This window comes from Lathamus discolor, chromosome 9 (assembly GCF_037157495.1).
Source record: "Lathamus discolor isolate bLatDis1 chromosome 9, bLatDis1.hap1, whole genome shotgun sequence".
In the NCBI taxonomy this organism is placed as follows: domain Eukaryota; kingdom Metazoa; phylum Chordata; class Aves; order Psittaciformes; family Psittacidae; genus Lathamus; species Lathamus discolor.
This window is the reverse complement of record NC_088892.1, coordinates 20900358-21043324: the sequence shown is the minus strand read 5'-3', so window position 1 is coordinate 21043324 and position 142967 is coordinate 20900358. Positions and strand designations below refer to the sequence as shown.

At 46.5% G+C, this 142967-nt stretch overlaps 1 protein-coding gene and 1 long non-coding RNA gene across 4 annotated transcripts; both read left to right on the top strand.

Moving 5' to 3' along the window:
- Positions 1 to 25018: 25018 nt before the first annotated feature.
- Positions 25019 to 28335, top strand: ZIC3 (Zic family member 3). Its single transcript, XM_065689439.1, has 3 exons — positions 25019 to 26077; positions 26702 to 26865; positions 27357 to 28335. Exons 1-3 carry the CDS (start codon positions 25036 to 25038, stop codon positions 27537 to 27539), a joined length of 1389 nt encoding a protein of 462 aa, XP_065545511.1. The 5' UTR covers positions 25019 to 25035; the 3' UTR covers positions 27540 to 28335.
- A 16701-nt stretch (positions 28336 to 45036) lies between these two features.
- LOC136019325 (uncharacterized) lies at positions 45037 to 121826 on the top strand. 3 transcript variants are annotated; one of them, XR_010614819.1, is made up of 5 exons: positions 45037 to 45098; positions 45372 to 45537; positions 86153 to 86251; positions 87920 to 88068; positions 120040 to 121826. It is a non-coding gene; the product is annotated as an uncharacterized LOC136019325 (long non-coding RNA). The 3 variants fall into 3 exon arrangements; XR_010614818.1 differs by lacking the exon at positions 120040 to 121826 and adding an exon at positions 112894 to 113549; XR_010614820.1 differs by lacking the exon at positions 120040 to 121826 and adding an exon at positions 95680 to 95804.
- Positions 121827 to 142967: the final 21141 nt, after the last annotated feature.

Sequence of the window (142967 nt, the reverse complement as noted above, 5' to 3'; positions counted from 1 at the left end):
CCCAGGTGATGGTGTGTTGTCTTTCCTCTCACGGTCCGGACCTCAGGCTGGTGCGTGTTTGTGCCGTGCTCCTGTGGCTGCTTTTCTGTGAATGAAAACTGACCCACGTGCAGCTATCAGAAAGGTTTGCTCAGATGGGTATTGTGCCGTATTAACCCTTCCTTTTACCCCTGTGCACTGACCTTTGAGGTATGAAACCTGCGGTTTTGGGATAGGGAAGGATGACTTTGTCATCTTATCATGGACAGGGAGCATGTGGGTCCTGGGCTGGTGCCTTGCTGGTGACACAGTTCCCTCTCCTCCTGTCTGGAATGGTAGCAAACTGCTATAAAGACTAGTGATTCAGATAGCCCACGTGTGTGTTTGTGGTTGTCTCCTGTTGGATGAAAGCTGAGGCCATGGTCTTTAATTGGGCTTCCCAGGGGAGGCTTTTATGCCCCCAATTAACCCCTTTGCATAATTACCTATAGAAATAAGCAGCCTGACCCTGGGATGGGGCAAAAGGCACTGCTGGCCAGTAGCTGCCCTTTGCTTTAGATGAACAGGTTGTGTCTCCCTGTGGGGTTAGGCACTGTGGTTGGGGTGGCATGGGAGCAGGGACACCTCTGTCTTAGCTGTGGGGTGGCAAAGGTGGCACAAACGCAGGGGCTTTATATGTAAGTATGGAGAAATCTAGTTCTCCTTGGGCTTAGAGGACTCTGTTACCTGGGCAGGATTTCATACTCGTAAGGGAGCAAAAGCTGAGTTACTGAAGGGGAAAGGAAAGCTTTAGAAATAGCCGTTTCTTTTTGTTACACATATGTCCAGCTCCTAATTACCACTTCGGAGAAGGGAAACATTCCTCATCCAGCAGCCCCCCTGCTTTTCATCTCCTCTAGTGAGGCAGAAAAGACCAAACTTTGCACCTAGTAAAGTAAATCAGAAAACAGTGTATTTCCCAAAAGAATAAAGAAGAAATACCAAGAATTCAGCTCATACCAAGAAGCAAGAAAGATCATAAAATCAAAACATCTTAAACCACTCCCGGGCTGCATTTAGCAGCTGGCACAGAGCAGCAGGGAAGCGCAAAGTGTAGTTATTGCTTATTTTAGGTGCTTCATTTGGGTTGTTTTGTTTCTTCCAGACTCTGGATAGAAATGATGCAAGTTTGCCTGGTGAGAAAGGAAGGGAAATCGTGTTGATGGGCTGCCAAGGCGCACCTGAGAAGCGCTGGGGAGAGCTGAAGCCTCTCTCTACGTTAGAGTAGAAAGCCCCTCAGTCCTCTGCCAGCGGAGTGCTGGCGAGCTCAGATAGATTGTTTGAACACATCCGTTGAAGGATGGGCAGAGACCACCAACGCTCTGGCCCCAAACAGCCTGTTTCAAAGGGGAAAATGGTGGATTCTCAGCACGGTGATTATAGGGGATTATTCCAGGATCCTCAGAAGTATCTGAAAACCAATCTTTCCGAGTTATTGCTGAATAGCTATTGAATGGATGATTTCCATACCCATTATCGAAACGATGTGCTGGTGGGGAAATTTAGCTGTATTGTATTTGATTAGTAATTGGTGAAATGTTTTCCTAGGGTTAAAAGTAGTGTCGGCAATGGCTCTGTGTAGGGATTTACAAGGTGTTTAGATGCATTTTTATGTATTCAGTTGCTTTATGCTATCCAAATGCTTTGATGGTGTGGAGGGAAGCTAAGGGGATTTATCTGAGTATTTAAAGACAAACTGAAAAGACTTTTACCTTCTGAGACCCAAGTTCAGGGTCGCTTTGCTTCTGTGAGGGGCTGGCAACACAATTCACGTTTAAAACGATGTGCAGTGTGAAAGTCTTCGTCATGAACAACTTGCAGGTCTGGAGAATAGGACTCAAAAGCAATCAGTGCAAATGCATTAGAGCGATCAGTAAAGAAAACATCAATGATAAGAGTGGAAACTTGTTTCTTTCACTCCGTGGCAGTACTGGTTAAGGTTATGCTGTATCGTTGGTATTATCTTGGACCATGAGAAATAAGGATTCGGTAAAATGTCCCCCACTTTATCAGCTGAAACAAAGAGAAAAGAGTAAGGCTGGGAGAGAGTAAAACAAAAAAGACATATGGAAGGGGGGAAAACAAGCAAACACACAAAAAACTCCTCCTAATTCCCAGTTAAAGGTGAGCTGCCGTTTAACCCTGGTTTTCCATTCCAGTGATGTGACAAGCACACTGTAGGTATAAGTGCATCGAGACGGGGACAAGCAGGAGATAGGCAGCGCATCAGCCTGAGCTTTAAAGCTGTTTCTGTGTTATAGCAGGTAGCTGGGGTCAAAAGCTATTTACTAGAATTAGGTCTGCCCCATGAGGTGCTGGCAAAAGAACAGAGCTGAGCTGCTCCAGGGCTGAGGAGGGCAAGGAATAACACATCAACATGTCCATCACAGCACAGATACGTGCATGCTCTCAATAGAAGTGCCTTGCCTTCAGCCCTGGTGTATATCGGTACGCTGCTCTTCTCGCTTGTGTTTTGGATCCAAAGCTGCTGGTGTCTAAAGCCATAATGTGTCACTGTGTGGATGGAGGGTCAGGGTGGCCAGAAACATCAGGGCACCTCATGGTCCCTACCTAGGCCATCACGATAGCTCTAGAAACATGGAAGGAAAGAGCTACTTCTTAGACCAATGTTTTAATACCCCAAAGTATCACTGCCTGCTGACAAAAAAACCCAAACCTCTCATTGTTAAATCTCTGTCCTGGTGTCCCATGGTCCTCTGCAAGCTCTGGGTGACTGAGTCCTTCTGCTGCTATAGGGGATGATGCACCAAGAGAGTAAATGACTTGCCCGAGGCCAGAAAGTCTGTAGCTGAGGAAGGAATTGGAAGCTGGTTGCTCAGCTCTTGGTCTGGCAAGCTGGGTCCTGGACTGTCCTTCTTCTTTAAGCAGTGAAGCAATCTGTTTAGAAATAACCAAATAAAAAGGAAATGTTACTTTCATATTCCAATGTTAGCAAGGCAGTCAGATATTACAGATTAGTGAGAGCTTACCTAACTTACCACCAGGCTATATGATATAAAACAAAGCTTGAATGAACTACGCAGTGATTTAAAAAGTGTTTCAGACTGACATCAATACTTTATGATTGCCTACTTGAGGTGGACTGCCTTAGATTCAAACCACTGTATCTCCAGAGTATTTGTTCTCTTATTTTAAGGTGTATTTAGTGATGATATTTGGTGGTTTAGTGGCTCTCTCTCATCCTGTTCTGCTTGCTTCCACCCAAAGGCTGGTGATCCTCGTAGCTATCCCCATGCCAGGGCTGCAGAGATCTGGTCCCAGCAGAAGAGCAATTGGAAAGGAGAGGAAAAGAAAATGCAATCCATCCATCTTGGATGCCTTGGAACACATAGAGCTGAGCGGAGCTGCCGAGGGGAAGCCATTTCCATCCGCTCTCCTTGTCAGAAGAGTAAGCAGGCTGAAAAAGTTGGATCCACACAGTAAGAGGAAGCTGACCCTGGCAGCCTTGATTTACATAGCGCACACTTGGGACCTGCTCATTACCACAGCATCCCCCTAATCATCACCTCGGCATGATGGGCGCATGGATGTGAATATGCCCCGGGATCCCCAGTGCTTCATTTTCCTAGCCTTTTGCAGTTATTGTGATATGACAGATGCACGTATCATTGAAAGCAGGTCTTGCATGGCATTACACAATGTAAATCAATAATGTGAAAATACAGCCGTTAACACAATGTACAGTTTTGCCTATTACTACAATGCCCTGCTTGTTCCAAAGGAAAAGCAATTTTATGCTCCACTGAAGCATGGTTTGCTTAGCCTTCAACTAGCGGCAAATGCCAGATACTGCAAAATGTTATTGTTACACAGGCAGTGTCCTGGATTTATTTATACGTATCCATGCAAAGAGTAATTTCAACAAGGCCGAGGACTGGAGTCCCTCTGAACACGGGGCTGAACTGCTCTGACCCTGCATCTCCAGCTCTGTTGCCTCTTCTCAGCACCCAGGTCCTGATTCAGCAGTGCTGCACGCTTCCATGCAACTCGCTGTGGCTGCTTGTGTGTTGAGTTGGGAATTAACTGTCCCAGGTTTGAGGGTATCCTAGCATCCAGTAGCACCTCTCAATCCGAAAATAAGACCAGGATAATGGCCTGCTGGATACATGTCTGTGTATGCAGGTCTTAGGTGCTTGGCTCACACTGCTCCAGTTGCTTTCCCCTTACCTCCTCCTTTCCTTGGATATGAGGCTGGATTGCCTCCCTGCATGGCAAAATGTCAGCACTTCTTAGGCATTTCTTATCCTTGTTGGCTGAGATGCATGGAAACCGTTGCATGAAACCTCTGAACCCATAATTATCAATATGGGCCTCATTGGCTGCTCCTGCCATTTTCAAGCCTGGTAGAAGTTCATTCCTTTTAGCTGAGAACACAAAAGGAAGGGCTGCAATGACAAAGAGAGATCAGCTCAGATCACTTGGGTAGCAGGGAAAGCGAGTGATGCTGCTGTGTTTTACCAGCTCTCTATGCTCTGCATTACCTGTGTGGAAGATGCTGGGCAGCCCAAGAGGAATTTTCTTCTTCATGTTCATTTTGGGGTAAGTTCTGGAGCTTGAATCGTCCCTGAGGTGGATTTAAAGCACATTTCAGAATGCTGGATTGTCACACAGAATAGAAATTCTGCATTGCTCAGCTCTGTCTTCTGCCTCTGAGGTGAATCAAAGACTGGTTTGTATTGGAAGGGACCTTAAAGCTCATCCAGTTCCAACCCCTGCCACAGAAACCTTCTACTAGAGCAGGTTGCTTCAAGCCCTGTCCAACCTGCAGTATGAAGGTGAAGGCCATTGCAGGTTCCCTTGGGATCTGGTCCTGGACATGATGTGGTACATCAATGCTTCTCACAAGCCACAGCTTTCCTTACAGAGGGGTGAAGAAAACCTCCTTCCCCTGATGCTGAAGCTGCCCCTCCATGCTTGTGAGCTCTCGCTCTTGAAGAAGAAGGGAACTGATCCTCTTGGCTTTAATATTTCTATTATACAGCCTAAATTTTGAGTTTTCTCTTTTGACTCCTTTGTTATGTTTATTCCAAGGGATTTCTGTCACCTCCCTCCTCTACTTCAATGTACCTGAAGGATTTCTGTCGGCAGGGATTGCGTATGACTTGAAGAAAGTGCAATTTCTAAGACTTGAATTCACTTTAAAGTCCCAACTGCTTTATAATTCTCCTTTTTGAACTCTAGATTAGTGCATCTCCATGCTGAAGCTTCCCCATCTGACAACACTGCCTATGTTACTACTGCCACAAGACCTTTCCACCACCGGGTTTCTCTCTCTTCCATTTCTTACTACGGACACGAGATTTGCAGGCTGTTGCCATGGGAGGAATGTTTGCATCATGGCCTGGGATGCTGAGAGTAAAACTTCAGGGAGCTGAAAGAGACTTGAGGCCAATCCAAACTATTCCAGAGGACATTCCCCGAAGCCATAGACATGTCATTCCAAACATGAATATTTCCACCCTGGCAGTTCCCTTTACGTTGTAGTGACAGACAGGCAGACACTTATGGATGGTTGATACTAGCATGTAGCTTCAGCTGTCACCCACAGATGGGCTGTATGGCTGGAATGATGCTGTTCCTGTCCCGACTTTGGGGAGTTTCACGTATTAGAGTGTACTAAAAGAATTTTTAATTGGGCTCATTTGACATCTTTTTCTACCAGAAACGAACCAGTTCGCATGAACCCCTGTGGTTACTGGGGTCTCAATCTGCTGCCAAATAATATTACAGAAGTTGTGATTGGATTAATGAAAAGCTTATAACAAAATTATGGTTGTGAGGAAATGAGCCTATTGGGGGCTTTAATTTCAACTGTTGGGACAAAATTAGTCCTAAATTAAAGAAAACTAATTGTCTAGATAGCGCTCAGTTGATAAATACACCAGTAGGTTCGTGCTCCCAAGGCATCACTCTGCTCTTCATAGGGGTTTTGAGAGAAAATGTACTTGGAAGCCTTGTTCCACTCCCTGCTTTTTCTATGGGTGTCAGAAAACCCCAGACTGGTTTGGGTGGGAAGGGACCTTAAAGCTCCTCCAGCTCCAACCCCTGCCACGGGCAGGGACCCCTTCCACTGGAGCAGCTTGCTCCAAGCCCCTGTGTCCAACCTGGCCTTGAGCACTGCCAGGGATGGGGCAGCCACAGCTTCTCTGGGCACCCTGTGCCAGCGCCTCAGCACCCTCACAGGGAAGAGCTTCTGCCTAAGAGCTCAGCTCAGCCTCCCCTCGGGCAGGTTAAAGCCATTCCCCTTGGCCCATCCCTGCAGGTTTTTATCCCTTGTGGTGCTCTTCACGCTTTGTCCTGCTGCTCTGGACCTGGTAAGAAGGCTTTGTGGGCCACATTAACCTGCTGCATGCAGCATTCATGCTGCAAGGGCATTGGGATGTGGGATAAGTGGCATAAGTGGGATGTGGTGGGTATTTTAGGCATCAGTTGCATCCTATCAGAAAAACCCCCAAAAGGAAGGGAGCCCCCCCAGGAGACATCCCTATTCAATACAGGTGACCTTCAAAGCTGATCTGCTTGGAGACAAGGCTCCTGGCGCCAGTAAAGTGTGTCCGTAAGCAAACATTAAACCTTCTGTACCTGGGGGCTAGTTAAGCTGAGTTTTCCCTCTGTTCCTGAGGCCCCATTAGATCCCAGCACTTTTCCAGTAGGTTAGGCTGCATTGCTGGGTCAGTTGTCTAAGAAAAAAGCTCTGTTTCCACCAGAGAACTTTTCTTCTCGTTTAGGAAAACGTTTCTGTCACTTGCCTCTGTCATTGGCCCTCAAGTAGTAAAGCCCAGGCAAATAAATCTGTATTTAAAGCAATAAATTCAGCGCCTTTCCTCTGAGGCTTTATTTTCTCATTTAGTGACCTCCTGTTCCCCATGTCTTTGACACTTCTCCGATGTGCATTAAGCAAATATGCAATCATCCTTTCATTCTCTATCTTTGCTTTCATTATGATTTTTTACACTTCATTACATTTCCCTCTATAATTGCAACTCTTTGTTGCCCCAAAGTTTTATGGCTCTTTCCTCTCTTCTCTCACTTCTTGTGTTTCTTTGTTATTCACGTTAGCTTTTCTTGACACTGTGTTCCTAGTACATTTTCTAGATGTCAAGCAAACTCTTAGGCCTAAACTCATTTATCTTTGAACACTTTCCATTTCCACTTCAGTGCTCTACCCCAATGAATTCCATCCAGAACTTCCTTTTCTTCTAAAATTGGCTGTGCCGCTTTTATTCAGCGTTCTTCCCTTTTTAGGCCTAATTATAAATCCAATTGTTCGGTCCTGAATGCTTCCACGAGCTCCATTCATTTCCGAGCGCGGTTCTGCCATAACTGCCGGGGGAAGTTGCGTGACTGCCCTTTCAAAATCCTAATATGATCTAGATGAGAAAGAAGGATGTTATTTCTAACTTAAATTAAACCCTAGCACAAGATCAGGCTCTGCAGTCCCTCTGCTCCCCTGCTATTGCCTTTACCCGTCCTGAATAGCTCAGGGGAGAAAGAGGATGCTCTGGGGTGGGTGTATGTGTCTATAGGGTTTTCCCAGCCCCTCGCAGTGAGCAGTGGAGCTGCCAGGAGAACCAGTGGGTACCCCCCTGCCTCCTGCCAGCAGCAAGGGCAGGGGTCTGTTGAAATCCCACCCCTCCAGCAAAAGCAGTTCCAAGTGGCCAATGGCCCCTTCCCACAAGCACACACCACTGCTTTACTGCGGGATTTTTACTGGCTGCTGCAATAATTGGATGTTAATTTGCAAGCAGCACCCTCACCGACTTCATTTTGAGCATCTCCGGGATAAATGACCAAGAAGGTTTGGCTGCAGCTCTCCACATGGGGATTGCTGAGCTCTGTGGGCTGAATTTCGCCTCTGCAGCTGCGCAGGGGCTGGCGCTGGGTAGCTGGGGGTTCTGTGGGCTAAAACCACCCTGCTGCCAGGCTCTGCATGGAGCTCAGCTGCTCAATCTCAAGGCAAACCATGCCCACAGCTCCACAAGCAAACACTTAACTCCAGTCTTACAGAGTCAGGCTTCAGGAGCAGACAGATGATGTGATGGGTTTGATGTACCTCCAGATATATCTGGCAGTGTTTGCCTTTAGGTGAACTCAGGTGTTTAAGATGCTTTGTTTGGGTTGGATGTTCTCAGGAGGGGAACACACAGGGCTGAAAAAGCAATCTGAAATAGAGAACAAACAGGAATGTGATGCTCTTCCTCTGGAAACGTTGGCTTTCAAAGTGGAGCTTTCAAATGGGCAAGGCAATGCTTATTTCCTGCTCCAAAGTCGCCCTTGGGGGCGAGGTGATGACAAAGAGAATCGGTCTTGTCCACTTACTTACTGATTTAACTTGATTTCTTCCTGTTGTTGGAGCATCTGGAAAAAACGTGAGTAATGTGATGACAAAGTTCATCCTTTGCTCTGAGTCGAAGAGGAGAATGTCAGTGACTTTGCAGACCTGGGGCGCTCTGTCATCCCCAGCTAACATGGGAGCTGCTCTGCTCTGCTCTCTAGGCATTGCTTTCTCTTGGAAGCCCAGGAAAAAGCAACCACTGCTTCCTGGCCTGTCTTCGTGTGACCTTTCAGACTGCTGCTCAAGCAGTGTCAGCAAGCCCAGATGATATAGATGATGGTCCTGTAGGAGCATGAGCAATAGCAGTGGACCCTGAAGTGCGTATTTAGGTAGAGTTGTGTGTGGTGCACCAAGCACCACACACAACTCATTGAGCATCAGTGATTTTGGGTCCTGCCCACTGGAGTGGCTGCATATAAACCTCTTTGGCTTTACTTCCCACCTTTAAAACAGAGTGGATATTGTTGGCTGCATAGTGTGTATGGTGATATTGCTGTATGATGCTTAATCTGCTGAAGGTGCCTCACAACTTGCTCTGTGTTTAGCTCAGTTATCTGAGGACTTGCCCTTGTCCAGTGAAGAGCAGAACTGTCATGGCTAAAGAGGGGACAGACCTATCAGGATAGACAAACACCCAGGTTAGATTGCCGCATGCTGCTGTGGGTGGGTGCCATGCAGCACATAGCGATGGAGGGCTTAGGAATAAAGCTCTTTGGCCTCAGAGGAACACCGTCACCTATCTTGTGGTCCATTGCATTGGGCTCCTGCTCTTTGTGGAGACAGTGGAAGAGGGGTTCAGAGTGCCCAGGTGCCAAACAAAGTGTTACAAACTACCTGACCTTAGAGCCTGAGCCTGTTTGAAATCCGTACACTGATTTGTTGAGCTTTGGTGGGGTTTTAAGGAAAACCTGCTTGAAATTGTGGCCTTCACCGTGAATTGATTGGTTATGATGTGGCAACTGCCCCCAGGGCACGCAGGGGCATGGCTGGGTATTTAGCTTGTATCTGAAATGTTTATCCTAGCTTGCAGAACCAACAGCAGTCTTTTGGAAGCTTTAACACATCCATACGTTTGTGTGGTCAGGCTATTTCCTCTTAAAGCATGGGCAGCGATAGATAGAGACCTCCCGCAGCAACTACTCTGTATCAGACCACTCACAGGAGATGACCTGAAAGAATCAGCTCTCATATGCCATATCATGTAAATAAATGCATATTGCTATTTTTCTAAGCATTTATAGTTGGCTGTGTATGCCAGATGGAGATGACTGGATTATTATAGTCTGTCATTTCAGCATGAACTCAGGCACTGTATTAAGTGAGTATTATTTAACAAGCTGGAAGAAGCCTTTGGAGCTGTTATTATCTCTCACGTAAATGCATGTTAAAGCAATTTGAAGAGGCTTATCATCTTCCTGATGGACTGTATAGCTCCTGTGGAAAGGCTGAGGGTTTTATACTGTGCCACACTGGAGCTCCTCACCCTCTGGCATGGCAAACAGGAGGAGTGTGGACCTCCAGAGAGATGTCAGGCTGCTGCTCATGTGCTTAAGGATGCAAAGCATGGATGGATGCTTGGAAGGAGCGAGGTAAATAAGTTCAGCACAAACTTTAGAGATGATATCAGCAAACCTGCATGGAGTGACTGTATCCATCAGCACCCAGCTTCACTGCATTAACAGACAGCAGAGAGCCACAGAGAGCGAGTGGGGAAGAGGGATAAAACCCCACACCACACAAAAGGCCGCTCCCTAAGGATGCTGCTCCAAGAGGCATCCATGGCAGGGAGAAACAAGTCTTTAACTTGCCATGGGAATAGGTTATGTTTGTGCTCATTTCCCATGCTCAGCTCTGGCCACAGCCAGTGGCCCACCCTTGGTAGCAGGCAGCGGTCCCCAGCTACCTCATGATATGATGATTTTTGTTATTCGCCTCAATGAAAAGCTGTGATTCATTAAGCGCTTGCCATGTTTGGATACGTGGATCAGGAACTGATCAATAGCCAGCCAAATTTAATAAAAAGGAGCTCTATCCCTTGGAAATGAGCTTGTTACCATGCCAACTATCGATCTCCTCCTGACAGGCTCCGTAAGTCGCAAAATGGGGTCCTGATGGGTAGGTCGGTCTCCCTGCCTGCCTGCCAGCAACGATGCTGATTGCAGCCTCCCTGTTTAGATGACATTGGAGACAACCCTATTTTTAACACTACTTCTATACAGTTCTTTGGCAAAAGGTTCTGAATCACCTGGAGCTGGTAGAAATAATCCAAAGGCTTTATTTTTCTTACCATCTTTAAGGTGATGGAAATAGAAGAGTGAAAGGAAAAGAGCTCTGGTTGTGCAACTCCTAGGCTGAGGAGGGATGGAGCCCAACACCTTGCTGGTGCACCATCGTCCCTGCCTGCCACCGGTGCCCCACTGGTGATGTTAACTTCTATTGATGGTGTTAAAGAGCACAAAATTGATCCAACATAAGGTGGATTTCTCCAGCTGAGCATGGTAGGCAGGACGGATTTACATCCCAAGGAGCAGAGACGCTCTGTGGAGTCCTGCAGGTCCCAGAGCCACTGGCTGAGCTTCCCACAGAGATCCTAAGTCCCTACATTTGAAGTGTTGGCATCGCAACACTGAAAGGTTTGGGAGCAAGAGGGCTCTGGCCCTTTCCCTGTCCGAACCATTTAAACACATGGCCTGTGTCCTCCAGGACAGTCACGTAGGCCAGTATTTGAGGTTTAAAGAATGGATGGTGAGTTGTACTTGTGTCAGCAAAAGCTTGATAGGCTTAGAAAACCCAGCTCTGCTCTCAGCACAGTCCCTGAGCCTTCGCTAGAACAGTTTATCCAGCCGAAAGTGAGACAAAGGTAGAATGTGATGTGGAAGATAACGCCAGCGTCGCCTGCAGAGAGGGAGTGCTATGTAATTCCTTCATGGCTTTTCCAGATCGTGTATTGTAAAGCCTATTATGATTTGATGTTGACACTAACCCTGCTTTGGGAGGTGGAGTCGTGGACTCAAGACCTCTAGAGGTTCATTCCAACCAAGGTTTTTCCATGATTTCATCTCAGAAATGTGATGTAAGGTCTAACATTGAAACGAATGCGCAAGTGGCTTTCTCGGGTAGTCAGACTTGGAGGACAATGAGAGCTGACATCAAAACCTGACTGTTTCTTAGAACCATTCGTGTATGTGAAGCACCAGAAGAGTCCCAGTCCCTTGGCTGTGTGAAGCAGAGGTTATGGAACAGTGCTGTTTGCTGCACTTATCCTCAAGTTTGCCAGTACAAGCATGTCTTATGCCTGCTCTCGGCAGTCCTCCTTCTTGGAGACATCATCCCAAATTCCCTGTTTCAATTTTCCTTCTTTCAGAGACTTTTCTCCAGTGAAAAAATCCCAGCAGGCATCTCCGTAGGGTTCGTTAACACCAGTTATCTAAGGGAAAGGTCCTTTCAATATACAACAAAGGTGAAAGTCTTCAGTGAGGTTTAATAACCCCCAATCTCTCTGTCCCTGCAGTGTTGTTCAGTGCCGTGGCATAGCAGCGAGCGCTGAGCACAGACAGGGTGGAGCAGCTCTCCATGTATACGTGCCAAATCGAGCCTAAAATAAAGCTCTCCTTAAAATCCATTGCAGGATTTTGGGAATGGACTGCTGGATCAGCTCCCCGGGCAGAGCCTGACATGGTTTTAACTCTGTACCGACGGCGGATCCTATTTTCTCTTGCAGTTTGCACTAGAGCCTTGAAGACAAATGAGACCAGTCGGGTGCCAAGAGCAAAGCGAGGCAGAGGAGGGAAAGGGGCCCCTCGGAAAGCCACAGGAGGAGGAAGGCCAGCAGCGCTGTTCGCAGGGATGCGGTTCCTGCTGCCGCTCCACCAGCAGACATGGAGACAGCCCAGCAGGTTTGGAGGGGATGCAAGCAATGGGATAACCAACATGGAAAATGCCTCTTGTTTAGGAGAGAAAGCTGCCAAAAGGGAAGCCCAGCTCGCCAGCATTAGCGCTGCAGGCAGCTGCCTTCCCTGCCTGCCCGGAGGGACAACTTCCACATCAGCATGAACCGGAGCAAGGGGAATGACACCGAGCTCAGGGGGCCAGAGGGTTTGTGTCCTCCCCTGCTCAAGGAGCCTGCTCTGCAGGTTTCAAGATGGATCATCAGCCTTACATCGCATCGTGATTTGGCTGCAAGCTGAGCCGAATGCGTGATACCGCGGCAGGCTCACGGGCTGCCTCTCCTTCCTGCCTGATATCCGAATAGACAGCGGGAGTTTTACGGACAAGATCCTGTGTTTTGGCTGGTTGTGTTCTTCCTAGAGGAGAAAACATTTAATTTTGCTCCGAATTCCACTATAACCAGACAGCTCTCCATGTATATCCTGGCTAATAAATCAAAGCAACATGAAGGCTCGTGCACGAAACTGAAGTGGTTTCTTAAAGCCAATTTGGCAGGAAATAAATCGTTGTCTTAAAAAGCCAGTTCACCCTCCATAGACAGCACAGCCCCAGCTCTTTGCTAAAGTCTGCCAACAGGCACGAAAAGTCAGTTTGTGGAAAAGAAAGAGAAATGTAGATGCGATAAGCCAAAGGATTCTGTTATCAAAACCACGCTGAACTTCGGTAGAGAAATCACCGCATGAGTTCTCTTCAACTCCTGGGTTTCCAGTGCCCAGGTACTCAAATACCACAAGGGCCATTAGTTTGGCTTCGTATATAACTAAGGTCATGCAGGCATCGCATCTTCCCTCTGTGCTTTTCCTCTTCCTTCCTGCTTCCTTAGCTAATGTTGTTATTTATTATAAGTGGGCTTCTTTCCCCCCAACCTTCCCTTTTAGTTTCTATTTCTATCGTGCAAACATGCCACAGCAAAGCAATGTAAGCAATGCATAATATATTTGCAGTAATGTATGATTCATTTACTTTCATAATTAATGGGGCTGTGTTTTACATACACAGTACTTCCTGCATGCGTTTTATGATGTGAACACTTCAAACTCTAATAAAACATAATCTGTTAGAAACAATGGGACTGTTCCTGTGATGAGATTTGTCTGCAGCTGCAGCAAGAGCTTGGCGCCGAGTTTATATCCTAAACACCAATTTTACGCTGCTATTTTATGCAGCTCCTCATTCTCAAGGTGGAAATTATTATAATGATATATATTATTGTAGTGATACCGCAGTTGGTCTGGGTATCATCTGCTTTCATACCCTGAAAACTTTCCAACCCAAATAATTTATCTAGCTGCTGTCTGGAGTTCAATAACAAACACAGAATTATGCTGAATCGATGAAGAAACACGTTAAGAACTATACAGCAGCATCTGTAAAGTATCAGCTAAGTAATGCCAGCATCTGCACCTCCAAACAACTCCTCCTTGCCTGGGGTTTGGTGGGGCTGAGAGCACACGCAGCATCATGGTCTGGGCCTCAACCCCCTGTTTCCAGAGGTATTTATGCATCTAATTGCCGTCAATGTCAGCAAGAATTGGGAGCAGGCCATGCACTTTATTTACACGTTTCTCTCTTCCTAGCAAGGGCTTGAGGACCCCAGATTATTTTGCACCCCATGGAGAAGAAAGCCGACGCAGCCGTTTGTGTGTTGTTCCTTGACGCACTGCTCCAGGCAGAAGGATTTGGGAGCTTTTAGTTGCCCATCTTCATACTAAAAGCATGAGCAAAATGATTTCCAACCACACAATCTACACTTATGAACGAACCAATCTAACATGAATACATTGAAAATTCAAAATGGGTATGAAAACCGGATATAAATTCCAGTTTAAGGCTAAAATCCTGTTTGCAGACACTGGAAGCCTGCTTTCCTCCAGCCGAACCCTCATTAAAGCCAATGGACACAAACCATCAAAGCTCAGTGGCAATGTGGGGTCAGTGGATTTACCTCTGCTGAGGCTCCCAGCCAAACCAGCCCCACGCTGCCCTTGGGGCTGCACTTCACACCTCTGCAGCACTGTCTTGGCTGGCAGCAGGTGAGGAGCATCTCCCACTTGAATAAGTTAAACCTGGGCTTAGGTCTTAGGGGATGGGTTTTGCAGTGTGTAATAGGAGGAGGCAACGTGGCTGGGACAGCAAGGGGATGGCTGCACCTTCAGCACGACTCCAATACGCTGGTTCTCCTGGACTTGCATCAGGCTTTTCCTGAGGTATTTGCAATGCAGGTTTTGTTTTTCAAAGGTATTTAAAGCACTGCTTTGGGGCTTTACTGTATCCCTCTTGGTGCTGGTGGGTAACTCATGCAGTGGCTGGTGCTGGTTCAAGGTGGGGAGCGTGAACCCTGCTACAACAGGGATCTTTTCCCCTTCCCTGACATGGCACTAAGTGAAAGGTGGAAAAACCTTTCACGTGGAAAAGAATGAGCTAAAGACCTTAAGGCCCAAATCCTACCATTTAGAGAGATCAATACCACTGTTCCTGTTGGGAAGTGAGATCCCGCGCTGCAGCAGCATGGCTCTGATGTGCTGTGTCCCTGTCAAGGATGAACCTGCTGGTCCCTTGTATTGGGTCTTAGGATGCGGTGCGGGGCACCCACTGGACACCCGCCCCATGCATCAGCCTGGAAGGAGACTGATGAAAACTGGTTATTTCTAATGTTTTCTAGTTCTGATTGAGGAGCCAGATTGGTTTTTCTCTGCATTTGAAGAGGCTTATTTCAGCCTTGAGTTCTGTGTTCTGCTGGATCTTTGGGCTGGGGTTTAGCTTGTTTTTTTTCCTGAATCTTGGATTAGTTTTGCCTGGGTTTTTTTTACCTTTTTCTTAGAAAAGCAATTGCTAAATTCATTATTTAGAAGACAAACCCTATGCAAATATATCTGTGCCCTGTAAAGGTTCGAGAAATGCAAAGAAATGGAAGGGGGAGGAATCAAGCAGCAGTGCTGTGGTGAAACACCAATACCTGAAAGCTGTGTTTTAAGTGAGTCTCTTTGATAGCAGAGACCTGGGTGACATCTACCTTCAGCAGGCGATGCTGAAGCTTTCCTGCACCTGCAGCTCTACCTATTTTGCTGCAATATCAGCAGGAGCTTTTGCCACAGGATCCTTTCTCCTTCTGCCAACAAAGCTGGGGAGGGGAGGGGGTGTGCTGCAGGGAAGCCCCTATGTCCTATCTGTGCACAGCCCTTGGGAACAGCAGTGATGGTGCCCATAATCTGGGGCAATGGGAGCACATGAGTGGGGCTTGGCCTCAGCATGGGGGGCTGCCCTCCAGCCCCAGCCTGCCAAGTGCCAGGTCAGAGCTCTGCTCGCCAGTGTCAGGGCCTCTGGTGTCCTGAAAGGGTGAGAGCTCCCTGGGACACGCGTCTGCTCAGGTGGCCTCTTGTCCCCAAAGCCTGACCTGCAGCTGGGAGGTCTCTGCCCCTCCAGCCACCTCCTCTTAGCATGGTCCCTTCCAGCACAGCACCGGCTCCAAGTGTGCCTCCAGGCAGCTGGGGTGAAGTGGCAGAATGCCCCTTTGCAGGGAGGTTTAGGGTGGGGGGAACCTGCCTGGCTCAGCTGGAGGCTCCCGGGAATGCCGTAGCAGCTCTGGCACACGCAGGGGGCTCAGGATGGACCTGCTGCGTGGCCTGATGCTGCGCCCAGGAGAGCTGGGATGCGGCTCAGAGCATCGCTCTTGAGGAGGGTCAAAGAGACAAGTTTGGGGGGGAACTGCAGGATAAATGGAAGACCTTTGCCTGATGTGGAGCAAAACTCCAAGGGGCGTTCAAAGGAAACAGCTAATTCCTGCCCGTACTGGGGGGGGACAGGACAGCACTGGAGTGATGCTGGAAGCTGCATCCCCCTGGGTGGGAGAAGAGAATGGCTGGGGACTGGGGGACCCACTGCAGCATTCCCTGCTCCCCCCCACGTTTACAGGCGCCTTGCGGGCGGGTCCTGGGAAGGGGAGCTGGGGCTTGGGGGGGCTCCAGACCTCTGCACCCGTGCTGCGGGGCGGGGATGATGCGCGCAGGGGCTTTCCGCGGGCGCGGAGCGGCAGCGCGGATGCCCGAGCGCTTCTTCCGGCAGGGCAAGTGGGGCTGGAGCCGGTGGCTCCCGGCATCTGAAGTGTCAGGGATCGAAAGGATATACCGTAAATATATATAATTAATATATATTTTCCCCCCTGCACCTCTAAGCCCCGGGCTCATTCGCACCTTTAGTTCTCGTTTTAGGGCGGCTGCATCGCAGCCTCCTGAGCTTTAAACGGGAAATAAACCAGAAATGAATGCCCGCATCTATCCCGGTTTTAAGGCAAAAGGCAAAATCATTTAGTGCCTCCCCGTCCGGCCAGATCCGCCCAAGGACCGTGAGGAGACCCCAGCGTTTGGGGGGAACTTGCAGCCGCCTCCTGCAAACGAAGGGTGCGAAATCTTGCGAGATAAAATGATGGAGCAAAGGGGGGAATCTCTAAATAGGTTGAGCATCAGGAGCCTTTGTGGCCAGGTGGCTTCAGAAGGCAGAGGGGAGTCGGGGATGCCCGTCCCCCCCGGCTCCCCTTTCCGTGGTCTCTGGTCACATCAAGGGATGCGCAGGGGAGGTTTATGCGCTGTCGCGTCCCCGAAAGAAGAGAGGCAAAGGCAGGCGATATTAATATAACACTGAACGGCGAAATATTGAATGTTGCTGTACGTGAGCGTTGCCAGAGGTTAGCACAGTTTGTCTGAAAACACCCGGGGTTGGAGGCGGAGGAAAGGGAGGGGGGGTTTAATAAAAACCATTTGCCACTTGTCTTCAATTAGGGGATAGAAATTTAGCGAAAAGGGGGGAAAATGCCTTCCCCTCCCTTTCCATCGGGATCAAGAGGTAAAAGAGGCGCCGCTGCAACGATTCGGGGCTTGGCGTTTAAAGGAGGGAGGCAACACAGGCGCTACTGCAGCGATCAGTGTCGGGGGGGCAGCGATGAGCCCGAGTGACCCCCGCTCCCCCCAGCCGGTGTCTCATGCCCCGGGCACACACCTCTCCGTGCTCCGCCTCTTTTTTCCCCGCTGGAAGGGGCTTCTCCGCCCGGAGCCGGACCCCCGACGGGCCGAGGGACCCCCGCCGGGCTCGGGAGTGCTGGGACGAGGATAGCCAGGAGGCGGGGGGGGGGGGGTGGCTTTGCCCTGCGGCTCCCTGCAGCCCTCGGGCGTGCAGCGGAGGGGGGTTTGCAAAGGTGGGGTACCCTCGATGTGTTTCCCAGTGCCATCGGGGGAGCCTCAAACCGGCGGGGCTTGTCCCTCCCCTCCTGTCACCGCATCCCAAGGCAGGTGATGGGCACCTCGGCAGTTTATACCCCCCGCCCCCCCAAGCCCCGATATTCCCCTCATCTTAGTGTCCATGACAAATAGAGGCAACGTGAGGCAGGAAAGGGGGAGGAGGGAGGGGAAAGGCACGCACACAATAGCCAGGCAAATTGTTAGCAACTCCGGCGTTCGGGGAAGCCGGTACTGTAACTGCGCTCTCATCAGTCACCGCTCCTGAAGTGATAGTAAAAATGCATCTAAACATGCTGCGGTGTGATATATAAAAGCACAGCGGGATGAGCTGCTTTCCAAAAAGCGACTTGGTGATTGGATATGCCTTGGCATGATTGACAAGAGCTTAGTTTGGTAAAGAGAAGACACGCAAGCTTTCACAGCGGGATTTCTTTTCTAAACTATATCACACTAGCCTTTGAAAAGCGCCGCACACTCTCAGGGAAATAAGGTTGCTTTATAGTGCGCTGACATTTCTTTAAAACACAACTCAGATCAAAACAAGAAATAAAATGTGTTCCAAACACAATGTTTTAATTAGTTTATTCTGCGCATTCGCTTTTATCTGGTGTATATATCACGGATCCCCACCCTTTAATTAAAACAACTGGCTGCCTATAGAACAGCACAGACAAACGCTTAACTTTCTGCTTTGTAGCTACGAGCGAACTCCATTTACTACAGCTCTCAGAAGAGTTTCGAAAATAAACGTGGGCGCTGTGAAAGCTTCCTGGGATGGGCGAAGGTAGCGGGAAATGGCTGCTTCCTGCCTTGGGGAACTTGCGGGGATGAGCAGCCCTGCCCGCAGCCCGGCTCCCCGCCTGGCTTTCAGTCCTGCTCGCAGCGCTGCCGGGGGATTTAAACGCAACGAAGGCACGGAGGTGCCTTCATCTGGGAGTCGCAGTTGAAGGGCTGCGATGGGGTTTTTGGTTTCCTTGGTTGATCTGGGGGGTTATTTTGGTTTCTCACTCTTTTTATTCCTTCCTTCTTTTTTTTTTTTTTATTTTTTTTTTTTATTTTTTTTTCTTCCTTCTGTTTTTCCTTCGGTTTTTTCCTTCCTTCTTTTCTTTTTTCCTTCCTTCTTTTTCCTTCCTTCCTTCTTGTTTTCCTTGCATCTTGTTTTTTTCTTCCTTCTTCTTTATCTTACTCCTACCTTTTCCCTCATTTTTTCCCCTTTTATCTTTTCCCGTTTCCTTTTCTTTTTTCCTTTTTCTTTTTTTCTTTCTCTGTTTTTCCTTTTGAATCCTTTTTTTCTTTTCCTTTTTTTTTTCCTTTTTTCCTTCTTTTTTTTTTCTTTTTAAAGATTTTTTTTTCTTTGTCGTCCCCATCAAAACCCAGGTTACCGCAGACCCACCCCTCCCACAATCCCCCCCGCACTTCCCCCTTGCTCTGGCGTTCATCACTCGAAGCACCTTTTCTATCGCCATCTCCCCCGCCTCTGCCCTCCAAGGTTCTCGTTATGGAACTGCTCCTCTGGGGCATAGACTCCTTTCCCCCAAGACAAGCACCCCGGTTACAGGGGGTTAATCATGTGGGGGTCCTGCCGCTGCCCCTGCGCGCCCGCGTCCCGCAGCGCGGGGCCTGTGCGGAGCGGTGGAGGAACCGCGCTGTCTGGGGTATTCGATAGCGAAAACAGAAAAGGGGGGGGTGTTTATCGGCCCGAAATCAGCGGATTTCGGCAGCAGGAAGGGAGCTGGCTCTGCCCGGAACCCTTCGAGCGGAGGGTGACCCTCCGCGGTGCAGACCTGGCCACGGGCGAGGAGGGATTTGGGGACGAGCCCCCTGCCCGCACCCTTGCTGTTACTCGCCCCCGAAGCTTCGCGTGGGGTTTTAGCGGCTCCCGTTGAGGGTCTGTTTAACCCACGGAAGCGTGCGAGGGCTGAGCCCTGTTCCGTGGCCGGACCCCGCCGGGACTGCGGGCTGGAGACGCCGGGAGGGAGAGGGAAAGGGTCGGACCCGGGACGGCGGCACCGCTTTAGCTGAGAGGAAAAAGAAACAACCGAAGGGGAAAATCACCCCAAGGGGACCGGAAGGGAAATTGGGTCTCTCTCCCGCACCGAGGGGAAAACCCCCGGCCATTGAACTCGGGATCTGCAGGCGATGTGGACAGAAGGAGGGTGGGTGATGAAAGGCGAGCGGTGGAAAACCCTATTTTCTTTTTTTTTAAGACCTTAAATCGTTCAACACTTTCTTCCAACACATCCTCGGGGCTGGCAAAATCATACCAGGGATGTCGGGTGGTGGGAGACACCTTCGGTGCCCGCTGTGCCCATCGGTGCTCCGGGACGGCACTGTCGGAGCTGTCACTGGGTGCGCAGCACGACCGGAGTTCCCTTGGCCTGAGCCTACCTGAGTTCCCCCGAGGGTCTGCTGCTCCACCGGGAGGGCACTGCACGGCTCTACCGGCCGCAGCTCCCGGACCGGGGCAGCGGGGTCTCCATCTGCCGACCCTTCAGCTCCGGGCTGTGCCCAGTGCTGGGGAAGGAAAGCTGGAATGGAGCTGGAAGCGCACCCTGGGGCTGGAGCGTCTCCAGCGCGGGCGTCCCTGCGTCTGCCCCAAGACCTGCTGCATGCTGGGGGTGTCCCCAGTATAGGCTTGAGGCCGCCCACCCTGGAGCCAGGTAGCTCCCCGTGGCTGGCCCTCGGCAAGTAGAGACCGCTGCCTCCGACCCCTGGAGGTACCGATTCAAACGGGGTGATGTGCAACCGAGGAACGGGTTTGTACCGGAGCTTACACCTGCTGTGAGACCCCGGGGCGGCTCGGCGGGGAGAGGCGGGTGAGACTGCAAGCAACGAGGTCCCCCCGGGTCCGGGGGAGGCTGAACCGGGGTTGATTTGGCGACGGAGCCCCACGTCCTCCGCGCTGCGCCGGGGACAGGGCGCGGGGCACTCGAAGGCCGTCGGGGCCCCGCAGCCATCGGGGCCGCCCCGCAGCGCCGCCTCCTGCCCGGCTCCTCCTGGCGGGCACTGGGGGAGGCCGCTCCCGCAATCCCGGCTCTCGGCCCTGCTGCGGGGCCGGCAGGTTTGTGGGGGGGACGCATGGACAACGCCTCCCGCCTTCCCCTGCGTGTCCCCCCATCGACTCCTCGGGGCCGAGAACGGGCGTGTTGGTTTCAAGTCAACCCCCCCCGGGGCCAGGAGGAGGCCGCGTACGAGGCTCGGAAACGGCCCCTGCACGCCGGGGAAAGAGCGGTCCTGCCGCGGCCGCTGCTGCCGGGCTGGCGGCTCCCGAGGCAGGGATGCCTCCCCGGAGCCCGGGGCTTGCGGTTGCCCCTCAGGGCTCAGTCACGCAGAAAGGCTGACTAAAGTCTGTGTCCCCCGCAAGAGCGGGACAATAGAGCCACCCTCCGGGTCACAGGTCAGCTCCTCGCTGATTGAGATATTCGCCACTTCCCCCACCCCCTCTGCCCCGCGGAGGCGAGGGAGGGAATCCAAGGGGGTGAGGATGCTCTCGGCCGGGCCGGGGTGCCGAGGGCCCGGCTTCCTCCTCCGCCTGCTCCCGCTTTGCACCCTGCTTGTACTAACGGGGGCTTTTACCCTCTTTCCAGAGGGTGTCCATCTCCGGGGTCACCCTGGTGCCTGAGCATCGCAGGGCTGTGCCCGTCACCCCGGGTTTTGCTTCGGCTTCATCTATTCTTCAGCACCTTCAACTCTTCCTCATGGTTTTCCCACTCGGTTCCGAGCCTGACGCGTGTTTCCCAAGCAGCTAAAGGGTTATTTTCTTAGGGAGAGGGGGAGAACTTCTCCCCATAGACACCAAACACGCCGCAAACCCCCGGCTGGACGGAGCCCGTTGGCACCCACATTTCCTTGCCATTCTGGTCTTTCAGCTTGCCTCCGCCTGGCCTTTGATACTCCTCGCCCCCTCCCCTCGCCGAAGTTCAGACCTGTTTACTCCAGCCCGTATCTCTGAAGTTCAAATGTACATGTGCTTCCCCCTTCGCTGAGTGACAGCTACAATGGAAATGTCTCGTTCGCTCCTGGTTTGCATATCATTACACAGGAGATGCAATATGTTTATGGCAGGAGAAAAACTACTTGTCTTTACGCTTGTTAGGGATATTCATTTAAGCGCGATGCAGCGCGGTTTAAAAGCCGTTTAGGGCGCAGGAAATACTCCCCTCGCCCTCTGGCTCGCAGGTCGAAGCGGGGGATTTTTGTCTCCGTTTCCCCGGCTCGGTTTTGCCTTTTCCCTGGGGGGAGCCCGGTGCGGAGCTCCGGGTCCGGGGCACACAACGGGGACCGAGCACTGAGGGATCCGAGCGCGGAGGGACCCGCACCGCCTTGCGGGGGTTGTGCGTTTCTGTGGCTCTTAAATTCCCAAATCATCCCAAAGGCATAAAAAAAAGGGGTGTTGGAGGAGAATTACACCAATATCCTGACGTAAAGAGGGGCCTCCTCCGCCTTCCCCTCCGGTGGGGAGCACGGGAGCCTGCGGGAGCGACTACTTTTCCGGTTGCTGTTGTTTGCAATTGAGATTGATTCAAAAAAGAGAGATGCGATGCTTCCCCCCCCGCGCCCCCCCCCCCCCCCCGCATTCACCTTTGCAAATTAAATAGGGGATCTCTGAATAAAAATGGAATTTACTTAAAGTGGTAAAATACGTACGAAATATATTCCATGTTCTTTTTAGTTACGAAAGCGATGGGGGAAAAATAGCATAGGCCATACCGGCAATGCCCTTTCAAAAACCGTAATAATTACATACATAAAACCCTCGCGTTTTATGTAATTTTAGGTCCCCGAGCCGTTAAATTCCAGCCGGGAAGAGATGGGGGTGTCGATCCCTCCCGTGCGGACACCGCCGGGCGCGCACACCCCGGCGAAGTTGGCGGAGTAGAAACGAGAAACGCATCAACCAAGATTTATGGGTTAATTGCTGTAGCAAAGGGCCGCAAGTGCACTGCGGCGTGGCAGGACCCCCCCAAACCAGCCCAGAGCTACGATCGCTTCTTGCTTCCCCCTTCATCCCCCGCCCTCCGGGACGCTTTTCCCGCAGCCCCGAGGGGAAATTTTTTCCAGGGTATTTTTCCAATAAATACCCCCAAAATTAATATTTTTTTTATCATAATTATTTTTAGCTTCTCCCGCTTTGGATCCGCGTGGGCTCCTTCTCCCCAAGGCGCATGGTCACCCCCCCCCCCTCCCATCCACCGCAGCCCCGTGTACCGAGGGCACCTGAGCGGGCGGCCCCCGCTCCCCCGGCCCGGCCCCGGCGCGTCCCGTTGGGGCCGGACAATGCCACACGTGAGGCCTCCCGCACAAGCAGGGGTCAGTCGCCCTCGGTCGCCCCGGGTCGGCGACTTCAGAGGCGCTGCCCTCCCCGGCGCTCAGCTGATGGGCTAATTGAATTATGCCCTTTTCCCCCCCTTATTTCCCTTTTATTTTAGGGGCTGGGGGGGTGGGAGGTGTTGTTGTTGTTACCAAGAAAACCCAACAAGTGCGGGAGGTCATTAATTACCAGCCCTGCCCTTCCGCAGACGGGCAGGTTTCTCTCCGCTGCCCCACCGCGGAGGGACCGCAGGTGGGTGTCCGAAGGGCCCCCCAGCACTACCCCGCTTCCCCCCGAGCTCCCGACCGCGCTGCGATTCTTCGGGTCCCCCTCTTCTTCCTCCGCGCAAGAGCCGCGGGCGCGCAGCGCAGGTTCCCCCCCTTCTTCCCTGTCTCTTGTAGTGCGAGCGTGCACAAACGGCAGCGAGGGACTCACCTTCAACTTTGGGACTGTTCGTGGCGGCTGTGGCCTGGGAAATTTGACTGTTTGAAGGGCTTGAGTGTTACCTCTCGGGGAGGTTTTATATCGGTGGCGCTTTCTTTTTTTTTTTTTTTTTTTTTTGTTTCCCCTTTTTTCTTTTTTTTTCCTTTCTTTTCCCCCTTTTTTCTTTCCTCCCCCCCCCCTTTTTTTTTTTTAACTTTCCCTCCCTGCAAACCCTAAAATAAAGAATGCGAAGCCTTTCCCGGGGTTGATGGGGGGGAAGGATGTGAAAGAGCCGCGGTTATAAAGCGCTGCTTGACGCGGGCTCTCAATGCGTCTCTGAACTTGATCAGATTTTACGTTCCCCGCCGAGCGCCGGCGGCGAGCCCGGGCCCTGCCCAATGGCCGGACTCGGGGGCTCAGCACATCTCAGGATATTACAATCACAGCCATCTTTCTTTCTGCCTTTTATTTCCACTCTTGCTCCCCATAGTTCTTTGCAAATGCTTTCCAGAACAGAAAATGAGTGGATTTATAGAGCTGTCTGCAAGTGATAATTATTCCAAGGCAGAACGTTGCCTTTGCAAAATGAAATTAAAAAGAAAAGGGGAAGGAAAAAAAAAAGGGGGAGAAATATAAAGGAAAGAAAGAGAGAGACGGGAGGGAAATAAGATAAACGAGTGTAGGACAAACAGGGAGCGGGAAGCGCAGGACCGGACGCTGCTCCGCGGGCTGGCGCGGAAGGGGGGGGGCTCACGTTGCGGACCCCCCGCCGCTCTCCCTGCGGGGCCGAGGGGCGGGAGCGGTTGGGTCAATAAAGGAAAAAAAATAAGAAAAAGAAATAGAAAAAGAGAAAATTGGAATAAATAGAGATTAATTGAATTGAGACGGAAAACCAGCCCCGGAGCCGCCGGTTCGGCTTTTAACGGGGTTTCGGTTTTGAAGCCCCGCAGCGCCCGTGCGCCTCCCCCCGCACCGCCCAGGGCGGGCGTCCCGCCTGGCGGGGGACAACGGGGGGGCCGCGGCTCGGCGGGACACCCGAGGGGGGGGTGATGATGGCGGGGGGGGGGGGGGTGGGGGGGGGGTGTTCCCCACTCACGGCCCCGCAGTGGGGCGCAGGGACATGGGGTGTGCACTGGGGGGTGTGCACTGGGGTGCCCGCACAACCGCCCCCCCGCCCGCCCCGTCGGGGTTCCCGGCCCCCCCCCTCTGTGTGTGTCTCCCCCCCCCCCCCCCCCCGTTTTACCTGCGAGGCTCCCGCGCCCAATCAGAGTCCCCGTCGGCGCGGTGCTCACGCCAATCAAGCTCCTCTCCCCCAATAGGACGGCGGGCGGTGGGTCAGGTGACGCGGCTGCCGGCGGCTCCCCATTGGCGCGGCGCGGCCTGGCCCCGGCGTTGGTTTATGTGCGAGGCGCGGGCGGGCGCCCCGTCAGTGCCCCGACGGCGCCGAGCGGCAGCGAGCGCGGCCGCGCTGCCCCTCGCCCTGCTGCGCCGCCCGGCCCGGCCCGGCCCGGCCCAGAGCGGGGGGCGGGCGGCTTTCGGGGGGCGGGGGGAGCTGGTTTCGGCGGCGGTTGGTGTCTGTGTCGGACGGGGGGTGCTCGCTCCGCTGCCTCGCTCCGCGCCCGCCCGCAGCGGGGGGCGTGGGGGTGCGTTTTGGGGTGGTTTTGTACTTTTTTGGGGGCGGGCGGGAGGAGGAGGGGTAAGGGGAGGAAGGGGGGTCAGGCTGCCGCCGCGCCGACGGCCCCGCGCCCATGACGATGCTGCTGGACGGAGGGCCGCAGTTCCCGGCGCTGGGGGTGGGCGGCTTTGCGGCGCCCCGCCACCACGAGATGCCGGGCCGCGAAGCCGCCGCCGCCGGCATGGGGCTGGGCCCCTTCGGGGACTCCTCGCACGCTGCTGCCTTCAAGCTGAACGCGGCCCCGCACGACCTCGCCGCCGGGCAGAGCTCGGCGTTCACGCCGCAAGCGCCGGGCTACGCCAGCGCCTTGGGCCACCACCACCATCACCACCACCACGCCGGCCAGGTGCCCTCCTACGGCGGGGCCGCCGCCTTCAACTCCACCCGCGACTTTCTGTTCCGCAACCGCGGCTCCGGTATCGCGGACGCCGCCTCCGGCACGGCTCAACACGGGCTTTTCGGCGGCTCCCCCGGAGGTTTGCACGGCCCCGGCGGCATCCCGGACACCCCGGGCTACCTGCTGTTCCCTGGGCTCCACGAGCAGAGCCCGAGCCACACGTCCCCCAACGGGCATGTGGACAACGGGCAGATGCACCTCGGGCTGCGCGGGGACCTCTTCGGGCGAGCGGACCCGTACCGGGCCGTCTCCAGCCCCCGAACGGACCCTTACGCCGGCGCCCAGTTCCACAACTACAACCACATGAACATGAATATGGGCATGAACGTGGCGGCCCACCACCATCACCACCACCACCACGGCCCCGGAGCTTTTTTTCGGTACATGCGCCAGCCCATCAAGCAAGAATTGTCCTGCAAGTGGCTCGACGAGAGCCAGCTCAGCCGGCCCAAGAAGAGCTGCGACAGGACTTTCAGCACCATGCACGAACTGGTGACCCATGTCACCATGGAGCACGTCGGGGGGCCGGAGCAGAACAACCACATCTGCTACTGGGACGAGTGTCCGCGGGAAGGCAAGTCCTTCAAGGCGAAATACAAACTGGTGAACCACATTCGGGTGCACACGGGGGAGAAGCCCTTCCCCTGTCCCTTCCCGGGATGCGGCAAGATCTTTGCCCGCTCCGAGAACCTCAAGATTCACAAGAGGACGCACACAGGTAAGGCCCGTGACCCCCGTGTGTGTCGTGTGCCCCCCCCAGTCCCCTCGGGGCTCGGCGGGGGCTGCGCGGATGGACCGGCTGCTGCCGGAGCGGGGTGTGCGCGGCGCTGAGAGGGGAACCGTAGAAACGCTCAATGCGATCGCATTTTCGGTGCCTTCCCATCCTTGTTATTTTACGGTTTAGGCCCCATTGCCGTCTCCCCGAATTAAATCAGCGAGACTTTCGTCAAGGTGGTTTTATATTCAGCCCCGTCTTCCCTTCAGCCTTCTGTACGGGTGGAGGGAAGAGAAGGGGGAGGCAGGAAGCAAACGTATTTAGGCTGTATCCTCAAATACATCTTGTAACGCCATCGGAGCTGCTGAATTTATCCCGGGTCTTCTCCCTCCCTGGGCTCACCCAGCTTCTGTCCCCAGTGCGGGCCTGTTGGGAGGGGAATTAAAAGTAATAAAGGCTGACCCGAATTTCTCCGACACATAACAAACCCTGCTGTCCGTCCTTCTCTTCCGCCGTGGTGCTTGTGCATCCCCAAGGTGGGGCGAGCAGGGCAGAGGCTCTCCTGGGAGGATGCAAGCGGGCATGGAGAGGGGAGCATCTCTCCTTCACCCTCTCTGAATTTCGCAGGTGAGAAGCCCTTCAAGTGCGAGTTTGAGGGCTGCGACAGGCGCTTCGCCAACAGCAGCGACAGGAAGAAACACATGCACGTCCACACCTCGGACAAGCCCTACATCTGCAAGGTGTGCGACAAATCCTACACCCACCCCAGCTCACTTAGGAAACACATGAAGGTAATCACCGCTGCGCTCCAGCCCTTTCCTCCCTGAGCAGAGATGCTCAGTCGCTGGCGTGCTCAGGGCCGGTGCCTGCCGCAGCAGCGCTCCATGCTCCCGATGGAGCACGGCCTGAGCCATTCCCGGCGTTCAGGCCGACGCTGGAGCACGGCTCAGGGAAATGGCGTAGTTTCTTTTTGTGCTCCCACTGTGCCCAGTTTACAGAGTGTGGCTGGGTGCCGCAAGGCTCTGTAAGCGCAGCACCCCAGCGCAGGGATGTTGTACCCCCCCGGTGCCACGGGATACTGGGATGCTGCAGCAAAGTGGCCAGGAGCTGTGGCAAGCATTACCCCTGCTGCTCAGGGTGACCAGCAAGGCATGAACTACCTGCCTATGGGAGCTAAGCCGCTGGACCCCAATGTCCCTTTTGCATGGGGGAGCATCCTAACCCAGCTCAGCGGGATGGTGGGGACCGCGAGCTCGCTCCCATCTCTGCCTTTTGGTTTTAGGTGCACGAATCCCAGGGGTCGGACTCTTCCCCTGCAGCCAGTTCGGGCTACGAGTCCTCCACCCCCCCCGCGGTGGGCTCTGCCGGCAGTAAGGACTCCACTAAAACGCCGCCGGCCGCCCTTCAGAGTAACCCCGGCCACAACCCTGGACTGCCCCCCAATTTTAACGAGTGGTACGTGTGAAGGCAGCTGCTGCCCGGCCACAGACTGGACCAAACGCGTTGGGAACGAGCGGAAAACAGCAATCCAGGACAAAACCACGCCGACTGCAGCTCGCTCCCACGGAAATGGAGTTTCCACACCGATGACCGCATAGGGCTACACCTAGTTAATGCCAGGAGCCGGAGGGGGGGGGGGGGCTTTTATTATCATGTTATAATTATTCCTATTTTTTGCAAGGCCAGACGCTGGACTAGCCATGTCCTTTTCTCAGGATTAGATTTCTCTTTTTTCCTCTCTTTTTTGTTGTCATTTTTTGCAGTTGTCTGATATTCCCCCCCCCCCCCCTTTCCCAAATCCCTCTTCCTCCGATTCCCCACTTTGATTTATTTTTTTTATCCTTCTCCATTTGTTTTGGTTTTTCCTTCTTTCGGTGGGATGTTGACATGAGGATGAAAATTCTCCTTCGCCTTAGTGGTGATTGTTGAAACTTACAGTCTTAAACCGTGCCAAAGTCCTGTTATGTCTTGAACTTTCCTCTCTAGCTCTCCTGCTGCTTCTTTCTCTGCTCTCCTCCTCTTTCTCTCCTTCTCTCTCTCTCTCTCCAAGCATTACACTTGTGAATGTATTCTCGTCTGATGGGGTCGGTCAGTATTTTTCAGGATGAGGATGTGGTGTTTATTCTACCCAGATTGTGACGTTTAGTATTAAACAGTTGCCTTTTTGTAAGAACTTTTTTTATGTAAATACATACCCATGATGCCATATTTATCGTTCGTAATTTAATTATTGATACAAAAGTGCCGGGAACTGAACAATATTTATGGGGGAAGAAAAAAAAAAATAATTGTTTTCTAACAAAAAAAAAAATACAAACAGCAAAAAAAAAAAAAAAAAAAGAAAAAAATAATTCCAACTCTGTACAGCTTTTGGTTATAACTGCTTTAGCATTAAAAGTTTATTGTTTTGGAAAGAGCCGTTTCTGACCTCCTCCGGGGGCCGCGGGGCCGTCGCGGGGCCGGTGGGGCGCTGCCGCCGGGGCCGGGCCGTTGTTTCAGCGCTGGCCACGCCGGGGGAAGCCGCCTCCTCGCCGCCGCTTCTTCTTCTTCTTCTCCTCCTCCTGTCCCTTTGTCCCTGCCCAAGCGCTTCGCTCCCGCCACCTTCCCGAGCGGACCGAGCCGGGGGGAGAGGGGCAACGGGGGAGCTTCGATGGGGAGACCCCGACGGTGAGTACCGGGGGTGCGGGACCGGCCCCGGAGTGCTCTCTGAGGGGGGACCCCGGGACGGCTTCGCGGCGCGCTGGGCTTTCTCCGTTATCGTCAGGTTTTGTTTTGGGTTTGTTTGGGGCTTTTTTTGTTCTGTATTTCCAGGGTGCGGATAAGCCTCGGGAGTGGAAGAGAAGCATCGCTCCCGAGAAACATCTCCGGGAGCCTCAGGCAGCCAGAGCGACGGTGACCCCCCCCCTTTCGCCTCAGACCTCCGGCCCCGGTGCGGATACAGACGGGCTCCTGCACCGCGGACCGCGGCCGCGTCCTGAGCTCGGCCGCGGGGAAGAGGTAGGACCCGCACCTGAGGCTCCGCACCTCCGCTGACCGGGAGAGACCCCAGACGGCCCCGTCTTGAACTTGACTTTCGAGGCACTGCGGGAGGACGGGGCGGCCCGGCCCCTCCAGCCGCGGCCGCTCGGGTGAGCAGCCCCTGAAACCTCTGCATGCTTTAATACTTGGGTTTGAACAATTGTACCCTTTCCTACCTCCGAAACGAGCAAACAACAACAAGTTTTCGGACAGAAAAACCGGGAAAAGTGGGTCGCAGCCTCTAGAAAAAATACATTAATATATATTTGAGCAAGCTGCTCTAGTGAAAGGTGTCCCTGCCCGTGGCAGGGGTTTAGAACTGGATGAGCTTTAAGGCCCCTTCCAACCAAAACCGTTCTGTGATTCTATATTATACACCCCAATCCCAGAGCGTGTTTTTCGTTCCTCACTACCAAGCCGGGCCTCTTAAACCAGTGCCCCCCGAGGTGCCCCTGCAGACACGGATCTCCGCTGCTTTCCTGGTGGGAAGTCTCTCTCGCTGTGCACAGAGCCGAGCCCCGGGGCTGGACGCGGAGCGCTGCCCGGCCGGGCCCTTCCCGAAGTGGGGAATGGGGCCGCTCCGCACCGCGGCGGAGACAGGAGGAGCGAAGCCGCCCGGGGCCGTCGGGCTTTCCTCGGACACCCAACCTGAGTCTTGTCTGCATCGCTTCGGACCGCTCCAGGCTTGGAAATGAGCCGGTAGGTTCGGTTTCGTTACTGCTTTGCTCGGAACGAGGAGGGTGCGATGGGGTCGGGAATCTGCTGCTGCCAGTCCGTGAAACGCCATTCCAGAGCTGGAGGCTGCTGTGGCCGGAGCTGCCTGGCCGGAGGACCCCGGTCCTGGGTGCACCCGGAGGATGCAGCATCCCCGGATCTTGGAAGAGCAAGGCTGTGGATGCATGTCCCGGCCCCGCTGTGTCTGGTCCCCGGGACCCTCGGGCCATGCAGGTGTTCCTGCCCTCCCACCTGCTTCCTTGGGCTAGCAATGCAGCCCCGGCCATTTTTATAGCTAGGAGTTTAAACCAGCATCCTGAGCATTTGGCCTCCCCTGGTAGCTATGCGGTACCCCGGCCGGGGGCCTCCCCAAACAGTGTGGGAAAGGGGGGGCAAACTGCTGTGTGCACCCCACTGAGCTCAGGGACTCCACTTTCCACCCCCCCCTCCAAGAAAAAAAACAAGTGGGGCATAGAAGGGGCAGTGTGCGTGCCTTGGGAGGGAAGAATGGGTGCAGAAAGGGCTGTGAAATGCTGTCAAAGCAGGGGCTCAGCACCAGTGCTGTGAGGTGAGGCAGAGGGCCCGTGACCCCCTGAGCATGGCAAACTGCCCTGTGGGTGCTACCGTCTCTGCTGTGCCTCTTCCCCACTGCTGCTGCTGCCCCCAGGCCTCGGGGGGTGGCCAGGGAGGAGCTGTGGCACCCTGCAGCTCTCATGGGCAAGTAAGAAGGGTTTTTCTGTAAGAAAGAAGCGTCTGTTGCCCATTGCAGGATGATCCTCGAGTGGGAAAAATCCCTTTTCCCAGCATTCTTAGGCTGGTTTTGTGGGTCGGGGTGAGACAGCTCCTGACGTTCAATGCCAGGGCCTGGCAGCAGGGACCTGAGGCCATCCCCTGTGCTCACAGCTCGGGTGGAAGCGTGACAGTGCCGACCAGGGCAGGACAGGTGCCATGTTAGCTCAGCTTTTCGTGTGTCGTCAGTAACGGGTCTCATATCAGAGCCTACAAGAGTCCCAGGACTGTTCCCAACAAGGGGCCGCGTTCTGCTGTCCCGTCCCAAGCCTGGCAGCTCCCTTGGAGCTGCTGCGCTTGCTTGTGTGAGCGGAATTAGATGGATTTGTCCCCAAATAAACACAGCTCGGGATGGTTTTCTAAAAGGGGTAATGTTGATTCATTGCGCTATAAAGAATCTAAGCAGAGGCAGGCGATGAGCTGGAGCCATTCCTCCTCTACCACAATGAGCCATGAGTATTTTGATGCATTTGGAGTCACTGTTTTGTGCATTGGGCTGGGTGTCTGCTCTAACCCTCTGTGAAGAATATTAGTGGGTTTTAAGCTCTGTACATGCTATTAGCAGCCAGTGCTTGCACACAGTGTGAAGGCAGCGTCCTGAAGGTTGTGTTCAAGTGTCTCGGTGCTGCGGCACCAGGAATTAAGTTCTATAGGAACTCTGCTGGCTGTAACGCTCCAAAGCAGCGGGTAGGGTGTAGCATGGTGTGTTTGCAGTTCTGGTTCAGTAATATAATGGTGCCAAATTAAAGGCACCACGCACTCACACTTATAGCTGAGCCTAACTTTCATGGCTGTTTGAGAAACCGTCCCTGTTATTTATGCTGTTAGTAGAAGCAAACCGTATGGAAAATCTCACTGCAGAGATGCAGCCCTGTTTTGGAGAGGTAAAACTCCAGAGAAAGCATTGAATATCTAATGTTATTATGGATTGTGCTGAAGGAAACTGTGTCGTGCTGACTAATCTGTACATCCCCTGAGCTAAGACATTTTGTTAACCTCACTATGTTCTTTGTAAGGGTTTAAAAGATGATTTATGTCTTGCGAGTGCCTGTTCACCTAAACATAACTGCAGGCAGTAAAATTGCTTGTGTAAGGGCTCATGCTGCTGAGTGAGGTTGGCAAAGCAAGGACCTGGCCTGCTGCTGTGATGGGAGATGGTTTAGGGTGGCTTTGTAGGTATCTGCTCTGTGCTGGAGGGAAAAACCCTCTGCAGAAACCAAGGAGGCCGTTGTCTAAGGAGGCACAGATATACTTTAATAGAAGACTCTGACTGTTATCCTCCGTGAAGCAGGTTATGCGCTGCTTAGGCTTTCTTTTAGCTGATGCTTCGGTTGTGCTTCTCCATTTCAAATGTTTGTGTGAAAAGGGACTTTGACAGAAAAAGGAGGAAAAAAAGAATTTAGCTGAATGAATTTGTTTTGGCAACTTGTTCAATGGTGGCAGCTTTGAAATTGCCTTTCAATGGGTGAGATGTGAAGTTCCTTTCGAGGCAGACCCAGCCTGCATGTTGGGGATTCGTTCTTGTGTATGCAGGGCAAGGCAGCCTGGCCTGGGACACTGGGAAACTCAGAGAGGGGGAAAGCCATCGGCTGGAATGGGACTGGGGAAGCTGGACAGGCTTAATGGCTGAGGAGCATAAAGGATGAGTGCAGAACACGGCTATTCCCATGGTTTGTCCTTTTTCAGAGCATCGTATAATCCCAGTTTGGGCCTCTGATAGCCCCACACAACATGGATCTTAGGCAGGGATTTTGGGCACTTGGTGCGGTGGAGCAAGGGGCCGGGTAGAGATCTCAAAGCTATAGAGGAGGTTGTGCCCTTCTTGGCTTCCAGCATCACTGTGCTCAGACAGAAGCTAGTCTGTGGGCAGGAAAAAGGTGGAACATCGGCAGGGTTGGTTTGGTATGAGGGGAAAAATGTGTTTCGCTCTGCACTGGGGCAGGTGCAGGGTTGTTATTGCTCTCCTGCTTCGGAGGGAGCAGAGCGGGGTTTGGAGCAGGAATGAGCGTTGTGCTTTATTCACAGGCCAGGACACGGCCTTTAGCTGGCAGGGTCACAGCAGGGAGGAAACAGTCAGGCTTCTAGCCATGGGCTTGCTGCATTTGTGTGCCACTGAGAATATCCACTTGGGAAAATAGAGCCACAGCCAGAAAGGCTCAAGAGGTGGTGCATTGGCACATACGTTTTCTTTATATAAAATTGCCTACTTATTTATCTCTTTAAATTCCCTTCCCCCCCCCCCCCCCCCCCACTCCCCAGTTTCACTAGGACATTATTACAATGCAAAACCTTGTGTGGCTCTATTTATTTCTAATTTTAAGTATTTTTTACCACTTTCCATGGGTTACACAGCTTAATTCTGTTACTGGTGTGGGCAAGAAGATGATGTTGTTCTTTTTGTTTGCCTTTTTCTAGTACTCATTTGCTTTGTGCTTATTTTCTTACCTGTGTTAGTAAAACACAGTTGAATTTAAGGTTTCCACCGCTTCACTGTATTCTTACTGTCAAAAAGGCATTTTATATTCTGTTTGCACTTAACACCCTATTAACCCACTGACTTGAGTTTCTCAGTTACTATTGATACCCTCAGATAAAAGTGTTGAGATTGGTGAGAAGAACTCAATTTATAGGAAAAAGTCTGAATTTGGACTCAAATCCTATCTCTAAGAGAAAAATCTCTGTGCAGCAGTCGACGTGACTGAAGTTCCTCTGATGGAACTTTGCAAGGGCTGGACTCTGGCTGCTCACTGCTGTGAGGGCTGAGGAAGGCAAATGTTTCCCAAAATACTGATTTAGTTTTTTTCCCCCCCCCATAATATTTATCAATTTTCCCACCATACTCACTTTTACTAGAAAGAGGATGCTGCAGGAGCTTGCTGAAACTGTCAGTCTTTAAATATTTAAGGTCATGTTCCAGGCACCCCCAAAACTTGCTCAATTTGGCAAGATTCTGACAGAAAAAGGAAACGGATCAATATTTTATCCCCCCTTTTTCTCTTATTTTTTTTGTCAGTGCCGTGACCTTCAGAGGCCAGTTTCTATTTTGCCTTTTTTCTTGGTGACAGGCCATTTACCTGTGGTTTAAAGTGGAGCCTGAGCTCAAGTTTTCACATAATAACCTAATTCTGTGGATTGACTTACATTTTAAAGAGTGATGCTATTGATAATATCGTAAGAATTTGCAATGCTGCAGCAGAAAAGTATGGATTTAATTTTTAACCATGGCCTGCAGAAGCACTTTATAATAATGCAGTGAAAGGGGAGTGATTTACTTCAAGGGCTTTGCACCACCCTGTTTTGAAGCTGCGATACTGATGTGACGTTGCAATCTGCTCCTTTTCTTTCTGTTTCCTTTTTGCTCTTTGCCGATGTGGAGGGAGAAGGAAGGCAGAGGACCAAAGGAGTTGAAACTGTGCCTTGAAGAGACTCCCTATACCTTCAGGAGGACGCTGGGCTGAGATTGAAATACAAATGCTCTCTTGGGGCTTGCTTTATGTTGCTGAGGACTTGATTTCCGAGGAGCTCCCCAACCCTTTCAAAAATCTCAGGTTAGAGATATCTTTAATTTCTTAATAGGAAAATACAATTAAAAAATAGAAGCCTGCGTTAAGTAATACCCATTAATTCCTTCTTAAAATTACAGGCTGACACAGGACATATTAAGAATTATAATTTGATAAAGAACTTACTGGTTCCCCGTGCTGTAGGGCTGAGCTCTGCGAGCCTTGCCTTGCAGCCGTGGCTTCTCAGTAAGCTTAATACACCAGAACGGCCCATGTAAGCTGTAGCGAGATGTCTGCAATCAGAAGAGAGAGAAGAATATCGCAGGCTCATATCTGGGCCTGCAAAATCTAATAGTCCCAGTTTCAGGCTGTGGCCACTTACTCAGCTTTTAGGAAATTTATAACCCAAAGTCAAGCAGCTGCAGTGTTAAAGCAAAATTCTTTGTTATTGAATTTTAATCCAAGCTAGGGGAAGGGGAAAAAAAAGGAGAAGTATTCCAGAGAGAAGAATAATAAGCATCTTAGTTTTATCACACTTGTATTTCTAGCTTTCATTGTTTAGCTGTAGGATAAGAAATAGTTTCCTTCCAGATTGACAATAAATCACAGTGAAGGAATTAAGCCAGCATAAATGCCCCCTGCGAAGTTTCAAATCACATCTGCATCAGCGCAGCATTAATACCCTGAAAAATACGTTTTCTTCTTGTCAGTAATTTTCTGTTCTTAATCTCGGACAGTCTTTTACATAAAAGCTAGTGGCGAGTAAATCGCGCCCGGCGGCGAAGCTGACGCAAGGAAGGGGCATCGGAGAAATACTGCGTTTCATAACCACAATCACTGGAGCATTAGGAGAGCAAACATGTGGTTTTATGAACATAGTTATAAATATTTAAACATGCAAAATGAAAATGTTGCTAAATGTCTGGTTTCCATTATCTTTCGATGAACGTTTTCATTCTTGGAAGCCTTGCTTAGCTGTCTGCAGGGAAGGATCACCACCCCCTTCCCCAGCATGAATGATGCGTAATGCGAAAACGTGTTAAAATGCACAGTTGTTTGTAATGTCTTCTCCCAACGTGGAAGACATTCTACCAAATTTGGTATTCTACTGACTCACAAAGTATTCTTGCCCAACAAACAGGCCAACCACCCTGCTTCTGTCAGCAGCTCGCTCTGCTAGACGGTATGAGGAATCTAAGGATGGTTTGGAAAACAGAAGATGTCACTCAGCGAGCTTGGAGTCGTGTCCTGCCACCCTTCCTCAAACAAAATCCCTACAGAAGTCAATGCAAGATGTGGCTGCTGATTTTATCATTGCTAACGTGTTAGTTTGAAGTGTCAACAAGTGTCGGAGCGTTCTGTGTGCCTCCGTGGAAGGGTTGGGAGGCTGCGGTAAGGAGTTTTGGGGTGGGAAAGCTGGGGTCTGTTTGGCCAGGCTCTCGTGGTGCGCGTAGGGCTGTGCCTTTAAACCAGGATGGTAGCAGGCAGCGGCGGGTACAGGTTGTGCAATTTCACTTGCGTGAGTGGAGGGCTGTGGGGAAGCAGAGGCCATGCTGTGCATCACTGTTCATAATAAGGCAGGTGTCTGATTCCTGGGATCCAGCAGAGTCAGCCGCCTCTCTTGGCTTCGGTTCTCCCCCATCAGTTCATCCCCACAAGGCTCTGACTGTGCCGCGTATGTCATGGGAGAGAGATGCCAAATGATTTATTTATTTCTTTTAATACACCAGGAAACGCATTTTAGATGCAGTCACATATTGAATCCTGACTGCCGTGAGGTTGTGCCGCGCTCGGCATCCCGTGCTGGCACATCGGCACGCACGCGCCTCCTGTTTACTATTCCTCCTGCAGTTGCTCCCACCAATAAATCTGCACTTGCTGTAGCCAGGATGGAAATCTTTAAGACAAAGGACTTGAATAAGAAGGGTTTTTTTTTATTGCTGTGATAGAGTAGAAGGCCCCAAGCTGGGGGCTAGTGCCTGCGTGAATGCTGACCCCCTTGTCTTGGTGCTGTCTCCTGCTAGTGCTGTATCAGAGACTGTAAAAGGGCCCCCAAGGCTGGTATTGCCCCATTTTGATTCTTGCTCCTGCAACTGCAGCAAATCCCAAAGAAATGATGGCTGAGAAGTGAACTTGGAGAAGAGAGTGGAAGGGCAGGCCATTGGGTAAAGCAGGCGATGCCTGGTGGGGCAGCACAAAAAAACGTGGGAATGACGAAAGGAGGAACAAAAGAGATGTGGGCTGGCGAAGGAGGAATAGGGGAGTGAAAGGCGGCTGGGCTGGTGCAGCAGCGAGGAGCTGCTCCTTGTCCCTGTGTGTGAATACATCCAGCTGAGCCTTTCGCATTGGCAGGCTGTTCAGGCAGAGCCCCCACAGCAGTGTGTGAGTCTCCGGAGACATGCGCAGGATTTGCCCTGTGGGAAGCAGTGTGTGGTGCTCAGGGTGAGGGACCCTTCGTGCTACCCAAGTTTTGGTTCCTCTGATGAAGCTGTGAATGGCATTGGCGGCACCGGTCCCGTGCCCAAACTTTGGGATGTGGCTGGTGATGGAGTCCGTTGGCAATCCAGACCTGAGCTGCGAGGGGGAAGGAGAGGGCTGGCTTCCTGGAGGCAGCTTTGTGCCCACTGGGCTCGGGACCAGAGTGATCCTCAGGGAGCTGTTGTTGCCCTCCTACTCTCCTCCATTCCTGGAGGGATTTGGGCTGGTTTCTCAGCAGCAGGCACGATGCTGCTGCTCTGTATCCACTTACGTCAATGCAGACCTTTCCATGGACTCCAGTCTGGGTTGGATCAAGCCTTGCATGATTGCAGCCCTTGTGCATTTCAAAACTGTGTTAATCTATATCTGGATCCCAATGGGGGCACTCGGGATGAGCCGAGCTCAAACAATCCTTGGCAGGAGGGACGGACTGAGTTGGCAAGGATTTTTGTCCCATTATTGGTTACTTGGAGGAAGGAATGTACGCACCATTTTAATATATGACAACTTGAGGTCTGTCATCTTCAGTGTATTAGAAAAGCTTCATTTTTAACACATCCCAGAGCCTTTACAGCTGGATTGAGGCTGCACGCCGGGCGTGGGCAGAGCCATGGGGCCGTCTCTCCATCTTGTTAGGCTCTGAAAGACTTCTCCCACTGTTGGGAGACCCCCAGGCTGCCCACCTCTCACTCCTGCCTGCCTCCTTTGGCAGGGGAGATGGAAACATCAGGGCAGAAAAAAGCAGTAGCAGTGCAGCCCATAGAGCTAACCACGCTGAAAGCTCTTCCCAACTGCAGAAATCCGCCTGCGTATTCCCAGCAAGTTAAGCCACGGCGTTATTTAGCTCAGAGGAGACTTGCCTTTCTGCAGTAAAATCCTCAAAACATGTTCCAAAGGCCTCGAAGGAGATTTTGCTTTCTCTCAAGCCAGTTTGCTATTTCTTCTAGTGAAAAATCTAAATGGGTACCTCGGCTGAAAACTGGCTTGTATCAAGTCACCTTTTTTGCTTTCTCACTCTGAGCTTTCAAAGTATAGAAATTCATCCTCATAAAGGCATTTCAACAAGATTATTTAGGCTTGTTGCATCAAGCCCAAGAAATTCTGTTCAGGTGACTCAGAAATGGTTATTTGGGTTAGGTTGGGTTGGGTTGGTTTTGGAGGGGGAAGTTTTAAAACCAAGCATTGTTTGTATTTTTACACCTTTAGTCCTTAGCAAAGTGGTCCCTTCAACTGCATCCCCATAAAGAGAAAGCTGAAATCATCAGCAGAAGGAATAGGTGTCAGCTTAGACAGATGACTGTGTTTCTGGGTAATTGAATGCCATTTTAATATCTTGCTTTTAATGCAGCTCAGAGAAGGGTTTGATGGACAAGGCACTGATGCTCGCAAGCCGGAGTTCAGTTGTTAGGGTTATGTCAGATATTGCTTTTCGCAGACAACTGTAGTTGGAGCATCAGCTCCCATTAAGTGTATTAGGGCCTCTGAGGTTCAGGGCTAGCACGCACCATATTTTGTAGCCTTTGGCTTTGCTTCTGTGGTGACAAAACCAGAAGGTCTTTGGTTAACTTCTGACCACTGACATATTAAATGAAGATGAGCGTTTGAGCAACATCAGTGATTTCAATTGACTCATCAATTGCCGTTGCATAGCAGTCCTCATGTTTCACTTTGGTAACAAGCTGATCTGCCACATCTGATGCCAGCAATTCAGTCCTTCAAACAAATGACATGTTTGATAAAGAAATCTTTTAAAATTCATTATGCACTTTGGCTTTTGTCTTTCCTTTTAATACAGCATCTGTTGCAGCCGGGATACATTCCTTGATCGCTTCTGAGTCTGCAATTATTTCTCTGCCTGCCCAGTGTCCCGGAGATGTGAAACGAAGCTGCCATGCTCTGCTGCTGAGCCCTGGAACTCCACACAGACATTCAATTTAATCTCTTGGAACAGACTGCATTAAAGTCGTGTCATCAGTGCACACTTGTGATAAAAAGACGACATGAAGAAAGACACTGAACTGAAAGGCCCTGCTTTGCTTTTCTGGGAAGAAAATAGGATATCAGTCCCTTCGTTTGTTTCATGGATTCCTTGCATTTAAATTCAGCAGAAGGCTTCAAATGTCTAAACTTTATCCCAAGCATTTTTTGTCAGTGCTGGAAAGGAATACAGTTAAGTGTTCCAGGGGCAGTCTGATAGAAAAAGCTATGTGCAGTGTTAATGAGTTGGGATGGGGTCATTCGTTTTTCCATATAGAGCCAGAAACAAATACAGGACGCGAGGAGAAATGATCTGCAGGGATCCACTGGTCTGTGGTAGGGGGTGATCCTGAACTTCCACAGCCTTTCCAAAGACTCGCAGAAGGATCAAGGAGGCTTTCAGCTTAAAGTGCTCCCGTGTGCTTCAATCCTGCTCCATGCCAGGGCTCCATGGATAGCTGGTGCTGGAAGAAATGACAAACGTCTTGGGTGCCACAAGTGATTGCATCAGCGTTACTGATCCTCACTCGGCTGGTTACTGAAAATGCATCAAGCATCTCGATGGGTCAGACTGCTAAATTTGTAGACACGGAGTGTCAGGAAGCCTTTTTGTCATCTTAGTACCGTTTAGTATATTTGTCCTCAAGTTCAAAGCAATCCTGGCCTCAGACTTGTGATATTTGCTGCCCTTTCCCCTTTCTGTTGGCTCAGACCTCTTCCCTTTGAGGTCAACATCAAAATAAAGATGTATGTTTCCTTAGCCTGGCCATGGCTCTGACTCTTTAGATCAGCAATCCTATAGTCCATATGTCTTCCCATCTGTCAACTGGCATTTGAAGCCAGCTTGCACCTCTATTCTTTCAGACAAGTGTGAGAATCAGGAGTTTCTTTAATGACGGTTCCAGGCCTTAAAGCGTTTGCTAAGATACTACCTATTAAGATCCCTTGATGGCACCTTGAATAGAGATCAAAAGCAACTGAGTTCACTCCACAAATCCAAAGCCGTCAGTCAGTTTAGGGCATTCAGAGAGGGGTGGGGAGGGCTCGGGAGGGCACCGCGCTCCCGCAGTTAGGAGACAGGCATAGGAAGTCCAAGCCCTGGTGTCGGATGTGATGTGAGCCAGCAAACAAGAGCTCTGGAAAGTCCCTCCTGTGGTGGCCGGGGCTCCTTGTCAGTGCCCAGCGGGCTGGGGGCTTTGCTTGCCCTGTGCAATGGTGGCAGCCTTTAGGATCTGAGCCACGCCTGGCTTTTTGGTGCTGCATCAACGCCTGTGTCTCTGCTGCTTTGACTGGGCGATCATTCTGAATCCTCTTGTAAACAGAAATCTCAGAGTACAAATCGCTCTTCTCGTTAATAATTATTACCAGGCAATAATTTGTCTCTTGCACTTCGGAGAGCTGCTGATAATGGGAATCTGTGTCCTGCTTCACCACTGGGACTGCATGAAAGGCAGGATGGAGAGATGCTGCCTGCGCGGTGTTATCGCAGCAAAACGGCCCCTCTTTCTGAGGGCACAACTTGACTTTCAAGCTTCCCTATTTTAAATGCTTGTCAGGAGATGCTGCGAAACCCTTGGAATATTTGGGGGAAGTGTTTGCCCCGGTGGTGCATTTCCCCAGGTGACTGTGGTAGAAGAGTTAGTGGGAAGTTGTGGCCCTTGCTTCGAGCCTGAAACCCAAGGGCTGTTGGCTGGGGGAGCCTGAAACTGCAGGGTGCCCACTGTGGGAAGGGTGGCAGAGAGCATTCCCCAGGGAGCCTTCAGCCAGTGCTAACCAACATTGCTGTTTATGGGACCCAAATGTCTTGAGAAGAGCTGAAAAGCCCCAGAACGTGGCTGAGGGCCAGGCGATGCTGTCACACCACTGACCATCTAGTAAAACTTGACTCGCTGGAGGCACGGATGCCATATGTCCTTAGATTTGTATTAACAGAAACCTGTTAAAGTGGGAGCATGAACCTGACTTCCAGATGCAGGCCTTGTTTGTCTTTAACTTCAGCCATAATGTCACTTCTGCTCCCTGAGGGAAAAGCTCTGGAGCTTCGGAATCAGGTGATTAGTCAAAATGTGGGGTGTTCAGATTGTGTGCTTGCAAGAGAGAGCACAGAAATGACTTGATGTGATTCTACATCTTCACCAAAGAGATGCATCAGCTCCTGGATGCTGCAGTAAGCAAACCATCGAGAGTCAGTTTTGGTTCCCTCTCCAAGTGTCTTCCAGCCTTCCCATGCCTCAGAGCAATCTCTATCTGATAGTCATTGGGTTTATTTAAATGGCTTTGGCTCTCTGCTCTTATTCTGTGCCTGTATTCCTGGTCACCCACTGTTTTTCTTTTACAACCTTCGCTCAGTCTTTTCTGTCTCTCTTTTTTGCACGATGATCCTCAGCCAAGTTTGTATTCATTACGGTCATTTTTAGTGTGAATCCATATCTGCCTTTTTAGGGGGTAGTGGTGGTGGTGACGTATACTTGTGGTTGAAGGAGAAGCTGCTATTGAGTTGGACAAAATAGGATGAATGCTGTATAAAAGCCTTCAGAGAGCTGTGAAATCTCCATCCTCTCTTCCTTGTTCTCCTGGGAACACTTGCACAAAGAGTATTTTTAATGTGAAGCAAAAAGGATTCTGACGAATACTCATTAACATTTTGTTTCTGCAGATACATACATGATTATCACAAGGCTGCAAGGGACACATATTCAGTAAAGCTCTTAGATGTACGCTTAGTTTTATGTATATGCTTAAATCTTCCAGAATGGATGTTTTAACTGAGACAAAACCAGGTGTTTGATGGAGCTTATTTGTACTGCTCGGGTATGATGCAGTATGCTGTGCTATAGGTCCCCTAACTCACAGCATAATAGTGCTCTGTGCACAATGAACCCTCTCAGATGGTTGTTGTAATGGACCGGCCGAATTACACACCCACAAATCATTTGTATCATACTCTGTGATCAACAAACCATAAGAGCAGGATTTAACCAGAGGTTGCGAAGGGAAACAACACCCCAGCCACCATACGCTATAGCTTGTTTTCATCATGCACTTCTGAGTGCGAGCCCAGGTGATAGCAGGCAAAGGTATTGCTTCTCCATTGCCCCTTCGGAAGCTCCAGTCCCATGGGTGCAGATCTGGTACGGATTGCGGTTGGGTATATCCCTCAGGGCATATGCAGGTAGCCCCCTTTCCTGCTGCCTGTTCTGAGCTGGATAAACCCAGGACAGCCTTGGTCAGGAAGAGTTAACTCTTAGCTAGTTATCTTGTTTAAAGGGCAAGAAAAAGTGTGTCTTGTCTGGGTCTCTTCCTGCAGACTGATGTGTTCATCTGTTGCTCTGAACGCCCTGTGGAAGGTGGAGTGCTGGGCTTGCTTGGCTGTGTCACTGGATACTGCCCTAGATTCATTTAGGAGTAAAGATATCCCATTTGCACTAAAGAGGAACTTGGTTTGGGGGTCATACTATGTGGCAAAAGAGCCAGATATGACGGAAGGGTCATTTCCAGGCTTTGCTGGTGTTCTCGAATCTTGTCACAGAGGCAACCATATGCCCATTTTTCATGAGGTCCCCATTCTTCCGATGGTTGTTACCCACTTTCTTTGCTGCTCTTTCCATATGAAACCTTGGGTTCCTTCTAGCAGCTATTTTGGGTGGAATAACAAAGCCTAACAGTTGGAAACAAAGCAAAGGCTGTATGGTTCTAGCTATTTCTTTTATGACTATCCAGAAATGTTCTGAGTATGCCTGGTTTTTCTATGGCTGAGAGTCATTTGGACTCCCTTGAGGGATACTGAATCTGTCACACAATGCCACTGGGGACCGGAGTTACTGTCACTGTGCAATAGATAGTTTGCTAAGAAGTTCATAGTGTAATGCCTCTAAATATTACTGGAACTTCATGGTGTGATCCTGTGTGGGCTCAGAATCCCAGGCTTGTCTCCTGGCAAGAGGAAGCTCCAGGTTCTGGTCCTTAATTGCGGGAGTTTCTGTTCTACATACAGAGTTTAAAAGCAGCGGCCTGGCTGGAGGACATCCATGACTACAATGTTGAGGAGCTGCAACCCAATGAGCTCATCGGGGTGGTGAGTTGGTGCTGGTTCTGTACCCCCAGGCAGGAGAGCAACAGAGACAGGCTTCAACCACTTGGACACAGATAGTAATCCAAGCAGTCTTTTTGTCCCTGGAAGGCAGGGTGAGCAGCTTCAGAATATGACAACTACTTAGGAATAGGCACTAAAGATCAGTCACGCAAGAAGTGTGCTGACTCCCTTAGTTGAATGGCCAAAAGCATCCTAGTTTGACTTTAGGAGAGCCAGTGCATTACACCACTGGTTTTACATCACCATTCCTTTTGGCCAAACTGCGAGAAAACGTTCCTTGGCATGTGTATGTAGTTGGGGGTATTTTTTCCTAGTTGATGGAAAGATAGCTGTGTCATTAATGGACTGGGTAATTTGTTCTAACAATAGGCCATATTGTGAGAGTGATTGTTAAACAGAATTCTCCCTTAGCAGAAAAAACATTTGCATTGAAGTCTGTGAGCATAATAGAGCTCAGTATTCCTAAGAAGGCTTCACCTTTGGTGAAGACTAAAGATGGTAGCACCTGTTACCAGTGAGGCGAATGAAGATGGCGTATTGCTTCTATTTATGTGGCAGCCACCAAGCATTGTAAATGCGCTGCTTCTTGCATTAGCACATCCGCGAAGTACACAGAGCTCATCTACAACACATGGAAATACAACTGGTTAAAATCATAGCCATCATTTGACTGTGATATTTGATCATGAGTACTACCCTTCAGCATGTAAGTAATGTGAATGGTATGTTGCACAGATATTCAGACCTCCATTTACCTTCCTCTTCGTTGTTTGCAGGAGGTCTATTCTCTGATGGTGTCCTGAAAAAGACAAACTGGGTATTAAGCTTATCTCTGCTGCTGATATTTACTGCTGATAAACAGACTCAGTTAAATAGGAACAAATGTTTGTTTCATAATCCTCTTGCAACTGCAGACTTCATGATATGTGAAGAGTACAGAGATTAATTCTGCCATTTGCCGACAGCGTGTTTCCAGTTTCCTGGTATATAGCACTCACACGCAACTGGATGATAATGTTAACCTGTACCTGGGTTCAAATATTGGGGGTTTTCCCTTCTTGGGTAAGATGTAAGCATTAATTATTGATGTACTTACTTTAGGCTTTCAACCTAACAGGGATTGCCCACGTTTAGTGTCTGAAGTATTTCTGCTTCTAGGTGGAGGTGAGATCGTTTTGTACTGCAGTGAATTGGTCTTTACTTTGCCTCCTTCAAAGGTTTCTGGGCTTTGTTTTTTTCTTTAATGTTTTCTGAGCACACAGTTAAAATCCCTTTTCCAAAAATGGGTTTCTTTTCGCCACAAATGCTGCCCTACCACATCTCAAGAGTTAAAGTTTTATCAGCAGCAGATTCTATTTTCAGATAGCATCGTGTGGAGACGATGTTTTCAAAAGCATTAACTCAAACCACACAGATGCACAACTGCTTTAGAATATGAGAATCCACATATGCTTTATATTATAACGCACATAAAACTGAAGTATAATACAGTAGGCTTTGGCAATGAAACAGAGTAGTCGATATATAAATTTTATGCCTAGTTCTCTAGATTAATGAACCACTTTTCTTGATGAATTGAGCATGAATGAGTAAAACCACAATGATCTGATTAGATGCTAAATCGATGGGTTTCTGGCAATTCAAAAGTTGTGTGTCTAGTTCAGAGTTCACTTTTTTTCCTTCCCTGGGACAACTTGATAACCTCCTCCTGCTAGCCAAACCGCTATAGAGGCATTGTCAGGCTCTTCAAGTTCACTATTGTTCTCAGAAAATCACTTCCTTAAGAATTATCCATATGTTGAGGGTCTTGGGTGTAGTTTGTGGGAAACAAAACTATGGGTCCAATTGATTTACTTTGTAATTCCATTGAAGCTGGATTCAGCTGGCACAACTATCTCCTAATGGCGTTACAGCAAGGATGAATGCGGCTTCACCTCTCTGCTGACACAAGAATTTGGGGGAGGTCTGTAGCCAACAGGGACAGTTGCAGGAAGGGGAGATTCCTCAGGGCTGAGATTTCAAGTTGAACCACACCATACGTTTGGAAGCTCAGATGTGCATTTAGAAACACAAGCAAGGGCAATGATTTCCCAAATGAAGGGACCAGCCAGATGACCTTCTTCTATAGACAAGGCCCCACATGTGTTTATGGCAGGGAGAGACCTTTTTCATCTTAGAGGTATTAGGAAGAAAACCACAGATAGGGGAGCTGTCATAAGCTAGACAGCCACAGGCTGGCAAGGAAGGAGTTAATCTGCCCTTGGTCCCAACCAAAGGAAGGTTTGTGTAGCAGGTAATGATTTGCAGGAGGGGAGAGGTGGGTCAGCTGGGAGAAGTGAACTGATTGCTTTGGTGGGGGGGATACATAAAAGACTGCCTTAGAAGACAGCTCTGTTGGAGAGGTAGTTTTGAATGCAAGGATTTGTGTCTTAGGCTGTTGCTACAGGCTTGGGTGAGACAAACTATGCTTTGCACTTTTCTTTGGGGTCCTGGTGGTGCTTCTAAAAGGGGCTGAGATGTTGTTTTGCAATGAAGGGCTCTTCTCTTCAAGGTGAGAATGAAGTGGTTGTGGTCCTCAGGTGCTGTAGGTCCCAACTGAGAGGGCAAGCTGGTCAGCTTAGTGATGGAGCCCTGCAAATGGAGCCACACCAGAATGTGGCTGAGATAAGCTTTCACAGGAAAAGATGCTGGGCCTCATTCTCTGACTTCTTCCAATCTTCTGTAGTTGCTGGTCCAGTGCAAAAGTGGTGTGATACACTGAGCAAATGAATGGTTCCCAGAGGGGCAGAGGAATAACAGCATCCTGCATCCAGAGGGAAGCTCTGGTGAGAGGTACAGTCCCTCCAAACAAAGGATGAATGCTGCTGGGAATGGGAATACCATTGCAAGGGGTAAGTGTGACAAAGGTGGTGAACCCTCCAATGTGGAAAGAGCTATTAGAGGTGGGTGGTAAATGTAGAGTGTATTCCATGAGTCTTTTGCCTGGCCTGTGGTAGGGTCATGTTCTTGTGGCTGGCAGAAAGGGCAGGGCAAACAGGGTATTTCAGTGTTTGCAGCTGAATCCTGGCTTCCATTAGAGAGGTTTGGAACGGAGAATGGAATGAGAGAGAAAACAAGTGGTGGGATTGAAGAAGGTGGCAGCACTGACGCGGTGGTGAGCTGGCGTGTGTGAGCTGCAGGGGTGTCTCTGAGGGACTGGAAGGAGATGTGTGATGTCCAATAAAAAGTCACCTAAACAACCAAGCTAAACCTGAGAACCAGCTCAGTCGGAGAGGTCAGCTCTTGAAATGAACCTGCCAGGGATGGAGGTCCTGTCCTGGGGATCATTTACATCCAGAATCTGCCATGGCATTCACAGACCTCTGTCTGGTCCCTTTTCTTCCTCACTAGTGTTTTCCCCCTCCCCCTCGTCCTCCTCCTTTGTCAAGCAACTCGTTAACACTTATTAGCAAGCATCTTCAAAAGGCCGGGAGGGGAGGGGGGGAAGGATGGAAGGGGAGCTGAGATGGCTAAAGGAAATGATTAGGAGATTCCTTTTCCTTTCTGCCTATTCAAGCTTTAATGACCAGCCCTTGTTCTGGCTGTGCCCTGCATTGTTATCCAGCCCTACCCCAGGACCGCAGCACTCCTGCTATCCCGGGCACTGATCCGCTCTGACAACTGGGGCACTGCAAGTGCCCGCAGCATCTAACCTTTCTCATGCTGGGGCAGCTCGTGGGGCTTAGTCTTCCTGCTGCACTTGGCATTGGTGCCAGTGCTGTGCCAGCACGGTTTTAGTCTCCTCTTGGTTCATTCCTCCAAGTATACCTTCTTAATCAGTGTCATCAGCGCTGGGCTGCCCTTGTGTGTTCCTGCCTAGAGACTGGGCTCTATTTATGCCTAAACATGGCTTGTATATCCTGGGTATCCAGCATCAGGACCAAGAATCTGCCCAGCAGCAAAAGAGCTGTTTTAGTGGCCAGGATTTGTGCTTGCCTGAGGTAGAAGAAGGAGGGTTGAATAAAGGCGACAGAATTTGCCCCATAGCTTTCTATTTCTGCCTTTTAGTTCCAGTTGCAGCGCGTGTTCTGTGGTTTCCACTTGAGCTAGTTATCGAGAGCTGAGCCCTAATCCCATCCAAGTGGATGGCAGAGCTCCCGTTGGCATTGGGAGGAGCAGAGGCCATTCTGGGCAGTTCTGTAGTGGAATGTGGGTTATATTTACGTTTTGTTCTGTTCTGTCCATCAGGATCTACAGACTGGGGTTTCCTCACTCTTTCCAAGCAATGAACGGTACCAGAATTACTGTTACTGTACATTAGTGCACTTCCCAAAGGATTTTTCTACCAAAAGACCCCCTTGCAGAGGGGAGAAGCCTACATGGATTTCCTGCCCCTACACGGTGCCCTTTAACCTGGGGGTAATGTGGACTTGTATGTAGAGGACAAAGTCTTGATCCCAGGAATAGGTGCTTAGAGACAGCCTCGAAATGACAGTAACTTTATTGGAATATCTGTATGGGTCATGGGCTTGATAGTCCAGGTCTAGGATGCTTCCTGAAGTCAGATCTGGCTCTGAAAGGCAGCACTGCTCTGGGCCTTGATCACTGGCCTCGAACACTGCCAGGGATGGGGCAGCCACAGCTTCTCTGGGCACCCTGTGCCAGCGCCTCAGCACCCTCACAGGGAAGAGCTTCTGCCTAAGAGCTCAGCTCAGTCTCCCCTCGGGCAGGTTCAAGCCATTCCCCTTGGCCTGTCCCTACAGGCCCTTGTCCCAAGCCCCTCTCCAGGATTCCTGCAGCCCCTTTAGGCACTGGAGCTGCTCTCAGGTCTCCCCTTCAGGAGCCTTCTCTTGTCCAGGCTGCCCCAGCCCAGCTCTCCCAGCCTGGCTCCAGAGCAGAGCTGCTCCAGCCCTCACAACATTGACAGGGCTTGGTTCTGCAGAGAATAGATGTGATTCTTATTAATATGAAGCTATTTGCTCCAGAAGCTGATGCTCTGAGGGCTCTGGCTCAGTCTCTTTGGATGTGAACTTTGTAGAGCAGTGACTCCATGGGGAGAAATAGGAGCTTGCTTGAATCAGGGATGTTTTACTACTGAACCCAGGCTGTTGCGGTTTGGGGCGGCAGCATGAGTGATTTACCCAGGTAGCTGGATGCCTTTTTGTCAGCATTAAAGATGAGTATGAATTTGAAAGGGGGGGGGGGAATGATTTAGCTTGTTTTGTCTTTAACTTGTAGAACCTTGGACAATGTAGAGGAAAATCAGACCAAGAGGCACTGGTGGCTGGCTGGAACGCCGCTGTTCATGCGCAGACAGTGCAATGCCTGCTCCAGGAGCTGGGAGCCTTCGTTCACACCAGCTCTACAAGGTCCTTTCTTTCAACAGCTTGTTATTACAGTCTGCTGAGAGTGTGAGAGGATCTCCTCTGTGTCACTAACCGAGGTTTTAATTTAAAAAAGAAGGGAGGAAAAAGTGGATTTTGAGATGAGTACTGGAAAATTGGAACTACGCATGGAAAAAACACAGGGAAGAACTGGTGAGCTGGAAGAAATAGACAAATATTATTATTTTTTGAGGGTTTCGCAGAGTTTGTGTTCTTTACCTATTACTTATTCCATGCAACACTTCGGAAAGTATTTGGCAAATGCATAAAAGCAATCTGTAGGATGCTTCGTAGATGCCATAACTTAAGAGTAACTTGACTGCCTTTACAGCAATAGCTGCGAAAGAAATACACAGATTTATGTGTCAGTTTAAGACTTGTTTGGGGAAATGGTTATAGCTGTAGAGTACAGAAAATATTTAGGACAGGCAGTGCGAAAGTTTTATAGCTTCTTAGTCTGAAAAGAGGGGTAAATTTCAATTATGTGTTTTATTAACACAGCCTTCTTAGCTCTATAAAATAGTAACAATATTAAACTCCCCTCCTGGGAAATACTGTCTCATATCATTGAGAGAGGGAACTTGAGGTTGTTATGAAATGCCAGTGGAGTTAACCAGTTGTTAATCAGTTGTTCGTTTGCACCTGAGTCCTGCTCCAGCTGGACCAGGAGCACCAGGGCCTGGTGTAAGGATGCTGTGGCTCCTCTCTCGACAATATTCCTTTAGAAGTGGGCAAGTCCTGCTGGATTTGCCATGAAACTTATTGGGTGCTGACTTCAGGTTGATTAACAACTGTCTTATCCTGGTTCATTGCCATCCTCTCTTCCACTCTTCTGGTGGAGCCATCCAATGATGCTTCCCTGTGTCCCATTCTCCTCCAAGCATGAGCTCTGCCTTGGAGCTGGCATCTGCCCTGACTAGCTCGTTGTCTCCCTGTAAGTGCTAGTTTTTCCCCAGTGGAAAAGGAAGTGTTTCGGTAATATAATCCTGACGAATGGAGGGGTTTTCTTAATTAAAGTAATAATCTGGAAGTTGTCATTGATAAGTGTGTAAACAAGCTGATTGCAGTGGGCGCATGAATAGCTCTAATGAGCACGTGTGGGTATTAAATTAACCATGGTTCACAAGCCATGCATAGCTATATGGTTGTTTAGAAATAACCACTTTCCCCTTGTGCTCCACTTTGCCCATCACCCCCAAAATGTTGTCTTTTCAGCGTTGCACAACAAAAAGGAATCTGCTCCTCTCACAGGATGAGGGCTTTAAAGGAAATCACTGCTCCTAAGGTGGCTGGGAATGCAGGCTGTGATTAGTGAAGTGCAGCTAATGGGTAGGTCCTGGGTGTTCAGCATCAGCCTCTCCTTGCTGGTGGGTTGTTCTAGGGCTCTTGAAGGAGGCACCCGGATGTGTTGGGGTGCCCTATCTGTGATATGGGAGAACAATGGCTTTTGTGAGGCTGTTGTGCCACTAACGAGCTCCTTGGAGGAAGGGCTCTACAGAAGTGCAAATCATCTTCTTGCTTGCTGTTAATTATTGATATATTTATTCATTGCAATAAGCAGGATGGAAATAGTTGGGTGATGGTAGGCTCAGCTGATCTGTAGGTGGGTGAAGTACGGTGACTTCTTGTGACAGTCCCAAGAAGGTGACCACTGGGCCTGCAGCTCTGCTCTGTTGGTGCAGGAACACTATCCGTGGCTGGATTAAGAAGGGCTTGTGTGTCTTCTACCTATTGGAAGGGGAACAAAACAGTGTTTGAGTGCTAAATGTATTCTAGCTGGCTTTCATGGGTGATCCTGTCTGCAACCTCAAGTGGCAAAGGAGGACACAACTTCAGAGAATTAAGTACAGCTTCTTCCCTGATCCAGACAGGATCAGTGTTCATGTGCTGTGTACTGGAGGCAACTGGACCTCCCGTTTTAGTAGCAACTCATTCTTCTTTGCTGTCATCTCAGGATATCATGTTATGAAGTGGAAATTCAGCCTCCTGTTAATCACTGTGTTGCTGTAAATAGTATCCTTCCTTTTGAGAACCCAGATCCAGCAGAGAATTAATGTGGAGGGGAGATGCTGAATCAGTAACACTACTAAAGACATGTTTTCTGCTTACACTGTGACTTGCATCGTGAAAAAGACAAGTGGGGTATTTATTGTGTATCTGTCCCCACCCTCAAATTGTGACTTCATGTTTCTCTACTGGTATAAAGTGAGTAGCCTAAGGGCTTGGTTTAGGAGATCACTTCTGAGGGAACTGCTGCAGTTTGTTGTGAGTCTATCCCTCTGCACATTCATACGTGTCGTGTTACTGTCGTGGGATTTATGCTCTTCAGGGCTTACGTGATCATTAAACAGACAAACGAGCAACAAGAGTAACCTTGAGGCAAAGGGTCAGGCAGGGTTTGCTGGCAAAGGTAGCGATGGGTGGATGTAAAACTCTGTGTTTTGCCTACTTTGACAAAGCCAGCTCCATGCAAAGGGTTGTTGTGACTGTACTGCCGCGAAGTAGAAAACCTGAAGAATAGGAGAAGGGAAAGGATATGCCTTCTCATCCAGCAGGTCATTTGTCCCTAAGCCCTTGCATCTCTTGTTCCTGTTGAGTACTGTTAAGTAGCTGGAACATGTAGAGGGGCTTGATGCCGAGATAGAGCTGATACAGGCCACAAACACCCCCTGCTTTTTCTGCACCATAGTTAATGGTTGCTGATACATTGGGATGCCCTCTTGTGCAAAGCAACACTGGTGTTGCTGGAGATCTTGTTATAGTGGGTCCTGCTCTTCCTGAGAGGCTTGGTACCAAAAGGCTCTCTCTTGAAGGAAAAAAAACCCCAAAGCAATGACAGCAACCCCAAATTTGTGTAGGGCTGCTCTAGCAGAGCAGGGTGCGCATGGATGCACAGCCGCTTCCTTGAGCATTTCCGTTAGAATAGGAATCCCCAGGTGGAATTTCTTCACTGGTGTGAGATCTGTCCGGTTAACTTCCCTTTCCTGGCAAGGGAAAGGCAGTGTTGCCCTGCTCTTTGTGAAGCTTTCTCCTGGCAGCATCGTACCTCTTCAATTGACATAAATTCAAATTAGCTATGGGACTCAAGAAGTGTGCTAAGCCTGCTGTCCACTGCCCTACAGCGAGGGCAGGATTTGGACTTCAGGAAGTTACAACCTTCTGTCAAGCAGCCCGATGTTTGCTGGAGATCCCTGGTTTCAAGGTTTGGCAGGAATTGCCATTTCATGTTGCTAGCAAAGAGCCTGCGTGTATGCCTTATAATTAACACCAGGAAATTCTGACTCCTGAGGCTATAGGGTTAAACAAATATATGTCCCCATTAAACTTGAATAATAAGAGGTTAACTCATTAGGAAAATAACACTCTTGATGTGCTTAATGGAAGGAGAGAGCTTTAACTCTTAGAGTTCCTCAAAAGCCCTTATGTCCGCTTAACTTTCCTTTTTTGAGTGTTAATTTTTCTCCTAAAGAACACTTCAGACCCCCAAGCCCCCAAGTTGATCTCCTGTGTATTCTGTATGAGTCTTCTTTTGATTTCTGGATTCCAAACCCAGTTAATTTCCAACTGTTGCATCTCTCTTGTAAACCTCTGCTTGGAGCTGTTCTGGACCAGGGGCTTGCTGGATGTGCTCATATCTGTCTGGTCAGAGAGCTTAAGGCTCACTGGCACTTATTACTGTAGAATGGGCTGCTGGGGACAGGTAAAAGATGCCACATTTCAGAGTGAAACAGATCTATACACAGATGAACATAGCCAAGGCAAAAGATTGAAAGCCTAGTGGTTTCATAGAATCATGGAATGGTTTGGGTTGGAAGGGGCCTTAAAGATGATAAAGTTCCAACCTCCAATATAGTTCTCTGGGTTGTAGCAGGAACAAGACTTATTCCAGTGGCTGTTGCTCTGGAGTGCCTTTGGTGCTCCCCAAATGCTGTTGTCGTTTAAAGAGAGTGTGCGGTTGTGCCTGAAGTTATAATTCTAGCAGAGCTGATTATTCTTTCATCCTAGATAGTGATGGAAATATGCTTCCTCCAGCTCCTCTTTGCTGAGTGCTGACCATGCACTCCAGGGTGCTGTTGCTGGGTGGAAGTGTATCTGGAAGCAAGAGAATACATAGCTTCCGTGCTTGGGAGAGTCTTCTGGAGACCTTTTCCTGTCTTAAGTGTTGCTCTTTTGAATGGGGCGAGTTTCTGTCCTTGGGAACTTCTGGCTCTGTGAAGACAATCGTCCTATTGCTGGTCATGCATCTGTCAGAGCAATTCATTCAAGCATTGGCTCCATGTGATATAATGTACAGGTTGGGTCAACCAAGGAGATGGTTCTTTGCACAGGTTTTCTAGAACCGAGGCTGATTTTTCTTCCGGAGGTTATTGTTCTAGACAATAGGAACAGATTTAACTGAACAATTGACTTCTGGTAAATGGAGCGCAGAGATCATCTGATCCTGCTGTAAGCAAATAAGCTTTCCTGTATTGTTACTTGCATTCTGGATCTTTCATAACAAACATCTGGATGTCTCTGGCAATGGATTCCTTAGACTTGGCAGTTAAAAAAATCCTAGGGAGGATTTGAAGTTAGAGGCCCATGGACTGGGAAAGGGAACCCAAAGTATTCCTGACCTTTGATGACCCACTGAAATGAGATTCTGCTCTGGAACAGCTCCAGGTTTGAAGCAGCTCAAGTTCGGAACAGTTCTAGCCATGGAGAAGACGAAGTGTCGCCTCAGACTATTTAATAATGCTTGTCAAGGCAGAAATAATACTAATATATAATGCATGCAGCTGTATAAGCTCTCAGCAGAATCAATTATGGAACGTTTTCTTTTGTGGATCACCTGAGAATAGCCCATCTTCCCCAGGCTTGTAGGGAAGAGATGCAAGAAGTCTGAGAAACGCTTCCACGCAAGGACGTTTCCAATAGCAAATAGTAAACCAGTGATGTCAGCCAAAGACAGGAAATCAGCACTTTGGCTCCTGCATCCTCTATGGATCTGCCTCTTTCCTGTATGTGGGAGTGTGCGTGTATGTGGAACTGTATAAATAATCACACGCCAACATGTTTTGTATGGTGTAGAGGCTGCTTTGGACTGACTGGCTTCTGGGATGTGTAGATGCCCAGCATGAACACTTGTGTGTTCGTAGGAAGGCTGAGGAGCCTGTTTGCAGTGGTGTCCTGTGGAATGAGCCTGATACCCAAGCTCTTCCACGTGCTGTTTCACATGCTAAAGGAAATCGCACCTATTTCTTGTTTTAAGCAACATACTCCTGATGAATTTACTGTCTGTTCAATGGGGAGATTAATCTGTGTTTTTGTCAGGTGTTTCATACAAGACTTTGGTGGCAGCAGCCCAAGCATTTAGATGTTTGTCTTTATTTTTATTGGCCTGGTTTCCACTTTAGCAAATTCACAGCTTGCGAGCTAGCGCTGGGAGATTCAAATGTGCAAAACAACAAGAAAGCACTAAGCACAGCCGTCCTCTTCGTTTGTGCCCTGTCTTCGCTACTGATAGTGTGTAATATCTAAGTGCAGTGACGCCCTACAGCATCAGCTCCTGTCGAGCCTGTTGTGATGGGTACCACATGAGTGGGAGGTGGAATTCCTGCCTTGTGGGGTCTTGAGTGGGAACTAAATGAGAGAGGAGCTGGAGGAAAGAGAGGAAGCGACTTGGTCACCGGCAAACAGGGACTAGAATTGGGTCTCTGCTAGGGTATTTAGTGCCATCTAAACTCATTTTTCACGGTGCCTCGAGGCAGATGAAGTGACTTCTTACAGTTCTCTTTTGCCCCATTTTTATTACGAGCCACTGGATGAATTAGCTGGTGCCTGCTAATTAGTGAATGCAGGCAAGGACAAATCCTGCTCCGACTCACCTCAGCTTGCCTGGGATAAACATACTGCTGACCATGAGTTCTCCTTGTTTCCAATGGCCGGTTAGATGCTGTGCCAATCTTGATTAACTTGGTAGTTTTAAAAACTGAATTCAATTAATTTAATCATAGAGACAAGCCCTCTGGCTATGCGAATTTGTAGGGAGAGGCACAGGAAATAGGCTTGGATCGCTACCTGCATTTCTCTGGAGTCATTGAAATCATACCCATTAATTCATAACCTGAAAGTACAAATAGAGAGCTGGTAGATAGGACAAAAGAAACCACATTACTGTGTTTCGTAGTATTCCGTGACAGAGAAGCTATGCTTTAAGTGGAAATGCTGAGTTCTTGGTATGAAAGAGAGCCTCTTCCACAGAGCCAACACATCAGTAATGATAAACAGATCTTCCAATGAATATTGATTTAGGAAAGATAAAATGGATTAATACAGGCATTCATCTTCATTGTCACTTTAATATCAAGATAATTTTATTTGATAGCTCAATGTAATAAACTCCCCTTTTCCTTAATACATATTTGGGAAAAGTAGGCAATATTGTAATACAGTAATTAGCCATATTTGCCTTTACTATGTGTGAATAAGATTAATATACTTGAGTGTTCAACCTAATTGATCTATTATGTGATAGGGACTCGCAACCAGACTGCAAATTACAGTTTAACCCCCCAAAGGGCTAGACTTGTTTAGAAAATGTGTGAGTCTTTAAGAGATAAAATTAATAGAACCGACGTTGACCTAAATATTCAGTGTTATTAATTGTATCAGCGGCTTGTGCCGCTTTCGTGTGCGACTGGGAAGGCAGCGTCCTTAGAAAGGAGCGGGTTTATGACAGCCCTGGGAAGGGCGGCTAACAGAAAACATGACAATTATTGCCAACCAGGTTCCCTGGTTAAAAAAGTGATTGTCACAGGCCCTTAAAATTGCTGTTCCATGTGGTTGTGATTAAACAAATCATCCGTGCAGCCTGTTCGGAACATAATGGCTCTGTGGGAAAAAAAAATGTAAATCAGGTTTTTGTATTAATGAAAACAGTTTAATATGGTTTTAATGACCCATTTTTCAGTCTTCACCAGAAAGTAATTACCAGTTAGATAGTTAGTGCTCTGGGCTTTGTTCTGGCTCTCGGAACTCCTTCAGCCGCTCACCCGGGGGAGTCGTGCTGTGCTCCATGGGCAGCCATGGGCTGGTGACACCACAGCCATGGGGCCCTCTGCTTCCTTGTGTGTAAGGGACAAGTGGGGTTGTGCCTCCAAGTTCCCTGTTTCTTGCTGATAAGGCCAAGGGGAAACTCATAATGAGAGAGCAGCTGCCCCTGAAAACAAAACTGGGGATTGCTGGATGTGATTGATTAATAACTTACCTCTCGGAGCATGCCAAGGGCTGGCAGCTGCAGGAGGGAACATCTGGGCATGGTGGCAGGATGGGGAGCAGCGCATAGACCTCAGCGTAGGCAGTGTGGCTCCTAAGTGTGATGCCCAGAGGTGTTCTGTAAACATGGACAGCCAACAAGTTCCAATGGCCACAGCTCATCCATCTCCAGCAGAAATAAGATGTAACAGAGATGCCAATCACTAGGGAAACTGAGACCAGGACCCAGGATCTGAGTTTTCCTGCCAACCCAGTCAACCCCATTGCCTCTCTGCTCTTGTGTATGGAAGCAAAGGTCTAAATGACTGAGGTGTTCACATGGGTTTAATGCTTGGAAAGGGCTACCAGCCAGTGGCTCTTCATTCAGAACGGGATTTCTGGATTAGTTTGTGCAACAGTGCTGATCTTCACCCTTACAAGAAGGGCACTGCAGTGGGATCACAGCAGGTAAGGCACCGATGGACACCTTTGAATCAAGCACATTAAGACTCTGTTAGGCACTTGTGGTTAGCACCTACTTACATGGGGGCAGACACTTCATAATAGAGGGATCTTTGATCTTGTGGAGAAAGGCACAACACAGCCCAATTCGTCAAGGTAGGAATACATAGGGTCCAAAAGGTACATCTTACATCTGTCACTTTAGGACTGAGTAACATTGGAACCCCTTGCTGATCAATTTGGTGAATTAATTGTCACTGGAAATGTTAATATCAAGGCAGGATGTTTCTCATCTAGAAACCTACTGCAGAGGCTTAGAATGTGCTCACCCTGTTTGTATTGGATTTGGAGCAGCATTGGGTTTGGAAAGGTCCTGTGTACTGCACTAGAGTGAAGGCCAGGCTCTTGTGTGATGGTCTGTGGGTTGATCTATGCATTCAGAGCTCAGGTTTTGGAGCCTTCTGATGGAGAGACGAGCAATGCTACCTCAAACTTCCTCATGTTTGTATCTATGTGAGTATAAGGTCCAGGTGAAATCTAGAAGCTGCAGAATTCCTGATCTCTGGATGCTGGGCTCACTGCAATAGGTTAGTGGAGTTGTGTGTGCTGGCTTGCTGGAGCTTAGACACATCTGCAACATCTCTTGCTTGGAAGCAAAGGTGGAAATCTCCTCGTCACTGGCTCTGCCATTCCAGTGAAAGCTGGTAGGTTCATCCCGTAGTGTCTAGTACCCTACCTGAGGTTGTTCAGGCTGTTGAAGAGCTGAATGTATTGGCTTATGCAGAGCTTTGTGCAGCAGCAGCTGCTTTGGCTGCAGGTCAGTGTGGGGAGACACGTGCAGCATACCATGTGCAGGTTGTTGCTTTGGGTGGCTGGGCAGGAGACGCCTGAGCTGGCCTTTTAGCTCATATGTCAGACCTAGTGGGCCCTCTTAAAGGCTTGGGTGAAGGATACGCTTTGGCTAATGTTTCTGGTGCTCATTTTGACTGGGAGATATCACAATACACGTGTGAGACCAGTCAATATAGGGGAGGGAGACTGTACTCAACGTTCCTGATGCTACTGAGAAATAAGGTAGTCTGAGGGCAGTGAGAACAGAGGGAGATTTTGAGGGAGGGGAGGATCCTTCAGGGTTTTCTTTATCCTTTGCAAAGAAACATATGAAAGCAAACAGAAATCCATTTCCTAACCCCAACTCCCAGGTCAGCTGCGAGGGAAATGATGTGACAGGGCTCAGTGCCACCCACCACGGATTTTGTTGAGAACGGAAGGGAAGCCAGTGCTTTATCTTCATTTTTGAAGTGGAAGTGGTTCACAAGGTGTACCAGGGAGAGACGATCCCGTGCTTACAGTTGCGACATGTCCCAGTCTCGTATACTCAATGACAACGGTCTTTATTGCGTTTGCCTTTTCATCTTCCAAACTTTGAGCCACTGTGGTCCTATCATTCCTCCCTTTCCCACGGAGGATAAGGAGCATATTCTAAACAATGATGCTCTTTTGATACGTGCCATAATAAAGCAACACTGACTTGGAGAACAGCAGATGATAGCGGTCCACAAAGAAGCGCAGAGAGGTGCTAATCCTTTCGGCATGGTGCTGCAGCACTTGCTGATGGGAAGCCAACAATTATTTTCCTCTTCTAACATACCAAGGACAAAGGAGCTTTCCTCAGCAGCCCTTCTCAACCCTAATTTATGTTGTAGCTTTGCAGGGATGGAAGCAAAAGTAATTTTAGGAGCTATTGAAGGATGCTGTCTTTTAAAGCCTCTGTATGGTTTTGGCAAGGGAAGTAGAATACATTTGTGGGGCACATCTATGGCAGCAGCCTGCAAAGGGCTCATGAAGGGCCTAATCACTGCCTTGGTGGTGGCACAGCTGCTCTGAGATCCTGACAAATAGGGAAGGAAGCACCTTGGGGACCTGAGGGTGGCTTTGTGATGGGATTGCCCCCTATTGAAAGGGAGGTGACAGGGCTGGGTGAGGAAGCCAGAGCCCAGGGCTTATGCTGGGTTGTGCTTTGTGGGAGGCTTTTCCCAAGACATGTGTTCTCTGCTGCAGTATTGACCTTAGGGATAACACCATGGGGAGCTGGTGGTGATGTTGCTCTTGGGGCTATCACCCTTTCTCCTGTAGATAGGTAGCCATGACTCCTAAAGGCTTCCTGTGCCCTGTCTCACCCGGAGAGCAGCGGCAGGGTCTGTCTTTGGAAGTGCTTTGTGATTCAGACTCTCTTTTTCTGCCTCAAGCAGGATGAATTTTGCTGTCCTGTTCTGTGAGGGAGATGGCAGCTCCCTGCTGGAGGCTGCTGGGCTGGGGCTTTAAGATGTGTGACACATGTGAAGCAGAAGCTGTTAAAAGAAGGCTTGTGGGGATCTTTCACATGGTTAATAAGAGTATGTGGTCAGATCCAAGCTGACTGACCATGACTGGATAGCAGTACTGCCAGGTGGGACTCCTTGTGTGGAATCATAGAATCATGGAGTGGTTTGGGTTGGAAGGGACCTCAAAGCTCCTCCAGCTCCAACCCCTGCCACGGGCAGGGACCCCTTCCACTGGAGCAGGGTGCTCCAAGCCCCTGTGTCCAACCTGGCCTTGAGCCCTGCCAGGGATGGGGCAGCCACAGCTTCTCTGGGCACCCTGTGCCAGCGCCTCAGCACCCTCACAGGGAAGAGCTTCTGCCTAAGAGCTCAGCTCAGTCTCCCCTCGGGCAGGTTCAAGCCATTCCCCTTGGCCTGTCCCTACAGGCCCTTGCCCAAAGCCCCTCTCTAGAGGGACAAAGTTTACCAAGGGTAGAAAATTCACTTACTCTTTCTCCTTTGTATGTCTGGGGGCGAAGCAAGGAGATGCCAACAAATGGCCCTTAATGTAATACAGGGGGAATGAGGGGCTGGAGCCCAGATGTGGCACAGTGTTGTCCTGAACACTTACATGGTGAAGAAATCCTCCCATCGCCCAACTGGAGAATATTGCTCAACACTGGATTGACCTGGGAGGCCTGTTCTGATCAGGAGAAAATAGCAGAGAGTTGGCTCCTGTGTTATTACCGCTTGTGCTGGCTGTGTATTGAAACGATGAAATCATCTTGTCTCCTCTGTTCTCCCCGAGGAATCTCTGGGCTTCGAGAAGGAGTTTTGTGACTGTCTCATATTAGGGAGGCAAATGCTGAGGTCGAGGGCTGCCTTTTTCCAATGTGAATGCGACAGTATTTAGTGTATAATGGCTCCGGCTCCTGACTGAAACCCCTCTTAGGCTTTACTGCACCACGAGTAAAACGTAATGAGATTGGCCGGGGATAAAAAAGCCCCAGGAATTTTGATTTCTCTACCAGACTGCGCTGCACAGAGACCCCCATCCCTTGAAGGCTGGTGTGGGTGGGAGCGTTTCCATAGCCAGTGGGGTGGCTGAGCACGAAGCACATAGCAAGCCTGTGCAGAATGAGGTTTAACTCCTCCATGACCTGCCAGCTAACACAATGTTTGATGTTTGGACGCTGAGGAGTGCCATAACCAGTGTGGGGGTCCAATGGCATTGAATCAAATGTGACCCTGCTGTCCCAGGCTCTGTTGTGCTGATGGTGCTGTGCCCATGAGGCCCTGATCATCCACACCGCTGGGACTACCACATTTTGTCAGAGGGACCTAAAATGAACATGCCAAAGCCCATGGATGGTTGATGGATATTGGTATTTGTAAGCTCCCGGTCTGAGAACCCCCCTCAACTTCTTAATTCCTTTTTGTTTCCAATCACAGTGATGCTTTCTTCTCAGGAAGCTGCAATCATCCTTCTATTTGCCCTGTTAAATGCTGCTTTTTTGCTCTCTGACATCTACCCTTCTGTTAGGCTGCTCCTGTCTTGTCTATGTGTTCTATGGCCAGATGGTTGGGATCGGTTAGCTCTGTATCTGGAAGACACTTGGGGACACCAAAGTGCAGGGTTCTCAATTTTTGGCTGGACAATACTCGATTTAGCTTGCTTCTGTCACTGCAGTTTTGTTTTATATGTTTTTAATGTCTGTTTCATTTAAAAATGAATGTTGGGGAGGGTCAGGCTCTGAGGTAGATCCCAGTGCTGTGACTTCACGGGGCTGCTGCAGCACCAGGTCCTTTGCTGTGTTCCATACCCTGGGCCATGCTTGTGTAGCTCCATAGCCCTGCCTGCACCATTCCTGTGCTCCCTGATGTGGGAAAACCAAGGAGGAGCAAGCTGCCATGGGCAATGACATGCAGGGCTTGAGGGGAAAGGTTATGCTCATGGGGTGGGGGGGGCATGTTCCCAATGTGAAGATTGGTACAGATTGGCTTGGGAGATGCTCTGGGGAGGTGGGATCTGCTAGCAAAGCCCTGTGTCTTCCCAAGGCTGTCTTAGAGGAGCTCCGGGATTTTCAGAGCAACTGTGTGGGAGGAGAACAGGGATTTGTGGTTGAGCTTCAGGGAATTCAAAAGGGTTGAGATCTTGCCAGCCAAAAATGCGATCCCTTTCAAAGTGGTGTGAAATTCAGGCACCGCCGAAGTTGGTGGCAGTTTTGTTCTGGACTTTGGTACCATCAAGGTTTTATCCCAGCTGTGTGGGGAAAGATTTGGGGTGATGTCCACTGCAGTGTTTGCTACTGAAACTCTATAGCATGAACACCTTCATAGAAAACAAGTGTCACAACTGCAGTGCAGAGCACTCCAAGTTACATGTGCATCTTCAGTCAACAGGGCAAAAACCTGTGTGAGTGATCGTAGGGTTAAACTCCCTATGCTTTTATAGCCAGGAGAGAGTGGAGTGCTCCAGCATGGACCATTCCTTGACTTTAAATCTGGATTTTCCTCTGGAGGGAAGAACCTGTTTTGTCTCTCTAGAGCTGTGTGACCTGCCTCATCTGTTGATGCAGTGAGTGGTATTGTAAATACTTCTCACCCATACATGGAAATCAAATAGCAAAAGGAACCAACTAAAAAGTCATTAACGAATTTATTAGAATAACAAACGCTTGCAGAAACCTCTCTATGGGGTTGATAGGTGAATACACACCAAAAAAGGGTAAAATGATTTAACTGCTATTTTTTCCCCTGTAATCTCTGATTTTTAATTGGGGACTTTGGTCAGGAGATGGTGCTGTAAATATGTCCAGTTGTCTTTCACACTTCTCTAAGCATCCCTAGCGCTATGCGGTATTGAACTCTGCAAGCAGATTGCCCTGAAGATCTGTTCTGCTGTGAGATCTGCGCTGTGTAGCTCTGAGAAGAGGAATGAATTACATGGTTGAGGAGCTGTCAAGCAGCTCATGTACCTCAGCTGTGGTCTCCTGGTGATTTGCTATCCCCTGATCCTCCCCAGCAACGAGGGTCTGTCCTACCCTTTGCCCTTACCCCCCCCCTCCAAAAGCTGTGTTATTTAGGCAAAACCCAGGCAATTGGTATCAAGCCTCAAGTTGTGCTGTCTGAAACAGAGCTATAGCAAAGCTCCTTTTAGTAATGTGAATTCCTGCTGACCTCAGCAGTAATATCTCATGTCTTGCATGCTTGAGGTGGCTTGGATAAGTACCCAGTAGGGATAAGTCTTTACAAAGCTTTTTTGCCTGAAATCTGAGACCCAAATGAAGACTCTAACAGGGTCTGGTGTGTCCACTAGTGATTTCTGGACGATTGCTAAAGAGATAACAAGCCATTAATGGGTTACTCTAGATGGTGTCTAATTTGTATGGTCTTCACTTAATAGACATCTGATATGTGCTTATAGGTAAAAAACCCACCCCACAATATTATGCTATTGAAATGTCAAGGGAGAAAAATAAGCTCTGAAAGAAACTGCAGCTAAATGGCAATGCATATGTGAATGGTGATGAAATACATATGCTATAGAGGACTGCCAGGCCATGCTTTGTAATGCCAAGAAATAGATAATGGCATTGAGGTAAAGCTTCTGACTGCTTCTTCAGGTTGCTAACACCAAGCACGGTCAGGCTCTGACTTTTGTTATCTCACCATACAGTGCTAACTGCATCGGCTAAATTGGCACAGGGTTATATCTGGTATCCTAATGACTGGAAAACCTCTTCTGGCTTCACTGCCTGACCAGTTCACAGTGTGAGAGTGCTTCTTGTGTGTTGTTGTATATAGGCTGAATGCGCAGACCGGCTTCCTGTTGGCTTGGGCCACCATGATCACAGTGTACTGCCCTCAGAGCAGTGCTAGCGCTCAGCTTTTGGTGGCACTTTTGAAAGCATCATTATCTGGGCTTCTGTTGAAGGGATCCTTTTGCTTAACAGTTGTGGTGGTGCCTTTCTGCAGCTGAAGAGTTAACGACTGGAGTGGCAAATGCTTTAAATTCTTTTTGATAACTTCAAAACTGTTTTTGGTAGCAGCTGAGTTGTCAGAAAATATTTACATAAGTGCATCTGTGAACCTCGCGCCGATATCTTCAGATCTGCAGCAGCTTTGTCACTTCCTTACAAATAGCTGTGAGCGATCTATTATGTAAAAAGGTTCAGTTTAATTTACAGGAAGCCTTACATTTTTCCTCCAAGTACTATGTTTAGTTGATTTAAAAAAATCAAACCCAAACGACTGTGGCTTTTTTAATGTGTCTCTACAGAAGTCTGAGTGATTTACAAGGAAATGGAATACCTTTTCATCAGGCTGGCTGGCACCAGGGGGGAAGGAGAGAAGAGAGCAGTCCTTGTGTGAGGGTGAGCTGTATGCAAAGCCTCCCTTGGTCCAGCACCAACATGATGCTGGCAATTGGTTAACTCAGAGTTCCAACGTCTCCTGTTGATGAGATCCAAGGTGATACCAGCATGGGCAATGGCCAGAGGAACGTATGTTTCACCCAACCTTGGCAGAAGCCTTTGGGGCTAATGATGATGGATCTGCTCAGTGCCCGGTATAGGCACTTCTGGCTTCTCCATTGGAAAGAGCAGCAACCTGACATATTCCTGGTAACTCCAGTGCAGCTTTTGGAGGTTTATTTTATCCCAGAAAGCTTCCGGTCTTTGTGCGGTGACTTTTGAATAAAGCAATAGGCAGTATCTTTGTTCAAAGACCTGATGCTCATGCCAGCTTAATGCTGTTTTCCGAAACTGCTGTTAGTACTTGAAGCCCGTGTGTGGTTTGATTCCGAAACGAATGGCTGACATTAATGCAAATCGGCTATTTACATAAACTAAGCTGACTTTTAATCTCTCCCCTGCTCTTTTAACTTGAAAGATAAAGCTGTCCCTTGGTTGAACTGCTCCCAAACAACCAAATTGCCTTAAACTTGCACCTTACATTGTTCTGAATGTGAGTTTTATACAGACCCAAGCCCTTCGATATCTTTGATTGCGTTAATGTAAATGTGACCTACCCAAGTTGCAAAGCTCCCCTGAACAACTAGAGGCTTGTTGGCATATGTCCTTAATCAGCCGAAAACAATCAGGGACACTTCCTGAGGTTGCTTTGTTCTTCTCCACTGTAAATGTGTATTGTGTGTGGTCACGTTCTCTAAGTGTGTGAAGACTTGCTCACACTGTGGGAATTTCTTCTCTATCTGCATTGCCGATGTAACCAGCTATTCAGACATACTTCTCCCTTAAGTGTGAAGCTAGAGACAAGGATAATAATGGGACCAATTATTTTTTCCTAGAGTGGTGTCCCAGATCTGGCTTTTCCTGAGGGAATACCATGTTTCTCTCTTGTTTGAATTTTTTACTCCCAAACACTGGATGTGATATTACCAAGAAGAAGACTGAGAGAGATGATCTGAGAGATCTGTCAACCTTACTATTGAAAGAATTACGTGTTGTTATGCAGATAATAGCTGAAGTAACACAGTGATGAAGACAGACTTCAAGTTGGTTCAGCTTTCCCTGGAGAAAGGGAATGTACTGGCAGAAATGTCTGTTAATTTTCGTATTTGTTCAGTGGAGGATTCGGATCACTATATGGGGATGCTGGTAGAAGTTTGCATAGGAAAAGTGAGGTTTCCAGAACTACTCTCCAGAGTTACTTGAAATCTCTCAGAAAAAAATGTTTGCTAGTCTTTGGAGCCTTTTAACAAGAAAATGTTTTATTCTTTGGGAGGAGAAAGCAAGCCTTATATGAGTTTGGGTGGGTTCTTATTGAAAAAGAGGCCCGTCTGAAGTCAAAACTTCTGCAAACTTAATTTTCTTGAGATAGTGTTTGAAAATACTTGGTTTAGGGTTTCTTGTTGAAAAGCCAGGAAGCTGTCAGATCTGACCACGCTGGTGTTAGACATTAACAGAGAAGTTTTCCTTTACAGCTTCAGTAATCCAACATAGTTTTACTCTTCCCAATTTGCCAAATCGCGCATAGCAGCGTTAGGAAGCCCTATGCATTTTTTTTTTCTTCCTGAAAATGACATAAATGCACTTGCAAGACAAAGAAGGCCTTGGGAGTAAATAGAGCTCAGTGATTTAAGACTTGGTGATTGCAACTGGGCTAGGAGAATGGCTGAGTGCCACCAGCGAAAAGAGCAGTCCACTTCCATGCACTTTGAAAACCTGCAGAGTAGTCTCAATTTCTGATGCTGATTTATTTGGCTTTTAATCCACTAGGTCCCTAGCGTTGCAGTGGGAGGCACTTCCCAGTCTGTGCTCCAGAGGGATGAGTAAAAATCGGTTCTCCAAAGAGTTGAATGTGGTGTTTTCTCAAACTTGGTTAGCGTTTTGCTCTGATCCCTGTGGTTACTGCAGTAGCAGCCTGGTCTGCTGGGAGAACCCTGCTCCCTCCTCCTATACTTCTGACCTTTTCTGACTAGTTCCCTTAACACATGGCCAAAACCAAACCTCTGATCGCGTATTGAGAACAAATCAAATTTGACTGCTGTCTCACGAAGGCATCCAAAGCTCATTGGATGGGATCAGAATTCAGTCTGCAAGTATTCTCTTAAAGATCATTGGAAGGGCTTGCTGCAACTCTTGGACTGTGAGAGAGGCTGTTTTCCAGCCTAGTAGAGCCATCCAGCTTGGCAAGGGTAGATCACTCTCCCCCTGTCCCAAAATGTTTGAACTTCATTATGAGTTTTCATTTTCTTTGTCCTGCACAAACTTCATGGCTCCCCAGGGTGCAGCTTCCTGTCTAGCCTTGTTGCTGTGCAAATGTCTTCTTCTTTCTATTAGGCTCAGGGTTAATTCTTTTAAAGGTCACAGTTTTGCAGTGCGCATCCCTTCAGCTGCTCTGCATTAGCGAGGTTTTGCTCTCGCATTGGTTTTAGGTTTAGAAGTTTTAATGCTATTCTGTGCCCCTCCAAAGAACTCCTATCCCTTCTCGCTCTAAGTCTTAGAGTACTTTTGCCTTAAAAACACTTTCAAGACACTTAAAATATTGATTTGATAAGCAAACAAATGTTTATGTAGCTTGTTCAATGGGTGATTTCACAACTTACTTCATGCCAGGAAGTGAAGCAGGAGTTTGAAGCTACTTGTTGGGACAGCCATTAGGTTTTGGGGTTTTTGAGGTACCCACCCTATACAGCTTTGATCTTTCAGAAGATGTTGAGCAATTTAGTTCTTAATGTCATGCTTCTGAGCAACACAATTGCTCCTGTTCTATTCCCGTGGTCATAATGTATTTTTTCAAGTTGTGACCACCTCTGAATCCAAAATACTGCTGCTGTATGCACTTGTATGTAACGTTATGGGATTCTTTTTTAAAGGGCCTGTTTAAAGATGGATGTCAGTGCTCTCTGATGCTTTTGAGCTCTCCTGCCTTAAGTAACATTTCAAATAGTAACACAGAAGCAGAAGTCTTTGTATTCCCTCTTTGGGGCTGTCCCAAGACACATGTCTCCATTGTTGCCTTGTTTTTCTTTACAATTTAGCCTTTTGTTTGGACTCTTTTGGAGAGGGATTCTTTCCCCATTTGGCAGTAATTACATTGTAATGCACAATTAAACTTGGACTTATGGAATATAAATTACCAACAAGGCATTTAAGTACTTGTGTCTTCTCTTCCCATGCCCTAAGCAGCTCAGCCCAGGCCTGCTCTGCTCTCCCCTGCCTCCTGTTGTTGTAACATAAGTTGCTGTTGACTGCATTTTTTGTGGTCTTTCAGTCTTCTTTCTCCTTCACCTTTGTACCTCCTGCAGTAACTTCCTTTCCTTCACCTATCAAACATCTTCAGGTTGCTGTTTTACCTTATTTTTTTAACCTGTGACACCTTTGGGATTCCTCCCCTCTTCTGTGTTCCAACAGCTGTTGCAGCATCTTCTAACCATGTCCCATGTTTAGAATCAGCATAAATCTCTTCAAATTAATTCTTTGCACTGGCTACAGAATCAAATACAAAGGTAAGGCTAAAGTATTCCATCCCTGAGTGGACTCAGTGTGCCATAGGAATTGACTGTGAAGTGAATTAAAGGATTTCTTTGTGCGGCATCTCCTGGACATATACTTAAATATGAATCTTACAGGAATCTAAAATGATGGGAGGAATGAGCAACAGGTCAGGTATTTTGCTTTGTTATTAAGTAAGTAGAAATAATCCTGGGAACCAACTTAAAGTTTAGATGTTGCTGGTTAACTAAAAGCAATTTTGAGCAATGATGTGGGATCAAACCATGGGATTGGAGACTTGAATCTGGGTTAAATTCCCATTGCATTGAGGAGCTTGTTCGAGTTGCTGAATCTTCTGGTGTCCCACTTCCCTTTTGTAAAAAGGGGAACACAATGCTGCTTTTATCTTAGGCTATGAGGCCTCTGGGGCAGGAACTGCCTGTTATTTTGAGCCTGTGTAGTGTTGAGCACAATGGGGTCCTCCTCTTGGAGATAATAACAACAACATGTGCACCGTTCATATAACGCAATTTATCTTTCATCTTCCAGTGCATTGGAGTTCCCAGATTGCCATAGCATTTTCTTTTACAGATGTGAGAGTTCTCTTCTTTGTTTTGTAAGAATGCAGACATGCTTTTTGTGTCCTCATCTTGCCATCTGAGAGGAGGGAGGTGTGTAGGATAAATAGGGTGGTAAGAATCCCCATCCTTCCGAAAGGTCTACTTGAGTAGGTTGTTACAACAAATCCATCCCAGTAAGATACAGCATTTGTGAGATATAGAGAGCAACGATTCTGGATTTCATGTCTTATGATGCACCATATGCTGAAGAGCAAGCCAGAAAGGGTATCTTGAGCATTGCTGTATTCTAAGGTAAACTACTTGTGCTAGATATTACCTTTCTTTCAGTGTTAGAGACAGCCTCAGAAAATAAAAGGCTTTGCAACAGGGAGAAATGATTGCCAAAAATCAAACACATGAAGCTAATATCTGCAGATTAATATGGCCGTGTAAGGTGCAAAGGAAGAAATGCCAATGTATTATAAATGGCATTGGGTAGACTGTCAAGAGCAAAGAAAGTCTTCAATGGCAAAAAAGCTGTTCTGACTGTTATGTGGCATAGCTGACTTAACAATAAATACTTGGGTTTGTGGGTATCTCAAAGCAGGAAGAAGAACTGAGCTAGAGGGGTCACATCATCACAGACTGGGAAATTCAGCTGATCTGTGGATGCACAACATCTTTCCACACCCAAATCATGGATCAACGCTTCTAAAGGGTGTAGATGAGCAAAGCTCCCTTTCATCAGATCTATTCCTTGTGCTATACAGACTTGTGCTTTGAAATTAAACTCAGCAGACTCCAAAAACATCAATGATTTGGTCTGCATCTCTGCAGGACAATACAAAATCATTACTTCTCCTTGAAGCTGAAAAGCTGCTCTGAGCATAAGCAAGTGAAGCTTTGGTAAACCCAATGTTTTGAACTGATTTAGCAACTTATTCCAACACAAGACACTTGGCTTCTTTTGAATCAGAGGTTTATCAAGAGTCATAGGATGACTTCGAATAAGAAAAATGCCAATTGTGTCAAGGAAAGATGAATCTTAAAGATCTTTCATATAGGATTAAATAGGAAATGTTTAATTGTTGTGCTAAACCGTGTCTAAGCTGCCAATAGACGACTGCCTTGTTTCTAGCACTGTCCACAATGCTTCTTAAGCACCATCCATTACCAAATGCTTCTAAAGCAGATGTGAGAGCCTCCTGTAAGATGAGACTTCCTAGTTTTTCAGATTACTTGTGTATATATGGGTAGAACTGCTTAACGTACATATGTTGATCTGCCCTGGAAAATCAGAAGTCTCCATTCTGTAGAATGAGAGAATATTGTTAAATATAGCCCATAGAGGAATCTCTTGAATGTATTGCACAAATAGAGAAGTTTGCTTAGTCTAACTTCTCTGAGTGTTCTTAAGCTATCCTCTGGATCTGTACCCTGACTGCTCCCAAGCACTACTACAGGACTTTTAACCTCGGGAGCAGTGTGTACAAATGGAGATGCCATGCGCGCATCCTCTTGGAAAGCACAGCTGGCAACTGTGATTTCAGCCCATGACAAGCCATGCGCCACTGCTTAGGCACAACTGCCCTAAGAGATGCGCTGTTACGGAATATTACTGGAAAAGGCTGCTGTAAATACAGGCTGTGATAAAGCAGCATGGTGTTTTCATGCAGAAAGCCAGATTCCATCACAGCCCCAGACCACAGTCAGCAAGCATGAGACAGCGTGCTGCTATCGGGTAGAGTCGTTCTAGCCAAGATGCGAGATTTAGCAGATGTTTAGCAAAAGGTTCCATTCTTCTTGCCACAGACACATGTGGAGCTGTCAAGAGTCTAGTAAGGATTTTACAGGTTTTATAAGTCACAGTTTATAGAGCTTGGGAAAGAATTTAATATGGCATTGTGATCTTGGAAGCTGCTTTTCTTGGAGAGAACGTATTTCTATTTATTTCTTAAGGATAACCTCTGTTTTTGTGATAACTAATAAAAGAGAAACTAGGTGGATTGCTTAAATGTTGCTTCTCCTCCTCTTTGGAGTGTCTTCCTGCAGCGTCTTAGGTTACACAATCATGTTTTCCTCTGCGTGATCAACTACCAGCAAGCTGAATCAGCGCTTTGAAGCAGTTTAGATGTGGCTTAACTTTACTCTGGAGAAAGTTCTTTACCAAGTCTCATAATGCCTGTGGAATGGTACAAATAAAGGGAATGCAATTTATCAACCCTTGTTGGCCACAGAAAGTGATTAGCAGTTTATGTAAGTGAAGGACTTCTTAGGGCATGAAGCAATGCTGCACATCACAGGAGGCATGGAGGGAGGGATCCAGTTTGGGCAGGCAGATGCAGCCATGGAAGCCATGCTTGTTCCTGTGCTGTTCCTGTCTACTGAGCACAGAGCCTCCTAATCAAAGTGAATAACATAATTATTATAGTAGCTTGTGAGGTTCAGGCTATAACTTTTGGTACTATTTAAACCATGGTAACTCTGCAGGGTCTCATCTCCCATTGGAATTCTGCTGATTTGGATAAGCTCTATGAAGTTTACCATTGGACTTGCTTGCTGGGGAGAAAGTGCTCTCCATCACCACCACTGTTGTGAGCTGGAGCTGTGGGTATGAAATCAGAACAAGGGACTGGAGAGGCATTGTAAAGGATATGGAAAAATGCTTATTGCAGACATACAAGGATAACAAGCACTTCTGCTTTTTAAATGCCCTTTACAAAGACTGGTTACCTTCTCAGCACTCCTCAAAGGGACTGAGTAGTGCAATCACTATTTTGGAGTTTGAGAGACCAATGGAAAAGGTTTTCTTTCCAAGAGGAAAAGTAGGTGTAGAGCTCAAATCCCTGGGTACCCTCTCCTCTGCTCCAAGAGTGACACTTCCCTCTTCTTCCTTTTGGAGCTCCTGCTGAATTATAAGCAGGAAGGAGGCTTGTATAGCACATGGAAATATATTTCCCTCCCTGGAATTTTCACTACTCTACAGTTGTAACAGGGCTGAAGAGGAGAAAAAGGAAGGATTAAGATCCTGCTAATGCTGTCTCAGTGTGATGTGGCTGCCACACTTGTGTGGAAAAGCATTAGCACTTCTGCTCCCCTTTGCATATGTCAGTTCTGAAGGCACTAACACTGCAGAGGATTGATGATACTGATTGACATAACCGTAGCAGAAACTGCTGGCACAAACAGCTACCTTCACTGCTGTTTCTGCTGGTGGACACAAAGTTTGGAAAGGGCCACAGTAAGAGCCACAATCTGAAAATCTGGATCTGATCCACTAATTGGAATTGGAGAAACAGGATCCCCAGTAACGGATTCTCACTCCAAATTTAGAGGGAATGTGGGTTTATCTGGTTTAATCTGGAGCAAGGTCAGCTCCAGGGCAAGTTGGAGACAGGGATACCCTGTTCAGGAGCGTGATGAGTAGTGCCACAGCAATGTTTCATGAGGAGTTGGGGGAGCAATGAGTGATGAGGAATGCTGAGAGTCAGTCCAATGGCTGAATCCTCCTTGATCTAGGGTCTTCCTTTGTTATGTTTCCATTGCTTCCCCAGGCAAGGTACAACTAATGCAGAGACTCTCAAGAGATCTGCTGTCCATCCTGTACATGTGAGTATCTGCCTTTAATGTTAATGGGAGTTGCATGTGCTCAAAAAGTGAAGAGTCCCTTGTGATGCCTTGAATCTAACTGATGTATGTAGTGTGTGATGTCTTCGTTGCTCAGAGAGCCGTCCTGATAACACTCTTCTTTAGGAAGATGGCCACACATTAAAAATAACAGGCTGTATGAATTTGTTTTGTTTTACTTAAACTCTGTGTGTCCCTTTCCTGTCTTCCAAACAAAAATTAGTGTTCCTGTAGCTCCCCTTCCCTGGAAAAGTGTCTTTGGAAATGAACATTTGTTAGAGAAGGGTGAAGTATCTATGTCCTGAACTGGTGGCCCTCAGGGTCAATGTTGTCTATCTGAGCATTGACTTTAAAGGGTAAGATTAATGCTTTTTCTTACCTGAGCACTGCAAATCAGTGTGAGCTGGGAAGGTTCAGGATCGTGATTCTACTTCTTCCACCTGATGGAAGGAACAACTTGTTTGTAACCCACCATGTTAATGGGAAGAGGGAAGGGTCTCCTCTGACCTGTTGTTCAGCACAGTGGTGCTCCACATATAGCTTATGGCACTATAGGCTTTGTGAGAGCATGAATGGTAAGTAATTGTTGTTAACATTGGTGCAAATTGGGAAAACAGCCTTTGGAAGTTGTACCTTGTTTATGCACCAGGTTACTGCCAACTTACGATGTCTCATAAAACTCAGCCTTGACTCTTGTTTCTCGCTTGGATTAGTGATGAATCTCTGCATGGCTGACAGCACTGGAAAACTCTTGACCATGCAACCAGGTTAAACAGCAAGAACAAAATTGCCCTCTTTTGACAGTGGCACTTCTGACTCTGCATGAAGCTGATCTGCACTGATGTTTCACTCGGTGTTGTTAGGTGTGTGCTGATTAGTTGAACCATCAGGTGAGTGCGACCAGAAGGTATATAGACTCTCAGAATGGTTTGGGTTGGAAGGAGTCTTAACTATCTCATTCCAATCCCCTGCCACAGGCAAGTACGACACACTTTGGAAGGAAGAAACTTCTTGGCTGCAGTGCAGCTGTTTGAGGATGGTGCAGGGAGTGGGAGGGCTTCTGACCCTTATCCCTGGGGATATAAGAAGCAGAAATGGCATTCAGGATGGTAGGGTGGGAGCTTGCTTGGCAGGGGGGTTCCTGGCGCCTGCACATTCAATCCCGATTAGTTTCGGGATGGGATGCTAAGCAAACCTAATATGGGGGATGGCAAATCCTATACCCTTTGCCAAAGCAGGCAAGGCAAATGAAGCTGTCATGCTTTGCATTTTCTCCTTTCTCCTCCAAGAGGTGGATGTGCCTTTAGGGGAGCTGTCTTTCCTCTCTGCAGTGGTTTCAGCTGCTGTTGTTAGACTTACAGCTGATGCCCCTTGGCCAATCATGCATTGCTGATCACTATTCAAGGTAAGAGACAAAGGAGAGAGCTTAGCAGTCAAGAGGCTACTGATGAGAGGGGAAATTGCTTATTTGAAAGGCTTTTTAAGCGCTCTTCTCTTTCTTGACAACAACAGAGTTTATCACTCTCCTTTTATCCCTCTGTATAGAGTCAGACACTGTCCATTATGAAGAGCTCTTGAGAAACGCCACTCTCCTCTTTGTTAATCTCTCTTCTAGCTTGTGTGTGCCAACGAGAGGGGACTGGGGCACCATGCTCGGGTGCTGTGTTTGAAGAGTGGTGAGTAGTGGCCAGCACAGACCTGGTCCCTGGAAATGATGTCAATGGTGTGGGTTGTAGGTGTTAATAAAGGAGAGATGAGGGTGGAGGGAGGAGAAAAAATGCCAAAGAAAGTACATCACTGTGCTTTGAAGTATGTTGACTATGATATTGGTTTGTTCTTGTATAAACCAGCCTGGACTTTTCAGTTTTACAGCTGCACATTTAGCTGGAAAAGCACAGAATTCCTTGGAAAGCAGCTCAGTCATTCTCTGCCTCCACTTCTGGCTGCCCAGTGGTGAAGTCTGATGCACAGCTGTGCTAACCTCTAGTCCTTTGTAGACACCCATGAGTTACCTATAAAGTTTCTGGGTATTATAAAATCAGATCCCAAAGGTTAAAGTGTCAATGCTTGGATGTGGTTACTTCGGCATTCACTGCCAGCAGTGCCAATAACTGTTCTTCTGAAAAGGCATGACCCTCTGGAGCCACAGTAAGTCATTTTGAAGGCTGAAATGTTTCATTACACTCTTCTAAATCAACCTAAAACGTTTTGTTTCTGGGCAGCTCAGCCATTAAGCGCTGCTTTCTGTGGTACATTATGCCCAAGGGACAGTTTGTTGGGAGACGACTGTCCTTGTTCTTTGTGAATGGTGGGGCCCTGGGCCAGACTGTCTCCCATGAAGTACCACAGATCAGCTGGTTGCTGTGTGATTACCAAACATCTGGCCATGGGCAAGAGCAGGGCTTGGATTTGCCAGCATTTCTTGAATTGCAGCACTGAGATCGGTAGGAGAAATGGACTTGAACATATGGACGGTGCCTGAGGTAGACTTGCATTCTCCAAGCATCATCATCTTTTAGTGATTTCCAACAGAAACCACGTTTTTCACTGGAAAATATTCTCTGTATTTCTATGTGGTCCCTACAGGGCTATGGGTGTTTGTCCCTGGTAGAAATAAAGGCCTTTCCCCTATTTTGAAAGGAGAATACCAATAAGTTATAATTGAAATTGTGGTATGGATGTGTTAAGTACAAGAAAGTCTTAGGTCAGTAAATGTAGGTTCAGAACTGTAATACTCAAACTGCTCCTTGCTGTGCACAGAAAGGATGCAGAATGGCATCTTTATCAGCTTAGTTTAATTGGCTCCAGTCAAGTTTCTGTATTGTTCTGTGTAATCTGAATTAAACATTGGCTTGACTACATATGTGGCTTTATCTTCCTTGAAGACACAGGGCGCTCAGTCAGACGGTAGCATCAGCTTTGAAGTTAAGTTATTCATAGCTCAAGGACTGATTCTGACATTAACACTGTTTTCCCTACACTCCTTGGAAATGCATCTTGCCACCCCATTCTTTCAGTTCCTGCTTTAGTATTAATTTTGAATATCTGCAGTTTCCTAGTAAAGAAAGAAAAACGCTCCCCTTCTACTTTACAAAGAGAAGCTTGAAAAAGAGGGATTAACAGGGAATGCCGCTTTTTGCATGCTCCTGTTTTAAGCTACCAGCTCTCCTATGCTTCAGTGTAGAATTGTTTTCCCTTTTCTCTCTGTGAACAGGTTCTGTCACCGAACGAGAGACTCAAGCACTGCATGTACTGAAGGCTTAACCGTACCAAAACAAATATTTTGCCTGGACCTTGCAAAGCCATTCTTATTGATGACACACATGCCAAAGAGCTTGGAGTCACTCACTTAAGTAGCCTTTGCCTGTAGCTGGCAGGTACAATTGAGTTAAGTGAAGTTTCCTTCTCTTTTCTTTCTGCCTTTCATTTTTAAGGGACAAGTGGGGGAGGAAGCATGACTTTATTCTGAACTTTCTTCTTGTTTCTTCGGGGAACTTTTTGTGTGAGAAAGACTTGATGTCAGTGCACAAAAAAATGACTTAAGATTTGCATTCTTTTGCCGCTGGAATAAATGAACAAAGTTTGCAACTGAAAAGGCATTTTTACACCTTTTGTTGTTTAGGAACATAGAAATCCCATTATGTTTCATGCATAGCCCTAAGGAATGTGCAAACAAGTATTAGATCAATGGCATGTCTCTGCAGCTTCTTTTATCATGAGTATTTAAAACTGAATATTCAAACATTCATTCATATTTCAAACATCTGTCTCAAATAGTGCATTTGTGCTGGAGTATGTTTTATTGCCAATAGATAGCTTAAATGTAAAGCCTTTAAATGTTTTATAACTTGCAGATGCTTAGCTATGGTCTGTAACAGTGTTTGCAGGGCTTTTTTTTTTAATGCAGTAGTGGAAAATCAGCAATAAGCTTTAAAAGTAGCCAGACCAAAAAACCAAGCGCCCACCTGAATGAAGTTTTGTGATAAAGTTGGTGTGTAATTCAGAGAACCCAGCTCAGCTTCAATCACTGAGAGTGGAGTCTGCATCCTTGATGGATGCTGTTAAAGCATCTTTCTTCCCCGTGTAATCCACACAAGGACTGTGCTTCCACTTACAGTAATCACTCCCCACAATTTACCTTATCAGTGCTAAGCTTGGTGGTTGTCCAAGATGGATAACCAAGGTCTGATACCATACAGCCTCATCCTTCCCATTACATCCTTTCCTGGTGTTTGGGAGGAGGATTTCTGGGCAGGCTCGGTGGCCCAGCAGTGCACTGATGTTCAGTTTGTGCTCTTGCGTGTGTATCCCCATCGCTGCTGTTCCTGCCCCCAGCAGTGGTGCCTGTGGAGCTTGTATGAAGCTGTCCTTCCCACTTCAGTATATCACCTTCTTCTGTCTCTGTGCTTAGAAAGTCCTTTAGAAAGGACATGGAAACCAGATGTGTTTCACCCAGTCTTGTGCTGAGCATAGTCATAAATGTCATGTTAGGGGAAGGTAGGATAAAGCAGTTGCTTCCCTGTCTGATTGAATCACATTCAAACATTTCTTTGTGCAAAGACCATCTCTGAGTTCTGAGCTCTACTGCCTGCTGCACCTAAGACGGATCAAATCCCAGCCCTGAGAGCCCCCGGTGCAAACACACTGCACTGCTGTCAGATGAAGCTCCTTTGGTGGTGTTTCCCCAGTGCTTGAGTGGATGGGGTCACTGTGTGAGCAGTGCCTCTGTGTTGAGGGCAGACTCGGAGGCAAGCACCCCCATGTTGAAGAGGTTCTCAACATTATAATTAAAAATACATGACTTTTTGTGGTGAAAATATTTTTCAATGACAAGAAAGCTTTTATTTATTATTAAAGCATTCCTGGTTTTGGTGAGGTTTTTCCTGTCTCTCTGGTGTATAGACTATAGACTCTAGCAGGGAAATACAGGAAGGCTGCAGTCCTTTAAAGACTTTTTCATATGTTCATGCTCTGACTTCTGACTTTCAGACATGAAAAAGCCCCCAACTTTTGTCGAGCTATGACTTTAAAAGCAAACTGGTATTCAAACAGACCTAATAAAAAGCGGAGATAACGCATCCCTTAAAAAAAGGAACCTCTCCTTTCAGCTGAGCACAGTGTATCTGGAATTATTACACCGAATAATTTATAGTTCATTTTGCAAAGTTAACAAATGAGCAATGTCTTAACAAGGCCTCTCTCCTGGCAGTGATCGCCTGGGAATCAGATCGCTTTCTTTGTCAGGACACTAATAACTCTTTTTGCACCTCCTTACGTTGTCCGCATCTTGTTTGCAGCTAAACTTTAGAAGCCGACTCCCATTTTTGTGGTTGCAAGTACTTCAGCATCTGGCCTTCTTTACTGAACTATGCTGGCAAAACCCCTCTTGCTTGGGGCTTGCCTACATGTGTATTTTCACTTTTAAACCAAGAGACAGCGTGGAGTGGTCCAGCAAACTTAACCTGTTCCTAATCTGCTTAAGATAGGCAAGAGCAAGACTTGCTTTAAACAAAACCAGTCTTTGTTTAGGCTTTTGCTTTTGTTGGCTGAACTGATTTCAGATTGCATATTGTGTTAAGCCAGTAAAACTGTGTAAACAAGCCATGCATGTGGTCCTCGTTGCCCTGTCCCCTTTGCCTGGCTGGCTGTTCCATCTAGCAGTGGGTGCACTGTAGGTGGGTGGGTAGGTAGGTAGGAGTGTTCATCTGTGGAGCTAATGGTCACCAGAGCTGGATGGGAGTGAACCCTGATAAGATCTGGGTATTGAATGAAGCACAGATTCACTGAAGAACATTATGAAGTCCATTGTTATTTGTATGGAAGTGAAGAAATGCTCCATCCCTGGCAGTGTTCAAGGTCAGGTTGGATGGGGCTTGGAGCAAGCTGCTCTGGTGGATGGTGTCCCTGCCATTGGCAGAGGACTGGAACTGGATGAGCTTTAAGGTCCCTGCCAACACAAACCAGTCTGTGTTCTATGTCATGTCAGTATTACACAGACCTCTATGCAAGGCACTGTGGTAGCTTTTAGTTGATAAGGCTTTTTTTTTCTCCAAAGGTCCACTCTGATACATCCACATCAAAGTACTGCAACTTCATAGTAATCAGGACTTCAGTGTCCTGGCAGATTTTATATGTGTTTCCTGTAATTGAAATAGAACAAACAGAAACACATGCAAGTGCTTTCATGCGTGAACTGGTTGAGGAAGATTGAAGCCTTTTAGGAATACAGTCTATTTTGTTGATGGAGGAATGTCTGGTTCCATTTGAGTCCGGTCTCATTGCACTCCCTGTCCCTTCGAGCATCACATGTTCGTGGTTTCTTCCAGTTCTTCCCTGTGGCAGTCCTGTCCCATGTTTCTTCCTTATATCAGTACCAAGCCCTGCACTTGTTGCTTCTGTCCCTGTCCTCAATCACCTTCAGGGACTCCACCACACGATGGTGACTCTTCCAGCCACTTCCTCCCTGCTTCTGTGTCACGAATGACTTGCCCAAGTCCTCCTCAGGTCATGCTCTCATGTCCTAGCCCCAGCATTAGTCCCTCATCTGCAGTTATCAGCCTCCACCTTCTTTCATTCAGTGTTTCTCCCTGGTTTGTTCTGTCCCAGATGTGGGTCTTGCTGCCTATGGTTTCTGCAGCCTGTCCATGTGCTGATACCAGAAACAGCAGGATCTTGGGAGCGGCAACATCCTGCGCCTTGGCTCTTCCTCCTGCTGCTTCGGGGAGCAGGGGAAGAGCAAATCTAGCTCAGCCCCTGTTGAGCCAAGCTGGAGACTACTCTGTGCATATGGTGTTTTAAGAGAACTATGCTGAGTCTGCCCCAAAGATTTACAACCTGGCCAAATGTGATTTTGTTTTTCTTCTTTTTCTTTTAAATTAGCAAAAGGCACAGCGAAAAATCCCACTGCTGAAGTATACGGGACTATTCTGTTAGGAAACTGTCTGTGCCTTGAGGTGGCCAGCAAGTATTTGCTTATAATGTTTTTGGAATGATGTATATTCTTGAGCCATTTTCATTAATATTTCTTGAAGAAATTGTCAGAAGGGAATGTAAAATTTCATTCCAAGAAAGGTACCTGGTGTGGAACTTTCAATCCAGACTCTCGCAAAGCTGTAAGTGGAAACAGGGCTTGTAACCCATGTCATTGCTAGCTTTGTCTTTAGTAATAGCTCATGCAAACAGAGACTGCTGCAGTGATTTTGGAAAGATGCTCAACCTTCTGCTTCAGGTTTTAATGGATTAGGAAAACACCCATGGTGGGAGGCAGATTATGTGACATCTGTCTGCTTCAAGGCTTCTTGTGTCTTTCTCTAAAACATCTGGCACAGGCTGTTGTCAGAAGAGCAACATAGACTAATTTATATGTGCATGTGGCTTTTACAGCTCCTTAGCACGGGTTGGAACTTTGAATTTTTGGTGAATTGGCAATTTTCAGGTGAATCAAAAGCAATGGCTTGGAGCAGCCCAGCGCACTTGAAGTGTGTTCCTAACTTTGAAACTGTCTATCCAAGTGTCTGATTTTATTTGTTCCTTTGGCAGTTATTTGGCATCTGAAACAAGTCATATATATATTTTTAAGATGACCTAAATCAAGAGGAATTTGTCATAGCGAGGAGCTGAAACCATTTCACTTTGGAAGAAATAAGTGTTTTTACTGGGACAAAAGGGTTTCATTTTGCTCTTAAACATAATTGAAGCGTGAAAATTATAATAGAAGGGAACTTTAAGAAATGTAATATATCGGTTTGTGAGTAAGGTCCTGAGATTCTCTGTTGCTGGAAAAGCTAATAGTGGGATGAAAGCGGTCGTGTTAGCATTTAGGTATTTCTGGAAACCTCTTGGCTTTAATTTTGGATGCCCTATGGCCTTTAGCAGTGCCCATCAGAGATGCACCTCCTGGATGGTGATAAACCTTTTGCCATGCTGAAGTGGAATCCACCATCTCCTAAATAAAGGGTCTAATCAGGGAAGGCACAAGGGGCAGCTTCAAGAGGCAGAGGTGGCTCAGGCTCTGCAGGGCAGGGTCTAGCTGTGTGCTTCAGTGATAGAAACACCTGGAATTAAAAATATCATTAATAGATAGGACTCATTGGAGCCAGATTTGGAGTCTGCTGCTCCTGAGCCCCTTGGGAACCAAAGGGCAGCTCTGCAGAAGTGGAGGAAAACAAGCTCAAATGAAGGCAGAGTTTTCACCTGGAGAGCTTTGTTGCAGGTAATAGTGGAAGCACAATGAAGGCACTACTAGGTGGTTTTGAAAACCAAGGCCTTAATGCAGACCACGTCCGGCCCAGAGGCTTTGGATACTGGTGGCCTTTTCTTCAAGCAGGGGAAAACAGAACCCCAAAGCCTCAAGTATTTGAGTATCTTTAAATATCTTTACCAATATGCTATGATTAAATGTACTGACCACATACAACAAATAGTAAAGGGACTTTCCCACTCCTCCTTTGTGCAGAGAAATGATAAAGACAAATATGAAAGTAAAATCCAAGGTCCATGAATTTAATAGCAAGAGGTACTTTTGTAGAAATAAAGATCTGCTCACAGGGCCTTTCTTTCTCCAGGCTTTAGTCTCCTATCTAAAAGGCTGACCTCTATTTGGAATCAAATTGTAATGTAAAAGGATGGGCTGAATTTGAAAGCAATTGAGGGAAGGGATGGAACATCTAAAGGCTACGTTGTCATTAGTTTTATTTGAGTTAAAATAATTGTACATGTTTAGTTTAAAACTGGGGGGATAAAGTACTTTGAAATATAATTACATTTAACAGGCTTGTAGCTTTGTACTTTGTGCTAGAAATTGTGTTCCCAGCTGTTTTTCATCTCCTGTAATTTAAATAAGTAAACCTTTTGTTCTTAAACTCACTTAGTTCCTTCTAATTCTGTTGATGGACATCCATTTCTACTGCTTTATTTTATGTTAATATTTAACAATGGCATGCAGTTACCCCCCTGCCGACTGCCGCTCCACCTCCTTTGTTTTCCGGAAGGCTTCTTTTTTGCCTTGGTCTTTAGTTGGATAGAAGAATCCAAACTTCCTGTCCCTGCATCTAGCCAGGAGTGAGGTTTCTGCATAAACGGACACAAAATCCCTCGGGAAGGGCGCTAGCCCCCAAGCCGGGAAGGTGGTGCTGGGCTGTCAGCCTCTTTTGTTCCTTGCTCAGATGCAAGTATGAAGTGGACGGTGCTTTGTGGGCCTGAGTAAAGCTGTGCCAAGGGAATGCAAATGCACTAGGTGTGCCCAGGTAATTTAAAATGCTCACGCTGGCAGCTTTTCTGCATGAGTAAAGCTGTTTAATGAATGCGTTTTCCCCCACTTTCTTTCCTTGACAAGTTGATTCGGATTGAAACGGTCTGTAATGAGCTTGTCATGGGGCTTGGGGACAAATAAACCCTCTCCTGGAGGTGGAAAATAGAGTCCGTGCATTCCGTGCTGCTCTCTGACCAGAATGGCTAGTGGCAGGTATGGCGGAGTGACTGACAGCGTTGGACTGCAGCATCCACTCGCGACCCAGGCTTGGCTTCACACTGGTGCCTCAAAAGTCAGATGCAGAACTTCAAGTAGGAGAACTGACATCTGTTGTGGCTTTAATGCTTCCCCTGCTTTAAGACAAGGAATTGGAGTGGTGTGAATGCAGGGGGTGCTGTGTGTAGGCTCAGGCTCCTGCCTCCCCCCTCTTCCACCCCTCCAGAGAAAGCTTATTCTTCGTGTGCTCAGCCTTGCAGTTTGACAGAAGTGCAACGTGGAGGAGACCTGAGTCCAGGATCAACAAAGGCAGCACTGGGCATTTCAGCCACTGCCTTTGAAATAGGCCTTGACAATAGTGGAGTTGGGAAGCCCCACTGTTCAGCCTTCTTTATAGTGTTAATAACTGTCCAGAAAGAAGAGAAGCAAGAAATTGCTCAGATTTCATCTCTCAGATTTCATCTTGCATCTAGGGTGCCGCAACAAATCAAACTGAAATGGGCCCCTTCGTGGCTTCTGCACTACCACGCCGAGCTGCCCCGGGCCCCTCTCCCCCTGCTTTGCTGAAGGTTATAATGCTGAGGGAGTGCTTGGAGCAGGCTGGTCGGGGGGCAAACACATGTGCTTTTTGTCTTGCACAAGTGTCCTGTTGAGGATGGACTCTGAAATGAATTGGTTTATAGTGTTTTGAATTGGAGGTTGGGGCAGGTAGTAGATGATCGCTGATACAGAAGAGATGTCTGCTTTGCCTGGTCACTCAACTGTGTCCAGGACCCTACTTGCTTCCCTTGAATGTGCAGGGGCAATTTTTGCTAAAGGATCAATAGGAAAATAAGAGGTGGGCTTGAGGAAGGCAGAATTCATGGCTGGCCATGTCTCCTACCCTGGGCTTTTGGGGGAACATGACTTTGCCAGTGCCAACAATATTCAGTTAGTGATGCTAGCAAGAAAACACTGCTTATCGTTTAACATATGCAAACTCTTTAACAACATTAACAAATAATGCTGTTATTTTTTTTTATCCCTTATAATATTAGTGGAGTTTAGAGTTGCATAGCTCATCCTCAGGGATGCACTGGGAAGAGTGTTGAAAGTCCAGGAGGGCAAAATGCAGGAATCGAGTTATGCTTTAATAACTGATCAGTTATATATATATCTTTTATATATATATATATATATAATATATATAACTTTAGTAGGAAAAAACCTCAACAACCCAACAGTGAAATGCACGACAGGCGCTTATCAATTTACAGCAGGACAGTGATAATCAAAAGAAGTTGCATCTTTTCATGTTCATTCATCTCAGGTCTACATAGGGGAAGGATTACTGGCACCTGCGTTAGTTTAAAGGCTGCTTGCCTTGGTAGTCTCCAATCCCTCAGTACATGGAAGCATTTGGAGTGCATTCTCATGCTGCAGTACGCAGTGCGTGGTCTTCAGCAATTCCCTTCTTAGTTTTCCTAATTAGCAAATCAAGTTTTTTGTCTTTAATCCTTATGCAACCAGGGATATTTCATGCTCAGAAGGCTGGGAAGTATGTGCTAGCAGATTGTCTTGCCAGTTGTAATTCCCCAGGGCATTGGGGGAAATGCTGAGGAACCGGGGCTTCTGGATCCAGGTCTGCCACTAGTTTTGCTGGTTGTCCGAGTGTTTGGAGCTGCAGCTTTACAGCATCATTTCCCAAGTGCAGCGCGGAGGAGAGCAGAACATGTGTGAGTGTGTTCACATCTGGCATTAACATATAAATTGGAGGCATATAAAGTTTCTTCCCATACAACTAAATTAAAAACCTGTGGCAGAAGGTAAACTGACAAGTGCAAAACGGCTTGGGTGGGAAATTCTAAATGGTTACAAATGTCTCCTGAAAGCTGCTTCTGGAATAAGGTTACTGAGCACAGCTGTCTCCATGCACGCTGCCCAACAGCGTCCCATCGCCATGGCTGATACCACTTCTTAGAGGTAATGCCCTGTTCTGGTCAGCAAGACAACACTATAGAGCATGGGGCAGAGTTGAGGCTACAGGGCGCAGTACAATGCCATGTACAATAAGCGCATCTCAGCTCTTGCTGGAGATGGGGACTGGAGAGCCAGAGTTCAGCCCTGCTCTGCAGGGTAAAGTGGTGCGTGCTGATAGCTATTGACTTGCAGACACATTATCTCTGTGTTGGTAACGTGTTTCTAATTTGAATTTGTAGCTCGTGGGATGTCTCAGCGGGGGTAATGCACTAGGCTGTCCTCTCTGGAGACCTTGTTCTGACTTAATTTGATGTACTTATATTTCTACTGGAACAGGATTTGGCCTATATTACACAGCTCTTTCTGTGTGAGCCAGGTCCACAGTAATGCTGATGGTTATCTGAGCTGCTGTGCTGCCTGTCCTTAAATCATTCGGGACTATGAGCTCTTATGTTTTTGGTCATACAGACTGTGAAGGAACATGGAAAAAGCAGTAGAGAGGAGGCTGACTTCCAAGGCACTACCTGCTAACAGCGTTGCTTCAAAGCAATAGGAGCTGGAGTGCACACACTTCTGCAACATTAGGTTTCCCATGAGGTGTAAACACTTCTCTTGCTCCAGATCCCATGGGGGACACCAAAGCTGATTGCTCATACAGTAAATGAGAAGTACGTGCAGGATATTGTGAACTACAGGTAAGCTCAAAGTAGAACCGTGTGCTGGGCTGCATCAAAATGAGCACATCCAGCAGGTCGAGGGAGGGGATTCTGCCCCTCTGCTCTCCTAAGACATCCCTTGCATCCTGCTTCCAGCTCTTGGGCCCCACAGAAGGGATGTGGAACTGTTAGGTGAGTCCAGAGGAGGCCATGGGGATGCTGCGAGGGCTGGAGCAGCTCTGCTCTGGAGCCAGGTTGAGACAGCTGGGCTGGGGCAGCCTGGACAAGAGAAGGCTCCTGAAGGGGAGACCTGAGAGCAGCTCCAGTGCCTAAAGGGGCTGCAGGAAAGCTGGAGAGGGGCTTGGGACAAGGGCCTGTAGGGACAGGCCAAGGGGAATGGCTTGAACCTGCCCGAGGGGAGACTGAGCTGAGCTCTTAGGCAGAAGCTCTTCCCTGTGAGGGTGCTGAGGCGCTGGCACAGGGTGCCCAGAGAAGCTGTGGCTGCCCCATCCCTGGCAGTGCTCAAGACCAGGTTGGACACAGGGGCTTGGAGCAAGCTGCTCCAGTGGAAGGGGTCCCTGCCCGTGGCAGGGGTAGGAGCTGGAGGAGCTTTGAGGTCCCTTCCAACACAAAACAGGCTGTGATTCTATAACTGCTGTAGCAGTATGAGGCCATCATGGGCTCTCCAGCACTGGCGCTTCTCTGCTTGGGCAGGGGGAAGTTTGACCAGTCCGTGTCCAGGTTTAGGTTCCTGTTTAGACTGAAATTTGATTGCAACTTATCTGGTGTTCAAAGAGAAATGCAACTTCTGTCATAATGACCACACCTTTTCCTTCTTGCTGCTGGCCTCTATTGGCCCTTGTCCATGCTGTGTTACTGCTCAAGTGTCACATCTCTATTAATATCTTTGCTGATTGCATTAGCCACCCTGCCGTTTATAGTACGTATGTTGCAAATATAGTCCTACATGAAGGCACTTAGAAAGATGTGTTATGGCTGCAGAGACCCAAGTGATCAATAGCTTTTAGATTACTGTGTCACTAAACAGCAGGCTGAGACACGGAGAGGCGCAGTTACTTTAGGGGTGAGAGAGTTTTAGAAAATAAATCAATAGTGGATACAGGCTGATTGGTTTCCAGTTCAAATAATTCCAAGAAACATGGAGCCCAGGGGAAAGCATGCCATTCATACTTGGAAATAAACAACACACGCTTGCTTTCATTTATGTATTTGGGTCAGTACTCTTGGAAATGGAGAGGGAGCCATTGGGCAGGGTATTGGACTGGAAATGGGGAACTTGGGTGCTGCTTTGAGTGCCCCCAGAGAGCCCTTCTCCATGTCTTCTCCAGGTCCCCTTTGGAGCCTTTGCTCTGGCTCTGCACACACTAAACCCTCAGTGCACAGGGTGCGATTCCCAGTTGGAGCCCTTTTGGGGCTAACAGAAATGTAAGTAGTAACAAACACTCGGGAAGGTGATTTTGCTTTCCAAGTGCCTTCCTTCTGAATGCTCAAGTGGCCATGGGCTAAATGATGATTAGTAGCTGTCAGCGTGCTGGATGGCTTATAGACAGGTACGACATGAAGCCTCCGGGGAAGGGAATGCAGCCACTTCTCCAGGAGGTTGCTGTGACCTCTTTGCATGCGCAGGGGTATTTATTGATGTTGACGGCTTGGTGATGATGCACTGTTATCTGCTGCCTCTGGGACACTGCGGACACCGAATGAAGGCATTTTGCTTGAGTGACTGGTGTACTAACCCCCTGCTTTTATCTTGGGATGGGCTGCCGAGCTGGGAAGCCTTGGGAAGCTGTCACTGGAGAGGTACAAGTTGTACAGGAAGTTTCCCAGAACTGAGTAGCACAGCTCAGCAGCTGAGGGCTGACTCCTGTTCAGGCACTGGTGGCTGAGGAGGGCCTGCAACATCCTGCCTTAAGGGGACCGGTTGGAAGCACCTATTTGAAGGGAGGAGTGAGAGATACCCGATTTTGTCTTCTTGGATGGTTTTGTTGCCCTTGTTCACAAAGAAGAAAGCTGGCTGCTCCCATCTGACTTGGGTTTCCTCTTAGAAAAGGTGGTTTCATGATGGTGAGGGATATTACTTGAGTCTAATGTTTGGGAGACCTAGAGTTTCTTGGCCTGGACCTGGGTGTGATGTCCAACTATGTCAGCTGGCCTGGCTGTGCTCTGTGTGCAAACCAGAGAAAATAGTGTTTCCCTGCCTCAAAAGAATGAAGGATAACTATTTTGAGGCACTGAGATAAGGGAAGCTGTGTAAGCATCTCAGACAAATAGATCTACTCCCACTGAATTCAGTGGCAGAACTTTAAATGTGAGCAAGATCCGGGCCCCATCTGATAAAGAATTTCATCTGGATTGCATATGGGGGCAGGCATTAAAGGACCCATCTAAGGATCTCCCCTCTGGAGTACATCTATAAAAGACCCTCTGTAGTTGTGTTCAAAGCTCACAGTAATGCTAGTCTCCTCAGGACAATTCACTTAGATCATTCAGAAACTCTTTCTTGTCTAAGCCCTGATGCTCTCCCCCAGTGGAAGAATGTGGTTGAAACTCCCATGCAGGGAAGAGTGGAGATTTGTTTTCTGTTTGAACCCCAAACATTAACAAATTGGACACACGTGCTTTGAGACTAGAGCCTGCTCTTATTTAAGCCAACGCAAAACTCTCCTTGATCCCAGCAGGATCAAGCTCTTGAATATTGCTTGTACCTTTTTAGACTATCTGCCTCTAAATGAGCCAGACAGTGACAAACCCATTCTGGATTTATCCTCCTTGACTGGTTTCAGACCCTCCCTCTTGGGAGAGGAGAGCTCATAGTCTAATTGCTGAATGAAAGACCGAAGGCAGGTATCATTGTGCCTTCTCTTTCACTGTTTAGCATGTGCAAGTCAATGCTGTGACTTAGCATGTAGTATTTAAACATCTTTAATGCTCTTGTGAGACTTGTTCCAGCCAGCGTAGCGCTTCTGCTCATGTATGCGATTTTTCTCCCTCTTCATGCTAGAGCTCTGACAGGTGAGTATTATATGTGTAGAAAGCTATTCAGCAGAAACATATGCCTTGAATATGTTAAGATTCCTTGTAAGTCACTTGATCAATGTGCAGTATTTGTGCCCTCTCTGTAACTTTGCCCTGAATTCATATTCATCAACGGAGGTTGCTCGGTACTTAATGGGACGCTCGGGCACCGAGTGAAGGGAAGGGACAATACGCAAACAGGGCGAAGAATGAGGACAAATGTAGATGAACTTCCTCAAACAGGCACAAAATGCTCATTCCTGAATAAAAAATGTGAAAAGGTCAAGTGCCCCCAGAGGTTTCTATTGTGACAGGCACTTAACCCCTTCACTCCTGGTTATCTGCTTCAGCTGCTGGGCCACTCAGTGCACAAGTGCCATTAGCATCAGCGGTATGCCGTGCAGGATACGCCTGGGTGAGACCAACCTCCCTTCCAGGCCTTGTGTTTGCAGGAAATAATCCTTGTGGACACTGACCCTGTCAGTAGCTGTGTCTAGAGATAATTATTTCCTAACCTGTAACCTTTTCATGGTCAATTGCTCCCGTATATTAGACAGAAATGTGATTTCCTTCTATCTTCAGACACACACAAGTTCTTGTCCTTCCCCGCTTTCAGGGCTTAATTTAGCAAGTGCACAGACAACCCAGAGCTCTCCAACACATGTTGTTTTGATTTTGCTTTAAAGAAAACGAGGTTTGCTGCTCTTCCTTGCCATTGAGCAGAAGGGATGTGCGGTATATGCCTATTCCTATCTGTTTCGGCAGACAGGCGTTTCCCTTTAAGAACCTAATCCTACTCGGGCAACTGTCAGTGTTTAGCCATCTTCTGCTCCACCAGATTTCTTGCTTGTTGACTGATTTTGGTTTACCTTTTCCCTAGCTTGTGAAGCTTCAGTGTGTGCCCCTTGACACATCGCCAAGGCATGTGAAGAGGCAAGATCAGCAGAGTATATCAGCACGGCCGCTCGGAAAGCATCAGGTTTGATATCGGCAGGGATGTCAAACTGAGCAGCCAGGGGTGAAGACACTTCTCTTGCATGAGCCCAGCCTGCTCCTGCCTGAAGTACACCCCACAGAGGCAGCTTTGGTGGTTGGGGCTGGCCTGAAGAGCGTGCAGGAGCACAGTGTTCCTTCTTCTGCACTGCAAATACTCCTCCTCGCTTCTCTGTGTTGCAGCCTCTTCAGCAAAGACGTGGGCACAGAACCCAGAATCCTTGTGTTTGAGACTGTCCCTTTTGGGAATGACATAAGCAAAGTTCCTCATCTAACACCTAGGAAGCAGCCGGTGTGGACTGTTCTGAGCAAAACAACACCACATAGCCAGCAAGCACTGCTGAGCATGACTCACAGCCAATGCTTTTACAACCTGCTTCTTGTTTTGGAACAGCATCTAATTGGTTTTAAAGCTCTGCAAAACTAGGTCAATTTGCCACTGGGCTTTGTAAGAGTCTTTAGCTAAATCTCTAGACTTTAGCTAGATGTTAATTTGAGCCAGACTTAGGAAAAATATATATTAATATACCCACAGTCTCACGTGAGAAACTTGTAGGCAACGATTTGGGATTCAGAGCCATCCTCCTATTCCTAAGACTAAATTCAAAGCCACTGTTTAAAAGCAAGCTTGCACATGCGGATGTCCTGATCTTTAATTAGGCAAAACTCCCACTGACATCAATAGGAGGTTGACTTGAATAAGAACTGCAGGATCAGGTCCATAATTTGATACCTGGGATTTGATTAAGCAGCTAAATTACTAGAACACTTTCCCCAGGAGTATAATTGCCTAATTAATTTTGAAAATAGCTAAGTTCAGCACTGACTATGGTGTACCTCTTGCCACATGAAATGGATGCTGTTTAAGGCAAGTTGATGGAGCTATTTGCAAGGGCCCGTAGAGTTCATTTTGCAGTTAACTAGTTCTGTTTATTTAAAGTTCAAAAATAGCCACCATTGTGTTAAAACGTGGTGTTTCAGAAAATTTGCTTTTGTGATAGACTTCTCTTGTAGTCTGATTTGGCTGTTAGCATTTCAAATGTGTTTTAAGGAGTAGTGCTCTACTGCGCCCTAGTTCTTGAGTTCTGCTGCTGTGATTTACTTGGCAGGTGGGAAAACACCGAGGAAGAGCTTCCTCTCTAACAGAAGAAGCTTTGAAAAGTTTGTTGTCTTATCATGGTCTTATTTCTTTCTGTTTCTGGTGTCCTAACATGCCTCTGGTAGCTTATATACATTAAAATTAGTGTATCTTGTTTGCTTTTCCTTGACATTTCGGTCTAACACTGTGGGCTGTAGTTACTGCAGAAGGACTTGCATTCACAACCAAAAGACTCTGCTGGGTTTTGGTGGTGTTTTCCTTTGTTAACAGAGATCTTATTCTGTAAATGGAAGAGAGAGATCGTATATGGGCTTCCTAAGTGGAAAGAAATTGCTGAAGGAATAGAAACGCCGAGAAGTAGAAGCTGTTCTCCCTAAATATAGGTGTATGCTTTATATGTGTGCGTCTGTGTATACAGACATAAATACTTAGACTTGTAGCTGGCATAATGCAAAGTGCCTACTCATGCTGTTGACAGTTACCTAATAACGCACACTCTCCCATTCTCTCCGGCTGAATCCTTGAGGCACTAGCATGGGAATTTTCCCTTTCCAGGGGTTGTAATGGAGTTCTAGGACTAGCTGGTTTTGTGACGTGCTTCTTGAGTGGCCCTGATTCAAGAACTCCATCCAAGCATCTCCTGCAGATAATGAAACCATCAGCTGTCCTCAGGGAAGTGCTCCACTCTGCAGCAACGCATAATGGTGAGCCTTGTGTCTTTGAGCCTTGCAGGGTGATGGGATCTTGGATTTTAACATGCTTAAAGCATGGATAGGAGATGGATAGGAGCATAAATTCCAGCATATCAGCATACGAAGTGGAATGCAGTCAAATTACTCTTCAGAGAGGTAGGCTTGAAGCCTTTAGCAACCGTTCTGCTCTTTTTTAAGGCTGTAAGAAGACTCGAGAGGTAAAGAGGATGTTTCACAAGTAAGCAAGATGAAACTGCAGCTGCAGCCTGAAATAGGCTGAGGTCTGCACTCTTGCTGTCTTTCAAAATGGTAGCTTTTTGTTCTGTTCTGACAATGTCAGAGCCTTGCACAGTGTCAGAGCCTTACTCACAAAAGGGTGCAAGTCCTGTACGCTTGAAAATGAGCAATTGGGTCCACCCAAGATAATGAGATGGTTTTTAAAACAGGAAGGTTATCTTTCATGTTGAAACTGGGTCCTTTTGAAGGCAGTTCTGTCTTCATTTGCCATCTTTAATTTGGTGTTCAGCTCATGTTTTTATGATTTTCTATGAGGATTATAGAAACTTTCATCTTTTGTTTCAAAAAGCAAATAGGTAACTGTCTGTCCTGCAGCCTCTTGATTTCTGCAGCTGAGATTCTCTGAAACATCATGATTTGGTGTCATTGGTGATGACTATTGGTTAGAAGCGATTTGGTTTGGCATCCTCTGGGTTTTAAGTAAGATTTGGAGATCTCTTGGGTTGTTCCCCTCCCCAGCTAGTATTGAATCTCATTAAGACTGAGGAGATGCCTCAGTTATGAAAACGTGAAAGGTAAGAAGAGAATGCAAAGTCTGGTTATGATCCTTTAGGCTGTAATTTGTCTCTTGATACTTAGGGAAGCATCGCACCCCTTCCCTTTGTGGCACTCTGCCCTCCTCTAGTGGTGGTTGGGCCACAGAGAAGCCTCTCACAGTTCTTGGCAGTGAGTCTCTGGCTTGGGGCGATGTGACTCTGGCTCTGGGACCTGGAGATAAGGAGTGGGATCTCTCAGTTCCCACTGATTCAGCCGAGTTCCTCACCTTTTGCCTTGTTTTCTCCTTTGGACAATGCCAGAAGCTCCTTGTCAGTGTGGGAAACTCTGAGGAGCCAGAGAAGATGTGATGGTGGAAGTCTGACAGCTCCTATTAGCCATACTTTTAGTCTGGGATTCTAAAATAGGAAATCTGCAAAGAACAAATATCAAGAGTTTTGGTTTTAATTTCTTCCCTCTCTTTTTTTAAATGAAAACATAGGGGAAAGAGCCAAGTTTCATTTTCTTCTCAAATTTACACTCTTCTCTCTGTATCTGTGGATGCTTGAATAATCAAGAGTAACACCACAAAGGGGGGATCTCTGTGCATCTCGTTCTCCTTATTGTCTTGGCTCACTTGACCCTGTTGGGGATGTGCCCTTTCGTTGTATGTTGCTGTTGGGCCTGGGAGGGTAAACAAAGGGAAACGAGCTCTGTGTAAGCCCATGGCTTGATCAGGGACCAGCTGAATTAGCTGGACCAGCCCTTGACTCAGCATGGCTGTGTAAGGATGCAGCTCTCATGTGCCAGGGTCCTTTGCTTGCATCAGTATGTGTGTTGTATGGAGGGTGCAGCCAGTGGTGGGGATGCTTTCCTGAGTGACTGAGGGATGGGAACACTTGCTGGTCTTGAGGGGAAGGAAAACTGAGCTAAAACTTAGGGGAGCTACTGAAACACATCCCACTACAACAAGAGGGCAAGAGCTGGTTTCTCCTGTGGTCCTTTTCACTGAACAGGAAGCGGAAAGGTGCAGTGCAGTGGTCCTTACGGCAGGCTCTGCTGTGCTGTGCTATTATCCCTGTTTTACATTCAAGGAAGTAAAGATGGGTTTAATTAAGACTGTGCAGAGCAGGAATGGCAGCTCTGGATCTGGGGGGCACTGCCTCCCAGTGCACTGGCCTCTTCCTTTCAACACGAATAAGGAAAGACCACCTCCAAGAGGGTGGCACATAGCATCTTTCTCTCTTAAATCCCTAATGCCCTTCCAATAGCTGCCCTGGAGTGGTTTGTTTGTCAAAGACCTCCTTTCTAGCTGGCAGTCCTTTCTCCTGCCTCTTTGTAAAACATCAGTGCTTTCTCTAGCCAGTGAAGGTGCCATTGTTTTAGCAGCATAAATGTCTCTTGAGGCTTCAGGAAATATATATTTTATTATGTAACTGTGTATATTATTACTTATTTTAGGTGAAATGCTTGATTTATTATGTTTCATAAGGTATGGGGAGCTGCTGGATTTTGCTACTGTGCCTTCTTCTGCTTCAGCATCAGGCAGGCCAAAACTGTCTGGGTTATCTGGTTCCTAGGCTACCCCATCAACCTCTTTGGATGTGTGGGAATTTTGGCTTTACAGCATCAGTCTCTTTGAGGAAAGCAAAAAGGAGGATGAATATTCCTAAAGAAGCTTCCTCTGTTTTGAATCTATCAATTTCAGTGAGTTCAGATCTCTCTCCTTTTCTTGGGAGAGTGGAGGGAGTGTTTCAATTGAAGACTTCTAGAGCTGGGAAGTTTCCTGAGCCCCAGGCAAAACCTCAATCTGTGTATATTCCAATCTGCTTGTCTGGAATATGTGAGGAACTTCGTTTTTATCTTAAAGCAGTTTAAGCCCCTGGAGAGGAATACGAATCTCTCCCTATGAAATAAGCAGGAGCAAATATGTATTGTAGCTGCATTCTAGAACTTTTTATACCACCTTTTACTCCGCTATTAAACAGTTTTCAGTTTGGTTAATCCCTGGAATGCAAAGAAAGTTGGGTTCAATTCTCTTGTGACCCCCCCCTCCAAAGCAGGCAGTAGGATTGTCCCAAAAGGAATTAATTTATTGCAACGGGGGCTCTTTTCTAAACAATTTGCTTTGCCTTCATTGAAAACCTCTAGTGATGTATCCGCGTCTCTGTTATCTGTGCTGAATGACTGACTTCCAGCCTAGTCAGGCTGTGTTTAACTTCAGTTTCTGTTAGGCCTTTGCTAGACTGCAGAGCTCTTATCACAGTTTGGTTCCCACTTAGGTGTGCATGAAGCGAGGCTTTGATAAGCTAATTCAGCCAGCGGTCTGTCACTAAAATGCATCCCCACATCCTTTATTCATCTGTGCGACTCCGCTCTCAGCTGCCCCAAACAGCCCTCTGCCAGTTCCCTCTCCCTCGCTGCGCTCTGTGGTTTGCCTTTAAATATCTTCGGCGGTGAGCCTATCTGCATGTTTGTACATCATTGAGGGCTTGGGATGGCCTCTGCGTACTGCCTTAATAAACCTGCTCAACAACAAAGCACGGAAGGATGCTGCTTTAACAGTATCTTGGTGTACAAGTGAAGTAATTGAGAGCAGATCCCGCTAGTCTCTCCCCTTGCATTGCCAGCTGGGGGCACAGGAGTTGCTTTTGCACTGTGGCAAAATCACCGCTATATTTCCTTTGTAAACAGATGGATGGTTAGAATCCGTGGCCCTTCCTTATTGTTTTATCCCCCTGAAAAATGCTCCTGCTGCCTTGCAAGCTGTGAAAGATCCCCAAAGCTTGCCAGGCAGCAAAGCTCAGGGAGCTCTCAAAGGATGTTGCTGCTTTTCCCTCTCACCTCTTACAGTCTCTACCTTTCCTCTGTTCTCTTTCCTTTCTTCGCCAGCAAGGCGCTGTGTGCAGTCTTCTGTGAACCTTTGTGGGCCAGGTTTCTCCCGGGTGCCTTTTTTCCTCCTCCGTAGATGCAGAAGAGGCAGTGGATCTGAAGCGGGGAGATGTGCTTTATGACTTACGACACTTTATAAAGTGCGTTTTGGTGCAGGATCGCCAGAGCTGGAGACAGAAGGCTCCCAAGGACAGGGATGTAGGAGCAGGCGGAGGATGAATGTGCCCTCGGTGACTACCCCTATGCCTTGGAGCCACCCATGGGCTGAGTGAGGACACCTCCAGCCCTTGCTTCCCTGCTCAAACTGTGCAGCAAGAGGAGGGGTTAGCGCCAGGTGAGCCCAGGACCTAGCTGTGCTAAGAGCTGCTTGCAGTGCAGCAGTTCATTATCCCTCCAGAAGCCATGGGAGGGCTTCTGCATGTGAGCAGGCTCCATTATCCAGCTGTTGATCTAAAGCCAGGCTTATTTTGACAGCCCCACCTCTTCCTCCATGGGCTGGCTCCTGATGGCAGGGGTGTCAGCACTTTTCCCAGTGTGAGGGAGCTGGGCTTTATTGCACATTCCCTTGGCACTCCCGGGCTCTGTTAGATACTTCAAATGGCTCTTTCCCACGGTTCTGCGTTAGTCTCTGCCCCTTTCTTGCTTGTAGCCTCAGGGCTGCAGCTCTCCAGCCATCTATTTATATGGCCCTCATTTGTCTTAGTTTCTTTGGCACTTATATGGCTCCCGTTGGCCCAGGACCTCAATGCCTCCCAATCTTTAATATATTTATCTTCACACATGCGGACACACAGGCATACCTGTGAGGTCAGGAAGTACCATTGCTCCTATTGTACAGATGGAGGACATTAAATGGTAATTGGTTAAACTGGGAGCAGGTGGTGGTGGTGATGGAAAAGGGCTGCTTACGCATGGTATCAAAAATGGCATCATATCTGGGCATGAAGGTCTTCCTGCTCATACCCGAGTCTTGTAGCCAGTGGGATTTGAGGTTCAAGTCATGCCTTATCCCTTTTTCTGGCCTCTTCAACCTTGAATCCTTTTTGACTCAATGGTACAATTTTAGACGTGAACGCTTCTGTCAAATTGCCCAGCCAGGATGGAGATGGAGGTTGGAATCCCCTTAGTCTGACAGCGAAAGCAAAAGGTCTTTTAATGGCAGGATCTTTCAGTCTTACTGAGTTTGCAGCTCTTAGAAGGGGTTTGTCCCCCTCTTCTCGATGACTCCAAGGTGGGGATGGAGCCCAGCAGTCCAAAACACAGCCACCACCAGCTCAGGGTTTGCTTTGTTTTGCTCTCTGAACAGACTGTCTGGGGCAGGAGTTCTGGCAGCTCGTACACAGCGATGCTGTTCCTTGGCAATCACTTTCTGTTACCATTTCCCCAAGACAGCAGTGCTGCCAAACGTAGCTCCACGTGCTTTTCAAGCCTGAACAATGAGCAGTGCCTTCAGTATAGAGACAACGCTTGGTGCGCTTAAGGAACAGAATCAAAACCCGTTGGGGGTCAGTAGCAATCCCATTCTTTCGAAGCCAGTGGTGTTTTCTCCTGTGCTTGGAGTTGAGTGAGAGGGAGGATGAGCTGGAGCCACATTGGGAATGTGGGAATTGCAAGGGGAGAAGTCAGGTGCCTGGTTCCTGGGCCCATGCCTGGCTGATAGACCACGGTGCCTAATTAGTGCAGCAGATGTTCTCTGTTAGCAAGGCTTTCCTTAGGCGCCTGCACTAATGTTCTTGATAGCAGCTAAGGAGAAAAGGGAGGAGGAAATTGCATCTATATTTAATTAATACTGCATTCATATTTTATGGGGGAGAGCCCTTAGGTGCAGGAAGATTCTGAGTGAGAACAATAGCTTTGGAGTGCTGGAGCCATTGTGAGGTGCTGAGGAGGTGAACTTTGGGTTTAAAACCAAACCCAAATTCCTTCCAGGATAACCTGGGAAAGCCCAGGAACCCTCTGCCACTCCCCTCCCAGCCTCAGGCTGAAAAGCGAGTGTCCAACTTGCTGATAACACATATTTGGTTGGCTTTAATATTGTCTAATATTGTGAGTAAAGAGGCTTGGGGTGCTGCAGACAAACATCACACTGATTATGTTTTCCTTTTGATAAGCTGCCAGGCTTGGAGAAGTTTCCTCTTCGATTCTCTGGGCTTACTACCCTTTTCTAGCTGTGTTCCTTCTCTTCTGGCTCTGAATCCTGGGCATGGAGATCCAGCATGCCATTGTAATGGCCATCACGTCTCCATCTTGCATGGTTGGGTTGCTGTGGGTGATGATGGGTCTGCAGTGGACTGAAGGTTGGCTCCGGCATCCAGTAGAGATAAAAGCATATGGGAGGTGGCTGCTGGAGTGGACTTTGCTGCTCATGAGGACACCTCAAGGCATCTCTTGCTGGGCATCCGGGCGCGATGCTGCACCAGGGGGAGCTGAGGATGCTGATGGTGTTTTGAGGTTGAGCAGGAGGTGCAGTGATGAGGCCACCATGTGTCCTCCTCCCTCGAGGCTCCGATCCTGCATGTGGATGGGTCATCACTGCTGCTGTAAGGCAGAGGCTGAGCTCACTGCCCTGCTGTCAGCATTCACTCCTCTGTCCTCATTAGGAGCAGACTTGGGCCAAGAAGGAGACATTTTAGAGTCCAGCCAGAGAAACATGAAAAATAGCTTTCTGAAAGCCTGTTTGTTGTAAGTCTCTTAAAAAACGATGTACACACCCTTCGTGCTCTATTAAATACCATTGTTTTATTTAGTTAGCATGTGGCACAGTGCTGCCTGTGCTTTGCAAAACACATTGCATCTCGTTCTCCGCAATGTTGTCAGACTCTGTGGTTTGCATTGTAATAAAAACGTGCAAACAATTACTACCCAAACAAAACCAGCTATGATTTATCCTTTTGTAGATCCTCCTCCTTCTCCTTTCGCTGATTCCACAGTTTTTCCTTGGTGGTGTCCAAAATCCAGAGAGAAAGGGAAGCTGGAAGTCAGAAGTGTTTAAGGACAGGAGTGTTTCTGCCTTCCTCCAACTACAAAAGGAACATTTGTTGCCTCTAACTCCTCAGCAAACTGCCGTCAAAACAATTAGTGTTATTTTTCTATTATCCTCCTATTTGAGAGTAAATAGCCATTTCATGAATATGTTAATTAGCTGGTAGGTGCAGAAGATAAGTGGATGGGGTATCTCCACAAATGATGATAAAGCTTCTATTGTATACAGCAAGGATATTTTCCAAGTCCTTGGGGTCAGGCGGTTGCCGTTCGACTGCTCACAACCGGACCCGTTCTGCTTTGATAACTTAAAGATTTAACCAAAGTAACAGGGTTGTGCAAATGGAGATTTATTTCCCCCCTTTCTTAAAGGAAAAAGCAGTCAGAACCGAGTCCCTACAAAGCTGAACAATTAAACCCTGGTGTAGTAAGTTTTAAAGGCGAACAGAGAGGGTCTGAAAAAACCAATGTAATTACTGCAGGGCTCCGTGTCTGTGGGCTGTTGTATACATGGTATTTTTAGCTGTAAAGTAATACTGGGTTATTCCATTTCAATTGGGCTGTCTGCAGGGCAGGAATTACTTGTGAATTCATCTGTCAGTAGGAGCTGCAGGTTACTAGATAGATATGCTGGCTTATTCCTTTTAAAATCATCCAAATATTTATTTTAGGGAGACCGTGTTGCTTTAGGCTCTGGAGAAGCAGGGAAAATGCTGGTTTTCCTTGTGGAGATGTGTACATTGAGGACACAAATTCCATATTCTGCAAAGTTGAATGCACCATTGTGCCAGATAATTAAAATGTAAATTTAAGTATCTATGCCCGCTTTGTGATTTCTTTTATTTTTTTTAATACTTTTAAGTTAGTTGTCTTTTAAAACATGTGGTCAGCTGTTGTATTCACATATGGTCAAATGATCAAAGTCTGAACTCCTCTCTAATTGTCCCCTGCTGCTTGTCTGCTCTGTCCATGATCAAGGCCTCAGCAGGTGATAAGAAAGGCATGAGAACAGGCTGGAAGGAGAATGAACTACTGAGGGGCCCAAGCTGAAAGAAATAAAGACTTCCAGTACATCACCCTGACAGTAAAGAACCAAGAAAAAGTGAAGTCTGGTTAGTTCTTATTTTTTTTTTTCCTTTCTTTCTTGCCTTTTTTCCCCCCTTTTTGCTCCCCAATCTGCATCTATTTTTTTAAGGGCGGAATGCAAATGGGGGTAGTCTCTGTGTATTCTCAGCTCATATAAAAGACAGCACCAAACAGCCTGCTGCAGACATGTTTATTTACTTGCTAGGAGGAGGAAGCTGCTAAGTCACACAGTTTATAGTATTTCACATGTTTGTGGAAATCCTTGCAATTCTTTTCACTTGTGCTTGTCATTGTTTGCCTGGAGTTCACTTTGCCAGATGGTTCTTTATTGTCACTGGTGTCCACACCTCGCTCTTGCATCACTTCAAGACCAAATGGTGTGAAGAGCTTTAATACTTAGAGGATTTAGTAAAAGTAAATCCACACTTTGTGGAAGGTTCATTCTCAAGCTATTCAAGCAGGTCTAGCACTGATTCAGAGAGGAGGGAGTAGCTGACCCAAGGAATGAGGAGAGGGGGAAATAAACGGATTGCCTTTGCCGTTCCTGTTTGTCCCCTGCTCTCTTGCAGCCGAAACACCAATGGAAAATTAAGGCTCTATATTAGCTTTAGGACGAGGAGTTAACAGTTAAAGGAAGGTGCGTTGTCAGACATCCCCCACTCGCCGCATCAGTGCAGATGCATTTCTCCAGCTAAATTTCTTAGCCTTGCGGTAATGTATTTGTATGCATCATGTTTCTGGGACCACGTGAGGATTAATTTTTTACATGAATTTGCATGCAAATAGAGCACTCCCTTTTGGCTGCTGCTCGAGTCGCTTCTTGCCTGTTTGCAAACACTGTCACTCAGATACGAGAAGTGCGATTGCCCCATTTTACAGCTGAGGAGGCAGTGGCTGGCTGGGAAAGCAGTAATGCGCAGACTGTCACTCAGATACGGAGGGCTGTGGGGCAATTCATATTTCATTATAAAAGTGAGGTTTGAGTGCTTATTTCTTTAATCTCGCAGGTAGCTGAAGACTATTTGTCCAAATGACTACAGCAATAAGAGTGGGCAGAGACAGTGTGTGTCTCTGCATGGATAGGGAGTACTTTAGCAGGAGGCAGGTGGGAGAGGATTTAGAGGTTATTATAGGAAAATCCTTCTGGTGATCAGACTGTTGGAAAATAGGCAAACAGGTTAATGGGGTATCTCCGCAGAGGGAAGAGCACATCACATCTCTGCTGTAGTCCCTCCAAATAGGCAGAGCTGGGTTCAGTGTCATATGTTTCTTCTAGGGACAGTATGGCCACCTCCAAAGGGTTTTCCTTGTGGGCTGTGTGGGGTTTAAGTTTAGGAGTGAGCTCGTGGTAGAAGGGGAGGCTTCTCATAACTTTGGTGGAAAAAGAGGAATGCGATCACGTCTCTGCACAGGGCAAAGTGCGAGAGGGGCTTGAAACAAAGAGTTGGGAGCATTTTGACCGTGAAGATTAGTGGAAGGCAGGGCCCCAGTCCTGCCGGGAGCTCTGCTGGAGAGTGTCTGCCTCAGCACTGACCCACAGAAGTGAAGTGCCCCATGGAAATCTCACTGCTTCCCTTCCCTCCCTCCTGGGTTCCCTTCTGGGACGGGAGCTGGTTCCACTTGGTCATGCTCAAGTGACTTCTCGAGCTGGGGTCGGTGGGAGTGCACTGCTGAGGAGGTGAAGTGCCCACCACCAGCTACGTCTAACGTGAGAGTAGGCAGAGCTGTTTGCCGCTGAGCGCAGTGAACAGGGAGGCTGCCAAGTGAGGGCAGTGAAGCAGGGTGTGCGAAGGAGCTTGAGAGACAGCTAGAGGATTTGAGAGGGGTTGGGTGGGGAGGTGGAAGGACGTGGTGACAGTAGGGAGAGGAGGGGATGAACAGAGCAGGAGGCTCTTTAGGCAGAGTGGTCTTTTTCCACTGCTTCATAGCAAACACAGGGAAGTCTATGCCTATTGCTTCCTCTGTGCTTTCAGGCTGTGCTTTTATAACACAAGCAATGCCAGGCTATCAGCCTATCAAAGTTCCTCTCACTTATCCAACCCATCCATTCCCAGCGTAAATGGAACCTGAAAGGATAATGCTGCATTTCTTGCTATTTGCTTCACAGCCCACAGTGACTCCAGAGTAGGCTGTGGAAGGAGCCCAGACCTGGCTGCTGCACTTCTCCCACTCCACCTTGATCGCTGCTGAGTTATTGCAGCTTCTTATCTGCAGTGCAAATGACTTTTAAGGGGGATCGTTGTGTTTGCTCCACTTCTCTCCACCATCCTACCAGATACATTGAGTTCCTGTTAAATACCTTGCCCAGTGAAGGCTGCAGGATCCTGTTTGGTCTGTGAGCTCTTTGTAGGCATCTGAGAAGAGATAGGGTTCTGTCAGCTGGAATAGCTCCTTCATGGTGACTTTGGGTTTTTCTCTCAAGTGGGTTTGACTCAGCTGCTTTTGTCTCCTCTCTTCTGAGCCCAGTTTCAGAAAGGTACGGTGGGCACGTGGTTTATGTGCCCTTGTGCTGGTGTCTAAAACGATCAGTACAGGAGGCGTGATTTAACCGACCTGGGCCTTGAGAATTTGCCCTTGCCTCACACATCCTGTGCACTACTACATCCATCCCTCTGTGGGGTGCTGCTGGTGCTGCTGATGATCTGTAACCCTTCTGTCAGGCTTTGCCATGCCCTAGAGACCCTCCTGTAAATATTTATTGTCCAGGATGTCTAGAAGCAGGAAAGAAGACCTACCATGATGGTGGGCATAAACGGGAACAGGGGCAGCCAGATTTAACCAGCTTACAAATTGTATCTTCTCTCATTTGGTCTTCTGTTTCCTTGGGAATAAAACTGGCAGTGTTCAAAGAGAGCTGTTGACAGTCACTTTTACATCTGGAACTTTCCAAGTTGGTGTGAGCTATCTACCATCAACATAGCTGATGGGTTTATTTAACATAGAGAAAACACAACCTTGATTGTAGACACTAGTGGTGAGATAGAAGTGAGTTCTGCTTCTTTAATGGTAGTTTTTGTAGTACACATCGATTTGTTATTTACAACAATAACATAGAGCAGTACATTGAAAATCCCCAAACTGTGGTGGGGGTGTTGAGAACCAACAGATGGAAGTAGTTCCTGTGTAATACTGCATTAGCATTGCACACTTATATGGTTCAGTGAGGAGTTACTGGTCATAGTAACTGCGAATAAGCTCATGTATCTTTATATCGAGAGGAGTGTGGCCAGCAGGTTGAAGGAGGTGATCCTGCCCCTCTACTCTGCTCTTGTGAGACCTCACCTGGAGCATTGTGTGCAGTTCTGGTGTCCTCAACATAAAAAGGACATGGAACTGCTGGAACAAGTCCAGAGGAGGCCACGAGGATGATCAGGGGACTGGAGCACCTCCCGTATGAAGACAGGCTGAGAGAGTTGGGGCTGTTCAGCCTGGAGAAGAGAAGGCTGCATGGGGACCTCATAGCAGCTTCCAGTACCTGAAGGGGGCCTATAGGGATGCTGGGGAGGGACTCTTCGTCAGGGACTGTAGTGACAGGACAAAGGGTGATGGATTCCCACTGAAACAGGGGAAGTTTAAATTGGATATAAGGAAGAAGTTCTTTATCGTAAGGGTGCTGAGGCACTGGAATGGGTTGCCCAGGGAAATCGTGAATGCTCCATCCCTGGCAGTGTTCAAAGCCAGGTTGGACAGAGCCTTGTGTGGGATGGTTTAGTGTGAGGTGTCCCTGCCCATGGTAGGGGGGTTGGAACTGGATGATCTTAAGGTCTTTTCCAACCCAAACCATTCTATGATTCCATATTGGTTCAGGTTCCTTTACTGGCAGAAGTTGGTCTTTGTGAGCTGTGGAAAGTTCCTGAGCAAAGAGCTCTCCAACCTGGTGCTGATGGCAGGTAGCGTCACGCTGTTTTCTGGGAATATGTTTGCTATTTTCTAGGATAAACAAGTGAAAAGTGGTCAGCAGATAAAATAGATTCCTCCCACTGCCCCCTTCCCCCATGTGCTCATAATAAATGGCCAAGGGAGGGGGAAAAAAAGGAATAAAAATGGTTTCTTGACCTGGAAATGGTCAAGAAAATTACAGAGCCAACAAAATCAATTTCCAGCTCTAGTAGTCCACAAGCCCAAGGAGCTGTGCACAGGGCTCCCTGGGGTTAAAGTAGGCGTTTAATCTCTGAAGTCCTATACAGGGGAAGCATGCTGAAAACAAGGAGTTTTTGGTGGAGTCACGTGCCTCAGGTTTGGGATCAACAGGAGGGATGTGGTTTGTTTTCTCTCGTAGTGGTTTTGGATGGGAGCTGTGAGAGGTTTGGTGGGAGGAGCTGAGGTGCTGCTGGGGCTGGTTTTATCACAGAATGGTTTGGTTTGGAAAGGACCTTAAGATCATCCAGCTCCAACTCCCTGCCATGGGCAAGGACCCCTCACGTTAAACCATGGCACCCAAGGTTCTGTTTAACCTGGCCTTGAATGCTGACAGGGATGGAGCATTTATGCTGCTTAATGGGTAACTGAAGGGGGCAGGTCCCAGCCTCACTTCCTGGCATCCGTGTATAGGAAGCAGGGTTTGTTTTATTACTTTTCCAACCTTGCAAGGACTATTGTGAGAGCTCTTTGCTGTAATAGATTGTTGAAGGAGATCCTTGGGCTAAGCTGTGTGTGCCGTGGGGCTTGTTAGTTGCAGGACCTGATTCTGTAAGATGCTCCTTCTGGCTGGGCTTGGATGGGAGACAGAATGAGCCCACTCTGCCCATGCATGGGGCCTCCAACTGATGAAAAGAAAGGGATGAACAGAGTGGTCATTGCTTTAGATTGGGTTATGCGGCAAAAGGAAGGCAGGAGGCTTCAGCAGGGAGGATTTGGGCTGGTGCAGGGAGGAAGGTTCCTGCTCTGCACTGCAGGTCAAGTGGCAGGGTAATGAAGAGCATAGCCCTAATGTGCATGAACGCTGCCTGTCAAAGTGACTCTTCCTCCTCTGAAAATCTACTTAAACATAACAGCCTGTGTGGTGCCCTGAAACGCATCCAGCAATTAAAAGATAAGGTTAATAAGTTATGTGCATAGAGGCCAGGAAATTTGGAGGCAGTGTTGCTGTGGTAACCATAACCCTGCCCTTGGGGGCACTGGCATTCCTGTGGGGTTGGTGGGGGTGGGAAATGCTGCCAGCATGGTAACAGGGGGGTTTGGGGGGGTGGGTGTGGGAAAAGTCATAAGCATATAAAAATAAAGCCAACGCTTTCATCTCCTTCTGTGGTGTCAGTGGAGGAGCAGTAGTTCAGCACTGGGGATGCTGGGTTAGGTGTGGAAAGGATGTCTTCAAAATCACACGGGTACCCTTCTTTGGCTCCTACAGCTAAAATCCTGGTCTTTAAAGGAGACCTTATAACAGCCTTCCAATACTTAAGGAGGCTGACGAGAAACCTGGAGAGGGGCTTTGGACAAGCGCCTGTAGGGACAGGCCAAGGGGAATGGCTTGAACCTGCCCGAGGGGAGACTGAGCTGAGCTCTTAGGCAGAAGCTCTTCCCTGTGAGGGTGCTGAGGCGCTGGCACAGGGTGCCCAGAGAAGCTGTGGCTGCCCCATCCCTGGCAGTGCTCAAGGCCAGGTTGGACACAGGGGCTTGGAGCAAGCTGCTCCAGTGGAAGGGGTCCCTGCCCGTGGCAGGGGCTGGAGCTGGAGGAGCTTTGAGGTCCCTTCCAACCCAAACCAGGGTGGAATTCTATAATGTCTGTTTCAAACAACTGTGTTTCTGAAATTGCTGCTCAGACCTGGCCTGCTGGGTCCTTCCTTGATGAGCTGGTGGCTGAAGCTCTGCCTTCACCCCTGGGAATGTCGTGCCTGTGACTAGAAGGGATGAGGTGCCATCCCTCTTCATGATGAGGAGGACTCCTTCCTTGTGTCTGCAATATCAATGCCTGTGACTCTAGCACTGCCAGGTTTTGTTAATGCAGATGATTTTAGGCTAACAGAAACTGCAGTGGTGGATGTGGCGGCTTCTCTTGTCTGTGAAATATAAAAGGAATTTGGTGTGGAAGTCAGAAGTGATGGCTTGGTGTTCTCTGTGTTACTGAACTGAGCACTTGAACATCAGTAGTTTTGCAGTGATGACGATTCTTGGTTCGTTATCCAGGGCTCATTCTTCAGTCTCTGCATCTATTGTTCTGCCTTTGTGAAAAGGTTTGAGTTTTCTGTTGCTGTCTTCTCGGAATAGAACTGTGCTTAGGCACCACTGCAAGAAACAGGTAATTCCTTAAAATGAAAGATCCTCAGCTGGCTGCTGGCATATACCTCTCATCTGGAAAAGACTCTTGCCTCATATGCTGGTTATCCCCGCTGAGATAAAGCGAGCAACTGGAGCAAATGAAGCACTTGTGAAGTGTGCTACAGCTTCTCCCTGTAGTATGCAAACGAAGTGCAAATCATCTGCGTTCCTGCAGGAAGTCCTTTATGCAAAGCAATGGGATGGAGGGAAATGGAGGGAAATGGAGGGCCTGAGTGCTGGCGAGATCATTTTCAGTGGAGGGCAATGTGCATTTGCTGTATGGTTGGGGTATGATAATAGAAGTCTGTTTCCGTGGAATGCTGTGGCTCTCAGAGGCAGGAGATGAAAGACATAGAGCGATAAAGCGGTACATCTCAGGGCATTTGATTTTGTATTAGAACATCATATTTTATAGCAAATGCATACCAAATGTGGGAGAGAAAGCTTGTTGTGTTACCGAACTTTAAAACACACACAGAGATCATGCAGTTGTTTTTATTGTACTGAGATCTCATCCCAATAGCACTTTGGGCTATTTGAATAAATTACGTGTATGTGGCAATTGTGTAGTAGGAATTTGACGTGAGAGAGTGAGCAAAGGTACACGATGACAACGCCATGGAAGGCAATGTTTATGGAGAAGATATTTTCTACACACCATTGTTCGATGTTGAAACACGTTTCTTCAATTTACATTCCTTGTTTTCTTTCTTTTTTAAGGGTGCATAATAACTTAGCGTAGCTTTGGGAACTTGGGACAGATATAACTTGAGCAGATTTATCTAACTACACACAGTACTTTGTTGCTCGACACACAAGCAGCTGCCATAGCAACTGCAAGATCACAAACTGTTATGATACCTCTGAGAAACGGGTTGTCTTTTAAAAGCAGCACAAGTGTGTAAATTTGCATGTCAACTTTAGTCGACAGTAGCCGTGGCTTTGGGGGGAGAAATGAGAGCTGCAAATGCACGTTCTTGTCCCTGTGGGGCCTTCGTGGTTTATTTTGATGATTGTATTTTTTCACTTTGCCATGATTTATCTCATTATCATACACTGTTGTGTTGAGCTGAAGGAATAGAATGTATTTTAAACTGCTCATTGTTATTTCAGTATACCATGAGAGTAATGACTTTGAGATCTTCCTGCCTCCAGTTGAAAGGAGAGAGAAGCAAGTCCTGTCCTAAATAGCTTAAGGCTGAAAAAGGCGCAAACGGAGCTGGTGACATAGAGAAGGTAAATTGCCACCAACTCACTGTGTAGTTGGGACAAATAGAGCTGGCAAAGAGCCTCCTGAGAACTTACATAGCTGAGGATGCTAACTGGGCATAAAGGACACAGTGCTGTGGGCTTGTTCCACACATCCAGTGTGGCACTTCCCGAATGCAGCTAAATATGAGATGTTGGTAGATAGGATAAAAGCAAGACAAAAAACACCCCCAAAAGAGGGAGAGAGTTGGTGGCAGGGTTTTCCCCTCCTCTTCTGTCATCAAATAATATATCCCAAATGGAGGTGAACTTCCTAACAGTTATGACCGAGGTATCATCCCTACCTCGTCGGTAGATGAACTGCTCCACTGAGTTAACAGTCTCCTTGTGATCCCTAAGCTGAATTAATTGAGAGGTGGGAATAGGACTCACGAGTGGTTAGGAAAATAGTGACTTAAGTCCCTACAAGCACTATTTCCTATGCCAGGTGCCAAAATAAAACATGCAGTATTTTGCAGCCATGCCCTGGTCTTGCAGACAAACTGGTATCAAAACCCAGCTGTATGGGTGATAGTTTACTTGTGTCCAGCACTTGGCCCATTAGGCACCCAAATGGTTTAACTTTGCGACCCCAGATTTATTCTCTTTTGTTTGTTGTGTAAAGGTCATGGTGATGTGTCCCAAGTCATGTTATATATCAGTTGGGGAGCTACCATGTGTCTTTGAAAATAAATTAAGAGAGTTTCCCAGTTTTTATTAGTAACATATGCAAAGAGTCTACAGACATTCATAGATCACCCTGAATGGGTGCGTTTTCCTGGAATTTGGTACTTGCTTTATGAGGTCAATGAGTTTTAATCATGGTCCAGGACATCAGGGAATGCATTGAAACAGAACAAAATGGTCCTATCTTCAGACCACTTCCAAAGCAAGCCCAAAGCAAGAGGTAACAGAAATAGCCAGATGGGGATGCGTAAGGAGTTGATGAGAATGTTGCTCTATGGACCTCTGTCAGGAAAACAGCTATTTAAGTGATGACAAACTGTTTGTTTGCAGGACAGTTCGGGAGACTTTGAAGGCTGGTTTGAAGGCAAACAATGAAGTCACTTTGTAGATGGCTGTTGGGAGCTATTCCTAGCAGGAGGAAAAAGCACAAAAAGGAATTTGTTGGAAAACATGAGATACAGACTGTGGATATGCTAGGGAGCAGGAGCCAGTGCTGCAGATGGAGCATGCTGTGTGTAAAACAAACCTTTGTCAACTGTTCCTCTTGTTTGCCTAACTAGCTATGAGTAGGAATCAATGGGCCTCTCCCAAAAGTGGCTGCATTTTGAAATAGTCAGGAATATGGTATTGATGACTTCATGTCCTAGTCTTGCTCCCTTGGTAAATCCCTGTTGTCTTATGTGAACAGTCAGTTCCTTTCCTTCTCCAGGAAAAGGGCTGGATGCATGTTATGGAGAATTGCCATACCCTGCTGGGGGTGCATTGACCAGGGACCTGCATCAGGGCTTACACCAGACCTTGGCAGAGGTAGGAATGAGTTGTGGAAAGAAGCATGCAGAAAAGCAACTGTTTTCTGGTTGTTGGAGCCCAAGTGGTGTCGATGACTTGGGAATTCTGAGGTCTCCTTGCAGTGCATCTTTACAAGGAGTTTGTACATCTTTGCCAGCTCTAAGTGCTCAACGTTCGTGAGCCACACCTCAGAAAGCTCATGAGGATGGGTTATTTTTTTGCTGGCTTGTTTGTTGGTTTTGGTTTTTAAGTGGTTGGATGTGTTGTCATGTTTATGAGCTCTCAGGTCCATCTGCGTTGCCTATTTCAAGGTTTTCTTTGCAACTGAGAATTAGGAACTTATTTTTATGGTGTGTGTTCTTTTTTTATACGGAACCTAGATTTGGGTGAGTGACCTGCCTGCAGGTTCTGAGGCTTCCTGAAAAGCACTAGATGTTACAAGATATAGGATGAAACCGTGAGGGCGTGCGGTGTTGCTGGTACAACCAGGCCTTTTTATACAGCATCCTTTTGGGATGGCTTGGATATGAAACGTGGTTGATTTATATTTATTCTCTTTGCCTTATGTTTGGTTGTTTTCTGATGGGTTTTAATATGGTGTTTGGTAATGGGAGTTTCTCTAAACTCTTTTATTACTAGGGGTTTAGTCCCCTTGTGGCTGTAGTGGGTACAGCGCAGACGTCTTCAGGATACACTTAATATTGATGGTGGGAAACGGGCTGTTTGCAAGCTAGCAACAAACTATAATGGTTACTTTGCTTTCCACTTGAAATGCTGATCTGAAGCTCTGACTGCCACAGAACTCCCGTGTAAAGCCACATAGATCTTCAGCTGCGTTTGTTGGATCTATTTAGATCCCTGCTTGGTTTCTAAAAGTGGCAATAATGTCTGTGAACATCTCTAGCCACTTCCTCCCACACATCGCCTGGAGTGAGCTATTGTCTGCTTGGGTATCTATATCCAGCACAACTGTAGGTGTGACTTTGTGTGGTTTGACCAGTTTCCATAAGTTGAAGTTGCTCAAGATGACCACAATGATAATTCAATATAAAATGCTGTAAGGAAATGCTGAGCCAGTGATGAATTTTCTAGAAAGATCTGCAAGGAAAATATCAAGCATTTGGAAAATTCAGCAGGAAAGGTGCATTTTGAGGATCTGAGAGGAAAACCAGTTTGTAAACTGGTGCTAATCTTGGTCAGTGTTGTAGAAATAGAAGTTTAATCATGATCAAAAGGTTTGTGGTAATGTGAAAACTCTTTGAAGCAATTCAGCATGAAATCAGGGACCTTCACTCTAACTTTCTTGGTTTTGCTTCAGTTCTACAGAAATTGTAGCTTTATTTCTCTATACTGGATGACATTTTAACACAGAAAATCACAGTTTAATTAAGTTGTTTTGATGGTTTTGAAATGCACTTTTGATTAAGGCTTAAAAAAGACTTATGGACAAAGAAGTGTAATTAATTGCATTTGTACAAACCAGAACAACATGCTTGATTAAATAGCAGAAGGACAGGGACTTGGATCAGGTCTAGAGCAACTCAGATGGACTTAATTGTTTTCTTCTGTGCAGCACTGAATCAGTAGGCATTAACTGCAGCAAGACTTTGTCTACATGTCCTCAGATGATAAGGAGTCTATACCCATCTTCCCTCTCTGTTCCATCCTGTCACTGTAAGTCTAAACCTCTGTTTGACTCTTCTTCCTCATAGACTACCCCTGGCATCACTTCTAGAAAGCAACTGGAAGACCTCAGGTCCCACTCACAGCATTTCCAAAGATTTTCTTCTTATCTGGTCACAAAAGCACAATCCCATCCAAACAGACTAAACTTAAGACTTTTCAACAGTCACAGAATCACAGAATCCCAAGGGTTGGAAGGGACCTCAAAAGATCATCTAGTCCAACACCCCTGCAAGAGCAGGGTAACCTCAAGTACATCACACAGGAGCTTGTCCAGGCAGGCCTTGAATATCTCCAATGTAGGAGACTCCACAACCCCCCTGGGCAACCTGTTCCAGTGCTCTGGCACTCTCACAGTAAAAAAGTTTTTCCTGATGTTCAGAAGAAATGAGAGTGAAATGTAATGAGCTGACTTCTCCAGGAGCGTGTAAGATGCTGGTGATGCGATTCTCCTCTCCTGACCCCGGCTTTTGCAGTTGATGAATTTGTCTTTGCTTTCCCCTAATCCCTTTGAAAAATGTGAGCAGATTTTCTTTTGGCAGCTCTTGGTGCTGTTTTTTCTCTAATAGAAAGCCATTTATGTATGTCTTTTATTGCTTTTTGGGCGCTGGCACCTAGATGGAACTGGTGGAAAAGTGGGATCTCCACAGGGAGAAAGAAGGTGTCAGCGAAGGGAGTGAAAGGGGGATGCTCTGAGGAAAGCCATGTTGTCCTGCAACCTCCTTCATCCCTGGAACACTTTGGCTGAGGTTAAGTAAGTTGCAAGAACCGCATGAGAAGGGGCAGTTGCTCACACAAACATTACTGGATGGGGCTTTGAGCAAGCTGCTCTAGTGGAAGGTGTCCCTGTCCGTGCAGGGGGTTGGAACTGGATGAGCTTTAAGGTCCCTTCCAACTCAAGCCATTCTATGATACTGTGCCAGGGTTTTCACCCCTCCCTCTGTATTTACATCTGTTAGCAGGAGAAACAGTTGAGAGGATGGAGATTTTGATCTCCTGTGGGCCGCTACAAAGGAGTCCTGGGTGTGGGGATGCTCTGGTATCGGTTACAGCCAGAGTCAACCTTGGAGTAAAGCAAGCAGTGGGAATAAAGGTCACAGAGGAAAGTGAGGGTATCATCTTAAAGAAAGCCTCTGCTGCACAGGACTGCCGTGTGCAGTGCTGCGGAGCATCTCGGAAAGCAAGCCAATAGCATCAGGGTGGGAATTCCCACTGCATCCCCCTCCTCTAGCCCCCTCACCTCTGCCTCAAGATCAAAAAGGCAGCAGCAATGCAGCCTGCTGTCTGTGCGAGAGCAGAGCTGCCGCATGGGAAGATGCCTGGAAAAATAAACAATGGAACATCAGCACAGTGTGAGGCAGCTCCCCGGCACTCCCAGGGAAGGAGGAAAGGAGAAACCGCTTGTGCTTGGGATAGGCAAGCCTTCCCCTCTCCTTTGAATGGCACTGTCTTTGTTTCCATGTACTTTCCAGACCCCAGGTAGTGTTTACAGGGGAGGCAGTTTGGTTTGGTGGATGCTGCTGGCAGTATCACGCTTGGGGGAACACATTTTGTCAGGTTTTGCCTTCTGCTTATTGAAGGCTAAAACGCCCTAGCGCAAACCAGCTTGCAGTTTGCACTGGGGAGCAGGGCATTAATGGGAGGTGCCAGCAGTGTTTTCTCATCTTGAATATTATTATGGAAAAGACCGGGAGAACTCGAGGTTTTCCTTTCCCAAAATTCTTGGCATTAACCTGACACAATCTTTCCCAGTGCCATGGTTTTAATGTACCAAGGTGACAGTTAAGGACAAGATCCAAGTGGTGAACATGCTCCTGAGAGACACGTATGTTGGGTGCCTGTAAAGAGGCGTATGGGGCTATTTTTCCCTCTTTCTCCATCTCGTTCTCCCGGGAAGCTGTTTTGCTGCACGTCTGGTGTTCCTGACCCACCGCATGGGAAGCCTTGAGTAATCCCACACTGCACTGAGCATGTTTGAGAAGTTCTGTATGACAAGATCGCTAAGTGTCCTGCCCTTTGCTCTGCCCCCTCTCGTGTTTGTCACATCTAATAATGGGCAGAAATGTGGTGTGTGCCGCTGAACACAGGGAATTTGTTTGTGTTCCGTGTGTGCCACAGCCTTTTAATTTGAAGAGGGAGCGTGGGAGCAGGGAATAGCTAAAAACACTTCTCTTTGATCCCTCTCTACCTTAGGCCACATATGGCTCTTAGGGAATGATGTGAACTTCAGCTATGGGCTTTAGGGTGGCAGTCATGTCTCAAGGGGCAGTTTTAAGTGCTATAAAATGCTGTTATCTATTTCAGTGAATGGCAAAGCATGTGTAAGATACACTGCTCTCTGTGCTCTGTTGTCTGCAGAAGGGATATTGGGCACTGTCATTTCTAATGAGGGTGTTACCGTGTTTTATGTTGTAAGGGAACTGCTGTAGAACGATCAGGCAGGTTGTCTTCAGCCCTTCGCCTATATGAGGTGCTCCTGCACTACTTGTGTTTGTGTTACTGCTGCAGCCAAAGTGAGTTTTTGTCTTCAGTCTCAATGTAGGTACATTTGAACCCTGTTTCTTTGACAGAGCCCGCCTAGTCAGGAAATAATACTAAGGTGTAAAAGTGCAGGAGAATCCCGACTTGTGAATTCCTGATGACTTTGCCATTCTTATGTATTCCACTGATCGCTGAATGTGTGTATCTGAGAGGACAGCCAGCCCGAGGACTTTTCTAGCCTCCGATACGCTTGCTCTCTATTCCTACATGTAGCAGGTTCACGTGTTCCCACATCCGTCTCCCATCTTTTCTCCTTCCTTTTCATTTCCTCCTTGCGTGTTCCAAACATGGTGAGGGAAGAAAAGCAGCACAGAAAGTCCTCTGGGAACGGGGCTATCCGAGGCCTCTTTCCTCAAGACGTGAGACAAAAACTAAGCTGAAAGAGGCTTTAAACTAGTTCTGAAGTCACAGAGGGAAAAGTATAGGTGGAGTTGTTATGAGGAGGGAAGGGATTAAGACCTACTTAGAAAGGTGGAAAAGATATGGCAGGAGAGAATTTGTAGCCAGCTTCAATACTGGTCATTTTGGGAGGGTGGGATCAGGATTAGGTTGAAAGCTTCAACTGCCTTTGTGCCTAATCCAGAAGAAATGGGGCTGGTTTAGCCAGAATGTTGGCAGGAAATGAAGACATACATAAGAAATTATGCCTCATGCGAGGCCTTCGTTCCCTCCTTAGTCAGTATAAATGGGGACAAGGTCTACTTTTGGATACATATGAGTATTCAGCAGTCAGCAGGGAAGCTTCCACAAGGCACGTAAAGTCCCTGGCAAATCAGAAAGGCATCTGCCTTCTTCTATGGACTACGGAAGAAACGTGGGATCTTAAATGAGACGTGGAAATGAGGTGGATTGTGCCAGTAGGATACCATTTTTGAGGAGCATCTGCTTCAGGACTGTACAATGTCTAGCATGGGTGCTTTCTGGGACAATTCCCTACCCAGGGCTCGGTTCCATTTGCTTTATGTCTAGCCCCATCCAGGAGCATATTGCTGAGATTTCCAAAACGACGGCAATCAGACATCTTCAGAGTGGCATTCTGGAGCATGAGTGCTTTGTCAGAGGGATATTGCACCCAAGTGGGGGAAGCCCTGCTGTTACTGTAATTCCACTGCTTCTGGGACCTGGCTAGCATTTCTAAAGGAAGTTTCATGTATGAGCTGGCTCTGTGCACAAGAGGAGTGTCCTCGGAGATGGCTGAAGGCAGGGGATGTGCCAGGATTAGTGCAGCTCTTGGGTAAAACACGATGGTTGCCTATTATCCAGAATATTTTAATCATGTCTTCAGGGTATTTCCTCTGAGACACAGGGTTTTGGATGGCTGTTCTTATCTTTATTTATGTTTTCCTGAGCTTTCTCAAGATCTTTTCCACTTCCAGCTGTGAAACTGAAATACAGCATTCTTCTCTTTTGCCTGATGCAATTGTAGGCTTAACTTTGTTATCTCAGCTGCACTCTGTGTGGCAATGACTTTTGCTATCAAGCAGTTTAATTGCAACAAATGCAGAAATAAGAAAACACCAGACAAAACGACCAAAACATAGAACAAACCCAATTTTGGTGTGCTTATGAACGCATCGTAATGCAGCAAGGACAGCATTTGCCAAATGGGTGGGAAAATTGGTAGGGAAAGGAATGTCACTTTGTGGTCCAGGCTAGGTATTATGAATAGCTTCCCTTTCAACTGTATACCTTTCATCATCAGAGCTGTTAGGCTTCACTTGTTATGAGCTTCTGCAGCAGGCCAACCTCACTTATAGATAAGCTGCCTTCATATCAAACTGAGATTCTTTCTTTGTTTTTCTGGATGATGCAAACCTTTTCTTCACAAATTGGGTCATTATTTTGGAATTTGAGGACTTACAGGAAAGGAGGAGGGAAGCGAAAGATTAAAAGCCATGAAATGCTTCATACCCTTAAGCAAATCAACCTCGGCACATGGGCAGAAAGTATTCGTGCTCTCTGCTAGAGCCTGGGAGAAGGTTTCGTTCTGAATTGCCAATACTCTGTATTGTGGACCAGATCCCTGAAGCTGGCTGCATCCCTGTGAAGCTGAAGTTCTGCTGGCAGTCACCAGCTGAGGGTCTGACGCACTGGGTGCTTGTTATAGGAGAGTGATGAAGACAAGGTGCATAGACAGCAGAAAGGTTGCATCAGTGCACTTAGATCAGAGGAAAAAAACCTGCTTTTAACCCAAAATGAATAAATTTTGCTCAGGTATTTAGAAGATTTTAGCGGAAGTTTTCTCCTGGAGGGTTTCTACTGCAACTTAAAGGTGAATATGTGCCATAGCCTCTACAGAGCTGAGCCCTGAGTAATGCAAGTCAGTTTGGAAGGGAGGAGAAGGCTTGTGCCAATCATGCTGTCTGGTTTGAGCTGTGTGTTGTGCAGTTCTTGCAATAGTATCTGATGAGTCTTCTTTGTTTTCATATTATCAGCAAGGTGTCAGATGTTTTGTGGTAAAACACCTGCAGTGAGATCATAGAACCATGGAATGATTCCATAGGTTGGAAGGGACCTTAAAGCTCCAACCCCTGCCACAGTCAGGGACCCCTTCCACTGGAGCAGCTTGCTCCAACCCCTGTGTCCAACCTGGCCTTGAGCACTGCCAGGGATGGGGCAGCCACAGCTTCTCTGGGCACCCTGTGCCAGCGCCTCAGCACCCTCACAGGGAAGAGCTTCTGCCTAAGAGCTCAGCTCAGTCTCCCCTCTGGCAGGTTCAAGCCATTCCCCCTGGTCCTGTCACTATTAAGTGGCTAATTGTAACGGTGCTGGTTTGGACTGCGTTGGTAATTGGGGTGCAAGAATGGGGAAGCCTTTCCCAGGGAGTTGTGTGTGAGACCTTAGTGCACAACTACATCATTTTTTATAACGCACTTCACCCTTTTGGGAAGTAGCTCTGTTTTTTGGAAAGGAAATACAGGTTTTTGGTTTGCATTTTCGAACTTGTCATCTCATCCAAATGAGAAACTTGGCTCTCTGAACTTGCTAACTCCAGCAGGCATCCAGCACGTGCTTTGGAGGTGATTATTCTGTCACTGGGGCAGGTTTCTTTCCCTGTGAAGATTTCTGCTGCGTTAAGGAGTGATGTCCTAAAGGAGGTTGTATTTTTAGCAGCTGTGATTTATGTCCTGTGGGCTCTGTCTTTAAACTATGCCTCAAAGAGGGGTAGGTTATTTTACAGAGAAACCCATGAAGTAATATATGCTTCTGGTGTGACTTGCTTTAAAGCTGTGCATTAATTCCTGAGAACTGAGGTCAGGCTGCCAGTGCTGAGACCTGCACAATGACATTTCCATACTGTCGCTCCTTTCATGCTGATGTGAGAAGCAGGAAGTAATATTTACCATATGAAGATCCTTAGTGCTATTAATAATAATAACAACTAATACTTATGCAGCATATGTTCGAAATAATCCTTCTTATCCTGAAGTCTCAAAGCACTTAATAGGGCTTTCCCCAATTTACGTGTAATGGGAATGCTAATGCAAAGTCAGGTTTTGAAGGAATCGGTACCAAACTCTGGTACAGATGCAAACCTGTGGTTGCAGTTTGGTGGAAAGCTGCTGTATTACTTTGGAGTTCCAGCTTTTGGGCTGGAAACATGCTTGTTCTGCTGGTCTGGAGACACCTTCTCTGCAGGATGGGAAGGCTTTCCCCCTCTCTCCCGCTTCTGTAAGTAGTAATGCAGATTAAAACTGGAATAGGCAACTGGAGTTAAGACTATCTCTGACTCCAGTTAGCAAATGGTCTTGGTTTAGAGGAAGCCTGGATCAGGCTTTTGGTACAAGCTGAAATCATCAAAATTCAATGAGCATCTTGGACTGCTGTAACCCAAGCGCTTTGGATTTGCAGGCACAATGGGGAGAACTCCTATTCCTAACTTACTCTGTCTTGACTTTCCAGGAATTTCGTATACCTCCTGAGGTCTCATCATTCAAAAGCAGGAGCCAGAAACGTTCAGAGGAGTTGAAGGTGATGATAAGTTCCAGGCGTAGGAAAGCGTCGTCTTTGCTTGGTGTTGGGCTTTAAACGAATTTGCCATAACTCATCTAACTTCGCATGAAGAAACAGCAGGAAGCAAAAAATGTGACTTTGTCCATTTCACATATGGAGGGAGAATTCTTCTTGGGAAGCCATAGTCCGTCCTCCATGGTGGACAAAGTATATACAAGAGCAAATACACTTAATCCAAATACCTTAAAGCCCCTAAATAGTCTTAGGTATAATAGTCCAGCTGAGAAAGCGATATTATTACTGTTGATACTGGTTACACTGCTGTAATATTTCCTCCATGCTCCATGCAGTAAGTCATAATTTACAGCTCTCCATATTCTGACCAGGACATAAACTCACTTCCATTGAGAAACTTACAGGTAAGTTGTAGATACCAAAGCTTAGCGCTGGGTACTTTCCAACGACATTACACTGGTGGTAATGATTCAACAAACAGAACTTGGTTCATTATGGGTTTAAGAAAACGATGATGTATCTCTGATGTGTTAGACATATATGGAGGAATATGAGACAGCTGTGAGTGTTTTTTTATGTGTAAATATGGAGTCATGCTTTGATATCAGAGAACTGATTTATAAATGAAATTGTAAGAAGCATTTAAGTGTCAAGTATCCTTCATCTTATCCAAACACAGAATATTTATGAGGATACTCATATGATGCTATTAAGGCGTCTTTGCTTCTCTGACAAAGATGGACTTAGCAGAGGGTTTAATAGCAGAAGGGACTAAAAAAGTGAGAAAAGGATGTTTTCAATGAATTCCTTTAAATTCCTCCTTCATGGCCTTTTCTTTTAAGGGTTTTGTGAATTGCCGTGGCAATTTGCTCAGTATTAAAGGGAACATGTGAACAGGACCCTCTTTTTTGCGAGACAAAACCCCAAATGTTTAAAGATTTTCCAGATTGCTTCAGAAATAGCTTGGTGAAGATGGATGTTATAGCAAATGAAATATACAGCTAGAGTGACCCTCACTGAAGTGATGTCAAGGGTAGTAAGTAATACAGTTGTCACATTGTATGTAATCACTCCTCTAAGTCCTCTAATCAACTCAATCTAAGGTGATTTTACTACAGAAAAGATTATAGAGAGGTTTCATTTTCGAATGGCACTCCTGAGACCTGGCTGAAGTGTTTGCGATCTGCAGTAGCTGCAAAACTGTTGTAAGAAATGTGATTCAAGAAAGAGCTTCTAAAGTACCCAGACACCCAGGAAACAGCTTTGGGTCCTGACCTGCTTCTGCTGATGCAGGTAGCAGATACTGTGCCCCTTGTCCTGGAGTGGCAGCAGCGTCTTCTGCATGGCCCATGGGTTTTCCTTGCCACCTCCAATGATATGTCAGGAGCAAGGTCAAGCAGATGCCACATGAATGTTCAGTGCAGGCAGACTTTGCTGTGGGAGTCCCTGAGATGATGCTCATCTTATGGTCTTCCCCTGCGTTTCATTTCTTGTTTGTAGGCTGTGCTATCTGTAGGTTCTTTGGATGGGATTTGCAGAAGCTGGGCGTAAACACCTCTTATCTCAGAACTCTGGGCTTCCCTTTTTGTGTGGCTTCCCAAATCCCTGTCTTTAGTGCCCTTACCTGGAGTTCCACTGAATTATTTTGTTCCTGCCTCTGGAAAGCTTTTTCTCTATCAAACATGCACAACAATATTGGAGAAAATGCCAAGCATTGTCAAGGCTGTTGATGCTTGTAGCTTGTTGCCAGAGGTGCGGCACAACTGTTTTAGGTGTATCTAGGAATATGCCCCTTAGATGATCAAATCGTCTTGTGTTCTTTCAGCATAATATAAAGAACATTGCTCTTAATTATTCTGAAGCTTTGCTTGTGAAGCTGTTCCTACCCTTTTGAACCAAGCTGTTTAGAAGTAACTCATTTCACATATTCTGGAGGGGAAACTAGTATGATTGTTTTCAGGATACCAGAGGAAGTGGCTAACAGCCATTCATGTCACCAAGCCCTGTAAAATCAGGCACTGAGCAGAGTTTTGGCATTGGTTTAATGCCCACTGTCAATAACTGTGAAACTGCCTGAAAACTCTTACCATGAATTCCCTGAATATATATCCACAGTGAGCTGGAAAACAGCTTTGCCTCACACATGAATTTACCATGGACTAACTCAGCATCCTCCCTTTGGCAGCAGGAATCAGAACTTTGGCCTTTGACAGCAGAAGAAAGAAACCCACTCCTTGAGCTTGAAACAAGGTAAAATCTTAGCAACAATCTTCATAGCATTAGATAGTTTCTTCTCTCAGAGGCCCCATCACCAGTAGAGAGGTGCAGTAACAGTCTACAACACGAGCTCTGTTATCACACTAGAGTACCTTGATATAATACTGGGGACTCCATCTGAAGGAAGGATGGAAGCTGCCCCAATTACTCAATAGAAGAGATATTCCTTTAAGAACCACAGGGAATGTGTGGACCAGCAGCTACCCCTGAACCTTTGCCCTTGGCTCATTCATAGTTCAAGAGGACCTTTTGTGATTCCTGCTAGCAGGAAACGTGCTGCGAACACTGCGCATCAGCTGGGAAGTCTCTTCCCTGAGGAGCAGAGCTGCCAGCTTCTGAGCTTCCAGTGTCAAGAGCAAAGTCGATGCTGAATGTCCAAACTTGGAGGGTGTCCTCTCTACCTGCGCATTGCCATTGCCTCTGAAAGCCCACGCGGAAGAGATGAAACAGGCTACAAAGGCCGGTGCCTGACCTTGGTCAGCTTAACATACCCAGATCCTCTGGTGTCTTAGCGTGACCCCGAGCTAGCAGGGCCCTTCTAAGCTCTGCCGGCCTGAGCCTTGCAATGCCCTGACTAATCAGATTAATCTGAAAACCTGAAGCTTGTTCTTTCTCCCAGATAAAGAGCACCATTTTTCCTGAGGTACGTTATTTCTGAATACCAATCCATGAACATGAGTTAAGATAACTAAAAATCATGCATATTCTCATCAGAGAGATGAGCTATTAAGATGAAAATTGCTAGATAGAAGTATCATTTGATTGCAGGGCAATATATGCTGCTTGGTTCTGAGATTTTTCCAAAGAAGTTCAAAACATGTCAGATCTCAGCCTGGATCCTTACTTGTCCAGATGGACGCATCAGCCCTATGTTACCAAAGCTTTTGCAAGCTTTTCTCGCCAGCATACTAAACCCTAGTGTTGCCATATTTCATATGGCAATAATGATGTCCTTTGCTTCTGTTCTGGATAACATTTAGCTTTATTATCGTTATTATTACTTGCTACTGTTCTGCTGGGAGCACTAGTTTGCATTTAATTACGGCTCACTTACAAATAACCTTTATGGCCCTGATTTAGCAAACATTTCTAGCAGGAGTGTGATTTTAAAGCATGTGAATGAGCCCATTGAAGTCCGCGTCGATCATATTCTCAGCCATACTTTGTGCCTGGCATCCACTGATTCCATGAACCCTTCATCTGCAAAATGCCTGCATTCAGGTTAGAACTGTGCATATTCTTCTGGCTCCATGACCTGCTTAAGTAGGTGTGACACTGAGGCCCCATATTGCCAAACATGTCACATCTTAAGACAGCACCTTCAATGAGACTGAATTCATTTGCACCTTCCTTAGACTGGTTTGTGTTGGAAGGGACCTTAAAGCTCCTCCAGCTCCAACCCCTGCCAGGGCAGGGACCCCTTCCACTGGAGCAGCTTGCTCCAAGCCCCTGTGTCCAACCTGGCCTTGAGCACTGCCAGGGATGGGGCAGCCACAGCTTCTCTGGGCACCCTGTGCCAGCGCCTCAGCACCCTCAAGGACTGTAGGACTTTGAGACTCTTAGATGGAACACTATGCTTTTTGTCAGGTTATCGCCATGTGATCCTCCCTGTCTTGCATCCTTTCCTTAGCTCAATATGGATTTTCAGTAAAGAGCATCTATACCAGAAGTAAAACTTGACTAAATGGCATGCCATGGAGCAGGATGTGCCAGGCACGTTCAGAATAGGGCATTCTTTAATTGGCTGGTTGGAAATGCAAACTAAAATACAGGGTGTTTGAGTTATTAGTTGGCTGCCTATGTAATTACTTCTGTTTAATATTTTATTGTGTTGATCTTCCTGTCTTGTCTTTGTTCCACGCAGAAAACAGATCCTTCTTTTTGTCTATTCACAGGCACGGGGCTACTGGGTAAGCGGGCTTTGTGGCTAATCTTTCTGATTGTTCAAATGTCACCATAAAATATTTAGCATCTTGATAACTCTAAAGCTATCACAACAGATTGGATGGTAACAATTAAAATGATGCTAACATCACTAAAACAGATAAAACGGAGTGATGCTTGTTAAGCACTTAATGATCCCTTTCTCCAAGGAATTCCATTTCAATTTCTTTATGCTGCCTGATTGCTTTACTGCGTCCTGCAGGTTTTTGTGCGCTACTGCTCTGTGTAATACATATTCAAACCCTTCTCCGCAGCTCTCATCGTGCCAATCAAGGATGCAAATGGGGGGCTGGATGGCTGTGCGATCAGAATTTCTTGCTTGCTTGCAAGCCTGTAAATAATGGAGTGAATAAGGATCTGATGTGTAACAGTCTAAAAGTAATCAGACCTTATATCTGGCTTCTAGTATGGCCCTGGTCCAACTGCTGCTGTAATCAATGGGAGGTTTTATTGCCTTTAACGGGAGTTGAATTAGGGTTTGTCTGTGGTTTGGAAATTCAGCTGCAGATATTGGTGCTGGTGTAACCTGGCTGCGTGCTCCTGGCAGTCAGACTTACCCTGGGGCAGGCAGCATCCCATTCTCAACTCCGGTTCTCATCCCAAACCGCAGCAGTGCTTCTATTTGAGGGGGGGCTCTGGGTTCTTCTCCATTCAGCTATTCACTCAGGAGCTTAAATTGCTCCGTGAACAGTGTTTAAAATGTATAATTATCTTTGGAAAAAAAGAATATTTCCCTTGAAAAGGCTTCTAATAATCATTATTTTGAACTTTGGTAGTTTGACAATTCCATTGTTTGTAAAGGAACAATATCTTTCACTTTATTTTGGCTGCCAAGGGAAAAATGAGCCTAATGAGGAAAAATAAACTAAGTTAATAGAAAAAGCAGCTCTTACAAGTTTGCAGACCTTTTCCTGCTGATAGGAAGAACAATAAAGGTTTTATGAAGTGTCTTTGCTTTGGGTTTTTTTGGGGGGGGATGAATAGCCGTGAGAAGATAGTAACTCCATGTGGATGAAAGGCGTTTTGGATGCAATTTTGTGGATCATCTACATTAGAGCTGTGATACCCTTCCCGTTTCCTAACTACTACAATGAGTATAAAATACCCTGTAAAATTCTTTGAGCTGGGACTTATTCTGGCTTCTCTGCTTTGAAAGGATATAGAAAATGCACCCTTTGGGAAGTCTTCTGGCCAGCTGAGCTCTCCAAGGACAGGCTTGAAAGCATGTGCTAGATTGGTGTGCTGGGGCAGCTCCAAGAATGCTTTGGCCATTGTGCAGTGGCAACTGTACCTACCCAGAAAATCAGTGAGGCAAATATGTACCTGCTTCTGAGCTGTGTGGTTTTTTATGGGCTTACTCCATACAGTGAAAACCAGCGTTGTGCTGTTCCCTTCAGTATAGTGATGCTGATTTATGGCAACTGAAAACCTGAGTCTGCTCCTCCTTACCTGTGTACAGGCACCAATGGTTGGGTTTTACTTCTTGGTTGGGTTTTTTCCTCCCTTGAGTGTTCTTTCCAACAAAGACAGTGGAAGAAAGTTGGATGCAGTTATTTCAGTGAGAAATGTACCCCAAATGTTGGGAATTACCTGGCTTTGTTGGGAAGAAGGATACAATGACCTTGTCATCTCCTAGCAGACTGGGCAGGAGCAGTACCACAGCTGGACTCTCAGCACATAGGTATTTTGCTCACGGTGGGACTCTGCTGGGATGAGCTCTCGGCCAGGCGAATGTCTGTCCACAGGAGAACATCTGTGCTCTGCATCCCATATATCTCCAGTGCATCCTGTTACCTTCCACCCCACTTCCATCTGATTGCCTCTGCTTAGGATGGAGCAACTGGTGATGTTTGGGTGCATTTATGGGTCCTGCTTTGTTCATGGCAGTTCTGGTACAGACTTGCTTAGGAGTGACCTCCTTTGAGAAGGTCTAAAAATGCTTCAGAGCTCTATGATTCATGTGAGAAAACCCCCTTTGATCTGGCCATTGAATGTTGCTATAAATAAATTCTCTGCTGTTCCAATTTTCAATAGGAAAGCTTGTTTGCTTGGCACTACCAAGCTTATTCTGCTTTTCAAACCGAAGTTCAGAAACAAGAGGCTCTGCTGTGCTTTACAGGAGACTTCTATTTTCTCTCTTGTTCTTTAAAATCCTGTATTTGGAGATAAGTCCATGAGGCTGATGATAACCCCCTTATGACAATGGTAGAATCATAGGATCATAGAATAGTTAGGGTTGGAAAGGACCTCAAGATCATCCAGTTCCAACCCCTCTGCCATGGGCAGGGACACCTCACACTAAACCATCCCACCCAAGGCTTCATCCAACCTGGCCTTGAACACTGCCAGGGATGGAGCACTCGCAACCTCCCTGGGCAACCCATTCCAGTGCCTCAGCACCCTCACAGTAGAGAACTTTCCTTCTTATATCCAATCTAAACTTCCCCTGTATCAGTTTGAACCCGTTACCCCTTGTCATGTCACTACAGTCCCTGACAAAGAGTCCCTCTGCAACATCCCTATAGGCCCCCTTCAGGTACTGGAAGGCTGCTATGATATTTGCCACTGGGCTATTTTCAAAGTTGTGGCATGTTTTATTTACAGAAAATTAAAGGAAGAAGGTAAAGAGTGTTTTATTTTACTACTCTCCTGTGTTCTGTATTCAAAGGCCCTCCATCTCTTTCCTGTATTCATTCAATACCAAACCATGCAGCAATAGGCATGGGCCTTGTGGCTCATGTTCCTGCCATGGTATGCTCATTTGGACTGCAAAGTCATTGTTTGTAGGCAAAATTATCACTGCTCTTTCTTTTTTTATTGTGATGACTTTAGAATTGTACCTTTTCTCTAATGTTTAAGGATTTTGCTTCATGGTGATAACTGGATGAGTCGAAGAAATAAAGCCAAATTCAGCCAAAACACAGAGGAAGATTGAAAAGGCCCAGAGAACAGTCATCAGAGAGACTATAACCTCACAGGTCTGCAGAGCAAGTGAGGTGATAGATATGTTACCTTATTCCAACTAACCATCTGTGCATTCTCACCCACCCCTGTTCTGTTACGATGCTGGTGAGTAAAAGGATTCCTTCAGCAATGCTTTTTACTTTTGTTCATTAGAATTAGAGCTTATGAACTGTTTGAAATCAATTTTTCACATAGAAGTTTCCTATAGATGGAGGCTTCTCTGCGCTAGGGGAAAATGTGATCAGAATTCACATTGCAACGTTGATTTTAAAGCCCTGAAGCGTGGAAGCCCCCAGAAATACCTGTTGCTAAAGTGTGAGAAGTTCTTCCACCTTTTTGCTTCCCCCTTTTCCACACTGTTTTTATTAGCAGCCAGATATGTCGTTGGCTTCCTGAGGAAGAGTTTGTTCTCTTTCCCATCAGCTCCCAGTGTCTGCTGGTCTTCCATCTCCTTGTGGATCTCTGCTTAGCTCCTCTCCCTGCCCCAGTCTGTTTGGTCTTACTCTGTCACTGTTAAAAGTTCAGGCCACAAAGACTGTGCCCTTGTCATCTCCATGTGCAATTAGCACAGACTGCTATACAGTGGACATAAATCCTGCTGCTGCTCAGGGCACTGGGAGCCTGGCCATTGAGTTCAGTGGGGTTAACGTTTGGGCACATTAGAGCCTTTCAGTGCAGCGTAGCTTACAAGTAATTTAGAATATTAGATGGACAAACATGTCGTGATTAAGTCCTTAGAAGCCTTTAAGAAGCTGTTTTTACACAGCCTTTCCTGGTGCGTTGAGATTAAATGTCCTGTCAAGCAGGCCATGTGTACACTTCCAGGCATGAGCTGACCTCCCCAGCAGCTGCAATTAGAAGCAATTTTCAGATTTATATGATGAGTTTTGTTTCATAGTGTGCACATGCACACAACCCACTCAGAGGAGAAAAACTCTCTGTTCTCATATACAACTACTTCTCCTTATATACAACTGCTGCTTGAATACAGCTGCTTCTCCAGCTGTCTTCAGAATACTCTGCAGTATCTGTAAGAGCCATAAAATAACTGCAAGCTTATAAATCCACCTTTTTCAGTTATTAAATGCCCTTTGCTCATTCCAGCCTGTTGCTGTGGAGAGCGGCACAATATAGGAACCTTGGCAGAATGACAGGCAATTAAAATACCAAGATGTTTAGCCATGTATGAGTATTTTCACACAGTGAGACCTCTAAGCTTAGCCTGCTACTGACATTGTTAGTTATTGAATCAATTGCATGAGATGAGGTTGACAGGTGTAATTATATATTTCTATGGTGATTATGTATGGCCTGTCATAGAGACCAACGTGCCTGTAACTTTGCACTCATTTAGTAGCCATTTATTGAGTGAAGTATTGAAGTTGGCATGCCATTTACAAGGGAAGGAGATGTAAAACAAAACAGAAGTCCATTTGGAGGTATAATTGATTCATTAAAACATTGACCATTACTTGCTTTTAGTACATTCAAATATGTCTTTCCATATTTCCTGCAGATCTCTCGGTTGTTTAAGTATGTTCTCGCACCCTGACTTTAAGAAAATAAAACTGATGGAATGAGTTAATGGGAATTTGCGTCAGGTCTATAGCTGTCATATACTGGGAGAAGTTATGGGGCTGCATGGAACCAGCTGCTAATGGGGCCATTTTAATATATCTGGCTTACTGGTTAAATCAGTGTTGTCTTGAGATCTTGTAATATATATGTATGTATTTATACATATACACATAGTCTTCTGTACCATCTTCTTTGTTAAGAAGTGTTCTTCAAAATGCGCTTCTAATTATACAAGTACTTTTGGAATACATGGAATACATTCAATACATTGAATTGAGCCATGGGCTACAGCTGAAATTCCTCATTCACTTTTCTAGCTAAAAATCAATCTGTGTAGTGATATCACCCCAAATTTTGCTAGATTATTTCCCATATAGTTCTCTCTGGCCTTTTGTGCCACCCTGATGAGAGGAATGAAAAGTCTCTGTTTCTCAAAGTGAGAGGAGGCAGAGAGAAAGTAAATGTTGGTCTCGGCTTATTAAGAGGTCCTTTAACTTGGCTGAGGTCAAGCAACCCACTGCACTCACTTACCTTGGCCTTATCTCTCTTCAATACAACTGTTACGTTATTCACAGCAGTGCTGATGTCTGAGATTGAGATGGGATGTGGGTTTTGTCTATTTTATAAGTAAAAGAGAAGCTGTTTTCAATTGAGAAGAAGAGCTCATTGTCTCTTGTGAGAACCAGGATCCATATTTTCTCTGGTCATGCAGTACGAGCTGAAAAATTCATTAAGACTTATTGGAAATAAAAAAGAATCCCTCCCATTTTATAGAATGCGAAAAGAACCTTTTCCTTATGTTTAGCACAAAATTTCCATGATGCTCTTAATTAAACATTACGATTTTAAAACTTTTTTAAGTGGAAAACTGTTTTTCAGTGAATGTGTGGAATATTCCTTGGAGAAAAAAAAACCCAAATTTTTGGGAAATATTTTCAGTGTATTTCAAGGTTTTTTTTAAAAAATAATAATTTATATAAAAAATATAAATAATAAAATATTTTTTAGCACAAAGTTTAATTTTGAAGTAAAATTCTGCTCTTAAATGCAAAGAGAACGGTTTGATGTGCTCCTTATTTCAGGTCAGAGAGCAAGTCCTGAAGTAATCACCATTAATCCACAACAATTGCAACAGTATCATTCTTCATAAAAGCTCTTTTTACAGAACCTCCCAATGGTGCACATCAATCCACTTCCGTATCTGAAAAGAAGATAGAAAGTAAGTTTTATCATTAGGGAGGAAAATAAGCGGGTTTGTGTATTTAAGTCCTCACTTCACATTTGAACGGCATTCTTGCTGGCTCTTCAGCCATCCAGCTGATGAAAAGCATGCGGGGAGGTCATACTGGAAGGTGGCTCCCAGAAAGGGAATTTTCTAGGTAGCTAACCAGTTCCAAAGGCCCTAAATCATCTTTGGAAGGAGGACAGATTGACTTGTCACTTAGAGGTAAGTCAGGTGAGACGTGGGGATAAGGCTGAGGTTGTTTTTATGCTAAAGGTCTGAAAGTTGGGAAGAGTACAGTGTGTGAAAGAACACGGACAATCCAAATCACCATGTGTCAGTTTGGTTTTAAACTGAAACCCACTCAACCAACAAGAGAAAACAGTCTTCTGAACCTCAGGAATATTTCCTTACATTTACACCAAGGCCCAGGTCTATCCCTTGCCATTTCAGGGTTATGGGGTTTTTCTGTTCTCTTTCTTTCTCTTTGACAGTGTTCCCCCCCCCGCTGCCCCTTTGGCCAACTTCACGTCTTGGAAGCTGGTCCTGTAACAACAAATCTGGGTTAATATGAGCTTTTGCCTCATTTTGAAGGCCATTTTTTTTTTGCAATAGTGATAGGTATGAGAATAGCTGTTACTGCAAGATGGGAGTCTCATTTTCTTCATTATCATTGTTAGTTTCTGGAGTGAACTTAGTGAAATGATGGATGCTCAGAAAACCATCCCTTGGAATCAGTAGCTAAAGGCTCAAGCTCCAAAAAGTGCACGGATCTAACCTTGGAAAAGTTTACATTGGCAGTAAGTTTTCCAGTAGGAAGCATTTGGGTTAATAGCTGGCTTTCTAATCACGTGCTTGGAAAAGCAGCTTCTGTTGCTGTTCCAGAAAACTTCCCAAGCGTGCAGTAAAAGGCCTGACGTTCCAAAAAAAGTATCCTGCATAAAGTGATGGCTCATGAATTGCATTTTTCTTTCCTATAGCTGAGCCTGAATGTGGGTCTTTTTTTTCTTTTTCAGTCTTGCAACTGCAATTGTATTCAAGTAGCATGTAAAAATCACAGAATGCTTGATGTTGGAAGGGCTCAAAGGAAGGTAAACTGGGGCAGGTTGCTCAGTGTCATGTCTGATTGGGTTTTGAATGTCTCCAAGGATGGGGAGAGTCCGCAGCTTCTGTAGGTATCCTATTCCAGTGTTCGATCACCCTTACATGAAAGTCTCTTCTGTTTAAATGAAATTTCCTGTATTTCAGTTAGTGCCCATTGCCTCTCTTCAATGGACACCACTGAGAAGAGTCTGGCTCTGTCATCTTTGCTCCCCCCCGCCTTCCATTTATTAACATAGATGAGACCTATCCCCTTCTCTTCCCCAGGTTGAACTACCCCAGCTCTCTCAGCCTCTTGTACGTCAGATGCTCCCTTAAGCATCTCTGGACCCCGCACTCCAAATGCGGTCTCACCAGTGCTGGTCAGAAGAGAAGGGTCAGCTTCCTCCACCTCTTCCTCATGCAGCCCAGGAAGCCGTGGGCCACTTTATCACAAGGGTGTGATGCTCTTTTCCTCTTGTCATCCTACTAGAAGTTCTCCCAAACTATAGGAGGAAATGGGATTACTTGGAGGAGTTTGTGTGTTGCAAACTGCAAGGAGTCTCTCTGTTTCTTCTCATTGCCTTATCCTCCTGGCCACACTGCTAGCTCTGTGGCTTATTGCCCCTGAAGCTGATGTCTCCCTTCCCAGTGTTGTTTCAATACTGCAGTCCCTAGGTGTCCTAGCATCCTTGTCTTGAATTAACTGATAGTACAAACAGCACAGCAAATAACATATTTTGGATCACCAGATGGTTGGCCTCTTGAGCAGCAGTTTTGCAGGAGGAGACTTACAGTGCTTGGAAACAATTGTAATGAGCTTTCCTTTGCATGGTGACTTGTTCTGGTTTCTTTCTTATCTTTGCCTTCGGCCTCGTCTTAACCCTCTGAAGTTTTAACCATGTGATTCCTCTTTTCAAATTAGGTTCTAAGAATTTAACAAGTAATAGACTGCACATCCCTCAAATTCAATGAACTTATATCAGCGCTGAATGTAGTTCAATGTATACTCTTTCCCAAGGATCCCCCTATCAAAAGAACTTTGCAAATGTGGGAACAGAGATTCCATCATAACCAGCCTGGATTTTGTCTTCTACCTTTAGGATTTGCTTGCAAGAACCATTGCTGTTTCCCTATCTGACACCAGGCTGCAGTATGGGTCCCTCATGTTGTTTTAACAGCGACAGGAATTGCAAACTTGCGGTAGTTTTCTTTAAAACTCCAGAAGTGTGTTAATTCTTTCATCTTACTGGTAAATATGATCCAAATCAGCTGTGGCAACGTGAGTTTAGGGTCAAATCATGCTCAGCAATAGGGGTCTGCATCCTCACCTTTAGAATGCAGCCAGCTTGCAAGCGGCAGTGAAATGTAAATGGGATAGGATAGGAGCAAAGGGCAGAGTTTGCTTTTCCCATCTACTTTGTGGTTTTGTATAGTATTTATCTCTAACTTTAAAGCAATTCCCCATGTTTTGTTCCAGTCTTGACCATGTGGCTCCAACAGCTCCCATAACTCCTGTTGCTGATGTTCTAACACGATGTAGCCATAAACTGAATCTTTGTTTTCCCTTTAATGTACCCTTTTTAATTGCTCTAAGGGCTGAACTTTTGAATGCCATTGCTCATTTGCACACTGAACTTGATGGCAGAAAGCAAGTTTGCTTATTTAATATTTGCTTTGATTTGGTGATTAGCCATTGCTCTTAATTATTTTTTACCATTTCCACATGAGTGATCAGGAAATGAGCTGCTGTCTCACATTTTCAGCGAGTTAAAAAGAGCCTGACTCTGGTATTTCCTTATTGACTTTTTACTTGCCCCTGTGCAGAATGGTTTAAGATGTTGCTCCTCTTGAGTTGCCCACCTCACAGCTTGAGTAATGCCACAGCTTTTAAAAGTGTTTCCCTTCTGACTTGCTGAGGTGATGAAGACAAGGAAAGTCATCCAGCATAAAAGGTAGACACGAACAAAACATGAATTGAAGGTGCGGGTCAAGTTACAATCCAAACAAGAGCAATATTAGAACCAGTTTTGGAGACTGGGGAGACCAGGCTTGTGGTGCACATCTGCAATGAGCAATAATAGGATCCCGGGATCCTGTGTGATGTTTACACGCTGGTAGCAAATCCTATTAAAAAAAATAAACATAAATGGCTTCCTCTGCCCCTTTTTCTGCTGCTGTTTTTCTTTCATCTTTTCATTCCTTTTCAAATCAGTAATGATTGTAAATCGCTCCTTGCCACAGAAAGCGCTGTTTTCAAAGAGCAGCGATTAGATTCTTGTAATCTTATTTATTAGGTTTATGCAATAAGTGCTCAACCTATGCTTTAAATGCCTTTTAAAAATATACTAATAAACAGACCTTGATTGCTCTTTGATTGAATTGCAGATAACTCACTGATGGTATAAATATCATTAAGTTAATCAACCTTCCTACAGAGAGGCGCTTCCAGCGCAGGCACCAAGCTCCATAGTGTTATCTGTCTTCTTGCAGATGCTAGATAAGATGAAGATGAGCTGGATGGTGGCCTTCTTCATGCTCCTGCAAACTTGGGCTTTCTGGGGTTTAACTGATTGGCTGCTTTCCCTGCAATTATTTGACTGATACGAGAGTGTTGGTAAAGAGATTTATTTGTGCGCATAATAATGTTCGCCTCTGTTGGACCAGAAACTGCTAGGGCTGGTTTAATTTGTGGTGCTCAGCGAAGAAAAACGGTATTCAGCTTTTTTCCCCTTAATATACCACTTCTGCATGTTTTTAGATGTGAATTCTGGTTTCTTTGAAGTCATGTGCATTTTGTCTTTAAGGGTTTAATTGAAACCTTCATTTCTCAGCACTGCAAAGCTGACTTGGAGTCACCGCTAGGTAAAATGCGGCTGATTTTGCAGCATCTCTGTGTGCACTTCATTTTTGAGGGGTTTGAAGAGATGTTACTAAGCTGAATGGATTTATGACAGTCCTGGCAGGGTTAGGAAAAAGCCTGAGGAATATCCCACAAGCCCTTTTGTGAAGCCAGCTGTAGAGTGACACAGCAAGAGGGAGGACGCAGGCATCCCTTTGCTTTCTACCAGCATGTTTTAAAAGGCTCCTGGGTCTCCTGCAAGGCACAAGGCAGTGTTTTCTATTTGGATGACACAATAGCCACAAAATTCTCCAGAAAGTGACATCTTTTAACCAGTGCTGGAGGTCAAAGCGAACGTTAACAGGGGCAGACCACATTCCTCAAAGGTGATAATGGCTGGCTTTCTCTGCATGGGGTACACTAATAGCAAAACAACTGCGATGTTGTGTGGATTTCTGCATCTTACAGCTCTTGAAAGATTCCATCAGTTCTAAAGGAGAAAGAAAAATAAAGTACCTTGCAAACATTGCTGGGGGCAGATTGGCTGTTATTAGCCAAACCTAGATGATGTCTTGCATTTGTTGCCTTAAGTCAGTGTATTAATGGCATGATGTGGCTTATAGAAACTGATTCTAGTCAGGCTGCCTTAGTTGAATCAAGAGTTTTAAGTAATTTAAAATTAAAGGGAGCCTTTGTTTAACTGGCAAACAGCAGAAGGATGAACTCTTAACATCCCCCTGTTAGATCCCAACTTGAAGTGGAAAGGTAGCTTACAAGCTGCATGGGCCTCTGAGATGTGAGCAGGTTGGGGCTGTAACTGTGTTCCACTGGTAATACCTGTTAATCCACCTTTTGAACTGAGACTTCTCTGGTGATGCATCAAACCCTGTGAATTCCTGTAAGCGATGCAGCATTATCCTTGCAATTTGAGCTCCTCGGCAAAGGTGACCCCCAGGTAAGCCCAGACTTCTTAGTTTTAAGGCTGAAGTTTTAGCTGCATCTTTGACTTGTTGAAAACTGCAAGTGCTGCCTTCCTGCTTCTGATTTAAGGGCTGGTGACTACCACTTCAGATGGTTTGGATGTGGTAGCAAAAGGCTAACACATCCTTACGGCTGCCTTGTCTTGCTGCCGAGCTTGGGTGTAATTGGTCTAGTTTTGCAGTGGTTCAGATGTCAGGTAGGTGTGGGCTGAAGTTCACTGCTGTGATTTATTTCAAAGGTTCTCAGAGCTGGGCTTCCAGGCCTTATTTAGGTATTGAAGTCAGCGCAGTGATTTTTTCCAGTATGTTCCTGCTGCATTCATGGTTGACTCAATGATCTGGGGATAACTATTGGGAGATGTGTGACCTCTGAAGCCTTGATTTTGTGTACCCCATGTAGTAGAGCTGGAAGGGTTTGTACTAATGGCTGGGAAGAGCATTTATCAGGGTCAAGAGAATACTTGATGCTCCTCTCAGCTTCTTGCTAGTTGAAAGTTAGGAACTATGTGCAGTTTTATTTCTACTGTGTGTTTTTACTTGACTTGAAAATATTATGGTGGATGTGTTGACCAGCTACTCTTTCTTTTTTCTTTCCCTAAAGGAAATGAGAGCTTTGAACATTCTCTCTTGTCACTCTGATTTACACTAAATTTAATTGAGACTGACATGATTCTAATCTACTGCTGTGCTCCTCCCAGGGTCTCTTCTGCAGATGTGGCGGGGGAAGATCTGGTGATTCTTTCTGGCTGAGGAAAGCAATGAATGGCAGCAGAGGTGCTTGTGATGTGCCAGCATACTCAGAAAGGCAACGGTTTGTCCATTCTTATTTAGCAATAGTCTTCACAACCATCACCATCGCAAAATATTGGTTTTTAAGGGAGAAACGAATGTCCAAGAGACAAAGAAAATAGTCTAATGTGGAAAAAAATATATAAAAAATATCTGTCCGATGAAAGCTATGCTTTTTATTTTAAAATTCTTTTGAAACAGGGAAATCCATATGCCAGGCTCCCTATGATCCAGGAGGCACCCAACGCCAGGGCTCCTCCTGGTGGTTAGACCCTCCATCTCTTAGTTAAGTCTGGAACCAGGATAACTCGGACCTTCTCTGGCCAATTGGTAAGCAGGCCAGCTAGCAAAAAAACAGCTAAAACTAAAAATATGAAAGTTGTGTAAATTAAGTATTTTTCACAATATTGCTTTTCATGTGAGAAATGCCCCCGAATCAGACAACGCAGAGTTTGGCTTTCTTCTTTCTCTTTTTAAATAGTTAAATAGTTGCCGGGAATGGTTGAAAGAACACAGAGGATGGGAACAATCTCTATATATCGCATGATGCATAATGAATCTATAGGTTCATTTGTGAAGAGTAAAAGCTAAATAAAGTCTGTGTAAAATAGCAAGTGGAGAAGCCCTCCATGCTCTCTTTGGGATTGACCGTCTGTAACGAAGCTGCCTCCTGTGCCACTCTACCGCTCTAGGAAAGTGCTATTGCCAGTGTAGCCAACATCCGGTCTTCCCTCACCTTTCCTCTTGTTAACCCAACAGCTCTGGGCTCCAATCCAATCCAGACAAGGTTTTGCCTTGTCCTAATCCTGATTTACCCTTAATGAGCTCGGTGACATCAGCAGAGCAATCAGCAAGGTAAGAACTGTGTTATCCAGTAGCCTGGACGTTGTCCTTGTGACAGGGGAAACTGCGCTGTGTGACTGGGGTAAGGTGTTGGGCTGCTTTGATTTTTATTGAAGTGAAAGAGAATTCCCTTTGAAATGCTGGGGTTTTCAGAAGCAGACTGAAATGCAGCACTATCTCTGTGTGATCAGCAGCCGCAGTAGCTTTGGTACCAAAGTTATGATGAAAAACAGATTCCCTTGCAACTGATCCACTACTAGAAATATGAATCGTATCTCTTTCTACCAGTGGGTTTTTATTCATACCCTTTCTGGCTCTGCAGAGTATTATCTTGTTTGACAAATACCCTGAGATTGTATAAAATGAATGCTTTATGGAATCTGTGGTACAGCTCTTAGGAAATAAAAAGCATATTTATGAAGCCTCCTTTTGCACATGCAAAGTACGTGCCTAGATATGGACGGATGAGCACGTAACGTTTGCACGTGTTTTAAACATGCACACAAAACTTGATTAAAGATTAATTATCTGCCTTGAGTGTGGTGCAGGGCTGTGTTTTCACTGCACAGTGTGGAGGGGTCTGTAAGGAGGTGCTGTTTCTGAGTCTGGAGTTCCCTCTGCTCTCCTCATTGCTCTGGAAATGAGTCTATGTTGATTACAGTCCTACCAGCATGCTGTTAGGGCCAAGTCCTGCTCATCCTCTGCTTCTTGTTGCCCATTTCTGGTCTCCAGATGAACATTGTGGTGCTTTCTTTTGCTTCCCTGCTGTGATGTGGGCAGATGACATGAATTCATGGACAAGGTTTGTGCACAGCCATGCTCTAAGTGACTTGGTGGCTTTTTACACATGGATAGGTTCTGGTGATGTCTAGGCTGGTTAGTTGGTTTTACTGATTCCCTTTGGATCTAGCGGTCTCATGCACTTTATTGTTTATCCATGGTATCTGTGTGTCTGACTGGGCTGTGATGTTCGTATCTTTATTCTATACTGATTAACTCTGACAACCTTAGAAAGGTTTCTGATCTGGATTTCTCCAAACTTCTTCAGCAGTCACCTTCATCTTCCCATGCATGGTGACCTAAAATAGCACCATATATCCCCAAACTGAGTTGCCTGAATATGGTTTTGACTCATAGCAATAGTGAGGGTTCTTGACACGCATATCTTGAGGAAAACCAAGCAGAAAATGGGAAACCAGCAGCACTGAATGTAATTTCCAAGTGAATGGGAGTTGTGAATACTCACTAGGTCTGTGCTTTGCTCAGCATTTAGAAGACCTGTGAGGCATTCAGCTGACAGATGATGCTGGCACTGAAGGACAGGTTTGTGCTTTAAAGTTAAATCTGCAGTTAACTTTGTTTCCATGCACCAAAAGGTTTAGGTATTATCCAAACCTTACAGTGTGTTTATCATGTTGTGATGATATTACAATGACTTAAGGCAGGTTGCATTTCCATATTCCCATCTTGTCCGGCGTACCTCATTTGATAATTCTTTGTAACTGTTCAAGGGCCTTCAAGTTTTAAATCTCCCCAGTTTCAAAGTAACTGTAAGAGCATTTACAAATAGAAAACTATTATTGCTTAATCACTCGACTTGTGAGTTCTTGGAAGATCTCGCTGTGATACAGCACGGTACCAGCATCTCCCACCTTAACTGCAGACAGGGCCACACAGTTCTGTGCAATATTCCTGTACCACACGTACAAGTTACAACAAAACATAGATCATTGCGTTGACCAAATGAGAACCTGATTTGGAGAATTCCATCCAATACATCTGTTGATCTCACTCTATGTTATTTTTATGACAAAGATCATTTTGTGTTATCATCTGTACTTGGAGAGCCTGAAAGTAGTCTTGTAACTACAGGATGTAGTGGACGCAAACTTAGGAATATGTTGGTTAACCTGCCTGGTTTTCAGTGTTTTGCTATCAAACAGAAGACCAGGATTTCTCTGGGGATGACTAGAGCTTATCCAGGCTTTTTATAGCTCCCTGAAAACAGGTAAAAATACCCACATTTTTCAATTTTATGTTTATTTTATATTATTTATTTTTTATTTATTCTCCATATGCACCTCCCTTCGCTTACCTCAATTATAAGAACCAGCATTTTTTTGGGGGTTGCTTGTGTTCTAAAAAGAGCGGTAGTTTAAAGTACCTTGAGCCCAAGAGTCTTATTTGACTTTGTGACCTGGGTGCAATTTAAAGTGAATGATGATATTCTGTGACTCCTCAGATTTTGGCTCATGGTCTTTAGATGCTTTCATTCCTGCACCTGTCATCCATTAGGAGACCTCCTTCTGTGATCTTTCATCATTCAGAATATATGATGATTTTCTTAAACACTTTGGCTAATTGGGAATGACTCTTGCTTTAAAATATATGGCAGTATTTGTAAATACCAGACGTTGGGCAAGCTTTAAATAAATGCATGCAATTTGACAGGAATTGTTAGAAAGTGTAAAGCCACTATAAATTTAAATGACTAACATAAGGGCTCTGTTGTGTACAGGACAGACGAAACACATTGTGTTCTTCGAATAAGCTTGCTGGGTCAAACAGTGTCAAATGCTCTTCATTACGAGGGAGAGAGCTGTTGGTGTCAATCCTTGTGCTTCAACATGCTACTTGTCTTTACACTTTAATGACAAATTGCAGTGATTGTAGTGTTGAACAGTTTGGTGAAAAGAGCACCATTTAAATTTAATATAAATGAATCCCTTCTAATGTAAGATCCCAATTACTGCGTGTACTGCTCTGCATAGCAGCATAGAATCCCAGACTGGTTTGGGTTGGAAAGGACCTTAAGATCACCCAGTTCCAACCCCCTGCCGTGGGCAGGGACACCTCACACTGGAGCAGCTTGCTCCAAGCCCCATCCGACCTGGCCTTGAGCACTGCCAGGGATGGGGCAGCCACAGCTTCTCTGGGCACCCTGTGCCAGTGTCTCATCACCCTCATTACATCCAATATAAACCTACCCACTTTTAGTTTAAAGTAATTTCCCCTTACCCTGTCCCTACAAACCTTGGTAAAACAAAGAGATGGAAATGGGTTTGTGTCCTTTAACATCAACGCAGTTATGAGAATACCTGAGTCCCGCAGATGTTTTTATGAATTGAAATAGCTGCACATGCCCTCTCCTTATCTTTCTTGCCAGATGCCAAGCTCAGTGCTTGTTATTTGCATACTGTCTAATACTTTAACTTGAATTTCTGTATTCACATTACAAGGACGTTCCTTTAGAACCAGGAGTAGCTGGTTAGAAACCCAGAAATAAATAGAAAAGTGTAGTTTTGTTTAGAGTAGTGATATCTCGCACAGTGTGAACTCACCCATTGCTTAGAAATAACCCCACGAAATGGCCAACCACAACATCTGTCTTAGGCAGAAAACTCTGAGTCAAGCGCTGACTTGTATCCTTAAATCTTTATGGTCTTAGGCCTGAGTTTAAACCTCTAATGGGATATATTACTTTGTAGGTATGACCTTTTCAAACACCACAGGACACCAGCGCAGATGAAAAGCATAGAATCATAGAATAGTTAGGGTTGGAAAGGACCTCAAGATCATCTAGTTCCAACCCCCCTGCCATGGGCAGGGACACCTCACACTAAATCATTCCCTGGTGGATTTTCCTTGGAGAATTTTATTGTTAGCTGTAAGGAATAAGATCTCACTTCTTAAACTTCGTGAATGTTCAGGCCGATCTTAAACAGAACTGTGAAGAGGACCATGTAGTTCCTAAGAGTTCTACTAAGGGTATAAATTCAATCCACCAAGCACAAATGCAGCAATCTTTCTCGAAGGTGATTTTTGACCTAGTAATTATAATCGTCTCGCTTGTGAAAGAGTATTTATGGGCTGTTAAATGCTTGTATCATTTGGCTGCCGTACACCCAAACTGATTCTGCATGCGAAAAAGTCCTTCCTTGAATAATCTTCCTGGTTGAAGTGCTGTTCCTCTGTTAGATGTTCCTTCAGCTCCCATGCACATGGAGTTCCCTTTGAGAAGCCATAAACAGATTTATCATTGCTGTCTTCTTTATGGGAAGAGTCATTAACTTGATTCCTAATGAGGCCAAAACACGCAACGTGTTTTCAATTGGTTGAACCAATACTGAAAGCTTCACAAGCAACAAGCATGTTTCTAGCTCAGATGCAAAAGAAGCTGAAGGCTGAAACCACAGGGCAAAAATAATGTTATTGGGGGAAAAAAAATAGCTGATATTACAAAAGAGCTTATTGGGAAAAATTGCTCAAGTGGTGATTTGTTGAGGTGGAATGTCTGGAATTTATGGAATTACGAAGTGAAATTGGTAAAGTGAAAAAAAAACCTGCTAAGAACTGATGAGATCCCAAAGGTATTTGCTGCACTATAGCTGATGGCCACAGGAGGTTTATCTCCTGTGACTCTAGCTATGTGAAGAGTCTTTCATTAAAACACATGGTGCTTTCTAGCAGCAATGGAGTAAATCCATTTTGTGGGCTGCCAGTAATGAAGTCGGGTGATGACTCCATAAGAGAAAAAGACGTAAAAGCTTGGGTGATAAATAGTGATAAATGCGTGGTTTTAGCAGATGTAATTTGATTTTTTTAATATTTATTTTGATACTTTTTGATATTTATGATACATGCCATATTGGGGTGTTGGTTTGGACAGTCCCTTGGCAGCATAGGTGACTATATATGCTACAAATGAGATGATATTCAGGGGAACGTACATCTCAGACTAAACTCCAAACCAAATCAGCATCCTGAAGGCTCTCCAGGACAACCCTGTCACTCCAGGCCTGGTGAGCAAAGCCTGGGTGTCCTGTGAATGCAGCTGGGATAGCTTGAGGGTGCTTCCTGTTTACAAGGTAGTAACCTTGTTCTGGGCTAAATAAACACTTCAGCGTTTCGGTTTATGTAGCATGTGTTACAGTTGTTAACAAGGGGCACCCTCAAGCTATATAGTACCTTTATGCTGAGATTTCCCATCATCAGATCTTTTACTGTTGTTTACAGAGTTACACAAAGAAGTGAGATGGCCTCATAGGTAAGGAGCATGGACCTGAGCATGGATTGAGCTGTGTCCAAATAGCTGAAGGCATTTTGGTACCTGATTTCATGAGGAGCTCAATGCATTCATGTTGTCTTCTAGCTTTTCTGTGCCACAGCGCTGTATGAGGAGAAGGAATGTGAGGAGGGGAGCAGCATATCTCTGCTTTCAAGGGCTAAAAGAAGATAAATGTGGTAAAAAATGAGCGGATGTCTCAGCTTCAGTTGGCACAGCTGAGGTACTTGGGTGGCTGGTTTCCTTATACTGTGAGATCTGACAAGTTTGCCAGAAGGTGGTGTAATTCAAAATGCAACACAAAGTCACTTAAGACATGCCAGAGGATGAGTTGGTGTTGAGTTAATCATGAAGATCTCTTGTCTGGTTCTTGCTCAGGTCAGCACCTGATGCAAGCTTTGTATGGACCCATAGCACAGGCTGTTTATGAGCACTGAGCTCCAGGAGGCAGGGAACTCCATGTGCAAGGGGACTAACATCCAGTCCAGGAACAGCACTTCAACCAGGAAGAACATTAAATCTGCTTTCAAACTTTACATACATTTTCAAACCAACTTCTCTCTTCTTATAGGAGCTGCTTGGCCTCCAGAGGACAAAGGCTGGAATGGGATGTGGACACAGAAGAGTCAAGCAGCTAGGAGGGGATGGAATAGTGTTTCCAAAGGCTGATTCTGCAGTCAGGGGAAATGGAGGTGCCAAACCTGTGACCTTTTATGTCATTAGGATGAACCATCATGAGTTAAGTCCCTTTCATAGCAGGGCAGCTCTCTTTGGCGTCTGGCCGCTGCTGGATGTGAAAGCCTTTAAGACAGCAGCTGACAAATCATCTTGGTAGTGCAATGAAGTAGTAAGAGAGACTTACTGGGTTTGAAGCTCAAGTGAAACACTTCCTGCATAGCTAAAACATCTCCTCAGAGCCATGACGTGGTCACTTTGAGCTTGGTACTGCACAAGCAAATCAGCTGCTCCGTAGTCTGGTGGTACTTCTTTGGCACATGCTTGGGACAGATCCTACGATGTGCTGTACCTGGCTTTCTTTATACTGCTTTGCTTGTTACTGTTGAGTTCTTTCATCTCCTGTGTGCCCAACATTCTTAAACAAGGCATGAAAATGGGACATCTTCCCCTTTTGCTGGGCATCACTTTTCCAGCATGATGCTGATCAAATGCTCTTCATTCTGAAACACGCTGAGAGCTGCACGAGGTGGTAGGCATTAAAGCTCAGGACTCCAGGGAAATGGCAAGGCTTTGGCTGTTTAGAAAATACCAATCCTCTTTTAGAGGAGCCCACTAACATCGGTGACTGTGCTCTGAGCCTAAGTAAAACCCGCTCTGCTTTCCATCCCCTTTCCTCCTTCCTTGCACTCTTAAGTCAAGTAATTGGTAATAGCTTAAAACACGTTTTTAGCCAAAACTTTTAAGAGCTGCAAACAGAGTTACTGGCAGGTTTTTAACCTCTCTTCTTGCAATCGAAAGCAGCTGATGCACGTTTGGAAATCTCCTTGCAGGCTGCCAGAACTTGGGACTCAATTAATAAAACAAATGTGCCTATGAACTGCGGCAGAGCCCTTTAGACCTTAATAAAATCCTAAATCTTTAGTGAATCTGTTTCGAGAGTTCAAATCTACTTGCAGCTTATATTTGCACGGTCTTGCTAGATAGCTTATTGCCTTGCCTTGCCACCAACGCACTCTTTGCTAAACGGATGACCCTTGCAGGCACACAGCCTTTCCAGATGACTGGCAATTCAGAAAGCCTCACCAGAGAGAAGGTTACGTTTCTGTGCTCTGTCACTTGATATAACTTCTGTCTAACTAATTGCCACTTCGGACAGGGCAAGCTGCTCCTATTCCTTGCAGAGTGCAAACACTGGTGATGTGGAAGGGTTTGCCATTTCTGTGCTGCCCTGTGTGCAGGATCAGCTTCCTTCTCATTCTCTTTCATGCAGAAGAGAGAGCAGCATCCCCATCACCTGTCCATGCAGGCTGGCAGAGTGGCAGGAGGCATATGCACTCTTTTAAGGTCAGTATGTTTGAGCCCCAGGTTTGGAGGCTCCTCTGGAGCAGGGTGACCCCAATATTTTAAGGGAATGTGGGAATATTCCTTGCCAGCTGTGTGATGGTGGTGAGTTTGAAGCCCAATCTCCAAACAACTGCTCTGTGGCTCATGGAGAGATGGGTGTTTAACCATGGAGCTGACTAATGTTGGCTTGTGCTTCTGTGTTTCTCTGCCATCGGTATGGTGGCTGCACTAAAAAGCGCATTGCAGGCATTCAGATAGGGTTTCTTGTCATTTTAAGTGAGTACAGAAACACTACCGGTTGGAAAGACACCTCCAAGGTTTTGAGTCATGAATGTGCTTTTGTTATTTGCCAAAAGGAGATAAAAGATCAAAAGGAAGATACAGCTCTTGTGAGGGATCCTGCCAGCCTCCTTCACTCTTTAAAACCTCATTCTGGCCAACAGTGGTCAGCACAGAAAAGATGGAGAACATCACTGCTGTTGTTCTTTGCTCTGAACTCAAGTCCTGAAGTCATGTCAGTGCAGAGTGCAGAGGAAGGGAGGTTGGTGATGCTGTTTCTTGAGGTCCAGGTGAGCCTTCAGCACAAGAGGGTCCAGAGGTAAGAGCACCCCCGGCTGCAGCTCCACTTTTCTCTCCTTCCACGAGCAGAGCAATGACCGCAGTTTCCCTAGAGACAATGCTGCCGGTTCTCAAGGTGACAGGGAGCTCTGAAGGGGAACACTGATGTGTTTGCTCCGCAGCCTCTTCAGATGGAAGGTTTGGCTGAACTTCTGGAAGACAACTTAATAACCGAGCAGTCAGCATCAACGCAGACTATTAGAACCTGCATTGAGGAGTATCCATTCTCTCAGGGACTTTAATACATGGAAAGGCATCACTCCCCTGGAGAGCTAGTAGGCTGCAACAGAAAATTAAGTGTAACACCACTGCTGTCCGCGCTTCCCTTTCTGCTCATGGTAAGTGCTCTCCTTGTAAATCTTCCACCCTTTTATGCAAATACAGGACATGGTTCAGCTTGCCAAGGATACTTATAGTCTTGAATATGTCAGCACGATCAGATAATTCACTGGTCTTAGTATATAGTTTTCTCATTAACCTATTATCTTGGTTAAAGCTGCTTTTCCAAATGTGAATTAGCTTTTGTAACTGGATCATAAGAACATTTTAATGCCTTATCAGAGGGGAAGGAAGGTGGGGATTGAAGGAGGAACCTAAATGAGTTGCAGTACTGTGAGTTTTTTCACTGTTTTGGTTTAAATCTCATTCTTTGCTTCATTTTCTGCATGGATTGAGTTGGGAGTACAATTTTACATTGGCCTTGGGAGGTTGGTTGAGTTTGGCTTGGATTTAGCCATCCAGGCTGGCTCAAACCAACCTCTTGCAACCTCCCTCCCTCCTTTTGCTACGGAAGAAGATGCTGGGCAGTTTGCCATGGGTGTTTCTCCATTGCGTTCTTCCTGATGATGATATGGCTTCAGCCAGGAGGCTGCATTTGTGCCCCCGTGAATGACATACCAGGCAAAAGAAACTTCTTCCTTGGCTGTTAGTCATCCTCACTACTTCTGGCCAGATTGCAAGTGGTGAACTCAAGAGTTGCTCAGTGTGGCTGGTAAGGATGGAGCAAGAGTTAGCGGTTACTGGCTGAGGGCAGCAAACATCCCCAGGAGAGCTTCTGAAAGGGTCTTCTCTGGGGCTTTTCAGGTGTGGCTGGGGAAAGGCAATGAAGGGCAGATGCACTCCTCATCCTCCTCACCTGAGCACCTAAGGGTGTACCTGGTTTTGGGAGAGAAATGGAGACATTCAAGCTGGCAAGTAACACAAGGACCCTATGGGACCTGCAGGAATCTGTCTGTGGCTCTGCAGGATTTCCTCAGGTCACTATAAAACCTGTATAAGCAGTGATGATGGGCTCAGCACCCCGTAAAGTCAAGGGAATAAGTGCCCAGCTCAAAGCCTGTGAAGAGTTTGGTGCCTTCTGAACAAAGTGGGGCAAAATGGAAAAACGGGGAGTTTCTGAAACATCAAAGTTCTATTTTGATGATTTTAGTTTTACTGAAAGAACAGTCTGATTTGGAGATGGGAAGAGAGGGGTTTGCAAGGCAAAACATGAAAAAACCTCACTCTTTTAGCTTGTTTCCTAGCAAAATGGGAGGTTTGGTTATCCAGTACATATATAAGATCATACTATAGTTCAAATCAGACCAGACCTCATATGTGTGTACAGACGCCACTCATTCCCTGTTCTCCTCCTCAGTATATTTTGAATGAGAACACCAAATTCAGCTGCATTTTGACATGACAGGAGTGGTTTCGAAGACACCAGATTTTATAAAAGAAGCATTTAATAGAATATATTTTATTACTTTTAAAAATTTAAAACATCGTCGAGGCAAAGTTAATTTCCATGCAAGTTCTGAACCAAAAATGCTTCAGCCAAATCTCCATGGGGGCTTCCCTGGGGATTTAGGGACATTCGGGGGCCACCTCCCCCCCGCAAGAAGCAGCTACCGTATGCAAATAGACGGGTGCCACGAGCAATGCTGCCCTCTCGTGCTGACATTAGGAGCCCATCACCGTGCCAGCGTGTTCCTAGCGCTACTTACTGCACCTCGTATCCATGTGGATTAAGCCCTGCTGATGGGGTTGCCATCTCCATGTAGGCCAGGTTTTGCTTTAAATACACTGTTAAATAACGGCATAAGTGGCCAGAGCAGGATGCTGGATGCTCATTGCAAGCGTTGCAGAACTCAGTTCGTCCTAGTCCCAGCTCATTCTTGCTCGAGGGAAATCTCAGCTTTAAAACAGGGACAATTACCACTGTTGGTTCTCTTTTAGCTCCTTAGCTGCTTTGACTGTAAGTATGTTGGATCTCATAACTAGATTTACAACACCAGGCACAATGCATGGCAATTCTGACTGGGGACTCCTTGCACTCTTGTAATTAAAACAGAAATATTCACAGTGCAATGGATTGACTATATTGCCTTAAAACCTTGAGATGGTTTAAAGGGAAGGAGTGGAGTATAAGAGAGCTGCTTTTCAGTTACAGCAACTCAAATCAGTGCTACCACAGGTGCCTGCTTGGAAACACCCTGAGCAACTCACTGATTTATTATAACAACTTGTGGTTTCCAGCCATCCTGAACTCTTCTTAAAAGCAGGTTTGCAACACTTTATGTGTGTCGATGGGGCTGAGAATTAGCAAAAGAAAGTGATATTTTACAAACTAAACAACTGCTTAAAGAACCCCCTGAACTCTCTATTTACATAAAGAAAAAGAGTCAAGTTTGATGCATAAGCTGACAATAGTAAGGAAATTCAGACATGAGCAGGGAAGTGTTCCATATGTTCTCCAATACCTAGGCACAACTGGGTGCCTCTTTAATGATGAGCTGAATGCTCCCTGTTGTTCCTAGGTACTGCAGAACATATGGCGTGTTTTCCCCCTTAACTGTGAATTTCCCTGCCTTTGTCAGTAGGTGTCTTAACGGGATTGTATTTTAATACAGTGTTTGTGCCTCTGAGCAGAGTCCAAATTTGATTTTAGGCAAATAGGAGGGTAGATGCAGCTGCTGATTATCTCATATTCTTCTTGAAACTGTATTTCAATACATAATCTATATCTATATCTATACAGACACACCTAGTAATTGTTTATAAGGGCCCTCTGAGAGCTTAGAAATCATTTCGCTGCACTCCAAACTTAGCATGGATGATAAATGACCATTTAGTTGCCAATATAGCACAATATTTCAATTTCCTGCCTTCACAGAGGTATTCCAAAGGTTGACTGGAGTTCATACTCACAGTATGTGTTGTCTAGAACTCTATGATCTCTTGCTGGCAAACTTCAACCAAACCCTTTTCAATTAACTCAACACATTCCTCGTGGAAGGCAGCCAACCTAGTGCTGGACAAATAGAGTTTCAGGGGGGTTTTGCATTAACCTCCCCCTGCTCCTGACTCTGGGTAAGTGTAGCCAGAGTGAGTGTTTTAGTTGGTGTGTAAGCTAGGTGACTGAGAAACAGATTAATGTGAATGTTATGAGTGATCAATGTAATGAACTGAATTTTGCCCTATGACAGTGATGTAACTCCAGTGTTGCTTCCTTCAGTTGGGCTGGCATCCTGATGGACATGCTGTAATAGCGAATAAAGCAGTGATTAAACTGATGGACTCTTCATTAGGGACTGTAGTGATAGGACAAGGGGTAATGAGTTAAAACTTAAACAGGGGAAGTTTAGATTGGATATAAGGAAGAAATTCTTTGCTGTTAGGGTGGTGAGGCACTGGAATGGGTTGCCCAGGGAGGTTGTGAGTGCTCCATCCCTGGCAGTGTTCAAGGCCAGGTTGGATGAAGCCTTGGGTGGGATGATTTAGTGTGAGATGTCCCTGCCCATGGCAGGGGCATTGGAACTGGATGATCTTTAGGTCCTTTCCAACTCAAACTATTTTACGATTCTATAAACAGAGCAGAGTTACGGGGGTATTTAATTAGACCAGATCAGAGCCTGAGGTTTGGTTCTGCTCATATTTGGTAATATCCACATCAGAGGTTTGTTTTAGTAACCATTGCTGGAAATGTAGGCAGTAAAGGGGGCTGAGGAATACCTGTTCTCTTAGGAAAAGGTGGGAGAAAATCCTTCCTAGAGCTTTTTAAATAAGAGACATGGCCTCTGGCACTGGAATTCCCCAAGAATTGTCCTGAAGGAATGTTCTGCATAAATAAATCCTGTATGTGTGCTTGTCCTGTGCATGTCCTCTTGTGTAGCACATCTGTCGCTGACTGCTCTTGGAGAGAAGTAACTGGGTTGGAGGGACCTTTAGTCTGAGCTGCTGCAATGTTCCTGTGCTCAGTATTTGCTGTGGTGGTAGCAAGGAGTATCTGGTGAAACAGAGTTTGCTCTAGAGACACAGACAGAACTTCAGGTTTCCTCATGCAAGCCCTTATTACATGCATTTACATCAGTATGAAAATGTCAGCCCAAACAGCTCCTTATTCAGACAGCACCTCTGTCTGAATATTTATCAGTGGAAAAGGATAAGAGGATATTAAATGTCATGTACTGATGGAGGACACGTCTCTGTCTCCTAAATAAACTGTCCGTCACTTCTGCTCTTTTAGTGTCATAACCTGCACCTACCATGGCTGAGGGACTCAGAGTCGGATGACTGATCTCTTCACACTGCCGCTGGTCAGGTAACCTGCAGCCATCTGTAGAGGATTACCAAGCACCAGGTTTTCTGTCCTCAATGCAAATAGGTCTTGTTGTCTTTACACTAAGGCACGTTGTCATTATCTATTAATAGACAGTATGGTTCCTTTTTCTTGTGTGCACGTCCATGCACATGGAAAGAAATAGTTTTCATGGAAGGCAACCATTTGGGGCATGAAACACAGCAACTGCTTAACTGTGCGTAGCAACCCCATGCAACCCCTTGTAGAATTATACCCCATCCCAACTGATTAACAATGTCCTGACTAGCTGGTTTATCCCACCCAACCACAATGACTCTCCTGCGTCTTGCGCCTGAGGATGTTATCTGTGCTGGCTGCTGCAGGACGCGATATCATGCAGCATGTGCTGCCATCATCTTCTTAGCCTGCAGGCACCATTGGAGCCCCTCAGCTAGTGACCACTATGTGTTCTACTCCCTTCTTTCTTGTTTCTTTGAGGGCATGTGCCTTTTGAAAAGCAGAAATCACCACAGAAATGAGCCGTATGCTGCAGCTGGACACACCATGAGTCAGTCCTTTAGTGTGTGCAGAAATCAATATGTGACACACACATACACACCCCAAAAAGGCCCTTGTTTTGCCCATGGAATGATAATTTGCCTCTTTTCAGCTGAGGTCTGTACAAGCACTCTAATGAGCCATGCCCACCTCTGATTTTGTGACTGGGTCAGCAAATGTATTCCATAAGGAAAGTTACCTAGAACTGACTGGGGTTCGTTGTAGTACCCTCACTCCTGTTTTGTTGGGGGTTGTTTCTGTGGTTCTTTTAAAAGAATCTTCTTGTGTAGCTCAAAAATGGAGGAGAAAAGAGAAACGTTTGCTCATTGCTGTGCAGCGGGGCAGCTGGCTCCCAAACCAGTGAGCTGTGCCTTTAAGACCCAGTAATCCAGTAAATGCTGGGCTCTCTCCTTGGATAATGCAATGGATAATTACTGGAAAGACCACACAAATGACTGAAGCCCAGAGGAGTGTGTTCTGTGCTGCAGGTTGGATGCAGCTGGGGACAGGGTGCTTTGCTGCAGCCCAGCTAAATTAAAGTGAGGAAGGTTCCACGTCACCTGGCTCATTTAGAAGTGATGCTTCATGCTGTTCATGGTCTGGAGTGGTCACGAGGCATTCCCAGGGATTTCAGGTCCCCTCATACACTCAGAGGTCACTCTGGG

Coding starts and splice junctions, on each gene's coding strand:
- ZIC3 (XM_065689439.1), top strand. CDS start 25,036: ATGACGATGCTGCTGGACGGAGGGCCGCAGTTCCCGGCGCTGGGGGTG. Junction 26,078..26,701: donor TCACAAGAGGACGCACACAG/GTAAGGCCCGTG, acceptor TGAATTTCGCAG/GTGAGAAGCCCTTCAAGTGC. Junction 26,866..27,356: donor CACTTAGGAAACACATGAAG/GTAATCACCGCT, acceptor TTTTGGTTTTAG/GTGCACGAATCCCAGGGGTC.